The sequence below is a fragment of the Theropithecus gelada genome, chromosome 7b (assembly GCF_003255815.1).
Source record: "Theropithecus gelada isolate Dixy chromosome 7b, Tgel_1.0, whole genome shotgun sequence".
In the NCBI taxonomy this organism is placed as follows: domain Eukaryota; kingdom Metazoa; phylum Chordata; class Mammalia; order Primates; family Cercopithecidae; genus Theropithecus; species Theropithecus gelada.
In genome coordinates, this window is record NC_037675.1 from 100,646,842 (window position 1) to 100,791,020 (window position 144,179).

General features: G+C 49.6%; 1 protein-coding gene across 4 annotated transcripts; it reads right to left on the reverse strand.

Annotated features, from left to right (window-relative positions):
• Positions 1 to 9,861: 9,861 nt before the first annotated feature.
• Positions 9,862 to 113,280, reverse strand: BCL11B (B cell CLL/lymphoma 11B). 4 transcript variants are annotated; one of them, XM_025391798.1, is made up of 4 exons: positions 112,235 to 113,280; positions 98,600 to 98,965; positions 72,225 to 72,437; positions 9,862 to 16,783 (listed from the first exon to the last, which is right to left on the reverse strand). In XM_025391798.1, exons 1-4 carry the CDS (start codon positions 112,290 to 112,292, stop codon positions 14,739 to 14,741), a joined length of 2,682 nt encoding a protein of 893 aa, XP_025247583.1. In that variant the 5' UTR covers positions 112,293 to 113,280; the 3' UTR covers positions 9,862 to 14,738. The 4 variants fall into 4 exon arrangements, with proteins under 4 accessions (XP_025247583.1, XP_025247582.1, XP_025247585.1 ...); XM_025391797.1 differs by having other exon boundaries at positions 98,600 to 98,968; XM_025391800.1 differs by lacking the exon at positions 72,225 to 72,437.
• Between the last annotated feature and the right edge of the window lie 30,899 nt (positions 113,281 to 144,179).

The following is a 144,179-nucleotide window of genomic DNA, read 5'->3' on the forward strand; positions in this document are numbered from 1 at the left end:
GATTCTTCTAGTGAAAGTGTGAGTAGGACCAGACTAATAAGGTTTTCTGGCTCCACATCTTCCGGGAACCTATGGGGCTTTCTCCAAGAGGCAGCCAGGCCTCCAGACAGGGTCTCCTCCTTTCCTAGAGCCTTGGGAATGAGCCAGAGTGGGGTGCTGGGCAGGGAGGAGCAGGGTCTCTGCCCAGAGAGGTGCTCATAGGGTGAGCACCCTGAGTGCACAGCGCAGGAGAGAGCAGACAGAGGCAGGAAAGGCGATGACAGGCGAGAGCGTAAGGAGATACTGGGAAAGTGACCAGAGACCAAGCTGGAGACAGAGGCAGGGAGACTCCGGGAGAGGCAGCCAGGCAGGCTGAGAAAGCAGGGCAGAGAGAGGAGAGCAAGCATGAGAGGGAGGCGGGGAAACAGACAGGGACAAGGCCCCATGAGTTGCTCTCATCTGCCAGGTCTTCCAGCCACCCCTGGAGAGTGAGGGGCAGGCCGGTCTGTGTAGCAGCCCACCTCCAGAGCTGGCCCCCTCCTCACATGCCATCCAATCCCTGCCCAGCTGCCAGGCTCTCAGGGCTGTGCCAAGTGGATGTCTCCATGACAATGCCAGGCAAGTCTCCCCCGAGGCTCACACACGGTTGGGGAGAGGGCATGGAGTGAGCCTTCACCAACAGCAGGCAAGGCCAAAGGCTCTCAGTTCACTACAAAGTAGGGGGGAGGGGGTGGGAAGCAGGGGGCAAAGAAGCTGGAAGGGTGTGTGGTGGTGTCAGCGACTTTCTAGGAACGTGGGAATCACAAGTAGAAAGGGAATGGGAAGGCAAATGGAATTTTGTAGGTACAGCTTTCATGTACCAAGTACCTTGTTTGCATTTTCTTGCTTGATCCTCTCAAGTGCTCTGTGGCATGAAGATCCTTGTCCCCTTTTTACAGATAAGGAAACTGAGGCTGAGAGATTGCAGACTCCACACATTTAGCTGGTAAGAGGCAGAGTAGAGGTTTCTACTCAGCCTCAGGTGCGCCCAGATAGAAATTCCAGGTTCCTTCTGCTGCACTAACAATTCTAAGCTCATGAGAAAACAATACACAAGATGTTTTGAAGCAGTGCAACCTTGCAGGCTGGAGCTGTCATGGGGCAGTTGTGACTGATCACAGCCAGGGAGGTTCAGATATAGCATGAGCAGTATACTGGAATGGCTCGTGGGGTAGAGGGATTTATCTCTTTATTTATTAATAATCCTTTACCTTAGCATCTTCTAAGACATACTATGGAGGCTACAATAAGATTACATATACAATAAAGCTATTGCAATGGTAAATCAAGAATAATATAAATGGAAGAAAGGACTTTTTAAATTCTCAAACTAATACTGTGGCTATGATTGACCATTAAATTGAACACTGAGCTCCCTAGCAGTCTCAGCAAAAAAGGGAAATGCAACAAGTTATGTGGCTCAAATACAAAATGAAATGTACTGACTTACCAAGGCAGATATTTCTTTTCCATTGCTAAGTCCTAGAAATCAGTGAAAAGACTTCTAGAAGGATAAAATATCACAAACACTTGTCATCTCATTTTATTTATAGCTATGCACATGCACACACTCATAAAACAATATATATAGTGTGTATATATTAATAAATATATGTGTGTGTGTGTATATATATATATATATAGCCAAGCACAAAAGAGAATCCCTGAAAGTTGAAGAAATCAAACCCAGAGTGAGGAGAACTGACTTCATAGTTCATGGATTTCAGACCCAGAAATGGAACTAGAGAGGTCCAATGTCCATATGGGCACAAGTCCATGTGTGGCTGGGCACCTGGAATGGAACCTCCTGCATAAAGCCTGGATTTTGAAGAGCTTCTCCATCAGTAGAAACAGGACAAGAAAAGCTACACTCACCAGGAAGTGGTGAAACACGAGGGCTGCCCACCTGAGCCGTGGGATGGGGAAAACGCGCTGGGGCCAGAATCTGTGGGATCCAGATTTACAGTCCCTTTCCAGAACAACTAGAGGCCCTCAGCTCCTATAGAGGCAGCCATGAAAGTGCACTGAAGGATATTTTTTAAGCCAAGACACATCAGACACACCCAAGAGAAACCCACAAAGATGAGCTCACAATCTGAAATCACAAACCACTAAGGAATCAGATCCATGAGAGTCCTCAGAGGAGAAAACACAAGAGAACTTGGACAAATGGAATGGACTAAGCAAGAGGACAAAACAACCATGTTCAGTGTACATCACCAGCACAATGGAGGCCAGGCATGGTGGCTCACACCTGTAATCCTGGCACTGTGGGAGGTCAAGGCAGGCAGATCACTTGAGGTCAGGAGTTTGAGACCAGCCTGGCCAACATGGTGAAACCCCATCTCTACCAAAAATACAAAAATTAGCCAGGCATGGTGGCATGCATACTCCTTTACAGGTGCTCCCAGCTACTCAAAGGGCTAGGCAGGAGAATTGCTTGAACCCGGAAGGTGGAGGTTGCAGTGTGCTGAGATCCCATCACTGCTCTCCAGCCTGAGTGACAGGGTGAAACCCTGCCACACACATACACACACACACACACACACAACACAATGGAAAGCATCTTTAACAACTTTTCTGTTTATTTTCTTTTTTCTTTTTTCTTTTTTTCTTTTTTTTTTTGAGACGGAGTCTCGCTCTGTCGCCCAGGCTGGAGTGCAGTGGCGCAATCTCGGCTCACTGCAAGCTCTGCCTCCTGGGTTCACGCCATTCTCCTGCCTCAGCCTCCCGAGTAGCTGGGACTACAGGCGCCAGCCCCTGCGCCCAGCTAATTTTTTCTATTTTTAGTAGAGACGGGGTTTCACCATGGTCTCGATCTCCTGACCTTGTGATCCGCCCGCCTCGGCCTCCCAAAGTGCTGGGATTACAGGCGTGAGCCACCGCGCCCGGCCTTCTGTTTATTTTCATCAGCCGCAGTAGATAGAATTGTTAGGTAACAATAATTTTTCTTGTAGCTAGTTTCAGAAATAACCGTCAATGGCAGATGAAAATAGACATTACAGTCAACCTTGCTCTGGATGTTGATGTGTGGGTAGCAAAGCTAACGTGCCCCTCCAGTGCAGCCTTGTGATGTCCTACTTGGAAATAAGGGTTAGAACTTGAAATTCAGACGAACTGCCGAGTCCCATAGGCTGTCTTTACTGATAAACATGGTCAAACCCTGGTGAGAACCTGAGCCCTAGTTCTCCTTAAGAAAGGGGACAGGTATAGGTGCTCAGAATTTTCCAGGTGTTTGGTTCACTGTGTACTCAGCCACATTTACAAATAGTAATTAACTGAATCCTCATCATATCCCTATGAGGAAGGTGCTATTACTTCCCCATTTTTACTGATGAGGAAACTGAGGCATGACCAGGTTACATGACTGGGCCAAGATCTCACAGCTTGTAGGTGACAGCCAAGCAAAACCCCCAGGCAGTCTACACCCAGCATGCCTATTAGTGACTACACTGTACTGTTGCTTTGCAGGTCTTTTTTTTTTTTTTTGAGACGAAGTCTTGCTCTATCTCCCAGGCTGGAGTGCAATGGCGTGATCTTGGCTCACTGCAACCTCTGCCTCCCAGGTTCAAGCAATTCTCCTGCCTCAGCCTCCCAAGTAGCTGGGATTACAGACACACAACACCATACCCAGCTAATTTTTTTTTTTTTTTTTTTTTTGGTGTTTTTAGTAGAGATGGAGTTTCCATGTTGGCCAGGTTGGTCTCAAACTCCTGACCTCAAGAAATCCACTCACTTCAGCCTCCCAACGTGCTGGGATTACAGGTGTGAGCCACTGTGCATGGCCTGGCCTGGCCTTAATTTTTGGATTCTCTCAACAACCTGGTGAGATAGGCATTGTACGCACTTAACTAGTTGTCTCTAGCTTCCTGTGCCAGAGAGAACTCTTGCTTCCATTTCCCCTTACCCTACCTCCTCACACATCTCTAGTCTTCCACCAGGTCAGTAAATGGTCATTCATCCTGTTGCTCAGCTGAAAAACTCATGATCACCCCGATGCCGCTCTGTCCTTCACACCCCTACTTAACCCATCAGCAAATCCCATCAGCTCTAATTTGCACCCCAAACAGATACTGGATCAGATATCTTCTTACCATCTCCTTCTTACCTTTTTCAATTTAAGTCTAAGCCACCAACTTCTTACCATGGAAAACCCCTACTTTACATCCCACTATGACAATCAGTCCCCCCTCATGCAACCTGAAGGGGCCTGCTACAAACAGCCTGCAAACTGCCACAAACAGCCACTATTGTCCCTCCCCTGCATTTCCTTCCCACACTTTTGTTTGATTCATCGTGTCTTTGTGAGACCACAAGTAGGTAACTAACCCCCAATGTGTCCATCATGAACACCTCTCCAATACCATGTATGTTATTCTGACAGCAGTATTTTTGATAAATGCCTGATGTTCCATTGCACTGACATCCTACCGCTTGCTTATCTAATCCCTTGTTAATGGGCATTTTCTTTATTTCCGGTTTTTGCTATCGTAAATATAGATACAATGAACATCTTTGGAGCTAAATTTTTGGCTGTATTATAGCTTCCTTAGGATGATTTTCTAGAAAAGGAATTATTTTAGAGATTAATCAAAAAAAAAAAAAGATGGCTTGTGATGTGCTTAGTGTTGGTTATGCAGAGAGCAAAGCTTTTCCACATCCAGCAGTGATTGCGTGCAGACCTTTATGGGCACCAGAAAGTCACCATTAGCCAAGCAAATGGCTCCAAGGGATGGAAGATCCTGGCGAGACATCCATGAAAGTCCATCCAGAACACATTCATCTGAATATTTTCAGTTGCAAAGGCAACAGGACTAACTTCCTGAAAATTTGGAAAGGTAGGAGAAATACCTTCCTGAAAAGCCTTTCCTCCTAAGCATCTGCATCTGATACACATCCATGTCCACACATACCTTCAACTAGATCATTTAGACTCACATTATCTCATACACAGTTTTCCTGTTGCTACCAAAGTCTTCAGCCCCTCATTTTCGATGTATGTAAATACTCCATAATGAACGAGTTCTTCTTCACTCATTCACTCCTTTACTGTTGAACACGGAGGCAGCTTCCAAAATTTTGCTATCATGCATGTCACTCCCTGGCATATTTTGTCTGCATGAATAATAAGCAGTGTATCCACATTTCTTTTTTCCCTTTGGCTAAAAAGAAGCTTAGATTCAAATTTATGATTTAAGTATAGCAACGTATGGCCGTCTTCTCTAGGCAATATTTTTACATAGGTGTAGACATCTTACTAGAGCTTTTAATCTCTCTGATCCTGATGTTTTGCTGCTTGTTTATGCTTTATTACATTTCCTATTGGCCTGCTCACAATCTTGAGGAATGAGGAAGGATGCAAATTACTAACAGAGTATTTAATGAAATGTCGAAATGGCCATCTACGGGCACATAGCTTTTCCTCTCTCTAGGAATTGCGAATTAGTATTCTTAGTATGGTTTCCAAGAATGATGTCACTAGATCAAATAGTCAGAAGATCGTTTGGGCCCTTGATACACACCACCCCAGAGCTTTGCAAAGGGAAGAGGGAAAAGTGGTTGAAACATGATACAGGTAACAAAGCTGAACCCTCAATTAAACTTCCAAATGCAGGCAAGAGGGCTGGGTTGTGCCATGTGCCAAAGGTAGTCAGGGGTCTGAGGTGTTACCTGCAGTCTGCCCCTTCCTTTTTTTCTTTTGCTTACCAACCCCTCTGCTCTGCACAATTGCTTCCCTGCTGCACCATAGGACCAGGAGCAGATGCTTAGTAAGATCTTGCTGACGGAAAGAAGTCAGACTAAGAAAAGAGAAGGCAGGAAGGAGGCACTCTCCCTCCTCAATAGCTCCTTGTTTTGCTGGGAGGCCAGCCTAGCCTTTGCAAACCTTTGCAAATGCAGCCTGCAGTGCATTTTCAGTCAAAAAAAAAAGCCCTTATGGGGCCTGGCCAATGAGCAAATACTTCAGCATCACTTTCTCGTTTTGGATAGGTAGGAAACCACCTACATCCTCTAGACAGCACCCCTGGGCTCACATCTTGTGATGCATCCTAAACTGGGCATTACTTACTTTAAATATTTTTAATTATGAAAGATTACAGAAACACAATTTCATTTTTGTTATGGTCTATGAGAAATAAACCATAGTAAAGGCTGATAGTTTGGGCTGTGACCTGGCACAGTGGGGCGAGCGCTGGTTTTCCTTGTCTGTAATGAAAAGCATGAACATTTCCTCCAGCCTCCTGGTAGACCCTAAGCTCCTATCCAGAAGACTGAGCCCTGATTGTCTGTTCACTGCCTCCCCAGCTAATCAGGAGTTCTTCCAGGGCAGGTATTGTACCCCCTGGCCTAGGAGGGTGGAGCACACGGTAGGAACTCCAGGAGACTTAAGGGAATAAATAACTGAGCAGATAGATAGATGGATGTCCCATCCTGCCCACTGAAGGGCAAACTCTGGGAAGGCAGGGGGAAGTCGTACTGACCCCTATTTTCCCAGCAGGGTCTGTGATGCTGCAGAAATGTTTATTACACGAACAAGCTTGTGGCTGGCTGGATGAATAAGTGGCTGTATGGATAAATGGATGGATGTACGACACGCCAGTGTTTGGGAGACTGTTTCTGATATGGTTTGGCTGTGTCCCTACCCAAATCTCATCTTGAATTGTAGCTCCCATAATTCCTATGCATCATGGGAAGGACCTAGTAGGAGGTAAATGAATCATGGGAGCTGGTCTTCACCATGCTGTTCTTATGATAGTGAATAAGTCTCATGAGATCTGATGGTTTTATAAAGGGAAGTTGCCCTACACAAGTTCTCTCTTGCCTGCCACTGTGTAAGACATGCCTTTTGCCTTCCACCATGATTGTGAGGCCTCCCAAGCCACATGGAACTGTGAGTTCATTAAACCTCTTTTTCTTTATAAATTACCCAGTCTCGGGTATGTTTTTACCAGCAGTGTGAAAACAAACTAACACAGTTTCTATGTTACATAGGGTTATAGTAAATGACTTTTAAGGGTTCCAGCCAGCTCTGGGATCCTGCATCTCTTTGGGCTTAACTGGGCTGTTCCAACCTCCATGCGCATTCTCTGCAAGACAGACCACTGCTCCCTCCCTGGTCCTCATTTTCCTGGTGAATCTTTACTCATCTTACATGGAGAAGCATAACTTCCCTAATCCTCCCTCTTCCAGGCTGATTAGTCACGCCATCTTCCTGGCCCCTCTCACTGCCCACACTACCCTGTCCTGTTTCATAACATGTCTCTCTCCTTGAGGACAAAGACCAGGCCAGAGACCTCCCTGTGCCCAGTCCTGACATCTGACTCAGTCTTTGCTTTGGGAATTAAAGCGACTTCCAAGCTCAACCTTTTTTGACTTCTTTGGGATATCATATGTGGTCTGTAAGCAGGATCCCATAAAACCGTTTTGAAGATTATGCAGGGCAGGCAATTAGTGACTAAGGTTTCATCTGCACACAAGAAAGTCAGAATTTGTATCCTCCCTAGCTCAAAAGTTACGTGAGACTCATTCTATATTTCCATTGCATTAACATTAAAAAAGAAACCCAACAAGTCCTATTCATCTAGTTTTATCGGCAAGCAGACAGGGAGGTTTTCTAGTTTTAATTGTCCCAAACCACAATTAGGAGTGCTTGGAAAACATGGGGACCTTGTGGCTTGCACGGTGGCTGAAGACTCCAAGTCATAGCCAACAGTAAAATGGGATTTTCTGACCTTGAGAATCCATCCTCGCCCCGATTTTTGTAACCTGAACAGCGAACATTTCTGACATTACCTTTCCCATCATATCTTGTGACTCTGTACACATGTGGCACTCTCATCAGGGTCCAGCTGTTCAAAGGTAGAATAGTTCCTTCCCAACTACCTTAACTCTCCATTTTACAGATGGGGAAACCAAGGCCCAGAAAAGGGAAGGGACTGACCTAAGGTCTCAGAGCTGGTTGCCGACGGAAGGGACTGACCTAAGGTCACAGAGCTGGTTACCGACAGGACAATGGTGAGAACCGAAGTGAGCTTTTCCTTTGCCCCATGGGTAATCCCCAAGTTTGACCAGAAGTGTGAAGACAGGTACTCATGAGTGTTAACTCCCTCCTCCCAATCAATTCCTGGTATACTCAACCTAGGGGTTTGTTCCCCACCTCTAAAATGGAGAGCGTCTCCCCAAGATGAGCATATCCTGCTGTATTCCAGCCAAAAAGTAACAGCATTTCAGTTCTGCTATTTCCCTAGCTTTCTGGGTGGGAAAGACAGACACATTAAGGTTTGGCCAGGCACAGTGGGAGGATTGCTTGAGGCCAGGAGGCTGAGTTTGAGATTAGCCTGGGCAACGTAGGGAGACCTCATCTCTACAAAAAACAAAAAAATAGAAAAAAATTAGCAGGCATACTGGCACACACCTGTAATCACAGCTACTTTGGGAAGTTGAAGCAGGAGGATTACTTGAGCCCAGGTGGTTGAGGCTGCAGTAAGCTGTAATTGTACCATTGTACTCCAGCCTGGGCAACAGAGCAAGACCCTGTCTCCAAACAAAAAAGGCTCAAATATCTGTGTTTTAAAGCCTACTGGGGAAAAGACTTGAAGCCCAGGACCTATGGAAAAGGAAATTTTCTCTCCGGGAATTCTTATTCCTTAAGGCCCTAGAAAGCAAGGCAAGTGTCTCAAATAACCATCAGCTCCATTTCTGGTGCTGGAGTTCAAACCCCACTTCTTGTCCAGTGGCCTTGGGAGAACAATGGCTTGTGTGGGGTGAAGACAAGACATAGAGGAACATGCTACCCTTCTTTTTCTTCTCATCTCTGTGAGCAGAGAGCCCACAAATCACCTTAGCAAGCATGGCTTGTTATTTTCATTCTTGTAAAGTCTCTTTATGAAGATTCTTGGGCTGCCTGAATTCTTGGTACCTGGTTCACATCAGTGCCCAGTGATAGTTTGCAGAAGTGGTGTGAGCAGATTGTTCTTTGTCCCTTTAAGAACAGAAAACATAGAAAAAGAATGGTCAAAAACCCAGTGGGCCCTTTGTTCCCTCATGCTGAAGGGTGGACCTGCCTCTCTCTTGCTCACATGGAGAGAACCAAAAGTTCCTTCATGCCTCGGTGCGACTGGAACCCAACAGCCCTGCCTCCTTCCACCCCATCTTGTTGGCTGCTCCAGGCCCAGCACTGGGAAATGCGGAGTTAAAGCTACTTCATTCTGCAAGGGCTAACTTTGATCATCCCCAATGAAAGTTTCCTCATTCCTCATGAATGAGTTTTAACAAAATTCATCAACCTCATTTTACAAATGGGAAAACCAAGGGGACCTGCCCAAGGGCACAGAGTCATTTAGACCCTTGGGGCAGGGTCTCCTTCTCCCTGGATTTTGATCCCCCCGTGGCTCACAAGAGCTCTCCCTGGGTATTGAGAAAATGGGAGCCGAATTAGGCTCAACTTGAGTCTAATCATTCCTAACCAAGTGTATTTTCTTTTCAATTACTTGTTCACAAGTTCAGTCGGATAGGAGAATCACCTGGATCATTTTCAAAAATGCTGATACGGGGACCTGCCTCCAGAGATTCTGAGAGAATTGGTCTGGGATGTCTCCTGGGCCCTGAGATTTTTAAAAGCTCCCAGAAGATTCCCATGTGCAACTGGGCCGAGAACCACTGTTCTAGATCACACTGCTGCACAGGGGCTAAGAGAACTATAGGGCTCTCGTGCCATGATTTCCTGTCATCCTCTCAATGGGCTTAAAGATTTGGGTCAGGAAGAAAATGGAGAAAGACCTTCAGTTCGCCCTTGGAAATAAGCTGTCCATCCCCCACCTTTAAAAGACACAGAAAAGGACAAGGTTTGGAGATCAAGTTAAATGTCCAATTTATTTTTATAACTTGAAACCAGAACAAACTTGGTTTTGAACAAGCGTACAAATGAAATGGCAGACACATGCTGAACTCAACATTGTGACATTAAGGAAAAAAAGAGGCCCAAAATCTTGTACAGAGAATAAAGGAACAATAAATATTTTACTAAGCCATATTGAAATGACCTCCTGTCATCTCAACATTTTATCCATAATAAAAAAAAAAGTGCCTGTTTCTTAAACAGAGCACAAATACCAAGCAATAATAAATAGTTCCAAACTTGTAGTAAAAGACAAAACCTCCAAGTAAACAACAAAAGCTCATACAATAATAGAAAAGGTAATAAAAATATTTTGCCTTGCCAGTACAAATGCAAACAACTTAAATCAATGGGACTTTGCTTTGCAGGGCTGAGTTACAAGGAGCACCAAAATCACGGGTTTGCCTGTGTTCCACGAGACCTTCGGCTGACAGTTACTTAGGACTGGGATGAAAGGCTGATTTCCTTACTTTTCACATTTTGCTTAGAGTAATTCAGTCTCCTCCTCTCCTCATGAAAGACTCCCTAATGGCAAGTGGCGGGTTCCAATTGGGGGCAACTTTGAACAAAGTTGTGGCAGTGTGGAAACCGGCCTGAGGTCGGCTGGGTCACCCATGCTAGAGGCCTCTCTCGGGATCACCTGCTTCCATGTTGGTTTTTTAAACACAAAACGGAAGCAAAGTTCTCTCTTCTCTGCAGTCACAGAGACACACAATGCTTGTGCTTTGAGATGGCTTAGTCCTGGCAATCTGGTAAGCTGGTGAGCACTGGCTAGCTGTTATGACTACAGGAGGGCCACCCTGGAGGCACTCCAGGACCTCAGCGGGGCATCCAAAGGCAACAGCAGCCCCTGGATCTGCAGGTAGGAAACTGCAGTAGGAAACTGAAATCTCAGCTTTCTCTCCCATTCCCTCCCCCTTTTTTTAACTTTGCAAAGGTAAGTGGCAAGGAGGAAAGAGTGCATTGAACAGAAAAGCTTCTGCATTTGGTAAGGAATTGCCCAAAAGGATGCTTGGTTACACTTTCATAACCTGAAATAATGGTTTCTTACATTTCCTGAAATAAAAAAATGGCTTCCTGATATTGGTATTTTATTTAAAAATGCATTATTCCCTCATCCAAAAGACCACCACTTTATCTTAAAGCTACTTGGCTTTACAAAAAAAAAAAAAAAAATTAAAATAGAGGATTAGGGGAGGAACAGATAACGAAGAAAGAAATTAAATAAAAAATGAAAAAAAAAATAAAGGACCAATGGAGGATGAAGGATGGAGAGGAAACACAGGGGAAGGAGAGAGAACGAGATATGGAAAGGCACCAAATTCATCCCAGGCCCTGGCATTTGGAAACTGAAGGAATGTAGGTTTCAGAGAGCAAAGCAGCAAAGCAGGGAAGAAAGACAAGAGGCCAACACTCTCCACGGCACGAAAGGTCCTGGCTGTGATGGAGTCTCCTTCCTGAAATCCAATTTGTACCGGTCTCAACAGCAGGTCACTTCACTCGGACCCAGCTGAATCACCAGCTCCTTTTATGATATTTGTGTTTGTTTCACAATTTCTCAAGGACTAAAGCAGCTCGGTTTGCATTGCTTTCTGCTGGTAAGGGCGGGAGAGGTGGTGGTGGTGGTGACCGCCACAGAAGTGATGGTAGAGAAGGAAGATGTTCTCTCGCTCTCTCTCCTCTACATCTGACATCTTACAGATGGCCTCTTAGAGAAAGGGAAGACAATGTGGAATGTTACTGACATCTTTACAAAAACTGATTTTTTTTTTTCCACTCAACACAAATAAAGAATTTCCCATCCGGTCTGCTGTGGCCACACCAAGGAGCCTTGATGCAAGGTTCGGGCGTTCAGAGAGAAGCCCAACACGAACGGTTCTTTGTGTAGGCCAATTCCGACAAAAAATATATACAACTAAATGATTTGTGAACCAAAGCATTTAACTACTTCCTTTTGTTTCTTTTTCTCAAAGGTTGTCAAACAACCCTTTTTCTCCTGTACAATAGGACTTAACATACAAATTTTTTTTTTTTTGCAATATTTTATCCTGCCAAATTAAAAAAATATATTATGGCAGCCTGTTTGTTTTTGTTTTTTTTTTCTTTTTATTTCCAAATTCACTAACAAAAAGGTACATTAAATCCCTTTAAAAGGACAAGCTTACAGTTAAAAAATTACGAGCTCCAGTAAAAATACAGCAAGTGCCTACATCATATGAACCAACCAATATATCCATTCCAGAGGGAGGCAGGAAGAGAAAAATAAGTACAGGTCAGAAATGTGATTTTTTTTTTCTGCAAAGCAATAACAATATTAAGCACTTTTTTTCTACATACTTTTTCTACATGGTGTAGCAATCCCCTTTGAATCCCCAAATACAAGTTTCTATACATTTTTTTTGAAATAAAAATTCAACACCCAAGGCAGAAAAAAATTTACTAAAACTCCGACTTTACAGTTACTGTGACAAGAACAAATTTATAGACCCACCATTTAAATTTTACTGCAACATTTTCAAGGAAAAGAAAAGGGTATTTTTTTTTCTTGTTTTGTAAAATGCCCAGGCATTCTCGATTATTACAAATACTGGTCCACTTTTACAGTAATCAAGAAATTTTAATATATATAATATATACTAAAACCCCGTCACCAAAAGAAAACAATATACACGCGGCCACTGTGGCATTTTTGTATAACCTATTAAGCAAACTTTGAAAAAAAATGATCGCTCCAACACACATACACACAATTTTTTTTACCCTTGTATGTACCCAATACTGTAAACGTATTTTTAAGACAGAGTGCACTAAATTTAACTTTAGAAAAAATTAGCCGTTGTTCCTGAATTGTTTTTGTTTTGCTTTTCATTCAACGATATCAACTTGTAACTTGTGTCACTTGAGTTTTAATTCAGCAGTAAATCACCTCCACTCCATATCTAAGCAGCGTTGTCCCAAAAACAAAAGGGGCTGAGGATAATTCAGCTAATGGATGTCCAAGGTTGTGCTGGGTTTATTTCTTCATTTGATTGGGTCTTATGGCATTTCATATCCTCTATCTTCAACCAGAATTTTTTTTTTTTTACTTAAAGTAAATGTGGCTTTGTTAGTTTCTAAAGAATGTACTTTTCTTGTTTTACTTTTTTAAAAAGTCTTTTCATTTCAAAAAAAAAGTTTTGCATTTGTCTCAAGAGACTCAAATAGGAAGATCAGTTTTCAAGGCACTCACATCAAATTGAATGGCAGTAGAAAAACTGTCCTATAAATTATTATTTTATTTTGTTCTTTATAGTGCCAGTATTGTGAATGCCACGCTTAGCAACACTGACACTCAATCTCAGCTGTCCCTTACAGTTTAACCCACCTCTGGGCCAAAGAGAAGAATATGCTGCAATTTCTTGTTTAGAAGCCATTTAATTTAAATGCAAACAAAAGCTTTAAAGTGCGGGTCAACAGAATTCAAATGTCTAATCTTAACAGTTCAATGTTTAGTACCTTCCAACCTAATGAGATAGAAAAACAAAAACAAAAACAAAAAAACCCTGGGAAGTAGCGCTGGGCACCCTCTGATGGAACTCCTCCCGTGCTTTTTCAGTAACAGAGAATAGAAATTTGCAAGATCCCACCCCACCCATCCCTACAATATCATCAGTGTGCATTAAATGAGAGAACACTAACTCCAATTCATTAGGGCATTCGTCTGCTTGGGAAATGATCAATGACCCCTTGTAGCAACATAGGATTTGAGATTTACGTGGTGGGGGTGATAAAGAGAGAAGCCGTCAAGCCAGAAAACGCCTAAAAGAACACCGCTAGTTTCTTCCTTTTTGTGTCACTGCAGGCCACCCCATCTCCCCAAAAAGGTACCCCTCAGCCCATTTTATGTAACCTAATCTACAGCGAATAGCAGCCATGGCACCCCAGGGCACGCCAATATTCCAAGAAAAGGATAGTATCTGCTGGTCATGCACAACCTCAGAATGCTGTCGGGCCATTTCCCAGAGGAGCCCTCCAAAATCCTCTCTGGCGGTGCTGAGTCTGTGGGGTGCCTCTTCTAGCACCACCACTCAAGGCTTCCCTTATGTAATATGAAAGCTGAAATCAACAGAAAAGGCCGCTTTACTTGGGACGACATGAGTGCTACATCTCCATTCCAATTCTGAAACAAAGTGCTACGACTTTAAAGATTGTTATCCGCTGTACATCCACATCCCCCACCCCAAAAACAAAAATAAAAATAAAAAAATTTTTTAAAAACTGCATGCCACTTTTTATTTCAGGACAAAAAAAGAGGAAGGAATGAAAAAGTAAACAACTTTAAAAGTCATTTGAGTGTTGGCTTCTTCACAAGAAATTACACATGCTTAGCTTAAATTTCAAAAAAGCAGCACCACCCCTCCCCCCAAATTATAATTTAAAAGATATGCTTCCCCTCTAACATTGCTTGCGAGTCATTGCTCAGGCTACTACCGGGTTTTAAAAAAAAAAAATAAAGAAGGGATGGATACCCAACAAAATCTCTTAAAGGAATTCAAACAGAAAAAATAATAATAAAAAGTACCTGCACATGCCAAAAAAATTACAAAACCCAATAAATACAGAAATTATTGCACAGTTAAAAGGCTCCACAATTTGTACTGCCTTAATCAACCCTCGGGTTTCCATAGGACTTCGCAGACACAGGTTAGGTTGGAGTGCCGCCTCCCCTGGGCCCCGGGGACACGCGGGGTGCGGGGTGGCGGTGACACGGAGGCAAGTCAGGTCAGCATTCTCTCGGTTGGCAACGGTTCCACTGTACAGGTGCGGGGCGCCAGGGCCCGCGCGCTTAGCTCCTCTCGGCCTGCTCGATTTTGACGTCGTTAGTCAGCAAGTGCTCGCCGTGCCACTTTTTCATGTGTTTCTCCAGGGTGCTGTAGACGCTGAAGGGCATCTGGCAGATGTCGCAGCGGTACACCTCCTTGCCGATCTGCCCGTGCGTCTTCATGTGGCGCGTGAGCTTGCTGCTCTGCGCGCATGCGTAGTTGCACAGCTCGCACTTGTAAGGCCGCTCGCCGGTGTGGCTCCGCCTGTGCACTGTCAGGTTGCTGCAGTTCTTGAACACCTTGCCGCAGTACTCGCACGTGTCGCTGCGGCGGCCCTCCTTGGAGCTGGGCCGCCCGGGGCCGGGGCCGCCCAGGTGCGGGGTGCTGCCTCCGCTGGCCGTGCCACTGCGGCCCGAGAGGCCGCCGTCCAGCAGGTCCCCGGGCGGCGTGGAGAAGCGCAGGCTGCCGTTCTCGGACGAGTGCTCAGACGACGTGGCGAAGGGCGACTGTCGTGCGTCCGTGAAGCCCAGGAAGGGGTCCTTCATGAAGTGCCGCGACGCCGCGTAGCCCACCAGCCACTGCGAGTACACGTTCTCGGACGGGATGAGCGCGGCGGGCGGCAGCTCCAGGTCCTTCTCCACCTTGATGCGCTTGGCGGCGCTGTTGAGCCCCGGGCTGGGCAGCGGTGCGGGCTTGCGCGGGAAAAGCCCAGGGAAAGGCTCGGTGCCCGGCGCGAAGCCGCCCCCGCGCCCGTTGACCGCTCCGCCCGCTCCCGTGTCCCCGCAGCCGCCCGCGTCGTCGTCGTCGCCCGCGTCCCCGCCGCCAGCCGCGCGCTTCAGGAAGGCGCCGCGCTTCTGCTTGTCGGCCAAGAGCTCGCCATACTGCGGCAGTGCGCCCAGGCCCACGTTCTCCATGACCTTGCCCAGCACCAGGGCCTTCTCGTCAGCCAGTGCCTTGGCCGCGCCGCCCCCCGCGCCCGGGACCCCGGCCACCCCACCACCGCCGTTCTCGCGGTTGCGGCTCAGCTCCGAGTCCATGCTGAAGCTCGACTCGGGCCGGCTCTCGTTCTCCAGCAGCAACTCCTCCTCCTCCTCCTCCTCCTCCTCGTCCTCCTCCTCCGGCTCGTGGCCCAGCGACGGGTCGCTCTCATGGTGGCGGAAGTCGCCATCGGCCGCCTTGAGGCCCTCGCCCGCCAGCTCGCTTGTGCCGGGCTCGGGGGAGCTGGCGGCCGAGAGCCCGTCGTCGGAGCGGCCAGCCAGCGAGCCGGCCTTGTGCATGTGCGTCTTCATGTGGCGCTTGAGCTTGCTGGCCTGCGAGCATGCGTGGTCGCACAGCTGGCACTTGTAGGGCTTCTCGCCCGTGTGACTGCGCCTGTGCACGATGAGATTGCTCTGGAACTTGAAGGTCTTGCCGCAGAACTCGCAGGACTTGCTCTTGGCCGGCGGCTGCGGGGGCGGCGTGCCGCCAGGAGGCATGGGCGGCAGCGGCGGCGTGCTCAGGAACGGGGACTTGGGGCTGGGCTGGAAGGGGTTCAGGAGCCGGTGCATAGGGTTTCCACGGCCCGGGGACACGGGCGGCGGCGTGGAGCTGTTGCCCGCCAGCTCGCGGAGCCGCCGCGAGAAGTCCATGGCGGGCGAGTCGATGGCCATGGGGTTCAGGCGCATGACTCGGTCGAAGGCACTGGGGTGCTGGGCAACGAGCCCCATCTCCTCGGCACTGAGGCGGTGCGGGTCCAGGTGGTGGCGCGGCGGGGGGCTGAAGAGAGGCGGCGTGCCCGGCAGGCGGCCCTCGCCGAAGCCCGGGTGGTCCCGCAGGATGGGGCCCGTCATGCGCAGCAGGTTGAAGGGGTTGCTGTCGCCCAGGAAATTCATGAGCGGGGACTGCGCCACGGCCTCCGGCCCGAGCGGCGGCGGGATGGTGAGCCGTGGCGTGAGCGAGCTGCTGGCCGGCCCGGGCTCCAGGTAGATGCGGAAGCCGTGCGTGTTCTGCGCGTGCTGCAGCAGGAACCACGCGCTGTTGAAGGGCTGCTTGCATGTTGTGCAAATGTAGCTGGAAGGCTCATCTTTACCTGGGGAAACACACGGACAGAAAGGCAGAGACAGCGTGAGAAGCAGCAGCTGGGCGCGGGCACCGCAGGGCCACTGGCCTGGGGGATGCGGCCCAGGCCGATCCGGGATCCCAGTGCCCTGCCTGACAGGGACTGCAGGGTGGCTTTCAAGCAGGCCCGGCCTTGTCTCCACCTGGCTGGGGGGCCGAAGAGGCAGGGTCTGTGGGCAAGCGGCCCTGGCCACCTAGGCACCAGCGACTTACTTCAATTGTGTAAAGGCCCGCCTTGCTCCCTCAAAGGAAAGGGATTATGAGCCCCATTACCTCCAAGACCACGGGAGATCGTGTTTGTGAGAATACGATCCAGTAGTAGGAATTCTGTCAAGGTTGGACTGTGTAACAGCCCTGGCAAATCCCAACCCTCCAGGATGCTCCACACCCAAAACCATCTAGGCAAGGGTTTCTCAGTCAAGGCACTAGTAACATTTACATCCTAATTCTTTGGGTGGTGGGGGCTGTCCTGCACATTGCAGGATGTTGAGCAGCATCCTCTGCCTGCACCCACTAGATAGATGACAGGAACATCCACCTCCCCCAGTTGCGAGGACAAAAAATGTCTCCAGCCTTGCCAAATCTTCCCAGGAAGGGGGGCAAGATCACCACCCCCTTTGAGAACAACCAATTCTGATATTTGATTCCAGGGAGTTGTACAGAAGCACAAATCGAACTGTACCATCCTGCAAACTTTTTTTTTTTTTTTTAAGAGAAATAACTGCAATACCTCTGCAACGTTTGGGATTTTTAGCTCTAGGAAATTCTCGTGTTTCCTACACCACCGTCTGTGCAGAAAGCACTGTACACCTGAACATGGATTCGTAGGAACAGAAGAAATTTAACATGCCGTGAAGACCCGCTACTACTGTGACAGCTGCCCCCACCCCGTGTCCTCACAGACACGCCCAAACACCACTTGGAATTCCACCTCCAGACCCCCAGGGAAGGCGGGGGCACACTGGCCTAAATGAGTCTTTCAAAGTCCTCTGCCAGAATACTAAGCAAGGAATGAACATCCTCACATCTGACAGGGCAGTCAGGATGAACAGTGGCAAATGCTGACGTGTTAGCAACTGGCTCTGGTGACACACATGGGCAGCAAATTGTAGCGGACACTCTTGGTACGGAGCCAAAACGTCATGGTCTTTGTCCATCACTGAGACTGTCACAAAATGGAGGCTGAACATTTCCTCCGGAACCTGTCCTGTGGATGCCCTCCTGCACCTGTGGGTGAAGCTCGCCGCTTTTCCAGCATGTACCTCTCCTAATACTCTGCATAAAAGAGATGGTGCAGACAGGACCCATCTTCCATCATCGCACTCACTAGCTGGGGAAGCAAGAGGAACAAGAATCGCAGCTCAGATCCGGCAGAAGACATGGCATGAGAGATCTTGAAAGACCCGTTTTGTTTTCTCAAACTTTCTTCTACCTGGAAGATTTTAACGCAGATGCTAAAGTCCAGGAGCCACAAGCTCTGGTGAAGTCAGACGTGCAAATGAATGACCATACCCAATATCAGTAAGGTGCCGTGGGAAGTGGAGAAAACAGTCCCGTCTCACCCTCTCCACCAATCGATTACAGGCCTTCTGAAATCCTAGGCAGACAGCATTTTTATTTTCCACCCACTAATTATGTTTCTGGAGGGCTGCACTCTTAGCAGTGTTTATAGGCACATAAACCTTCGTTTGGAAACCATCTTTTAAAAATCAAGTGACTCGGGGACCAAATACCCTGAATTCCATCCAAGGGCTTCAGTCTTGAGTGTGGCCTGTGCCTCTGTCTGAACCTGGGCTTGCCAGTTTCTGAGGGGCCGGGACCTCCCCAAGACATCCCATGCCTGCAGCGTCACAGAAGGCTTCGTGCTGTCTGAGGGGCAGGGTGGAGATTCCCCCCACGACCTCAGAACCAGTTGGCCCAGGACACCAACACTAGAAACTGAGCCACGCTTTTACGAGTTTGGCATTACATAGGGATTCTTTCCCTCTCCTCTCCTATTCTGTGTGTTTGGTGAGGAGAAGACGGTGGTAGGGAGGACAGAAATGAAAAAGGAATTCTGAAGTTCGGCCTCATCCCTCTTTTAAAAACAGCTCAAGGAGCACCTCTGAGGCTGTCTTCTTTCTCCAGGGTGTCTGGGTCATTTTCCTGTCTCAGTCCTCCAGGTAACTCAGTTCTCCCATGAAGGAGCCCCTGAGGGGAAGCCTCCCCACCTCGGACAGGGCAGGGACGCCTTCCCAAGGCCCTGGGTGGCCGCGACTCTCCCCATCAGGCCACCCCAACACCCCAGCCCTCCCCTTCTGTGCACCCTCAGCAAACAGAGGAAGTGCCCAGCTTCTCTGGGGACAGCATTTCTGTCCTCCGCTTATTAGTGAATGTACTTGGGGAACAGCAGGCCTTAGCTCAGACAGCCTCACAGGAGAGCTGGCCAGAAGCCATACTAGACGACTCTTCACACCCTTTTTGGGAACAAGGCAGAATAAATAAGTAATAAAAAAAGAAGCTAGATACACGTCCCTTTCTGACACAGGAGTTAATAACGCAAATGAAGTGCCCCTTCCACCAGGGTTATAGATCTTCAAATTAAAGATGGTTCCTGTACCCTGCACCGCCCTTCAGCCACTCCAATTAATCAATTCACAGCTTTCCATCGCTCCAGTTCCTCATGTTTTCAAGTCAGGCCACCTCCCTTCCCCCAATCTTTTTTTCATCATCTCTTTCCCTGGGAAGTGCTCCAAAGCACTTCCTGTTTCTTGATCAGGGTGGCCACAGATTTTCTAGAAAGTTCTGTGGCTGGTGAGGAAAGAACGTGGCTATCAGAGGAAAATGCAGAGCTCCTAGGCAGGCCAGCAATGAAGGCGGCTCTACAGCCGAAATGGCCAAGTCACAGGTTTTTTCAATGCAAAATGGTAGTTACTGGAAGTCAGGTAGCTACACGTGCTAAAGAGCTCAAGTGTTCCCACTTCTTGTTTGTTTGCTTTAAATGCTTCTGGCTGGGCATGGTGGCTCACACCTGTAATCCCAGCACTTTGGGAGGCCGAGGCAGGCAGATGACTTGAGGTCAGGAGTTCAAGACCAGCCTGGCCAACATTGGGAAATCCCGTCTCTGCTAAAAATATAAAAATTAGCCGAGTGTGGTGGCAGATGCCTATAATCCCAGCTACTTGGAGGCTGAGGCAGGAGAATCGCTTGAACCCGGGAGGCGGAAGTGGCAGTGAGCTGAGATCGCACCACTGCACTCCAGCCTGGGTGACAGAGCGAGAATCCATCTTAAAAAAAAAAAAAAAAAAAAAAGCTTCTAAAACTAACTTGGAGCAACATAGGGAGGGAGTTACCTGTCCATAATTCACCATCAGGTGAGAAGAGCGATGTTTATTCTTCAGGCTGGATTTCAGGGCCACCTGTCCTGCCCGGGAAGCTCTTACTGGACCAGTGTCCGTGAACCTCTTTGGTTCCAATACTTCCCTCTACACAATGGCAAGATTTCACTGCAGGCAACGGCCTTCAGTGCAGGATCTGATGCCTTCCGATATCCTAAAATCGCCCAGCCCTCAGAGGCCCACCCTAGACAACTTTCTTTCCAGTCCCCCCTCCCTTCTTTTTTTAATAAAATGTTCATTTCCTTATTATTACTCCATGGTTATCTCTTGCCCAGAAGCAGCCCTGAGCATGAGGCTTGCTCACTTTTAGGAACAGAACGATGTCAGAAAGTCTTTGAAGAGTCACTCAGAACATTTTTCTATTTGAAAACTTGCTAAATATTTTGAACACATGGCACGCAGTCTTGGACGGCTCATTTTTAAGTGCAGAAAAAGACCCCTAGTGAGCAGGCTGCTTCTGACTGGAGGCTGGCCCACTCCCCTTCCTGGGACCAGATGTTTCTTGGCTGTCACCCCCCCTCCAGGAACTCAGGGTCACCTGCCCACAGGTGAGCTGGAGGTTGCACTGTGGAGAGGGGTGACAACTTTATGCTCAGCCCAGACAGGCTGCTGAGATTCCCACTGATAGGTCAAGGCCTAGATTATTTAGAAGCGATTTACCCAGCAACATCAAGCCTGGCCTACAGACCTAGAAACGTCAGCTGCACTTGGCTCACTAAGTCACGCTTGGCGACTCAGACCCAGGGCCTCGTCTTCCCTTGCTTCTTTCGGTCCTCCTTCCTTTCTCAGACGTTTTTTTGTATCCATTGACAGAAACTCACACTGGATCTTCTTTGCTCCACTGGCTCTAGACAGAGCTCCTGGACATCTTTCTCACATGCAATACCCTGGGTCCTGAGAACCCTGGACAGCAGCAGTGCATCCATACCCCTCTGCCTTGGTGTTCCCAGAAGGGGGAATTCAGTCAAGTCATTTAACCTCTCTGAGGCTTGATTTCCTCATCAGTAGAACGGGAATAATATACCTGGCTCCGGAGAGGGCTGGGGAGACCGAATGAGCTCCTGTATGTGGGCACAGCCTATAAATCGCACACAGCTATGCAGGCGTTACGACGGGTTTTGCACGTTTTGCTTTTTTATTATCCACCCTTGTACCTGGCCATGGATGTTTCCGGGATGACTTTCAGTATAATTCCAGCAATAATGAAACCCTGGAGGACATTTAATGCAGCCTGCCTCATGCGTTAGAGGTTCTAGGGAAGCAGAAACTTGCAAACATTGAGGAAACATCATTTTTTATTATGATGCTTGGGAACCGACATGCAACTGGACTCCTGCAATGAAATGTGACTCTCCCTCTGCCATTAGGCTTTTTTATGAGCATTTAAATAATTGTTCCTCCTTATTAAGCTAGCTACTCTAATAATACCAGTAAAGGTATCAGAGATGTTCAATAAAAAACACACCTTTAATTGAAATTATTATCCAATGAAAAGGCCGTAATTGATAGTGGTCCTCCTAAGGCCAAGTGATACCAAAGGGGAAGGGCATTCCTGCCTGGGTGAGATTTAGTGGCCCACTGCTGTTTGAGAAGGAGCAGCACGGAGACACCCCCACAACTCAAGCAGGGCCCGGGGTGATATCCCGAGGCTGGGGGGCTAAAGTAAGAACTGGGTCCTGGCTTCACAGGCCCCTCTACAGGTTGCAAAACATTTTACCCTAGGCATGGCATTTCCCATGCATTCACTCAAACCATCTTTGCTAACTGTGGCCTCGAGGGGGGCCAGGCAAAAACTGTATCCCAGCTGGCACGTGAACATACTGATGCTCAGAGAAGCAAAGTGGCACAGCCAGAAAGGCGCAGACCACGCCCCTCTCAGGCTTCTGGACCCCTGAGCAGGCTCCAGGCCCACCTCAGCACATAGCACCACCTGAGGGATTTATCGTCGGGGCCTGTTTCACAATGAAAATGGCCAGGAAGGAGGTTCTCCCACCACACTGTGAGTGTCCTCCCAGTGGAAGGCACTGATGATGCTTGGATGGAACCCGGTCAGGTCCACCACAGGCCTTGACCCTGGAGAGGATAAGGGGAGACGTTTCACAGAGCGAGCAAGCGAGCCTGCTGGGTGTGACACGCCACTGCGGACCTGGTGAGGCAGACACCGAAGTGGCCGAATCCAGGGATGGGAAGCCGGATCCCAGGGCCCCCTGTGGCAGCTCCCTTCCCCGCTGTGGACTTCAGGGTACCCAGTACCCAAGGAGATGGCTGGTTTCGCCGGCCAACCACTAAGTCTGCCTCCAGAATCCGTCTGCTAAAGATACCGTCTCCACAGTTACAAAATGATCGTAATTATCAGTGTTATCCCTCAGTTGTGTAGACTCCTTATTCATTTAAAAACTATCCTCTTTCATGACGTCAGAAAGGAGATGTCAGTTGGGCACCTCAGGGGTCTATATGTTTCATGTCTATATCATTCCTGGGCATAGCCATCTGCAGAACTGATAACCATCCTTGCCTGTTCCAAATGCATTCTGTGAAACCTCAGCTCTCTCCAAGACAAAGGCAGAACTAGGGAAATAATACTCACAGTGGTAACAAGAAGGCTTTATGAAATCCTTACCACCTGCCAGGCCCTGAGCTAAGCACACCAAGGACCTCTCATGCTGCTCCAACAACCCCTGCAGTACCCACCATTATCATCACCATTTTACAGATGGAGAAACTGAGGATGGAAAGAGATAGGGGATCCGCCTGGGGCTGCACAGCTGTCCACAGTAAAGCCTGTGCTCTTGTTACGCTGTTCTGATAAACGCTGGTCAGAAGAGCAGCAGACACACTCTGGGCAGGGATGGGGCTAGCTACCTGGGCCTCAGTATTTCACCTTTCATTTCAGCCCATGTACTAACAAAAATGCCAGGATGTGTTGCTTTTGGCTAGAATTGCAGTAACTCCATGAAATCACGCTGATTATCTCATGGCAAAAATAATAGATGCCATTTAGAAGAGAAAAACAAGTGGCCCACTGAGGGGTGCAAGTGTTGATGGTAGCAGCAGCGGTACTATGACCCACAAGACATGGTCTCCTCTGATGGTAATGTGCTGAACCAGCCTCTAGCTAAGAAAGCCACTGCCCCCACACCAAGACCTGTGGTAGACATTGCCAATTCATCCCCGCACTCTCTCTCCAGGCCTTGGACTCCTCTTTAACCCCAGGTTCCAGGCAGTCATTGCCAAATAAAGCTTGCCTGCACCTCTTTGCCATCCCTGGATCTCAGTACATGTTAAAGCCAGTAAATGTGGGATCAAAATAGATTGGGCTGAATAAACTTGATAGCACTGTGTGTCCTGCTGAGAACTACATCTACATCTGACTTTCATTAATTCACTGAACAAACAGGATCTGGCCACCCTTCATCTGCTAGGTACTATGCTGGTAGCTAAGGGTGCAGCCCACACTCCAGGGGGAGACAGGGAACCCCCAATAACCCATTCCATTATTTAATGCAAATTATGAGTGGTGCTAGGAGAAGTTCAGGGTGCTGGGAGAGAGAAGAATTCAAGGGCTTGACTCAACTTGGGGGTTCAAAACCCACGTGATGCCAGACCTCCTTCTCACATCACCTCATTTAGACCCCACCTAACTCTACACACAGTGACCACTGACAGAAGAAATAAAGGAAGCCCAGAGAACTTGGGTAAGTTGCTCAAGAAGAAATTACTGGCCTTAGATTATTTATTTCAAATTCATCTTCTGGACTCCAAGCTCACTGAGGACAGGGACTGCGCTGGTCTTGTGGACTGTTTGGACACCAGCCTGCAACATGGTGACTAATGCAAAGTTGCGCTTTAGGACTGCCAGCGGCCAAGACATCCGACAGATCGGGAGTCTTCTTAGCCTTCTGCCAGCGTGAGCCATGTTCCTTCCAGACGCACTTCAAAGCCCAGACACTTCGGCCAAGTTGCTGGACATCACAGGGCTTCAGGGTCTTCATCCATACAGTGAAAACAATACCTGCCTTCCTGGGTCATTCGCTGTAGGATGAGGGCTCATCATGGTAAAATACCCCAAATGGGGACCCACATGCAGTAGGCACTGGGTACATGGGAGGTGACAAGAGACTGGGACTTTCTCTGTGTTTTCTCATGGTCAGTGTTCCTGAAGTCCCACCAAGACAAGGACTAGACCTGTGAAGACACTGCAACTCCACAGTCCGCATGCCACCCTCCACACCAGGCCCCCTCCAGAGAGCAGGGCTCCGCTCAGCAGTCTCAACAAAGGACGTCTCTTCCCCGGCAGAGGACACACTTAGCACTGCCCCCACCCTGAAGCCAGCTGCATCCCAACCACCAAAGCATGCCAGGATCCCAGGAGACTACACACAGAACCAAGACAGTATGCCATTACCTCTGCTGCCACCCACCCCAGAACCAGGGATGGATCTTCCCAAATCACAGAGCTGGTGGGGCCTCCCTGATACCCAGGACGATGTATCAAGCACCCCAGCCTTCGGGATCCGACCAGACTCACTGCCTGCCTTTTGCACACACCCATGCGCTGCCCGCTCGCCCTCTCGGTGCCTCCCTTTGAGCAGCGCATTTTCACACCTCCATGCCCTTGCCGGTGCCATCCCTGCTTCCTGGAATACCTGCCATTTATTCTTTCCCCCTAAAATAACTTTTCAGATCCAGCCTAAGTCCAATCCCTCAGCATTCCACAGCATTGTATTTAGATCTGCTTCATACTGATCACCCTACTAGACTGTCATCGTTTGTCCTTGACCTTGGTGTGTTCAACATGGCTACAGCCTGCACGTGCCAGTGTTGCCCTTTTGCTCTCAGGTGGATGCTCACAACCACTTTGGAAAGTGGGTTCTAACTCAGGTTCTCTAGAAAAAAGAAACTAAGTCTCATCACAGTTGAGTGAGGGGCCCCAGGTCACAGGGCTGATAAGTGGCAGAGCCAAGATGCACACATGGGTCTGTCTGACCGCAGAGCCTGTGCTGGGTCCAGACTCACAACTGGCTGCCCCTCACATGGGGACGGCAAACCCTGCTGTGACCAGCCCTGTCCAATCATTCCATGTGCACCCAGGATTGCCAGTAAGCCAGCCCGGGAGGCCAAGCTGCAGGCCTTCGACGGCAGGAAACGGACCAGAAGAAAGAGGCCGCACACAGCGAGAAAATCTCACTCACACTATAGTGTTGGGTGACCGTCCACTTACCCTCATGGGACTCCTGCAGCAGAGGTGAGCTGTGCGGCTTCATCTGCCTGGACTTAATTCAGGATTTGAGAAAAATCCTAGGAAGCTGGGCCTGCACCCCTCAAACAAAGAGGCCCAGCATTCCCCTTGACAGCCAGATTTGCACAAAAACGCCAGTGAGTCTTGCTTTCCTCCCTCAAGGAGGTCATAGGTGGGGGTCAGGGAGTGGGAGCGGGTTAAACTGTAGACACAGAGAATTGTCAGACAGAGCAGAAACCTCGAGTGACTTCTGAGCACCTGGGGAGGAGGCAGGCAGCAAAACTACATGATGAGGACGGGCACAGTGGCTCATGCCTGTAATCACAGCACTTTGGGAGGCCAAGGCGGGCAGATCACCTGAGGTCAGGAGTTGGAGACCAGCCTGACCAACATGGTAAAACCCCATCTCTACTAATAATACAAAAATTAGTTGGGCATGGTGGCGCATGCCTATAATCCCAGCTACTTAGGAGGCTGAGGCAGGAGAATTGCTTGAACCCGGGAGGCGGAGGTTGCAGTGAGATAAGATCACACCACTGCACTCCAGCCTGGGTGACAGAGTGAGACTCTGTCAAAAAAAATTTAAAAATCTATATGACAAGTGATGTTCAAGCCGGACACAGAGAACCGGATGTGCCCAGGTCAAGGAGGGAAAGGTCCACAAGGTAGGGAGCTGTGTGAGCACACTCAAGGTGCAGGGCACTGGGCCACGCAATGGAGAAAGCAGCTCTGTTTGCTGTAGAATGAGGCAGGTTGGGGGAAACGGGAAATGCAACCGGAGAGGCAAATATATACCCAAGAGCATTCCACAAAAGGGGTCTCCATCCAGTGCAGGCCTGGCTCATTCTACAGGGCTGTCCTCACTCCCGCACACTCGCCCTCCTGACCCAGGGTAAGTGTTGGGTGTACAGAAGACACCCTGTTCCCGAGGTGCTTTCCCAGGGAAGCCCTGGAGGAATATCGGGATGACCCAAGACCTCACCACATCTGGCAACTCAGAAATGGTATCGTTACAGCAAGAAATCAGAGCACGGCTTCACCATCAACTTCTCAACAAAACTGATTCCCTTGTTCCCTCCTCCCTTCCTTCACAGATGCACGATATGTCCACTCTGTGCCAGGCCCTATGCCAAGAGGAGGGACACAAAGAAATGAAGGTCTGTCCTCACGGAGCCCAAAGTCTACAGCAAGAGGCCAGTGACTCCAGGAACATCTAGGCAAGGTTCAGGCCATTCAGTCACTTGTGAAGGGTGTGCCAAGCAGTGCGGAACCCAGAGGAGGGAGAGGCTGACATCCTGGGGGGACCACAAAAGACTCTCCGAGGAGGAGACCCTGGTGTTCGTTCAGAAGGGAAAATAAGAGTGCATCATGCACGGTGGCTCACGTCTGTAATCCCAGCACTTTGGGAGGCCGAGATAGGTGGATCACCTGAGGTCAGGAGTTCAAGACCAGCCTGGCCAACACGGTGAAATCCCATCTCTACTAAAAATACAAAAAGTAGCCAGGCATGGTGGCAGGTGCCTGTAGTCCCAGCTACTCTGGAGGCTGAGGAGGAGAATTGCTTGAACCTGGGAGGCGGAGGTTGCAGTGAGCTGAGGTCGTGCCACTGCACTTCAGCCTGGGTGACAGAATAAAACTCCGTCTCAAAAAAATAAAAATAAAATAAAAAATAAAAAAATAAGTGCATCATGCAGAGAAGGGAGGGAAGGGGCAGGCCTGCCAGAGGTACTGCATGCCTAAAGGCGGAGGTGGGACTCCAGACTCAAAGAAAGGAAGAACTGAAGGTGAAATTGAAAAGGGGGAGGTTCTGAAAACACGCAAGAAACTTAGCTGAATATAGAGCAAATTCCATTGCTGTAAATCCCATCATAGTGAAAACTTTCCTATTTTGTCCATGAAAAATTTCAAGCCCACACTCAAGGCCTACTCAAGTCAAGAACTGTTCAGTATAAGGGAGAATCGCTATAAACAAAAGGATGCAGGTGAACCCTTCAGAGGGCCACCCTTCCCAAGCTGCGAAACCATGAGGTATAAAGGAATGAAACTTAAAATCCAGTCTATGAAGATCACTAGCAAGGAAAGTGGTTTCTATGTTACCCTCTACAGCAGGAGTTCAATGATTCCAGCAAGCCTCACATCTGAATACCCTAGGCCTGTGAATCCACCTTCAGGGACAAGACAGTCCAGACTATCGGTGGAACAGGGAAGTATTAAAACTGAACTATGGCTGCAGGCACCATGCACCCGAGATTTCCCAAGACAGTCTCTATTTCAACGGCTCAATTCTTTGGTCAGCCCAGGTATGCAGTTTCAGGCTCAGGAAACAGCCACCCAACCCCAGAATAAAGCAACACTGCCAGCCGCAGGGGTATCACGGCACAGGGTGAAAACAGTGGTGTTTGTCAGTAAGATGGAAGAGCTGGGGCAGGACGCACAGAGCAATTTTCCATGTGGCAAGTCATCTGGAGCATTCGTGAAAAACTACAGCACATTCCTAGAGGCTGTCTTTAGAGGTCCCCCCTTCGGATAAGGCACTGAAATCCACTGGAAATAATAAAGAAGGCGTTGTCAGAGTCCCTTGAAATCTGCTTTCTGTGAACTTCCCTGAAAAGGGCCTACGCTGTTCCGGTGGGTTTTGGTGGGCCGATAGCTGAGCTCACTTTGATGGTGACGTTCCCCCACGCCGCCCAACATGAGAGTTTTCTGAAAGGATTCTAGAACTCTGGGGACAGGAATTTTGCAGAGAATGTGAAAGAGACGCACAGAGCAAACCATCCTTATCATTTAATGGACAAATAAAGAGGGAATTAGGAGATAAACAGGCAAGAAAAAGCCAGGAGTCGGCTGCAGGTGTGTGAGCGGGGACCAGTGTGTAGCTGTTTCTCACTCACAGGTAGGATCTCAGTCTCCCCAGAAGCACCCTCTGCGGGCCTTCCTCCTCCTCCTCCTCCTCCTCCTCCTCCTCCTCCTCGAGACAGGAAGTCTCCCCTCTCCATAATTCACGACTTCCTTCGCCAGGCAAGCCTCCATCTTTCCTTTCTTTAAATCCACAAAAAATCTCTACATTCCACCCCAAGAAGTATGGCAGAGCAGTAAATCTCATTTTAATGGAGTGTACGTTTAGCTCCAAGGAGATAATTGACGTTATGGAGAGCCTCGCCACCGAGTTATATAGGTTAGCTAATGCAGAGGGGACTCATTACCGACACACTACAAACAAGTAGTAATATATGTATATTGTTCTGAGTGGCGTTAGAGCAAAAGTGTTCCGGTCCGCAGGGATTGATAAAGCACAAGAAAACAGCAGATATGCACTTGTAAATTTGTCTCATTTGTCTCTGAAGTTAAAGGTTATTCCCTTGTTCTGAATTTGTAATAAAAACATGCTAGCCCAGGGTTTGTGGAGAATGTTTGAATATTTAAATTGTGTATAATGATAGGCAATTATAGGGTAAAAAACTGGACCTTATGAATGGGGGGATCACCGTTTGGATCACCAAGTGTTTTCTTTTATCTTTAATGCATTTTGCAAGTAATTTCCCCCCAGTGGGGTTCAGAGACCATTACCCAGTCCCACGACCACTAACCAGTAACTAACCAAGCTTCGGTTTGCCTGGGTGGATGGGCTCTTTTCCTTCTTTTTTCTTTTCCTTTCTTTTGTTAGTTTTATTTCCTTCGATATGCAGAGTACATCTCTCCAACCAAGGGCTGGCCTGGGGCTGGGGCTGGGGCTGGGGCTGAGGCTGAAACCGTGGCCTCTCTGTCCCCAGCAGGTCAGTTTGTCTTTCTGGGGAAAGACGAGGCTGGCCATAGGGAGAGGCCTGAGGCGCAGGGTGTGAATTTCCTCTGCCCCTGCAATGGGCTTCCTTCTCCCCAACCCTCTCCTAGGAGGAGGGCCGGGGACTGGCGGGGAGCCCCAGCTGTGCCACCGGCTTGGGGCGGGGGATGGCGCTGCAGCTCCTGTGGCTGGAGCCCAGGTGCCTGCCTGGCCAAGTCCGCTGTCGGCCCAGGTTAACCAACTGCAGTGCTAGAGTAACTCCAGCCAGCTTGTCACCGAGCACAAAAGTCATCAGCCAGTGAATGTTCTTTTCTGCACCACAATTAAGACGAATCAATACGACGTGCCACAAATGGTATTTTACTCTCAATAAGAACTCGAGCTGAGTTTATTCAGAATATTTTAGCGCTTCCCCGGGGGATTTTGGGCCGACGCAGATGGCAAATAAAGTACTCAGCCTAAGGCTACAGCACATTATGGTAATTCTAATGTCAGATGTACTTTAATATACAGCTCTATTTAATCACCCCATTATTTCACATTTCCATATGAAAAACCTGCGGCACTTCAGCGGCGCTTTGCCTCTGCCACAGTGCCAAGCTTCCTCCAGCCGCTGCTGGCTGCTGGGACGTGGTCATCTCGCCAGGCACAGCCTGACAGTGCCGAAGTTACCGGGTGCCCGGATGCGCAGCCGAGCTGCCTGGTGCCGCTAGAACATCAGAGGACTCTAAGATGCACCGAACGCCACCATGGGAGGTTATGGAAGGGAGAAGCTGCACGCACACTACATGCACACACACATGCAGGTTCACGAGAAAATGCAGGGGGCGGTGTGTGTCCACATAGCACACACACACACCCACACACACACACACAGTGTACAGGAGAGAAACTAACGTCAACAAGGAGTTACACCCACGCTCCTAACACAGCCCTCTCCAGACACCAACACCCCAGCACGGTGGCGACTGGGTCAGCAGCTAGATCCAATCACACCGCTGGCTCCAGCCTGTGGTCCTCAGCAGCTGTGCCCATTGGTTCTCCCAGGACTGCCTCCCACCCATGAGGGCAGGATAAAGGCATCATCGACACCAAGGGGCAGGAGGAGGCCAGGCTGGTGACAAAGCCAGAGGGGAGTGCACGAGGTAGAGTGGGGGATGAGAAGGGCTGGGAAACAGCTGCCCATACTGGGTGACCTGGAGCAAGGAGGCTCCCAAGACGACCCCTGTAGGGGACTAGGGGCACTAGGGAACCTGAAGCCTAGAGGTCCAGGCCCAGGGGAGGTGGAGTTCTGTGAATGCCAAGTGGCAGGAGCACCTCAAGGCTGGCTGGGCTGGCTGGCAGAAGCAGGAGTGTGGGCTAAGCCCAGGAAATTACTCTCAAGGCACTCCAAGGAAGCCCAGCACAGCACCTGCTGACAATCCAATTCTAGATTTCCCAAAGACAGGTTTTGCTGATGGATGCTGGCACCTGACCCTACTGGGTGTCCCAGTAATGAGCCAACATTTAAAGCCACATAACATGGAAACAGTTATAGCATATGTCTTTAAAACAAGGCACTTGGGCCGGGCGCAGGGGCTCACACCTGTAATCCCAGCACTTTGGGAGGCTGAAGCAGGCGGATCACGAGGTCAGGAGATCAAGACCATCCTGGCTAATACAGGGAAACCCCGTCTCTACTAAAAGTACAAAAAAATAGGTGGGCGTGTTGGCATGCACCTGTAGTCCCCAGCTACCCGGGAGGCTGAGGCAGGAAAACTGCTTGAACCCGGGAAGTGGAGGCTGCAGTAAACCGAGATGGCACCACTGCACTCCAGCCTAGGCAACAGAGTGAGACTTCATCTCAAATAAAACAATAAAATAAAAATAAATAAAAAATAATTTTTTAAAAAAAGGCACTTGCCTGTGCCTTTTTTCTTTTTTCTTTTTTTTTTTTTTTTTTTGAGACGGAGTCTCGCTCTGTCACCCAGGCTGGACTGCAGTGGTGCAATCTCGGCTCACTGCAAGCTCCGCCTCCCGGGTTCACGCCATTCTCCTGCCTCAGCCTCCCGAGTAGCTGGGACTACAGGCTCCCGCCACCACGCCCGGCTAATTTTTTGTATTTTTTAGTACAGATGGGGTCTCACCGTGTTAGCCAGGATGGTCTCTATCTCCTGACCTCATGATCCACCCGCCTGGGCCTCCCAAAGTGCTGGGATTACAGGCGTGAGCCACCGCGCCCGGCCGTCTGTGCCTTTTTTTGTCTTGTTTTGTTGTTTTTTTAGCTAGGTCCCATTCCTAACAATGGGGAAAAAAATCTCTAAGGGAAGGAGGGAAGTGGAAGGAAGGAAAGGAGGGAGGAAGGGCGGTAAAACTGAGAAAGTTCCAACACACACTGCCAAAACCACTGGCAAATTTCTCAAAAGCATCCGTTCACGAATAAGGCTATCAGTAAGCTAATTCTAGAAAGAAGAGTTGTCCTAAAGCTCGGCATTGGGAAATATTTCAGAGAAAAACTGCGTGAGTGTTTGAAGGTACAGATGTCTGACCTACCTGGCCATTCCAACTCCTACAGGTGCGACTGTGACAGACAGCTCACCACCTCCACTCCCACTGCCCGCTTCAGCCACACGGGGGGTCACCCTCCAATCAGGGTCATCCTGTTACTTCTTTTTAAATTATACTTTGGGGGTAAAATCTAACAATGGAAATTCAGTCCCAATTTTCAAGGCCGTTGATTCTACTCTTTTATTATTGATTATTCTTGAGCCTCAAAATAGATACTAATATTCCCCCAGGCTTTTTCTCGGTTGTTGTCAGAAAAAAACAGGCTAGAACAGTGGTTCTCAACTGAGGGCTGTTTTGCCCCTCTAGGAAACCTGTGGCAATGTTTGGAGATATTTGTGATTGTCAAGACTGAGGGGCTTAGGCTTGGGGTGCTACTGGCATCTAGTGGGGAGAGGCCAGGGATGCCACTGCACATCTACAATGCACAGGACATCTCCCCAGCAAAGGATGAGCCAGTCCACATAGCAACTGTCCCAAAAGTGGGCAGCCCTGGGCCACACCCATCAACTTAAACACTGGCTTCCTTGTGGGCACTGCCCCTAAATCTAAAGAAAATAGACTGAAAGAGAAAGTGGGGAGTCAGGAAGAGAGTGGGAAAGGGAGAAAGAGGTGGAGAGAACTGAAAAGACAGAGAGAAGAGGAGCGGCCCACACCATCTACTTCTGGCAATAAAGAAGCTGTGGAATCCCAGTCAATTTCATCATTGTAGAAATCATTTGAATTCCAGAGTTGCCTGAAGCTGAGAATCCAGGGCTCCTAGGGAACTCCGCGCCTTGTGAAGGGGGAAGGCAGCCTGAAATGGCAGAGGGGGCAGGGGGACTGCATTTGTCAGCAACCCCCTGCCTGCCCACAGCCCTCCACCAAAAAAAAAAAAAAAAATCCGAGTGACTTCCCTCCAGAGCTGGGCTTGGCCACTAAGGCAGGGATGTCAGGGGCTGCCCTAGATTTGGTGGCTCAGCTGTGAGCCCTGCAACGGCGGCTGCAGGAGATGAAAAACAAATATACTTCCTGAAGTCAGAGATAAAAATACAATTTCTGCTGCGTATGCCACTCTCTCATGCAGCAGCAACACTTATGTGGGGTGACGGGGGGAGGAGGATGACCACGCAAGCTTAAGTGATTTTTTTTTAAACACGATCCAGAGAGATTACATAAAAAGTACAATTAAGGGACGCTCAGAATCCCGAGGCCTTCAAGAACGTGCTGCCTCCAGAATATTTTTAGAACAATCACTGGAGTGATTCTTCTTAGTTGTAGAAACACTCCAAATCAGAAAGTCAATTTTTCCTCTATTTGCAGAAGTGAGCTGGCTCCACTGGACGGAATGCGTGTGTTTTGCTTGGCGGCTGTTCATAATACTGTCTTGGCAGCGTTTCCTTGGAGCGCACACGGTGAACCTGGCTCTCGCATACAGTAGCACTTTCATTTTAAGCGCCCCAGCCACGCTTCCCTAATAACAGCCTGGGAACTGCAAAACCCCTGTAAGCCCAGCCCTTTAAATGGGGAACAGAGCAGGGCTTTCGGGGCCCCGCTCGCCACAATAGGGACTGTAAACTGGGGCTGGTGCTTTCAATCAAGAAACGTGGCTCTCGTTAGAAGGCGGAAAATAAAACAATGCCGGCACGTTCTGGGGAGCACAGCATGCTACCTTTCGCCTTGTCCTCACCACACACACACAGGCCCAGCCCTGTGGCCTCCTCTACCCTCCTGCTGTCCTGCCAGGTACCAGGTGTACCAGACCGGCTGAAATTTGGATGGGAAGGGACATGGCAACTTGGGAACCACACTGGGGTTGGGGCTGTGGGCCGGAAAGATCTGATTCTCCTGCTTCCTAGCCTTGGCTGAACATGAATGAGTGAGCTCAACTGTGAGCTCCAAGTTCCTTATCCATAAATGCGAGTGACACCTGTATTGAGGATGGTGGGAAGATTCCAGAGCATGCATGGAAGAGTCCTGTCTCTGGTCGGTGCTCAATAGAGAATGCTATTTAATGATCAAAATGTAAATGAGTGAATGAATGAATGAGTGAATGACTGAGTGGATAAAAGAGTGAATGAATGAATGAGTGAATGAATGAATGAGTAAATTAGTGAATAAGTGAATAACTCAGTGAATGAATGAGTGAGTGAATGAGTGAGTGGATAAAAGAGTGAATAAATGAATGAGTGAGTGAATGAAGAAGTGAGTGAATTAGTGAATAAGTGAATAACTAAGTGAATGAATGAATGAGTGAATAAATGAGTGCAAGACAGCAGGATGGGGCTAAGAGGGGCTAAGATGAGATGGGACTGCTCATGAACAAACCCCCAAACCCCTCTCTGTCACCGATCAGCCACCGTGGTCAGTCATTGCCACCAAGGAGTCGTCATTCAAAAGGGGCCTTCCAGGTACAATTTCAGCCCCTCCCTGGCATCAAGAAATGTAGTGATTTCAGCCTCTTAGAACTGGCTCATCACCACTCTCTCTGTTCACACACTCCTCTTTCTTTCTCTCTATGTTGTTTACAAAGGTTTCATTATGTTTTCAACTAATCAGAAAGGCCCCGCTAATACACAATTAACATGTGATTATAAAAAAAATTAAAATAGCTTCCAGAAGAAGGAAATGTAATTAAGTAGAGAATGCTTTTCAATAAGTGCTTGCTTTAACCCATTGTCAGAACACAGTCTACGTTCGTCCACAATGCCTGGAACAGATGCCAAGGGCAGAATGTTAAAAGGAAGTTAAAAAAAAAAAAAAGGGACATTATCTTCTGGGGGAATAATAGCCATCAACTTGGCACAACATGCTGGAGAACTCAGATTCTGGCTGCAGAGGAGAGACCTTCCCCCAATCCTCTTACCTCTCTTTTCTGAAGAAAAAAAAAAAAATTACCTTCTAAAAAAATGAAATAAATGATTACAGCCAAATCTAAGAGAGTAAGAATACATATAACTAAATAGAGAAACCAACAGCCAAACGCACACACTAACAAACTCCACTGCCAACAGAAGTTCTGGTCCAGACCATGAAAAGGGTTTGATAGCACTCCTTTTTAATCAAGTCTGTGATCATTTTGTTTCAAATCATTTCTGGCCAAATTTCAGAAGGGATCTGTCTTTTAAAAACCCCAAATCTAAAATGCACTTGTAGACTCCTGTTTGAGAAGCAGGCTGACCAATCTGAAGGATTTTGTTATTTTTCCTCCTTCTCTGCAGCCTTCCCAAAGCAGTGCTCCAGCCAATGAGATCCAGCCATTTTATTGGCCCCAATGCTTATCAATGTAAATGGGGGCACTGGGGGTTTCAATGGTTTCTGCCAGCCAATATGGCCCCAAAGCAAATGGCAAATTCAATGATTTTCCAAGGAATGGGAATGTTGTGAGAAACGTGCATGGCCCCGCACATGAATTCTTCCAAACATGATGGAGAAGTCGAAATATCAGGAAGCTCAGGGCAGGTGACAGGGCGACCACCTGGACACCTGTCCTCCCTCCTCATAGCCCCAACACAGAGCAAGTGCTGCTGGCCCCGGACTGTCCCCTAACAGCAGAAGTCACAGTCAGCAAACCGCCAAAGCCTTCCCTGGACTGCACTGACTTACAGAACACACCCAGGTCTGGTAAGATGGGCCCGCCAAGGAGCCAGTGCTCCTGGACAACATCCCTGGGGGTTGCAGGGCCAGGAAGAGGCCTGTAGGCATGGCCAAAGCTCTATCCTTCTAGGCTTCTGCCCTGTGGACTACTCAGAACCCCATCCAGTGTTGCCCATGCACCTTGAGCAAAGGACTGAATACTTCGGGTTTCTATTCCAAACCAGCCATGACTCGGCAGTTATTAGCTGGGCAACCCTGGGGAAGGTGCGTAACTTCTCTGAATCTGCCCTTTGGTGTGAAATGCCTTGTCTGCCAAATGGCCCCCAGAGGAAGCTAATATTTTCCCTGTCACTCAGGGGAGAAAGGTGAGATTCAACTGGGTTGTGTGGCTGGTCCTACAGGAAGTGAAGGAGCTGGGACCCAGGCTTGGATGACTTGGCTCAAAAGCAGTCTCAACCGTGCAGCAGATGGCCTTCGATAATAGCAACCCCCGAGGATGCAGACAGGCCTGAACTACGGGGACCCGACCAGTAGGACCTTGGTCAGTCCTTACCAGGATCCCATCTTACCTCAGCTCTTAAGTGCAGAAGCCAAGGATCAGGAACAAAGCGCGTCTACCCAAGGCCATCCAGGCAACAAGGCAAGTCCAGCCAGCCTTCCCTTGCTCCTTCCACTAATAAGTCACCTTAGCACAGAGCCATCTCCCCCAGGTGCACAGATGGGAAAGTGATGGCTGCCCAGCAGGCAGAAAGGGCTTCCTGAGGTCGCACAGCCCCAGGATGAGGCTGGTGCAGGAACTCGAGCCTTCGGACTCCTTTTCTACCCAGATGATCAGGGGATTGAAAAGTACCTACAGCGAGCCGAGATGCGTTCTCAGGAAATGTACGGAGCGAACCACCTGGCTTCCTGACCTGTACTGTCAAGCCCCACTGTCAAATCCACCACAGACACCAACACAGTGGTCTACTCTGACCCAGGGCTCCTCTGAAAGAAAAGGAAGAGAAGTTGCCCAGGACTCTCCAGTATTCCCCACACCTTCTCTGTGGGGCTTCCCTAGCACTTCCATTTCGCAGGTGAGACCAGAATGCTGAAGGCGAATGGGGCACCCAGCATTCTATCCTTGCCCACACCACCACACACCACAGCCCCCAAGCCAGGAAAACTGCACTGGGCTTTGCACCCCCGAAACAATGGCTGGCCCTTGTTGAGCACTTGCTGAGTGCCTCAGTGTATCTTCATGAACCCCCACAAGATTCGTATGCCTTGGAATCCACATGGAGGATCCAAGCTCAGAGAGGTAAAGCAACCCACCTGAGGTCACACGGCTTACATCCATCCCAGGGCCTGCAGCAGGGAAAGCGCTCAAAATAAAGCATAAGTAAGTTTCCTTGAGCTAGCACCCCACCCCCAGGATGACAGGCCCCTACAGAGTGGGAGCCTCGTTCCAGTCATCCCTGTCACCCTTCACCACCCAACACCATCTGACACATAGTAGGTGCTCAGCCAACACCTGCTGGACTGAGCTGACACAGCCCTCCTGCCTGCTGCCCAGAAGAGCCCTTAAAATTCTGCAGTCTGCACCCGCCCCTTGCGTCTGCGTGGCGCAGTGAGAACTGACAATTCTTCCTAGATAAATATCTGGAAAGAAGTCGGGAAACAATTAAAACTAGAAGCTAATAAATGATGAAGAAGCCCATGAGCCAAGTCCTGGCCCACTTCCCAGTCTTCATTCATGCATCAAAAAAAACCCCAGCGGTCTGAGGCTTCGAGAGGGCAGCTGGGTGGTGGGGCTGTCCAGCGTAATATAAATGGGAATTAGATGGGATCGAAGGTGCTCGTTGCATTCCCAACAGCGAACACCATCTCCCAATGCTGCCCCCCAGCCCGTGTCTCCCCAGCCCAAGCCCTCTTCTCGGGGAACACATGACAGATGATCTTGTAACCAGGCAACCAGGGGAGGAGGAAAGGTTCTAAAGTTCCTCTACACGAGCAAGGACAGCAGCGTTTTTATCATAGTGGTGACTGGGGCACAGCACCGTGATACGTTCTGTGGACCTGAAAAAAACAGGGGCTGGGGGTGCACTAGCCACTCCTCCAACGTGAAGACCTCAGTGTCCTGGCATCCTCCCCTTCCCCTCCTGAGCCAGGCCAGCCAGCCCATCTTTCAGGGAGACGGCTCCATGTCCCCGACTATCCTGGTCAAAGCTGTTCCTAGCGGGTTGAAAACCTAAGGGCCTAGGCCACAGCAGCTTTCACTTTGCAGCAGCTCACGTGCCCTGACCATTCCCTGTCTGCAGCTGTCTTCACAGATGCCCCCCAAGATTCCCCGGAGCTGAAGCCTCAGCAGTTCCACTGGTCAGCTGCACACTGGATAGATGTTTGCCCACCATCAGAGAGGATACCTGTGTCCATAAGAGAGGGGACCTTGCAAACGGAACAGGAGCTCTGTGTGCAGTGAGTGTGCAAACCCATCCACTCAAAAAATCCAAATGCTTGCCAAGGCCATGTGACACACCTCAAACGCTGAACTTTTTCACGTGAGCACCTCATAAGCCAGGCATTTTCTCAACCAAGGCTGCACGGGATCCTCACCAGTTGGGATTATCACACGGTGATGTTGAGGCTCAGGGCTGGAAGGAGGAAAGGGAACATTTACCAAGAACTTTCCATGTTCCCGTTCCTTCCATGTTCGGAACCTGGCCCGAAGGTTTCGCATTCATAATCCCAGGGAGTTTATTCTCAGACTGGAAGCATACCCATTTTGTTACAGGGGAAGGAACTGAGGCCCAACACCAGACCAGAAGCTAAACGCATGCCTTTCCACCTCCCCAGCCTGCACCTTCTCGGGCTACACGACATCCCTTTGCTAACATCGTCTGTTTTTAGGGCACTGTCTAGGGATACAGTTGGCAGCAGTGGGTCAGAAGCAATGAGCAGATGAGTGAGAGGAGAACCCCAGGGCAGAAGGGGACGCCTACAGGGACCCAGTGTGTGCCAGGCACTGCCCTAGGGCTTAAAGACAGCCCTGGCCCCTCTCTTGCCAGTCAGCTGAAGTCAGTATGCAAAGCAAGGTCTCCCACTCTGGATTCAGGGCAGAGCTGTCATTTTATCTCTTTCTTTCCAATATCCATAGTACCCTTAATAAAGAAAATGAGTGAAGTTGGAAAATTGAAGATTGGAAAGAGAATTTTTTTTTTTTTTCACGAGGCAAGCCTCCCGTTCATTCCTTTGGGTGTCAGAGGGTGGTGAGGGGTGCTCCAGGGAGGAAATGAAGCCCTTGCTGTGGGGAGGAGGATTCGCCTCATATCTAATAAGGTTCTTCTGACAACGCCAAGATACACACCCCGCACGCACTCTTCCTCGCCGCGTGAATAGAATATGATTATTTCTAACGTCTCTATCTGAAGGGAAATGACCACAGCCAGAAACGAAGCAGACAGACGGCTGGAGCGGAGACTCAGAGACGGAAGCCATCAACTGGACAGCTGGGTGCGAGGGAGACATCCTCACCAAGTGTCCCCCTTTCTGGGTCATGCACCCCCAGCCCCAGAAGAGGACAGCAGACTCTGCTGTGCAGGCCCCTGACTTCCAATTTGAAGCCGCAAGCCAGGTATGGAAATCAGAGCAATAAAGAGACGATGCCTCCCAGATGCACAGGACGCTGGCTGTGTCGGGAAGCTATCCATCACAGCTGGCTGACACGCGTGGGCTTAGTGTGTATCCCCCTGATCCATCGAAGGGCCGGACGGTTTTCTGGGAAGTGGGAGGAGGAGCTAATGAAACCACAAGGTTGGCAGAGACTGCCGATGCAGAGTGCCCAGCTAGAAACTTTTCTTTCCACTGAGATCAATGTCACTGCAACTTTTGAGATCAATGTCACTGCACTGTCTGATTTTCAAGGAAAATTTTCTTCTTGTAGAAACCTTTACAGATACAGATATGGAAGGATATGGAAGGAAATATAATCCACCAAAATAACTTCTCTTAAAATGTCAATGTTTCCTTTCGGTCCCTTTCCTGTGGATTCAGATAGACAAGAACACACAGACGTCGAATAGCTGAGCTCTTGCTGTATACAGTTTTGATTTGTGCTTGACATTTTCCCACATCGCTAGAAGTGCCCTGACATCATTACTTTCAATTGCTGGGTCATGTTCCATCCTATGGCTGGGACATGTTTATTTCACCACTCTCTTTTCCACGATTATAGGGACGCTGCAGGTGTGTGCGTATGAGCCTATGCATGTCCCTGGTTAGTCTTCAGGCTGTGGTCCTGGAAGTAGAATTCCTGGATCGAACGCTATGAAAGGTTTCGGGACACGTTCTCAGCCATACTCCCAGCCTTCCAAACAGAGTGTACCTTCCAAAGTGCACTGCTTTGCACTCAGCAGAACAGCCCCGTCTGGGCTAATCCTAACACACGAGAATACCTGTTCCACCCCTCCCCTGGTCAGCACAGCAAAAAATTTTCCACTTAATCAATAGTTTTAGAAAACCTTCAGTGACTGAGGCTGGCAGACTTCCGACTCTCTGCGCTCCTCCAGGCTGACTAGGTCAGCCATCCCCAAGTGCACCCCAGCCCCGTGACACACCAGAGCATCTCGCTCAGACTCCCCAGATGCCACTTGCTCACCACTGAAGGACGCTTTGCGCAGGGCCATTGTCCACAAACAATCATTTTTTTAAAAAACAAACAGAAAGGAAGCATCACTGACACTTTTGCGATACTTGTCCGCTTCCTGAAAATGTGAGATAATGAATAAAAATGTTCATTACTGAATTATTCGCTTTTCCTCCCTGATCCACGTCCTGGTAATTACCGTGACCAGCCTAATAAAAACTGCTACAAACCGAAGGTCAACTGGCAGTTAGAAGTGTTCATTTTCATTTCAATGTATTCATCTCTGGCTCCTAATGGCCTCATTTTCTCCCATGCTCCTTAATAAATACCACTGAATTACAGGTTAAATAGCTAAATTAAATTATTGCAATTACAGCGTGCAGAGCCCTGAATCTGGGTTTACCTTTCCCAGTTCAATTAGAGGCGAAGTTTCAACAGCCGAGGAATTCTGATTGCTGTCAATATCCTCAATGGCTGAGAATCTGCACAGACGCCCAGATATTTGCTGAGAGGGTTCGTTCCCCCTTCTTGTTTCTGAGGGACTGATTGGAGCGCTCTCGACTGAAACAGAATCACACAATCAAAAGTGGTTTTTGGAAAGCGACCACAAGGCATAATTGATTCTTTTTGACTGAAAAGGGAGAAGACTTAGCAGGGTTCTGGCTAAATGCTATGTGTGTGTGTGTGTGTGTGTGTGTGTGTGTCCCCATGCGCGCACGCGTGCACGTGTGTGCGTGTGCGTATGTGTGTGTGTACACAAAAGAAAAATCCCCGTCTTCTAAAGGGGAAAAGTACATTTCAATAAATACAGACCCTCTGTTTTTCATGCCACCGGCCCACAATTATTTTACGGGTCCACATTAAAGAACTTCCTCATTATTTAAATATATTCGAACGCTTGTTGCTATTGCCTCACCACAGGATTAATTATCCAACATCCCTTATAAGACAGAGTGTCTTAATAATACAGCGTGCCTGGGAAGGAAAAAAAAAAACCCTCGCCAGTTCTGTTTTCCCAAATCCCAAGATATGAGAGTCTATTTCTTGTGAAAGAGCTCCCCCTGACTTCTCCATCCCTCGGCTTTGAAAGGCACCAAATTCCACCACAGACAGGGACTCTCGTCTTTTTTTTTTTAAACAGTCTTATTAACACACATCACGGGTGCGTGGTGAAACCCCATGAGGCCCACTGTGAGAATTTGGGAATCCAGGACCCTGCAGGGGTCTGCAGCTAAGAGAAGAACCTGCTGTCCTGGCGCAGGAGCACAGGCGCTGGTCAGCCTTGGGGAGCTCAGATTCCACCCAGAACGGGCAGAGGAGGGGCACTGGGCTGAAGCCCCATTCGGAGCTCTGTCATTCCCACTCAGAAAGCCCAGGGCCATGCCAGGCCAAGTGCCAAGAAGCCAATATCCATGGCTGGAGCTAGAGGACATGGGCAGTGCCCAAGATCACCAGCACAGGCACAGCTGGCCATGCAAGGCAAGGCGTCTGCTGACATCTGGAAGCCCTCCAACTGCAACAGGCCTCCTCTGGGGACCTGGGCATCTGTCCCTCAGAGAGGTGAGAAAATCTCTGCCTGGGCCCAGGGATGCCACTTTGCCCAAGAGGCAGCAAGGCGGGGCATCTATCTTCAGACCACATGGCCCACCCATCTGGACACCCAGCAAATGCCAGCTCCAGGGCTGGGTCACAGACCCACATGGCCACATGTCCCTGGCATGGCGCAGGAGGCTGGCACAGACACTACTGGAGCTAACCCAGGATGGAATGAGAGCCGGCAAGTCCTGGACAAGAAGCTTCCAGAGGGCAGAGACTGCCTGCATGTGGCTCACCTCGGAGCCTGGGACCCTCCCCCAAGGCCTGGCACAGAGCAGCCCCTGGTCAATATTAGCTGACTCAAACTGCATGGGAAGCAGCCCCCCAGCGGTCCACAGGCTGGCCAGGGGGAGTCCAGCCTCCCTATCCTTTATCCTCTCCAACCAGACTTTGCTGGCTTGGGGAAGTGGCACAGCCAGATCCAGCATGGGAGGAGAAGCCAGGGCACCAAGGCAGGTCAGACAGTGGAGACACAGCACCCCCCACCAGGCCTCCAGCATTTTCCTAAGAGCAGGATCGAAGCCGCAGAGGATCCCAGTTCTCCAAGGGAAGTGGCCAGTAGCCCGTGCAAATCATTTCTATAGAGGAAAACACAACCCTCACCAGGGATTTCTCACCCTGGAAGCAAAACCAAGGTTCATTGTAAAGAATGCCTGAAAAGCAAATTGACCTTCACCGGCTGAAGAGCAGTCGGTAGTTAAAAAGTTGTCACGCACAAGTAACAGTCCAAATACTGTTTTAAGGGAGGGCGGGACACAAATGGTGACTGGGCGATGCTCCTCTCTCATCTAGAGCCTGATGAAAGCCTGTGGCAACCTGAATCGCTGTCATCATCACCACCATATCACAGGGGGCTTCCTCCCTGCTTAGAGATGAGAAACCCAAGGCTCAGAGAGGTGGAGTAACTTGTCCAAGGTCACACAGCCAGAAGCCCCCACCTCCCATGACAAGGCTACTCCCTAGGGAAACAGACCTGCCCCCAGTCCCTGTCCTGGCCCTGTGTTCACCCTGCTCTGCTCCCAGCAGCCACCCGGGCTGTCTCTCTGTACCCTGTCCCAGGTCCCTGGTGCTGCACTGCCCCTGGCACATCCCAGAAGTGTCTCTTCGCTCACACCCAACACTGGCATCCCCTCTGCCTTGTGCAGCTGCCCCTCCACTGTGCCCACCTGGGAAAGTCTTTGCCTCACATTTGGGCTCAGACTCCCTTGCAGAGCTCCTGGCCTCCCTTTCACCATCCCTCGGTGTCTCACACTGCTCCCAGGCTCTATGCTGGGGTGGCCCCAAGGAGCTGAACCCTTCCTCTCTATTTCTGGTGACCAGAACAATGCTAGGCTCCAAGGGGGGTCCTTGAGCACACAACAGGCAGGAAGAAGTCGGGGCATCAGCCAGAAACACTCGCCTCTTTTTTTTCGGTAGAGACAGCTCGCTCTGTTGCCCAGGCTGGAGTGCGGTGGCTCGATTACCACTCACTGCAGCCTCAACCTCTTGGGCTCAAGCAATTCTCCCCACCGCAGCCTCCCGATTAGCTGGGATTACAGGCACGCACCACCACACTCGGCTGATTTTTTTTTTTTTTTTTTTTTTTGAGACGGATTCTCACTCTGTCGCCAGGCTGGAGTGCAGTGGCGCCATCTCGGCTCACTGCAATCTCTGCCTCCCACTTCCAAGCAATTCTCCTGCCTCAGCCTCCCAAGTAGCTGGGACTAGAGGTGAGTGCCACCACGCCCAGCTAATTTTTGTACTTTTAGTAGAGACGGGGTTTCACCATGTTGGCCAGAATGGTCTCAATCTCTTGACCTCGTGGTCCGTCTGCCTCAGCCTCCCAAAGTGATGGGATTACAGGCGTGAGCCACCGTGCCCAGCTTAATTTTTTTATTTTTTATTTTTGTGTAGAGACGGGATCTCACTATATTGCCCAGGCTGGTCTCAAACTCCTGGACTCAAGTTATCCTCCCACCCCAGCCTCCCAAAGTGCTGAGATTACAGATGTGAGTCACTGCATAGACAGCCACTGGCCTCTTTATAAGCACCAGAGTCACTTGTCTCTGGTGAAAGTTTTGCATGTGGTAGGAGCTTCTAAGAGTTCTTTTTTCCTGCTTTTTCTTTTAATAGGCCCATCCCAGGAGGACACTTGCGCCTCCCAGCTTGCCAGCTCACTGCCCTTCCATCAGAGAAGGTGTTGGGAGCAATTTCATGATCAGCCGAAAATGTGCCTTGAAGTAGAAGAGGAGAGCCCAGTCCTGGACCAGAAATGACCAACAAGACAGCTTCCTCCTGAAGCCACGCACAGCGCAAGGAGTGCAGCTGAGGACTCACAGGCATGGGAGGGAGAGAGAGGGAGGCAGGGCCCACAGAGCCCCGGGGAGGGAGCAGAGGCCACCCGTCGGCCTCTAGAGCCCAAGTCTAACAGTCCTCGTGGCTACAGGGCAGTCCAACCTCCCCAGCCCCAGCCTCATTCAGCCTCGCTCACGGCAGGGAACAGTGAGTGAGGCCAAGGCCGCCTGGAGCCGGTAGAACAAGCCTGGGGTCTCATGCAGTGCTGCCCCTGCCGAGTGACCCGGAAGCGTCCCTTCTCCTCTCTGGGATCTGGTCTCTGGTCAGGAAGGGAGTGAAGCCAGGCAAATCTAATTCAAACCCCCGCCAAGAATCCAGGGCCTCACAGCCCAAGTGCTCTGGGGTCAGACAGCCGGTGAAAAGCTGTTTCCACTAAGAAACACCCAGGGTCCCCTCATCCCGGCTCTCAGCTGTTCAATGTCCACACCCCACTGTGGCACGAAGCTGGGCCCTTCCATACTCGACCTCAACTCCCACCTTCTAGAAGACAAATTGAGGCTGTGGCTTTCCCCAGCCACAGATCTGGAAGGCAAGGGCCGCTCCACTGCCCCACGTGGCCCCGTTCTCATCCCCCGTGACCCCAGTGAGCAGAACAGGCCTAGTCAGCCACATGACCTGGCACCAAACAGAAGGCCCCCACAGGGCTCAGCTCTGCTCCTGCAAATCCCATCATCAAAGAGGGAAATAATCCGGGAAGCCCCAGGACAGAGACAGACTTCTGAGATGAAAAGTTCTCACTTGACCCCGAGACCTTCTCAGTGGCAGGATGCTGACACGCATGCCTGGGGCCAACAGAACACTGACACTGAATCCAGAACTTTAATTTCTTAAAGGCGGGTTCAAAGAGGTTAACAAAAGAAAAGATGCACCACGTTCCGTCAGTGTCAGTGAGGATGAAGAAAGGAGAAGTGGGTTCGGAATGGATCCACTGGCTGAGCAGCATTTCCTAAGCATCTACTATGTGCGAGGCACTATGGGAGTCCTGGGAAGGTCCCTACTCACAAGGAGTTCATTCATTCACCCGTTCATTCAGTGAGTTATTCTTTACTCTGTCATTGCACAAATGGGCCTGAAAACTGCGTCTCCTGGGCCAAGCTCTGCGCTGGACAAGAGAGGACGTGGTTATGAAGGGAGCTCCCCTACCCCCGACACTGAAAAGGCATCATTGCAGGCCAGCACAGTGGAACCTTTAACTCAGACGGGGATAGAGGGCTGCGGCGGGGGGTGCACAGAAGGAAGCAGCCACCTCCCTCTTCTTGTGGCCTAGTCAATCTCATCGCGGCGCCCCAAGCTCCCCTGAACCTCCCCCTCTGAGCCAATAAGTGCCACAAGAAGGTCAGCAGTGCCCAGGATGCCATCGGCCCCCCAGTCCCCCAGGCCCTTGCAGACGGAAAGACTTCCTCCTCGTGGTCTTCCAGCCACTGCCCCCAGCCTTCCAGGCTCTACCCAGTGTCCAAAGCATGGACATTCTCCCTGCTCAGTCAGAGCTCGGCCTCAGAGTGGAAAACGCTGCCTTGGGGGTGATGGCTGGAGGTGGGCACACCAAAGGGGTTCACTAATGAGCCACCTGTGAACCCATCCCTGGCCGGGCTGCTGCAGGCAGGATCCATGCACAAGCTGCCTGGTGGGCCTCTGGGGAAGTCCGTGGACTCATCTTTCCAGGGCGTCTGGAATGAAGGCCTCTCTCTCCCTGGGGTTAGTGCAGAGAGGCTAAGGCACCTGTAACAACCTAACAACCACTCCCCATCCCGCACCCACTGGCCTGCCTTGAGCACCCAAGCTCTTCCATTTGCAGTGGCCAAAGGCATTTTCACCACCCAGTAGCCTTGGGGTAGGGGATAGGGAGGCAGGCAGGGGAACTCAGAACTTTGCTCTCCCAGCCCTGTCATTCACCCCACAGTGCTCAGGGAGGTGGGTGGGGCAACTCACCAACACCCTCTCCGCCCCACATTGCTCCACCAGCTTCCTGCCAATGCTCAGCATCTGCTCATCCCAGGGGCAGTCCCTGGACACCTCCCGGGGGCCAGGCCAGTGCTAGGCATCTGAGAGCCTAACAAGAGTCTAGAACCTTCTCCCTCACCAATAACGTCCCTTTTCCCCCACACCCAGGCAGAGCGAGAGCTCCAGCCCAAGGGGTAAAAAGAATGTTCTAGACAAAATCAAGCACCAGCGTCTTCCTTCCGTCCTTGGGTCTCTGAAGGCTGTCACAAAGGGCTGCCTGCATTCCTCATTCAAAAATATTCAAAACCTAAAGAAACTCATAAACGTACCCACAATAAGGCCACATGGGCAAAGCAAAACACAGACATGTAACTTGGGGCCTAAATTCAGCCCACTTCATGTGACAACACCATGACAGTCTATCCCCTGGTCCTTGGGTGGAGGCGTACCTGGGACACGACAGGTGGACCACGTCCCAGATCACCTGTGGGCAGGTGTTCAGGGGATGCCCCTCCAGTTACATTACTTTGAAAGGGAGCATAAAGTGGTCCTTACTTAATGGAAACAGCTCTTTCACAACAGTAGGAAGAGGGAATTAAATTAAAACAGGCCCTTGAAGGAACCGAGGGCCCTCCTGGGCTGTCAAGAGAGAATTCTACAGCTGGTAGTCATGATGGCTCCATCCTATCTGGCCATTTCTTCATGGAGTTGTGGCCACAGGGTCTCAGACCCTGAAAATGAGCACCCAGGGACAGTCCCTAACTGAGATGGCACAGGCCAGCAGGGCCAGTGGAGGATTTGCATTCACTCTGGTGCTCCACATGTTTGATAGTTTGGGAAAATTCACGGACTCTCTCAAAGCCTGCATCTCCCATTTCTACAATGACTGGTTAAATGCAGCCAAAGACCAGGCGCCGGCTACACCAGCATGCCAGGAAAGGGGAGGACCGATGTGAGGACCTCCTGTGTCACCCTGTCCGGGGTGCTCTGTGAACCTTTGTGATGCTGAGATGAGCTCCCTTTTCCAGAGCAGGAAAAAAAGAGCCCAAAATTTGACAGGACACTTGAAGCATCTGCCTCCTCCACCCCCAGCTTTGTGGAATGAGGTCAGGAATATGTAAATAAACAAACAGAGTACGTGGTAAGGAGCAGAATTCCCAGAAAGTTCTATTCCCACATTTTACCTCCAAAATTAAAAGAAAATAGCAGCACACATACCAGTTCCCAGGAGCAGTATGGTTCTCAACCACAGTGGACCAAGTCCAGACAGTCAGAAAACCACTCCCACCAAGGTCTTCCTGCAAAGATCTCTCCTTGCAGAATCAAGTTGTTGAAGAAAGGTTAGCTCCAAAGAGGCAGCCCTTTGTAGCCAGGGGTTGGGAGGGGAGTCTTGTGGGAAGGGAGCCTGAAGGACCCCCGATACCCTCAACAGAGGACAGAGGCTTTGGGGAGGGAACACCTGAGCCAGCGAGGTTCATCCGATGGAGGCCAGGGTCAGAGGCCTCCTGGACCAGACTCTGTCTCCAGGAACAGAGGAAGAGGGTGGTCCAGGGACACAGAACAAGAAGATCTCAGCCTCCAACAGGGTCAAGATGGGAAGATATCACAGTCATCCATCAGGGTAATACTATCTCTTATCTCTGGGAGCCACAAACTACAGGCCATGGATGTCTGCCTGTTTCTGTAAATAAAGTTTTATTGAAACAACAGCCACAATCTGTTCATTAATTGTCCACGGGTACTCTTGCGCTACAGTGGCAAAGTTGAATGCAGTAGCTCCCCTGCTACCCCTGATTTCACTTTCTGGGGTTTCCGCTACCCAAGGTCAACCATGGTCCAAAAATATTAAGTGGAAAATTCCAGAAATAAACAATTCGTCAGTTTTAAATTTTAAGATCTCATTACACTCCGAGTAGTGTGATGAGATCTTGCACCGTCCCACTCTGTCTTGCCCAAGACCTGAATCTTCCCTTTGTCCAGCATATCCATGCTATAAGACACCACCTGCCCTTTAGCCACTAGTAGCCTTCTTGGGCATCAGATCAACTATGGTAGTATTGCAATGCTTGTGTTCAGGTTACTTTTATTTTACCTAATAAGGGCCCCAAAGCGCAAGGGCAATGATGCTGGCATATTGTTACAACTGTTCTATTTCATCATTAATTATCATTGTTAATCTCTTACTGTGCTTAATTTATAAATTAAACTTTATCATAGGTATATATGTATAGGAAAAAGAACACAGTACAATAGGGTTTACTACTACCCGAGGTTTCCGGCATCCACTTGGTGTCTCGGAACACATCCCCAGAAGGATTAGGAGGAGACTACTATTGTTGCAAGAGAGACCACTTGGCCCACAGTCTAAAGTACTTCATTATCTGGCGATTTATCATAGATAAAAGCCCGATCTTATCTGACAAACCACAGGATTAAGCCCTCCAGGCTTGCAGTTGATCCAAAACTCTCTATGCTGAACTATTACTTATTTTCATAAGTGAATCAGAAATCACAATGTTTCCATTTTTGCCAAGGCTGCCAGGAAGCTCAGAGGTAAATTCTAGGTTTTTATGCAATGCAAGTTACTAGGACTACCTTTTCTGTCCCTTGATTGTATGATTCTCATTCTTTCACCATCATTTTAATGCTTATATTACTGGTTCACTTAAAGCAAAAGACTTCCAATTCCTTTTATTATGACATAAATAAAAAAGAAAGAAAAAACACAAGAGGACCCAATAGCTGCTCCAGCTCAGGGGACCCCCTGCACCTTGATGAGCCTTTGCAGACCTAACTCTCAGAATTCACCTGGCCAAGAGCGCCTCATCCCTTCCTTTCCAATCTAAAGTCCCTCTAGCTGAGACGCTGGGACCAGAAAATCCCCCACGAAGCTGGGGGAGCTTTGGGCACTCACGTCAGTCACTTCCAGTGCCCCTCTTGTTTCTGGTGGGCAAGAAGGTTCCAAAAACACCCCCTATTCACTCAGACCCTCACTGACCTCCTGTGCACCCTGGGTGCTGCGAGCCAGAGCTAGAGGCATCAGGCACAATCCGTGCCCTGGAGGCCTTCACATTCCACACAAAGAGGATGTGACATCATCAGCCAGCCCAGAGGCAGGTGCAAGTGCTGCCTGGGGGAGCTTTTCCTGGAGAGTAAACAGGAGCTCCTTCGGCTGCCTGGGGACGCCGAGGGCTTGCTGGGCAGAGTCCGGCCAGGCCAAAGGGCAGAGGCACCCAGGAGCCCAGTGGAGCAAGGGGCCCAGTGGAGCACAGCTCAGCTGCCAACAATAGCAGCCCTGAGGGACAGGGCTCTGGCAGATCTTGTCCCCAGATCAACCTGGAACTGAGCTCCCACCAGCTGGGTGGCCCTGGGCAAGTAAGAAGCTCCTGAGTCTCCATCTCCCCACACCGGCAGAGCAGCATTACTGGGAAGACTGGAGAGAGCAGGTGCACCATGCCCAGCACACAGCGGGTGCTTTGTAAATGAAGGCTACCCCAGGAGGCCTGGCTGGGTGGTGGCGGTCGCGGGCAGCATAGGGAGATGAGTCCAGTAAGTCCCAGGGGCCATGCATGTCGCAATGAGGAGTCTACTTTCCCACGGGGATGTCTGAGAGCCCAGATGTTTTAAAGCAAGAGGCAAAAGGTCCTGTCCCTTGCCCTTTCGAGTGGCACAGTTTGAACAAAGATGCCTGCTCAGGCCTGGCATCCCTTCCCCCACTGGAAAAGCCTGGTGTGATCACCTGGGTCACAGTCACAGTGCCTCGGACTTCCCTGAGCCCCAGATCCCAGGCGTGGACAAGGACCCTTCCTCCACAGAGGCCAGCATCTTGGGGCTGCAATCCCAGCTAATCACCATGTTATTTATTTGGAGTTTATTAAGCAGTTGCTGCCACTGGCCGTTGGCAGGCTCTAATATTTACACCTAGCTTTCCCAAGGTCTCCTGAAGCGCTGAAGTAATAAAAGGGCCGTTCCTTCTAGCTGCAGACAGGGAAGCTAACCCAAGCAAGAGCGAGCACGGGGCTGCACTTAACAAGAGGAAAGGGGGCTTTCAGGTTCCCTTTGGCTTCAGACTGGATTCTAGCTAATAACGCTGCCTCCCTACTGTCCGGGCAGGCTCGGGGCAGGGCCCCTGCCCAGAATCCACTGGGCCCCTTGTTGGAGGCATTTCTGACCCAAGACAGTAGTCGAGTCTGCGCAAAGGAGTGCTCGCTGGAGAAGTCGCTCTGGCTCCATTCACCCGCCCAGCAGACGTCCGGCCCCTCAGGGTTGGACATGACGCTGATACCAGGACACAGAGGTCACGAGGTTTGTCCCTGCCCTCAGCTCCAACAGCCACATACGCTGCAGCCAGGCCAAGGCCAATGTGGACATGGAAACCTCGAGCCCCCAAGAAGTGGAGAGAGAGGCTCCATGTGAGAGCCAGGCACGTCCCAGGGAGCAGAGCACAGTGACAGCAGAGGAGGCTGAGATGGGCTACCCAGTGGGGAAGAGCTCTACTAAAATGTGTCTAGGACAGAGAAGGGCTACAGTCTGAGACCTGGTTACACCCCCCTCTCCACCACTCTGGAGCTGTGAGGTCCCACAAGAGGCCCTGGACTCCTATGAGTCCCAGTTTCTTCATTTGCAAGATGGGAGCTGCCGTCCTGCCACAGAGTCACGACGAGGACTCTGAAGGGAAAGGGTGAAAGACAGGCCATGGGTCAGGCAGGGGATTCCACCCCTCACGCAGCTTATAATCCTACTGGACCCCAAAACTCCGCTTCTTGTTTAGGAAAACACGGCCTCCACTGACATCCACAGAGGACTCCTGGGCGACCAGAGAGCAGGGCACAGCCTTGGGATGGAATCTGTGGAGACCATGGAGGCCACGTGACGGAACAAGCCTGGTCGTGGGCTGGAATGAGGTCAGTGCCAGGGCCAGCCCAGCCCAGAGCTGTGAGCAATGACAGCTGCCAGGGACACTGGGACAACCAGGGGAGAGAAGCATGCACCCAGCACAACCTCAGCAAGGTGCCACAGGAATGCAGGACCCAGCCCCTGGGAAGCCTGGCCCCAGGCAGGGGAGAACCGCAGCCTCAGGCTGGGTCAGGGCCACAGCTGCAGGAAGCCAAGAGAGCCAGGAGGCTGAGGGTTGGGGAAGAAGCCCAAGGGTGGATGAGAGGTGAGCGCCCTGGAGTGGACTGGCCAGGCCAGCTGTCCTCTCTGCCTCTAAATCTATGACCTCAGATCAAAGCCTTGCCTTCTGTGCACCTTGACTGCAAAACCACCGCAAAAATGTAGTGCTCAGGATGGCCTGACACCCACTAGCCCTCAACAGGGCAGCCACTATCTCCACGCGGCAACACTTAGGCCAAGGCCTCCAGCTAAGTCCCCTCAATGGTCCCATAACCAGGAAGACCTCTGAGCCCCCCGAGACTCTCACCAAGGGCTGAGGAAATGGTGCAAGGTGGTACACTCTCTTACTATTTCCTCTCAGGAAAGTCATGCCAGGACAGAAATTGAGTTTCAATTCCTGGGCCAGCATGATTGATTAGCAGAAGCAGCCCTACCTCTCAGCTTGAAGCATCCAGGCCAGGACCCAGGGGAAGGAGGTGCTGTGATCGACAAGTGATGTCTGCTATGGTATAGGACGGAGCAATGGAGGCACACATGCTACAGATACGCCCAACTCTAATGCACCTCTGGACAACCGCATCCTATTCCTTGCAGGAGAAACAAACAAAAGAGACAGAACAATCACTGCAGAAAGTAGAAAGTTGGGAGCGCAGGTCCAAAAGAATAGCCAAAACCAGAGAAGGAGAGGAAGAGTTGCCTGCAACTGCCCTATATCCCTGGGCTTTCTCAGCCCACAGTAAACAGGAGGCACAGGTTTTCTAGCCCATCTTGACTGCAGAAGTGTGTTTACTGAGAAGGTTTTATCCAGGGAGAAATCACCGAGAAGAGCTCTCTCTCCTTAGCTGGCCACCTCCCTGCTCCAGTCCTTTCATTCTGGGTCTGGAAAAGGCTCCCACAGGAGCCCAAGTAGCTCATGCCTGAGGACCAAGAAACCAACTTCCTCAGCTTTGGGTCCATGGCCAGGCTCTTCCCACTCAGGTGTAGACGGCCACTCTAGGGAAGAGAAAGATTGAAGGTAGGGCTTCCCAATGGGGAATAAGGATGTCCCCAAAGCCAGATCCAGGAAAGCACTGCAGCCCCAGAGCTGGTCTACCAGGGATGACTTTGACACTGACGTGCGGAGGAGCCCAAGGTGGAAGCCCAGTCTTCACCATCACCTCCTCCTGACTTAGCTGCACTTGGGGCCCCAGACCCCTGCATCACCGTGGAGAAGACACCATCCCCTCTAACAACGATGACAATGACCATAATAATAAGATCAATAACATATCCCCTCGCTGAGGCCTGCAGATGCGGGTCCAGTCCTGAGTCATCCACACATGCCTACCCAGGTAATACCGTGATCTCCTTTTAGCAAGTGAGGAAACTGCGGCAGGAAGATGGAAGTGAGGGCCAAGGTCATTCAGTTAAGAAGGCAAAGCCAGGTCCTGCCCAGGCCTGCCTGGCTCCCCGTCAGGCTCTCTACCAAAGAAAGCACCGTGGGAGCAGCAGAGGTTCCAATCCCCAGCCCAAGCCCATGTGCAACCAGGGGAATAAAGGGGTCCCCATGAGAGCCTGCAGCTGGACAGCCTCTGGGCCCAGGACAGAGTCAGGTACTTGGATGTTGTCCGGGCCCCTCACTCCGTCCTGGCCTGTGCCTTTTGCTGCTCTGTCTTCCTTCTCACGGCAGCTGGCCACAGAGCCTGGTCCCAGGGTGTAGCGTAGAATTGCCATTGCCACTCATGCATCCATGGACACACACATACACACTCACACATGCACTCATGTGTGCACAAGACATAAGCGCACACACGCATGTACACATGCATCCACATGTACACAATTGCACTCATGCACAAACACACGTGCATGCACACCCCCCTCCACCAGGTCCCTCGAGTCCATCATCCTTACTTGTCAAGGCTGCACCTGACCTCTTTCACATGTGTGACTCTGACCTGCTGGTGCATTTCCCAGCCAGAGGTTCACACCCAACTTTGCCCTGCCCTCTGGAGTACCCCCCGCCGCTGGTTCCTCGGTTCTAAACTTGTGTTTATTTTATGGAAAATTTAATGAGTAAACAAAGTCTGCCTTTCCAGCCTGTCTTTCTCATCATCTATGCTTCTTACTTATAAAAAGAGGAAACTTCAACTTAATACAAGTAAATGAACTTGAACCCCTGCCCTTCCCCACTCCCCAACACACATCCCAGCAGAAGAGTTGGTTCCAAACTCAGAAACCACACTTTGGATCAGATTCCAAGCCCAAAGCTTCTCCCATCCTGCCCACCGACTTCCACTCATTCTCGTCCTCCCTACACTTTGTCTTCTTTTCCAAGAGGTACCATCAACCCAAGGAACTGCTCCTACGCAGGGATTCACCTGAGCACTGGGGGGCTGGAGCAACTTGCTGAATAAAGAAGCAAAAGCAAAATGGACCTCTCCAAAATTTCCAAAAATCAAATGGTGCACCCAAAAATCAAATGGTGCACCCAGAGAGGCAACCTTCCAGGTTGGTCTGACAGTTGCAGCGTGTGCAGCTCAAGCCCCATATTGTCCAAATGTGCAAACCTGCAGCCTCCCCTGGGCCTGAGCAGGCAGCCAATATGGCGGGAAACTGAGGCTCCGAATGCACCTGCCTTGGGTCTCTGGCCACAATGGGCGTCTGCTCAGTCAGCTTCATTTCACTCAATTTCACTTCATTCACAAGCGCTCACGGAGAGCCTCATGGGGGCCAGACCTCCGCCCGGGCCTATGGGGACAAACAGGGCCCAGGCTAGCTCACAGCCTGGTCTCCCAGGACAGCCAAGGAGACAGGAAAGGAGACCCACCCCGTGATAGGTGTCTCCATGGGGAAGCACAGGGGCCCATCGGGGAGGGCACAGGTGACACAGACCTCAGCCCTGAGCTCAGCAGAGACTTCCCAGAGAACAACCCCTCCACGCCCCACCCCCAGGAGCTGAATCTGGAAGCAAGTGTCCACTTGCCTGTGACCCAGGCCCTGACGGGGCCCATGCGAGAGGCAGAGACTGCACTGCAGAAGGCTGGTCCCAGGGCCATGATGCTCTTCAACCTCCTCCACCTGCTTGGCTCCCTTGCCCCAAAGCAGGATGTGCTGTCTTTAGACAAGAAGTCTCTGGGTCTGTCCCCAAACCCAGTGACATCTCCTGCTTTGGTTCCAGTCTTGGTCACTGGTGGCTTCTGGGAGGATAAAATAACATCACCGAGGGAATAAAAGCAAGCCTTTCTCCACCTTCACCTGAGCAGGACGCCCACCAGGGGAGAGGGGACCCTAGACCCTGTGCCTGCGCAGAGCAGGCGACCCACTGCCATCTGCGTAAAATTCACATGAGCAGACAGGGAGCCTTTTCAGCTGGGCAGGAATCATTTGCAAGAATCCGATGCCGAGACCATGCCGAGGCTCTCAATGAGCCCCCGGAATGAAGAAGGGAGCCCCAGAGCAGAGGCTTGGCCCACCTGGGTGTGCCAGCACAAAAGAGGATGGAGGCCCCGAGCTGCTGCCTCTCAAGTGCGGCAGACACAGCCCCAACTAATCAGACAGCTGAGGCTGCCACCCAGAATGCCCGGCACGTTATTCAGCAATGAGGTATAATTGAATGGATTAACATGAATGCGACGTTTCCCCTCCAAAAATTCGAGGAACGCCAAAATGACTCTCATCTGGGCTGGTATGACTCATGTTTTTAATAGAAGAACTTAATTTTCACTTCTGAGGAATCTGGGCTCAGGGAAATATTGTCTAAGAAACCCTCATTTTACTCCACGGGCAATGGTAAGTCCTACCACCCCGAAAGTACAAATGCAGAACCCCAGCCTGTGCCTGTCTCCCACACTCCCGGACGCCACAGGCTACAGCGTCCATGAGCTTTAGCAGAGCACAAAGGTCTAAGGGGAAGGCGTAGAGTCCAGTGTCAGCCACATGTGTCCTAGCTCAGCGCAGGGACTTGGGGCACGTCCCATCCCCTCTCTGGGGCACTGCTTGGAAAGCAGCTGGCAACAAGGCACGGGGCCCCTGGCAAGGGCCCCTGAGGGGCTGCCCAGTGCGCCCAGGCACCAAGGTACTGCTGGGGCCAGCATCTTGCTTCTGATGCTGGAACGCTCAAGGTGACACATCCCAGTCCTCCAGTGCTCCTCCTCCCAGCAGGGCTGGAGAGGAAGCAAGTCCCCAGAGGCTGGGCCCCAGGACACTGACTCCTCCCTCTCCCCAGACCTGGTCCTCAGACCCCACGGAGGACAGGCAGAACCTGGGCTCAAGTGTGGGAACAACAGGTCACCATTTATCAGCTACCTAATTAGTGGAGAGGACATTACTGACCCCCTTGGTGAAACAACACAGAGGTTCCCCTTCCCTCCTGGCACGGTCAGTGTCCCCCCGTCCATGGCCCTGCCTGTTCCTAGCTTCAATTCCCACAAAGACCTTGCCTCCCAGGGACACCTCAGCCTACTGCCCTCCGCTCCAGATTTCAATGAGGGGCAAGTTCTACATAAAATCTGAACCCAGGTGTGGCCAGGTGTGGTGGCTCATGTCTGTAATCCCAATGTTTTGGGAGGCTGAAGAGAGAGGATCACTTGAGGCCAGGAGTTTGAGACCAGTCTGGGAAACATAGCAAGACCCTACCGCTACAAAAAAATTTTAAAAGTTAGCTGGGCATGGCGGTACACGCCCATAATCCCAGCTACTTGGGAGGCTGAGACAGGAAGATCACTTGAGCCCAGAAGGTTGAGGCTGCTGTGAGCTATGATCATGCCACTGCACTCCAGCCTGGGTGACAGAGTGAGACCCTATCTCAAAGAAAAAAAAAAAAAACACGCAGTAAAGCACCATGGCACACATTTACCTATGTAACAATCCTGCACATACTGCACACATGTATCCTGGAACTGAAAATAAATTTAAATATTAAAAAAAAAACAAACAAACAGGATGAGCATCTGGATGCAGCTTTCTTAGGAGCGTGGGGACCTGGCAGGATGGTGCTGTTCTGCCTCTTTACCTTCCCAGCAGCATCTTATTCCCATGGCCCCAGGAGGTCGATGTGCTTCTAACTGATATGCTTCTCCCCTGAAGCAGGGGAGGGGTCACGGGGGTCAGGAAGTAAGTGCTGGCTTGAGGCTGCAGCACCCAGGTACAGCCATCTCCCGGTTGAAGAACTCCACAGGTGAGTTCATCAAGCATGCAGGGGTGCGGGATGCTCCCAGACCACCATTCCTCCTGACAGCACTGTCACCTGGACAGCCACAGCGGAATGTCCCTTCTGAGCGATGCTAACCTCTCACCAAGGGCTCCATTGGCTGCCTCCATGCCCAGAAGGACCCCCACCTCCCCCAGCCCCCACCCTGCAATTAAGAACAGAGATCCACATTCTCCCTCCCCAGCCCTTCCCCACCCCTGCTCCGGCCAAGGGAGAGGCACTAATTTATAAGTTGCAGATAATGTCACCCACCATTCATCCAAATGTGTCACTAACATCCCATTAGACTGTAATTATTTTTTAATTAAAACTAAGAAAACTGGCATGCCTGAGCCGACTTTATGCATCTGTTATGGGTTAAAATAGCTTTTAAAAAATGTTTCGGAGACCGCAGTCTATTGTGGCCGCGGCCCCTGCCAAAGAAAACGCAAGCTTGCTTATTTTCTCCATGGGGCGCAACAGTGCCTATGTGTGCCGGTACAGAATCGGCTGGCCGTGAAAAGAATTCTAAATAAAACACAAACATGGAATTTGGCAACGCCACAGAAGCAAGCTTAAGACTAATTCCAGCATGCGGACGGCTCTCACATAGTAAGTCTGGCTCCAGCATAAACGAAACCAGGCACTGTAAAATACCAAGGCACGTTGGAGTTTCAACTTAAAGGGGCAGAACACTGATTCCAGGTATAAAAGCTTATTAAGCCAGCTCACACTGCCTCCATAAATCCATAGGTTATTAGCTGTTTGCTTTCAGCCAATCCCTTCTTAAAGAGATGTATATTAAGAGAGAGAAAGAGAGAGAACAACAAATGAAAACCATCACTTTGCACTTGACTTTTAGTGCAGTGGTTCTGGAAACACTGTGTTCATTATCTCAATTAGAGGAGAAAGAGACCTCAAATACACACAAACCCGAAACGGAGGAGAAAAGCAGGGAAGTAGCGGCTGAGAGATGAGAGGATGAATGCGGCCCCCAGGAACAGAGGGCAGCGCCGGGAACAGAGGAAAAAGCCCCGTGGACCCTGGAATGCCTCCTCCCGGGGAAGCAGCAATGACAGTGACTGCAATAATAATAATCATAGTTATAACAACAATAAAAATATAGCAGTAATACCTGCTACTATTCAGCCCCTTTCACAGGCCAGCTGCTGCTTAAGGCGGCACAGTGTAACAGGGAAAGACTCTAAGGTAGGATAAAGCCGTAAAGTGTTCTGAAATCGGACTGCCTCCGTTTCCTCATCTGTAAGAAGGGGATGTGAAAAGTGCCTTCCTCACAGAATTGGGGTGAGGGATATTGAAGATGAAGCCCACAATGAACGCTTAGCACAGCACCCCATTATCACTGCTAGCCGCCCACTCTCAGTCGTAAGATGGTGCTGTTCTCATGCCACAGGTGGGGAACCAGATGCACACAAAGGCTGGGCTACCCGCCCAAGGCCAAAGCTCAGAGACATCCGAGTCAGGATTTGAACCCACCGTCCACCTCCACAGCCCTTATTCTCTCTGCACTCACTCCTGGTGGGTCACACACCAGACTGGCCACATTTCCCAGCACTGTGGATTGTGGGCTCCCTCTGAGATTGGGGGCAGGGGGGTCAGTCTCCCCGAGGAGGTACTGAGAAGGTGAAGTCAGTTCTAGAGAGAGACTCGCCCTCAAAGGCCTTAGCAGGCCTCAGGATGGACACACACCACAATCCAGGAAGAATCAGAAAGTTCAGGGAAGAGAATCACAAGTGCCCTCACCATAAACACGGAGCATGAGGGGTTGGGAGGGGCCTGTTCTGTGCTGATAGTTCTCCCTGGACTGCACACACACACACACACACACACACACTCAACATGCACATATGCATATGCATACATGCTCACACACAAAATCACTCATACACACATGCACACACATATATGCACATATACTGCATACACTCAGATATACACATATGTACTCACATATGCACACACAACTATCCACATACATACATATGCACACACGTGTGCACATACACACAAATACATACATGTGCACATATGCTCTCACATCTACACACATACACATGCATGCACATATATACACTCAGACATGTACACACATGCACATCCCCACATTCACATATACACTGACATGCACAAATACCCACATACACATGTGCACACACAAATACGTGTGTGTACATGCACACATATACACAAATATGCATATATACACTCACATGTACACACATGCATGCTCATATATACACTCAGATATGTACACACATGCATGCTTATATATACACTCAGACATGTACACACGTGCACACATACACATATGCTGACATATGCAGACATGTACACATGTGCACACATACACATATGCTGACATATGCAAATACCCACATACACATACACTCACATATACACGTGTACACACATGCACATGTATGCACATATACACTCTCACCCGTACAAACACACACACATACAGACACACACACACACACACACAGGGCCTTTTATTATGGATCTGTGCCAGGCACAAGGACCCTGGCAGAGGCAATGGGAAAAACCAGGGAGAAAATTACATGAGGCAATGTTTGGCTCCAAATGAAAAAGCCGTGGAATGTTTTCCCTCAAGTCTTGGTTATTTCTTGCAGGTCCGCTCAGACCCTGTCAGGTCCACCTCATCCAGGGGGAACTCCCACCCCCAGGCCTCTGAGCTGAACCAGCTGCTGTTCTCTCAATGCTACCGGCTTCCAGATGGGGAGTAGCCGGGACATCCCAGGCTCCAGCACCCACAGAAGCCGCGGTAGGCTGGTGGAGCACCTCTTCTCAAATACAAGCTCAGTAAAATGGTACTCAGAACTGGGCTCCTTAACCTCCGACCCCGCCGCCTGCCACCACCCCCTCCCCACAGGCCTCAGGTGTGCTCTGACCTGGTGACATCATCACATGCCAGTGGGCTCCAAGCTCCTCTCCCTGAAAACATGTACCATATCTTAGAAGATGCAAACTAAAAATACTCCTGGCTTCTCAGAGCCAGTTTACAAAAATAATTATATTTTCTTTTAAAATCTGGATTATAGGCAAGTGTGTGTCCAGTTATTTCTAGCTCCTATTCAACTCTGTTAATTCTCATAATAATTATTGCAGATTTTTTTTTTTTTTTTTTTTTTTGAGACAGAGTCTCACTCTATTGCCCAGGCTGGAGTGCACTGGAGCGATCTCGGCTCACTTCAAGCTCTGCCTCCCGGGTTCACGCCATTCTCCTGCCTCAGCCTCCCAAGTAGCTGGGACTACAGGTGCCCGCCACCATGCCTGGCTAATTTTGTGTGTGTGTGTGTGTTTTTAGTAGAGATGGGGTTTCACTGTGTTAGCCAGGATGGTCTCCATCTCCTGACCTCGTGATCCGCCCGCCTCGGCCTCCCAAAGTGCTGGGATTACAGGCATGAGCCACTGTGCCCAGCCACAGATTTTCTGAAACCATCCCCCCGCCCTATTGTTAATAGCTGTGCTCTGACTCAGCGTGGTGGCAGGGCTGGGGGCCACATGTGACCACACTGCCTTCCAGAAACACAGAAGTCTGAGTGCCGAAGGGCCAGGCATTTCAGAACCACCACATTCCTGAGAAAAAAGGAACATGTGTCCATCTTGTCAAAAACCAGCTCCAGGTTCAATGCAGGAGACACTTGGGGAATCCCCTGTAAGTGCCTGAACCTGTCCCAGACCTCAGTCCACCGAGGAGACCAACTGGGTTTCCTGCCCTGGAAGGGCCTAGAATCCAGCAAGAGGCATGCAGAGAAGATTGAATGGGGCCACAGCCAGATCCCAGGACCCGTAAATGTGAGCTTATCTGGGGAAAAGATCACTGCAGGTGTGATTAAGTGAAGGCTTTTGACGAGATCATTCCGGATGGTCTAGGTGGGTCCTGAATCCAAAGACAATTGTCTTTTTTATTTTAATTGTTCGGAAGAGAAGACAAACCCAGAGCAGAAAGCTGTGTGCCCACAGAGGCAGGGAATCAGGGAGCACGGCCCTGCCGACACCTCCGTCTTGGACCTGTGGCCTCCCAAACTGTGAGAGAATACATTTCTTTTCTTTCTTTCTTTTTTTTTTTTTTTGAGACAGGGTCTCACTGTGTTGCCGAAGGCTGGAGTGTAGTGGCACGATCTCAGCTCACGGCAGCCTCAACCTCCCTGGGCTCAAGGGATCCTCATGCCTCAGCCTCCCCAGTAGCTGGGATTACAGGTGTATGCCACCATTCTTGGCTAATTTTTTTAGAGAATGGGTTTCGCCATGTTGCCCAGGCTGGTCTTGAACTCCTGGGCTCAAGAGATCTACCCACCTCAGCCTCCCAAAGTGCTGGGATTACAGGTGTGAGCCACCGCACCCGACCACAGAATCAATTTCTTATTGTCTTAAGCCACCCAGTCTGTACCCATTTGCTACAGTAGCCCTGGGACACTAATACAGGACAATAGAGAGAAAACACAACCACTAATAAAAATCTTTGCAATTACCATCCCAATACACAAAGGACTCAAGGCCACTCACTTGAGATTCCCTGTCCCCAGTCCCTCCCAGCCCAGCCAAGGAGGCAAAACCAGTGTGATGATTCCCATCAGGCAGGAAGACCCCACAAGGCTCAGAGAGGGCCAAAGCGTGCACAGGACACCGAGTGAGCTCTACCTCGCTCCTAGGGATTCTGATTCCAAATACGGGGTTCCTTCTGCTAAGTCACACTCAAATCAACATCCTGAAGACACAACAGAAAGAACAATGGAAATTGTCCATTTTTAGAATTTTCTTCCCCAAACTATCAAGGTAGCTAAATGTTCAGCTTTGTTAACCAAAAAAAAAAAAAAAAAAAAAAAAGCTGTCCTGGGAGACAGAGCTGAGAACTGTCTTGGGGAACCATTTCCAAGACAAAGGGGATTCAAGACCCTCAACTAAAATATACTGAAGGTAGTAGCCCCCAGCAGTCTGGCAGTGACTACAGGTGCCACACCCAGGCCGGCTGAGGCTGGATTCAAATCGCCCTCAGGTTTGTTACCCACCTAACTTGGGACAGTTGTCGCATCCCTGAGAGGCAGGTTCCTTGGCTATCAATTCCAACTGTCCAAAAAACACTAAAATTACCCAACAGTCAGATGAGGATGTGGAGAAATAAGAACCTTTGTGCACCGTCGGTGAGAATGTAAAACGGTGTAGCCACCGTGAAAAACGGTCTGGTAATTCCTCAAAAATTTAAATATAGGATTACCCTTTGATGCAGAAACTCCACTTCCGGGTATAAACCCAAAAGAACTGAAAGCAAGGATTCAAACAGATTATTGTCCACCCATGTTCTTAGTTGTGCCATTCACAATAGCCAAAAGCAGCCCAACTGTCCATCTACGGATGGGTGGATACGCAAAATGTGGTCTATCCATATGATAGAATATTATTCAGCCTCAAGAAGGAAGGAGATTGTAACACATGCTACAACAAGGATGGACCTCGAAGACACTATACTAAGTGAAATGAGCCAGGCACAAAAGGACAAGCACTATGATTCCACTTACCTGAGGAACCTAGAATAGTCACATTCAGAGAGACAGAATGGAGAATGGGGGGCTGGGGAGAGGGGAAATGGGAAGTTAGTGTTTAATGGGGCCAGAGCTCTGTTTGGGATGATGGAAAACCTCTGGAGATGGACGGTGGTGATGGTTGCATATCAGTTGCAATGTACTTATTGCCACCGAACTGTGCACTTAAAAATGGTTAAAATGGTAAATCTAATGTTTATCTTACCACAATTTAAAAAACACAATCGAAGCACTGTGAGAATCACTGGAGATACACAGAAAGCCCACAGCACAGAGTGGACCCTTGATCAATGGTATTTTTTAAGATTAAAATGCTAATAACTGAGCTGGCTAATAAAACGCAAGGAAATTCATGCAAAAGAACTTGAGTCAGAAAGGACTGGTTAAATACAACACCAAGAGCAGACTCACGCACCCAGCGGGCCTCGCCCCACCCGCCATTCCTCACTTCTTAACAAAGGCAATAATTAAAAATGTCCTGTTTTATGAAAAGATTCCAGGGGCCCCCATTTCTGCAGGTAGTGACTCCATTTTTGCATTCACCTCCCTGGAGAAGTCCTGAGCCCTCTGATCCCTTCCTTAAGAATCATACAATACTGGCGTTCTAATTACCCGGGGCTCAGGCTGGCCCAGCAGCAGCTCCATGATTCACGAGCTCACTCCTCTCCCTTGGCTGCTCCTACTCACACCTGCCAGGTACGAGGCCGGGTGGGAGGGGCAGGCCAGGAGCCAGACGCAAGGACAGGAGCAGGATGCCCACGTGGGCCGCAGGCTCGAGGAGGCTTGAATTCAAATCCCGCCTGTGCCATCCACTAGATGCGCAAGGAAAACAAATTCACATCTGCAAAAACCAGGAGCAGGTCCTGTCACCTCTCACCTGTGAACTATGAAAGGAGCTGCCTGGAAAGCCCAAATTCAGATCTGGGAGAGAAGGCTCCACCTGGGGCACCCCACCGCAGTGAGTTCCTCTAGGACGCTGTCATGCCCATTTCTGGATCCCTACACTCTAGCCCAGGGTCTGGCACATGTATGACCAGCATATGAAGGAAGACCTGGGGGACCCTCTCAGGGACCATATCTGAGTTTGATCTGGTTTCCCCGGGATAACGCTGGCCCCACAGAGGGGCCCCTGCCCACCGAGGGTTCTAGTCCCACTTCTTTTTGGGTAAAAGTGACCAGCCTTGATTATGTTGGAATAAACTATATATCATGGTTTAGACTATTTGGGTTTAATTGTGAAATACACACAGAACACAGCCCCTCCACCCCAACCCTGCCCTCAGGTTTGAAAAGTCAAGTACATTTGGTTCCCCTCTCCCCCCACCATAAAAACAACAAAGAACGCCTCAGGCTTTCATAAGGGCTGTGATTTCTTTCACGTGGGGAAAAAAAAATGGATTCCACTGCCCTGTGTACAAAAACAAGGAGGACGCTCATAAAAGCATGTGGCTAGCAGCGTTCTCTGTGTTTCCTCTGCTTTCTCTCATGGGTGTAGACACCGCCTTTTCTGGGTCTTCATCATCCCCCAGCATCTCCTGGGCACCTGCTGGGACTCAGCCCCGCCCCAGCCACTGGAGACACAGAGATGAGCCTGGTCGAGGAAATGGACTTGGTCAAGGCTGGCGTGGGACCACATGCCAAGTCCCTGACTCCCAGTCAGACCCCCAAAACCCAATTTGAGGTGATCGGATGAGAAAATCTTGCCCATGCTCCAGCCCTCTTCTTCAAGGTCAAAACTGCCTTCTGGTGGACTGAGGATCGGTGACTTTGTTTCCCTCTACGTCCAGCCAGGGCTGGAGGAAGCTTGGAGTCAGCAGGCCCCTTCCCAGAAGACACCACATCCACACGTGTCACTGCCCACAGTGGACTGGACCCTCGGACTCACATTTCCCAGCGGTAAAACCCCAGCAGATCTCCCGACCCTCCCAGCTCCCGTAAGCCCAGCCCTTTCATTTCCTTCTTTTTCTTTCTTTCCTTCCTTCCTTTCTTTCCTTTCTTTCTTTCTCTCTTTCTTTCTGCTACAAGTAAACTTTATTTGATGTAAATGTAATACCACATTTTCAAGTTTCACAATGAGTATTTGACATAAATAATTATTTAAATTAGGAATATAAGTATGCACGGTCACTTGAGCTAATTTGCAGTTCAGGGGTTGGTCCAAGCTTTGTCTGAAAGCTTTTTTCCCCTTTCGGAAAAAGTGGCCCTTCCCTTTGCCTAGTAAGAAACACTGTCAATGGGAGTTGGAAGAAGTCCGTAATCCACCTTGGAATTCCAGCTGATCTGTGAGAGGACAGCTTTCTGTATTCTAGAAAAATAATATTCTCTTTCAGTTCATTCATTTTTCCCCATGGAAGATATCGGCACTCTCCTCATCTACTGTCTTTCTGTCTCCTTAGCTGCTGCTTATTACACAGGACCATTTTTTAAAAATATAATATCTGCAAAGAGATCTCTTCTGTTCCCTTACCTGCCCCTCATGTCTACCATTTTGTGGAGAGGGTAGGGTGGTGGGAGCCAGGGACCAGAATTGCTTAGGCACACATTTGATCTCAGGTGCAGAGAACACAGATTCTCTGAAAGGAACCCTATGGGGGTCAGGAGCATTTTCCAAGAGTGGTCCAGGTGACCCTCAGTTCACACAATTCAGTTTGATACAGCGCTGCTCCATGAGGATGAACATGCGTATGCCCCGTTTCCAGAAGCAGCACCACCTTTCATGGAAAACCCATTACTCTCTCACTTCTTCCACATAACACACAGTTATGGACCAGCCGTGGGCCCCCTGCACCCTTGGATAAAACGAGAGTCAAAACCACACCAACAACCACGTGGATTCCAATGCAGTCAGGCCCCACTTGTGCCTCATTCAGGTAAAAATCCTCGCAGAAGGTGCTCCTGTGCTCAGCAGTGTTAGCACAGGGACAAGCTGTCCTCAGGCGGAACACCTCCCCATCCTGAGATCTGCTCCTGAGCTGCGCCATGGCAATAAGGGACAGAGCACCCGGGCGGCAGCCAAATTATTCATTTTTTTCAAATAGAGAAAGGCACCATGGAGACATACATTTCATATCCGCTGAGTGAGGAGGCCCTCCATGGGCACCTCCACCATGGTGAGTTCCTCTAGGGCAAGGACCCTGTCATGCCCATTTCCAGATCCCTCAGTCTAGCCCAGGGTCTGGCACAAGGATGACCAGTGCACGAAGGACGACCTTCAGGACCCTCCCAGGAAATAAATTGGAGTTTGATCTGGTTTTCTACCAGCAGCTCCTTCTCTGTTGTCCACTACAGCCCAATAGGAAGCTGGAGGGGAGAGCTCCGAGCACAGCTGGGAGGCTGGCCAGACCTGAGTGTGAATCTCTGTTTTGAGACTCTCTGTCCAAGTTCTGCTATTTGTGTGCTGTGTGACCCCTGGTGGGTTGTGTGGCCTCTCTGAGCCCCACTATCCTCATAAGCAAAAGGGTGGGGGAGTGCCTCTTCTTGGGAGCATTATGACAATGAGATGTCATGCCTAGGACTGAGCTGGCCCTTTAGCAAACAGTGGCAAGCCCCAGGAATGCTGATGATGTTGGCCCTTCCTCTGCCTTCATTCATACTAAGAAACTCTCCCGGGCAAGTGGCTTTCCAAGAGCTAAGTCATCACCGGTGTGCTGGGTACCCAAGGCCACAGTCTCAAAAGGCTTTCCAGCAGCTCAGCTTTCTCCCTCCTTCCCCTCCCACTGGCCTTTCCCCTCTGATTCCCCTAGGCGCTGGTCATGGGCTATGGCCACACCCAGATGGTAGCTGTTCATGGGACCTGCCAATGGAGGGATGGTGAGCAAATACTTCAGTGTCCCCATTTTACAGATGGTGAAACTGAAGCTTGGAGAGAGGAAGTAAGTGGCTAGCCTAGGATCACATACTCACACCCATTCACTGCAAGGGAAGGACCGAGATGGCCCCATCTCTAGAGCTTCCCACCATGCCTGCAGTCTAATATGGGTCCACAATAACATTTAACTTCAAACACGCATCCATGCCACAGAGCCCCACGGGGACGGGGCAGCCAGCTGTCAAAGCACAACCCCAGAGTCTCAAACCCAGGATGTGCCCCAGTGTGCTCCCACTGCAGATAGCAGAGCTGAAGTCCAAGGCGCCCAACGTGGGGCTCCTCAACATCAGAGCTCTACCTGCTGCCCAGTCTCACTGCAGGTTTCACACTGAGCCTCACGGTCAGGCAGAGATCCATCTTTAAGTGGCTTCCACTGGGTGATGAATTTCCTCTTCTGGTTTTCAATAAAAACTCAAGAGGGGCAGTATGGCCTAGTGGGCAGACCCAGGTATATGAGTCAGCTCTGCCACCCACATGTCATGGCTTCATCCCCACTATCTTCCTTGGTTTCCCCATTTATATAATGAAGGGGTTGGAGGAGATGATCTCTTGGGATCCCTGGTCTTGGATTGTTAAAGATTGACTTGACCTCAGGTCACCCAAGAACCCATTTCTGGGCCAGTCTGCTGCACACAGAGGGCAATGCCAGCCTCCTCTGCCACTTTCCAAGTCCCTTTAAAGGAGAACGGGGCTGCCTTGCTCTGAGGTCTCTGATGTCCATGGCCAATGCTGCTTCTTCACATCCACTAACTGCTTGAAAGCGCTGCATCCAGCACTGCATTAAAAATTAATTACACATGCTATCTTATTGCCAGTGCATAATGTAATGAGCACCAGCTGTGCTAAACAGCCAAACTCCTTTTTAAGACAGCTATAAAAAAAAAAAAAAAGGAAAAAAAGAAAGAAAGAAAGAAACTGCACTTCCAAATGCCTCTCCTGTCAGAGCAGAAAAACAGCAACATCTTGTATGGATTTGAACAGAATTCTTTGATTTAGCTCTGCCTTCAGAACGTCTGAAGGGCCAGCTCAGAGAGTGAAATGGAATCTGGCGAGGCTGCAGCGATCTCCACTCAGGGATTTGCTGGGGCCTCTTTTATCTAAGGACAGTCATGCTGGTAGGTGCCCCACCCCCAACAGAGCCACAGTGCAGCCCTTCTGTTGCCCCCAACTCCTCAGCTCCTCTGGCCCTTGCTGATGCTGTAGGAAATGTCACTTTCCAGCTATGTGGGACAGGGGACTTTCTGGCATCCACCAAGCCCTGCCACCCTTGGCTACCTCCAGCACTCTGAGAATCAGCTTCCCCCACCCTGGGGGCCTTGCAGCTCTCCATGGCTTCTCCTGGCACTTCCTCCGGTCACAGAAAGAGGCATCTGGGTTCTCGAGGCAGGCGGGCAGGGACAGCCTCTGCAGCAGTGTGACCTCAAGAAGCAGGCAGGTGCTAGGGTGGAATCAATGGCACTTGCATGCGGGAAGAGCAACAGCGCTATAAATGCTGGTTTGCGGATGCTGGGACCACCGGCCCTTGGGCGATGTAGACATTGCAAGGCATACAGATGACTCTCTAAATTTTTAATAACTCCCCTGAAAGCCCTTTTCCTACATCGAGCCAGCCCCCATCAACCCTGGGACCTGTCTGGTTAGCCCAGAAGGATCCTAACAACAAACGTTACTTTGCAAAGGGAATCCCATGAGCACGTTTTCCAACGTTCCCATGACGGAGCTCTGCTGTCCACACACGCTCACTCACACGGTTCTTTTTGTCTTCACCCCCATACTCACCCCTCCCTCCAGTCTCAGTGGCCAATCTAACGCCCTCCTGGAGTGCCTCTGGCACCCCCTGCACCAGAATCAAGGCGGCGCATCAGCAGGGGCCTGGTGAGGTTACCATCTCTGTCCGCATCACCGTTTGGCTTCCCATGGATCCTCCGGTGTTAATCAAACCCAGTCCAGAATGAAACTACAGCTTGCTTCTTGTTCTGGTATGAAATGTGCAAAGCACAGACCATATCATTAACATAAAACTTCCAGAAATAAGGCCACTTTCCAGGCAGACTGTATTAATTGCATCAGGCTTCCACAGCTAGGGTGGTCTAATCCACGGCGCCCCATTGGACGGCTCTGGTTATAAAACCAACACAAAATGAACACTGGGATATAATTGAAGGAGGAGAAAAGGATAGATTCTATGGTTAAACCCTACTATTTACTTACAGGTATTCTTTTATCTTTATTGTCCCTTTAACCCATGCCAAGAAACCCCAGACTAGTTAAATAACACAGCAAGCACAATTTCAGTAGAAAAGTAAATTGAATTTAACTTTACAAGATTGCCCTGTGATTTCAGCATATACTAATGACTGCAACTGACTCCCTCTATTAAATCCAAACACTTCCACTTCCCTGAGCTGGGATCCTGTGTGTTCTTGCGTGAGACCTTGAACTTCACCAAGTACACGTATTAATCACTGTGGCTGATGACCATTTGCAGCTTTTAAATATGCAATGAAGTGTCTCAGTTCCTATTCCACCTCCCAAAGCTGGTACATGATCTGAGCCAGCCAAGAGGCTAAATACTTTTAAGAATGGAAAGCGAGGATCCAGCTTGCCACGAGACCTGACGGAGTCCCAGTGTTGTGAAACCCATTCGGCTCGTGCATGGACTCTAACTTCGACAGGGCTCACTCGGCACATGGCGCTGTTCTCAGCACCTGGCCCATATGATCTCACACAATCCCCAGAACGACCCTTCAGAGCCTGTCCTATCCGTAGCTCCATTTTGTAGATGGGGAAACTGAGGAATGGAGAGGGGAAATGACTACGCGGGGCAGAACAGCCTTCACCCCCAAGCAATCTCATACACTTGACGACCGCCTTCCAATCGTGGAAGCCTCAGAACAGGGAAGGGTTCCAGCATGCGGGGCACAAAGCCCAAGAGTGTCCAAACCATTCTCTGAATGCCCCACGCCCTGCCCTGGGAACCTAGCTAGCCCCATGCTCACTCCACCCACAGCAGCTCCACGCTGACCTGTCTCAGAAAATAACACGAGCCTCGTTTTCAAATGTTGCATACATACGCATATACACACAAAGATGTATTTTTACAGAAGGGGAAACTGAGGCAATGACTTCTTTAGGGCCTCTGGCCAGCTGAAGCAAAGACCAGGACCACAGTCTGAGGCTCTTGACCCCACAGCCACTGTGCCAAATCCTCTATGTGAAATTTCTCAGGGAAGAAATCTCAGTTCCCAGGAATGCCTAGACTCAAAGCCCCACATTCCTTCAGCAGAGTCAAAAAGAGTCAGGATCCCCGAGTCCCTTCTCCGCACTGCGACCGTTGGAAGGAGGTCTAGGCTTGGGGTCTTGGGAGGCAGGACCACCTGGGATGCTGCCAGCCCAGGGTGTGCACAAACACACATACCTGTGTGGTTTTCTCCCCCCGGTAAAATCACATCCTTCTATAAATAACTGCGGATGCAGTAACAGGCACGCAATTAACCTGTGTGAAACACGTTTACACTGGGGTTCTCCGTATTAATTTGAAGAGATGGGTTCAGCACATCCTGATCTGAAAAGGGACAAAACCAAGTAAGGACGGCAGGCCCATTCCATCTTTACAAAGGCCTGCTTCTTCCTAACAGGCTACTGGGAACTTAATGACTCCATTCCAACTACTAATTAAACAGGCACTAAAAACACTTAAGCAAACAGCCCAGTGCTAGGGACACAAACCACAAAGGGACAAAAAAACACCAGAATAGGATAGTTTCAGGTATTGAAATTGATCGGGAAACATGGTGGTGCAAGCTGGTGCGGGCCAATGAACTGGGATCGAATGAAAACAGAAAACTGTACTGGACATGGTGGTAGAGGGCAGGAGGTAAGAACAGGCCCCTTAGAAGGGTCTCCTGGAGCAGTCCTAGGGGCTCAGCCTCCTGCAGTCCCAACCCCAGGAACAGGACACTGCCCTTCCTCACGCCCCTCCCAGAGCACTGCAATCAAGCATTGGTTGCTCACAGGCTCTGAGTCCTGGCAGCTCTCAAGGCGTAAAATCTAAAAAGGCCTTTAATGCCAGATGAAGAGCCAAAGCCAAAGATGTGGCAGGTGCTGGATGGACAGCCTGGGATCAAATCCCACCTCCGCCACTCCCTCCCTCCCCGCTCCTCTTTCCCCTTCTGCAGGTCCCCATTCTCTGTTCTCCCCACCACCAGACTGCAAGCTACAAGAGGGCAGGGACCCGCCTGCCGACTCTTCCTGTGTGTGCACAGTGCTACAAGCTAGGGGCCTTCCAAATGGCTTCAAGCTAAAGAATGAATAAATGGATGGATGGATGGATGAATGGATGGATGGATGGATGAACGGATGGATGGATGGATGGATGAACGGATGGATGGATGGATGGATGCATGGATGCATGGATGGATGCATGGATGGATGCATGGATGGATGGACAGATGGACGGATGGATGGATGGATGGATGGATGGATGGATGTGAGCTGTGAGAACTCAACGTCTCTGAACATTTTCTCATCTGCAAAGTGAGGAGAGTAAAGTATTAGGGTTGCTGGGAGGGTTAAATTCAAGAAGGCACACAAATGCCCAGCACAATGCAGCACACAGCAGGCCCTCCATAAACAGCCCTCACAAGGATCCTATTGGCATGTATGAGGACTTGCTGATGGCAGAGTCCCCCAGAGCTAAGGCAGTGGAAAGCTCATTTGACCTCCTGTGGATGTCAGCAGAGGCAGTGTGGCTCCACGGGAAGAGGGGTGGCCTTTCAGGAGGCAGCCAAGGACAAATCCCAGTTTTGCCACCCTGGCCAGCCACTCTCCCTCCCCGAGCCTTTGCTTCTCCATCTGCAAAATGGGGATGGTAACAGTTCCTGCTCAGCACCATACAAAGATGCTAAGCGGGCCTGGCCACATGAGGGAAGGGCTCAGTCCTCTAGATGAGTCTCATCTACTTCAGCAACTTCTAAGTAGGGCCAACAGAGGGTTAAGCAAAGCCCTGGGTGAGCCTCTGGCGAGATCAGATTTCTGTACCACAGAACTCGACCGCGTCCAGTAATAAACACTCAGGCTGATCTTTGATAGCACAGCCCCCCCAGTAGCTGCAGGGGCTGCAGCGCTAATGACAGGAAGCCAAGAGAGCAGGGCAACCACCCAGACAGAGCAGGCACCCCTGCTCAGCAAGCAGGGCCTTCCACAGACTCACAGAACAGTTCTACTGAGCCAGGACAGGAGCCCCGAGCACCTGGGGACCAGCACAGCCCAGAGAAGGGAGCCGGCGTCTTTGCAAGTGGTTCCGACTCCTTCCCAGGAGATTTTGGGTTTTGCTTTGTGCACTTAAGGCACAAGTCCAGTAAGAAACCAGAACTCCCTCTTGGAAGCCAGATCCTATGATGTCACCACCTGTCACAGCAGGGAGGGTATACTAAAGGCTCCAGGCCACCCTACAAGGGAGCTCTGCAGCCCAGGGAGCGCTGAACCTGGGAGCAGGGGCTGCCTGTGGCCTTTTACAGAGTTGTGGCCATGGCCTTTTGCAGAGCTATGGCTCCAACAGGGACCGTCCCTGGGGACAGCTTCAATTAAAAACAAAACCTGCCCAATAAAAATTGTCTTCCTTTCACAACTCAAGTCAAGAGAAAGCCTGCAACATGCCTAGTGACAAAGCAGGGACCAATCAAATCTGCCCCAGCTCTGCATCCCCCCCTCTCCTTTCCTGCCCCTGCCACAGAAACCAGGCCACGGCCGCTCACCACATGTGTCTGTGTCAGCATCCTGGCTTGCGTGGCCACAGTGCTTTCACACCAAGCCCTACCGAGATGCTGGGGGGATAGACCTGTGAGAGGGCCCTCTGCCCTTGAATTCCCAGGGACTCCAAGGATTCCCAGAGATGCTAGGCAGAACAAGATCTTGGGTTCCACTTGGGGAGAGGCAGGGCATGTAGAGGAGGCCAGTTCGTGTCACCACACTGCCCCATCTGCCCATCTGTAGAATGGGCAGCCACACCGCCCTCCCAGGAGAGCGGGATGAGTCGGCACAAACAGCTGTGTCTGGGTCTGGCCCAGAGCCGGACGCACAGCAGGTACTCAGCCCCCACCCCCAGCCCTCACACACCCCACAGTGTTTCACTCCCTCTCGTGGCCGCAGCTTTTTAAGAGGCTCCTTTTGAGCCACTTTTTTTCTTTTTCAAAGCTAATGGGCAACACATTCTCCCAAAGAGAAACTCAGCATTTTGGACGGCTCCAGCAATGTACACAGACAACCAAGGAATCTTCCCCTAGCCTTGTCTTGGCGGGGCAGGGGGTTGTCTGGGGTGGGGGAAGGGGTGGCAGTGGCAAGGGCAGAAGAAAATATCAGATGTTAAGTGTTATCCAATTAAGCTGTAGCTAAACAACCCAAAGAAGCGGGATTGGGAGGCTGGGGAATGCATTCTGGGAGCAAGACTCTCAGAACGGGTGGGGGCACCATGGGGGACTCCTGACCAAGGGGCACCGGGCCCTGGCTCATAGTTCAGCGAACATTCTTTACCACTTCCCCTGGCACCCCAAAAAACCTTCTGGGTGGGAGCTGCCCTTCCTCCCTGGGTCCCCACCTTGCTCCAGCGCTGCCCATGGCACAACCCGCCATCCCGGGGGCCCGCCCCCCACCGCGGCGTCGTCTGTTACCTGACAACTGACACTGGCATCCAAAGGGAGCCTCCGTCTGACCCTCACCCTGAGTCCCGTCACCCGAGACCGGGCGCGCGCTGCAGCACGGCAGGGGGAGGCAGGGCGGGAGAGCGCCCAGGGCACGCAGAGGTGAAGTGATCACGGATGAGTGAGGGTGGGAGGAGGCAGCTATGGGGGCCACCGCTGGCAGCTGGGCAGGCCTGCACGGCCCTGGAGAAAAAACAATAGAAAAGACTGGTCAGTCGGGCCCTGGACTGTGTGAGAGGCACAGGGTGGGACGGGGCTCGGGGCGTGGGGCTTGGCTCAGGCCACCCTTCGGGGGTGGGAGGCCCCCGGGGTGCCAGGCCCTGCAGGGAAGGCAATCGGGACACAGGTGAGGGAATGGGCTCGGGGAGGTTGGCAGGGGGCACTGGGGAGGGCCCTGTTTCCACAGCTGCCAGGCTGGGCTGTCGGGGAGGCAGGACTCCGCCTCTGAGGGCCTAGTGCAGGGGGCTGGGTGAATGGGGGCTGTCAGGGCCCCACTCGCAGGAAGGACCCCCCACGTGGGGGCCTCTGGAGCAAGCAAACAGGTTCCATTTGGGGATTTGTTTCCAAAACTTCGGGCTACCCCTCCCTGGAAGAGCTGGGAAGCGCAGAGCCTCCCGTTTGCTGTATCAGGATGGGCTGTTGGTACAGGCCCGGGACACCTCAGGTCCGCCTCCAGGTGTCTGGCACTGTTAGCCTCCTGCCGGGCAGACCACCAGCTGGGGGCTCTCTCCAGCCCCCAGCACTGAGCATGCTGCATCCAAGCCCCAGTGCCCTTCAGAAGGTTCACACCCCCCACCACACCCCAAGAAAACCCTGGCGCTGCTCACCCCCTCCTAATGTCTCGGCCTGGCTTGGGAGGCCTCCCGCCATGTGACAGCAAGGACACAGGGCCAGGGCCAACCCCGCCTCTGCCCAGCCCCACAGCTCGCTCAGCTCCGCGGCAAGGCCTGCGTTTGATTTAGCCGTTTATCTTAAATGGCTAAGAGACCACCAGGGCAAAACATTTGTGTGAAGCCCTTGCCAAAACCACAAGTGAAGAAGCCCAAATTCCCTGGGTAAATAATTGAGCAGGGAAGCATCAGAAAGACAAAAAGGAAACGTCAACAAGAGGATGGGCAGCTGGGCCCAGCCGGCTTTGCCAGGGAGGCCCAGCACAGGTCTGCATGGGTGGGAGTCTGCCCACTCCAGGGCCCCCACGTGGATTCCCCCATCGCAAGGAGAGCCACGGGATCCTGCAAGCCACCATGAGCCAGGAGCCTGTCAGCCTTCATTGGACTGAACTTCCTAACACACTGACGGCGGCTGTGGCTTAGAATACCCATTACACCCATTACACAGACCAGGAAACTGATGGCGTGACTGCAGAAAACTGCAGGCATCAGCAGCCCCATCCAAACCCCAGCTGTCTGGCCCCAGAACCAGGGTTCTTTCTCTGCAGCCCTGGTTCCTCTAAAACATGGGTTATCCAGGATCAAGGCATCAGGGCATTTAAGAAGACCCCCTGCTTAGGGATTGCAAGCTGTCAGTGTCCCGTCAAGAGGTCAAAGCTAACACTAACACTGCTCGGACCCCTCTGAGCCAACAAAGACCTCATACTAGGTTAGGCCTAGGGCCCAGGGTATTTCTGAGCTGGGGATAGCCCTGGAAGGATGTGGCTGAGGAACCAGTAAACGGTTTCAGCCTCAGATGCTGATGGGAAAGCCATGCTAGATTTAGTGACGTCCCTCAAGGAAGGTCAGGACCCGCCTCCTCCTGGAAGCCTGCCCTAGCCTGAAGCTCCCAGCACCGGACGCTGCATTTGATCCTGTCCACACATGGTCTCAAATCCCTCTGTAGGCCTTCCCTGCAGACCACCGAGGGCTCTGGGTCATCCATCGTCATGACGGCCACCTCACTCAGCAGAGATCCACATTCCACTGGGGGAAAACTGAGGCTCAGGGAGATCTGAGACTGGAACCCAGTTGTGTCCCCAAAGCCCGCAATGCTCTGCTTCCCTCTAGGGCTGCAGCTGGGTACGTGACCGGGGGTCCTGGGATCTCTAGAGCAAGGGCCACGTAGTGGGCGGAAGTCTGAGATCCCTGGGCTCAATCCAGCCATTGGAAGTTGCAAAGGCCAATCCCAGGCTCCGGTCCCTGGGTTCTGGGTGAGGCCACAACACAGCCGGCACCATTTAACACGACTGAGACACCAGCAGAAGCACCTGGAGGCCTGGTAAGGGATGTCCCAGGTGCTAAGGAGCTGACTCTGCCTCCGTGATGGGAGGAACAGTTGCAGAGCAGGTAGAAAACAGGCATCTGGCCACACCCTTCTCCTGGAAACATGCAAGGTGGGGCTCAGGCCAGGGTCTGTAAAGGCGATATCACACACCACGTTTTGCTCCCTGCATAGGGATCAGAGGCTAGGCCGCCCTGGACAGGTTTCCCCAGAGCCTCACTAGGAATTCTGACCTTGCTGAAGTGCACCTGCTCCAGGGGCCGGCTCAACTGAGGCAGGGGAGCGGGGCAGCCGGGAGAGAGGCTTCTAATCCCAAGCTCTGCAGGGCCTCTCTGGGGCTCCCAGAGCACCTTCTACCCTGGGAGAGGTTTCCCCATGGGGCAGCTTAAACCCAGAGCCCTTCCCAAAGGTGCAACTCAAGAAATCTGAAGCTGCTGCAAACGCCCAAAGTGATGAAAGAAGCCACATACTGCATAATTCCATGGATACGAAATGTTCAGAAGAGGCGAATCCATGGACACAGAGAGCAGTGGTTGCCAGGGGCTGGGGGGAGCCGGTAGGGGTGGGAGGGGTGGCTAATGGGTATGGAGTTTCTTTGGGGGGTGATGAAAATGCTCGGGACTTAGACAGGAGTGACGGCTGCACGACATTGTGAACAGATTCAAAACCACTGATTTGTACACTTTAAAATGGTCAATTTTACATCCGGTGAATCTTAACTTAAAAAAAAAAAACAGCCTCAGTACCTGTCCCAGGCTACCTCCCAGCCCCCACCCTTCCTCAGAGGAGGGCTATTTGCCTTTAAAAGTGTAGCTGGGAAATCCAGAAAGCACTTAAGGAGTCCTTGAGACTGGGGGAGAGGGTATGCACCCACAGACGCACAGAGGAAGCCACCAGAGCTCCCAGGCCTCACAGCCAGAGGACTGTATTCAAATTCCTCCTTGGCAGTCTCCTGGCCTCGTGACCAAAGGTGAGTCACTTTCGCAGAGCCTCAGCTCCCTCAACTTTAAAGGAAGAGTCAGGTCAGCGCTGAGCTAGAGCCAGGGATCCAGGAAACACTTACCAAATAGTCACTATCATTCTCTTACTTTTCATTCTGAAACTTTCCCCACTCCCTACGGTCCTTTCCAAGGCATCATCACTGCCCAGCAAAGAAAGCAAGAGAATGTGCTCTGAACACAGCAAATCACCCTACAAAGACCTGCAAGACACTCCTAAAAAAATGCTTTCTTTGGAGGTCTATGCACAAAAAAAAAAAAAAAAAAAAAAAAAGTCTAAATATAAGGCCCCTAAAATCCCGCTTCTTAGGCTCCAAAACAGGGCAATGACAGATAAGCTCATTCTTGATGCCTTCACGAGTTTAAGCATTCCACAGGGGTCTGTCACCCTCTCTCTTCTAGAGGGACTTTGCAGATGCTCCGGCTCCGTTCCTCACACATGCGCACTCACCCAGCGAACACGCCCACCGCCAAGGAGCGTGGAGACACAAAAACGCCTGGAAAAGCCCCAGCCCTGTTTTGGGGGGAATTCGAGCCTTTCCCACCCCTGAAGCCTCTGGGGCGTCCCCTCCCAAATGGGAGGGTTACAGATTCCATGTTCAGAGCTAGAGAGAGGTGGTCTGGAAGACACTGTGCAGGAGACGTGTATTTTTCTCCCTACTGGTGCCTTTCAATTGATACATTTTTTTTTAAGCTGAGAACTCCTACCATAGTGCAGAAATGAGTCATAGATCAAGGAAGGAGACAGCCAGGGAGGCAGCGCGCGTGAGTGAGGGACACTGGCAAGGGAACCTGACAGTCCCCGCGCCCCCTCCCCCCATGCCAAGACATTAATTCTCACAAGTCGGAGAAAATTACTATGCATGAATGCAAAAAGCATGATCAGGAGTAATTAACATGGCTTCATATGCAAATTTTATTAATGCAGAAGTACAAAGTCATTATGCAAATGAAACTTACGTCAACTCTCTTGACAAATATTCATCTCTGAGGCTCAAGTTTCTCCCTTTTTATTTATTTATTTATTTTTCTCTCCCCCCCCCTTTTTTCTTGGGCTTCTTTTTTTTTTTTTTTTTTTTTGGTTGGGAGAAGGACGGCGGGAGGGAAGGAGGTGGCGCTGGTGGACGCTACAGCGGTGGCAGCAGCAAGCCACAAGGACTGTTTGACAAGTTTGCAAAGTTGTTTTCCAACCAGAGAAATTTATTCTTGCATTGTTGATTTTTTTTTTTTCTTTTTTTGGTTGTTGGCAGGTACAAGACAGCTCATAGGAGCAGGGGGAAAAAATTAAAAAAATAAAAAAAAGCTCTGGGCAGCAGGCAGCCAATCAAAACGCCAGAGCCTGTAATGAGGGCGATTGATGGCTGTTTGGCTTTTACTGCAGGGTAATGAACTAGAATTCAGTCTGAGGAGGGGGAAAAATATGAATATTCATGAGACTGTGCTCCTGCCTTTGATGATTAAAGAAATTTTTAATATTCAAATAAGCGCTTGCCAAGTGATTAACAAAGAACAAGCACGCAGAAATATGGAAATGGGAGCCGGGAAAGATTTGAGAGGCGAACGCACTGTGCAGGAAAGGCAGCGCCAAATTTCATAAACAAGATAGGCAGATAACCCAATTCGCACGCGGGCAAATAAAAATATTTCTTTTTGATCACTTAAATATTTTGCCAGCTACTTTGTCTTAAGGATGATAGAAAAAAATGCTATGTATTAAGAGGGTGAGGGGGAAAAGAAATAACATGAAGTCAAATGCCTGGCTCGCATTTAAAAATCATTATCCTGATCCTAGCTCATCTTCTCCCACCCCAACGGGAAATTAGGATTCTTTTTCCGGTTTGCTACAGAGGGAAGATGGAGGAGAAGCCAGCACAGACTTGAAAACCCCAATGCGTGAGATTCAGGCCTGCCTGTTCTGGGTAGGAATGAACTGTGGTCATCTGGCACTTCCAGGCTGGTCCAGAGGGAACCCTGATGTCTAGAAGGAAGGGGACGTGACACTGGAGAGCTCAGGCCTCCTGGAGGCTCAGGCCCTGGTCTAAACACAAGGAGAAGATGGTCTTCGGGAGAGCAGGGGGCACCTCTTGAGAAGCTGAAAGGGTGCAGACCTTCAGCACAGGGCCTGGCCCGGGGATCTTCAGAGCCGTAAGGAAAAGCCCCTCCACCCAACCCAACAGTTCCAAGAGCCGTCTGCTAAGACTGCACGCTCATATTTTAACAGCTCCACCATGGGTTCACACTGAAGCACATAATAACAGTATTAGCTGGTAAAATGATCCTGCAGTTAAAATACATCTAATTAGCAGCCCATGACATCCATTTTGGCAGTTTCCTATTTGAAAGAAGTGGAGTGCTACCTTAAATGAGACAGGTACTGGGCGTTCACCTGACAAGACCGGCCTTCTCATCATTTGTCTTTCTCTCAATTCCCTTTTTTTGGGGGGGTTGTGGAGGGTGTAGAGGGGGAGTGGCTGAGAGAGCAGGAATAGAGAAGAACAATTTTAGGGGAGCCTTCTTCGTCTGCTCACTTTCAGAGCTACACAGGTCTTTGGGGGTAGGGGCGACTCAAAAAATAAATTCCTTCACTCCACAGGTATTATTTCATTTCTTTTTTTAGGTTTTGTTTTGTTTTGTTTTGTTTTGTTTGAGATGGAGTCTCGCTCTGTCGCCTAGGCTGGAGTGCAGCTGCGTAATCTCAGCTCACTGCAAGCTCCGCCTCCCGGGTTCACACCATTCTCCTGCCTCAGCCTCCGGAGTAGCTGGGACCACAGGCGCCCGCCACCTCGCCCGGCTAATGTTTTGTATTTTTAGTAGAGACAGGGTTTCACCATGTTAGCCAGGATGGTCTCGATCTCCTGACCTTGTGATCCACCCATCTCGGCCTCCCAAAGTTTTTTTTAACTTTTAATTATGAAGGTCTAGGAACCAGCAATGACTGGAACTTGTTTTCCATTTCATTGTAAATATATACCAACAATCATCATCATCATAACGCAAAAAGGAAAGCCAAGCATGTAAGTGAACAGGCGGGATACCATGAAAAGCTGCAAGTCTAGGTTGGGTCCCCAAGGCAGGACCAGACAGGGACTGGGTGTGCCACATGGCTCAGCTCACTGCCCCGGAGCATTTGGGGGACCTAGAAATGCCAGGCAGGGCGACAGGGATCCCCAGGCCCCACCTCCCACTCCTGGATTCTCATTCTCCATCAGACACCACTGTTTTGTCTGGGCACCCGATGGCCATTACAGATCTCTAGTTCCTTGCTGCCATGGGTTTTGATTTGGGGGTGAACATGTAGGTGTCCTTGGAAAGAAGAGCAACGAAAAGGGAAAATCAGGTCTCACAAGGGTTTGCACAGCTGTGTTTAAAGAGTTCCTTCGGGGTCATTACACAGGAGACATAAAAACAGTTCGAACCTACGTTTGGCCTCTACGCGGGCAGCTGGCTGAAAGACAGCAGTCCTTGCAGGTGGCTGAGGACGGTAAGAATTCAAATGCAGGTGAAAGAGCCTGTCCAGCATCCCTCATCAACCATCTAGGCCCTAATGGACCCAAAGAGGGTCATTGATGGGTGCCAGGCTGTAAGAAGTGAGGTGGGCTCGCCAGGGTCCTCCAGGAACATGGGCAAGTTGCTCATCTTTGGGCTTGAGACCACTTCTACCATCACTTCCACAAATGACCATCCAGAGATCCCCACAGGCCACCCACAACCCTGTGTGGCCACCAGGGTATCGCTCTGCACCCACCGTGAGAAGGCTCGGCCGTGAGAGAGACTAGAAGCACACCTCGGGGAGCACCCTGAGCCAGGCTGCCCTAGTCTAAGCTCCTCCTCTTGGAGCACTTCCGAAATCTCGTCCCAGAAAATGGAGAGGCAGAGCAAAGGAGTGATCGTGTCCCCCAACGACACTACCGAAACCTTTCTCCTCCTTCCACCAGAGATTGGAAAGGGAACATCCTCCCCAGTAGCTGCCTCTTGCAATTTAGAAGCAGGCACGCTTGGGCACACCCCTTCCCCAGGTCCGAAAGCACCTGTGTCATTGACTGCCAACTCCAGTTTCCTCAAGACGCAGGCCGCTGAAATACTCCAGGGCTGCCAATCCCCTTTCTGCACCCTGACCCAAGGATTGGTGAGCTTACATCACAAATTCCAGCACCAAGTCCCCTGTGAGGGAGCAGAGGACACTTCAGATGTTGCTGGGGAGAAAGGGCATCCCTCAGCCATCTTCTGTGAACCACGGAGGTGGAGGGGGCTGGCCGTTCCAGCCCCTAAGTGGGCATCTGCAGGGGGTAGGGGGGCACGGTGAGGGACACGCAGCTTGGACTCTTCTTTTGCTTGTCTCTCGGGGAAAATCCTGCTGTGCTCCTAACTACTGAAATGCAAATAAACCACAACCACTTGTCCTCCAGCCGGGATGCTCATCATTCCTTTGCTCCTATGCATCACAGCTTCAGGACACAGATACAAAAATGAATATAACTCCTCCGGATGACCTCAGGCAGGCAGGGTCCACCAAATTGGGGCCCACCATCCGGGAATGGGCAGACCTGAGGACAACAGAAGGTGAAGCCATGTGTCGCACTGGTAAGAAAAATGTGTGTATGCACATCTATTACCTATAAGAGAGGTTCTATATACACATACATATGCACATACACACACAAACACTCATCTATCAGCAATGTGCACATGTTAAGATGTCTTGCGTGCACCCAACCAGAGTCCATAGACGCCAAGGACAAATTGCAACTGAGAGATTCTCTAAATCTCACCAGCAACATCAGCCAGTCAATACCTAACAGAGGAATTGCCCCTTTTCCTCCCAATTTAGGTATTCTTATCAGAGATGTGGTAGCTGCTTCAACCTTCAGCAGTCTCTGCTTTCTAAGACAATTTAATTCAAGATCCTGCAATAATTTTCTCTCTGGTTGCGTCCAGAGCCACAAACAGTATCCTACATGTCATGTGCATGAAGCATAACTCAATGAGGAGTGAGGGCAGGCTGCAAACCAAAGTAAAGTTGTTAGATAAATCATTTGGATTCCAAGCATAAAGAATGTAGGACTTAGGGTTGGGACCCTGTAGCCCTTTCCCAGACAGAACTTAGGGGCCAGACTCCAATGACAAGTTTGGCCAGGCATCCCTCAGATACGTTCCTATTTCTTCATTAATTTAGAGCTGGGGGTGGGAGTGGAAATACACAGTTAAGATAGAAGTCACATGTCACACAAGGCAAAAACCAGGAAACTCATCTTCAGATTGGGTGCCTATAGTGAGTTTTAAACTAAGGACACCTTTTTCTATCCCCTCGGCATCCACTGTGCCTGACCTTTGAGGAATGACCCGGAAAACACTGAATCCTGACGCGTGTTAAGAATGTGGCCCTCTATAAAACATGTTTACAAACTGGGGAGTTCAGGAAGTTGTGGTTCCAAGGTCCCACAAACTCCAGTGCTGGCTTTTGCTCAATGGCCATGCGCAGACAGTGCAATGGAATAAACAGGAGGAGGAAGGCTAAGCTGCGAGAATCCCGGAGAATTAAGAATGAAAATAAACAGCACAGCCAATAAAAAGAACATAAAGAAAACGGAGTGCCCAGCAAGGAGGTTATTGGGATGACTCAAGCCCAAAGCAGCCAAAAAAGGGAGCAGAAATTTCAGGTGCAGATGGAGTCATGGATATGAGGAATGTAAGCATCATCGACCTTTTTAAGATCAGACCATAAAACTCTACCTGAGCAATAAGGGAACAGACAACCACAGGGCCAGCAGGGTTTTTTGTTTCAGATGGAACAGAAATAAACTTGGTTAGTAGAAGGTTAAAAAGAAAGAAAGAAGGAAAGAAGGAAAGAAAAGAAAGAAAAGAAAGAAAGAAAGAAAGAAAGAAAGAAAGAAAGAAAGAAAGAAAGAAAGAAAGAAAGGAAAGAAGAAATCAAATTGTAAAAAGGAGGACCCTGCTATAGTTTAAATGCACATTTTGTTTTGGGTTGCATTTAATAGAATTATAGACAATTGATTTCTACTATTGTAATTAAAAAAAAATCCAGCTCTCCCCTGGGTTTTGTTGATGATTAAATCTCTTTTTTCCCTTTCATTTCTTTTTCCCTTTTCCTAATGGACTTACAGAATACTGAGGTTCAGTGCTTTGCATTACATAAGAACAAAATCTTTCTATGGCCTCTTTATGTTCCTAAGCCAAGTCTGAAATGTCACTGACTAAAAAATTGAACAGGCCTGTAATTACTTTCAACAAAGTAGTTCCTTTAACTGCGTTTTCTGTAGGTAGATGGCATTTAATATACATATTGTAAGCCTTCTTTTCAGCACAGGTAACATTTGATGACAAAAATCACAAATTTTCCTCTAAGTGAGCAGTCTGACAGCCACCTCCTTACTTATTTTTTGACGTGAAATCTGTTTTCATCTCCTAACACACTAGCGGTGACGTGCAGTGTGTGCACAACAAAATTTGTAAAAATTAACACTTCACGGGATTAATTTAATAAAGATTGTTAGCACATTAACACTAGTAACATTGCTCCTTCTGATTCATCCAGCCACGCTCAAGACGCCGCTGTAACAGAGGTTTACATTCAGCTGAGGTTTATACCACTATTTAATGTAATTAAAGAAACCGGCAGCGCAGTCCTCAATGGAAATATCATTTCTATTGCAGAGTATTCCCATTAGAAATTGGGGGAAATCATAGCACGCTGACTTTGATTTTGTTGTAATTTTATTTTTCCTCGGCTGTCTTTGAAACAGAGCTGATGTGCTGGACCTCAGACAGAATTTACTGCAGAAACTCTGCGAAGATTCCGCGATAAGACGAGCCTCTTCTCCCTACAGGAGTGCCCAGTATTTATATGCCACTTACTTGGTTTTGAAACTGTTTTTGTATTGTTTTTTTAAAATCTACAGCCTCTGTTAGGCTGTAATTATCCAGGAAGTTCTCTGCCCAGCACCCCATCATGAAATATACCCCAAAACAACATCGTAGGTAAGAGCCCAGAGGCCGGGAGGCCTCCGGGGCCACTCTCACACATAAGCAATCATAGTGTAGCTAGGATCCCAACGAGCTCCAATTCCTGATCGGGGCGAGAATCTAGCTGTAATCTCAGAGGAAGAAGGCAGCAAGCATCGCTCAGGAGGCCTCAGAGACTAAACAGACACAAAACCCAAAAGAAAAAGAAAAAAAAAATCTTCGCACCACATCACCAAAATGGCAGAGAAAATTAAGTCTTGGGGCTGAGACGAAGGGAACCTGACTCAGCTCCTCCGCCTCTGACAGCTGCCTCCTGCCCTTGGAGCGGCCAAATGCAAACAAAAATGAGACCTTTCTTCTCTAAACCTGCTGTCCCTGTGCTGCAGGGGTGACCACGTCGCTTTTTTCCCCTTCCCTAAGTGCATTTTAATATCCTTATTCTACATCCTAATTTCTTTGAAAAAAACATCAGTGTCACTAAAAAAACGTCACTCTGTTTTGCAAAATCCAGCAGCTTCCTTGGCAGCGAGAAAGGCTGGCTGGCATTATCCCCTCATTTGACAAAACTACTATTTCTGGGCATGTGCTCAAAAGCAGGTAGGAAGCAAATGCTGAGAAATAAGGAAGTAAAAACAGCCAACAGATTTTTCACTACCGAGAACGCCAAGCGTAAACATGATTTATTTAGCTGTGTTTAACGTGTCTGTCCTCCACTCGACTACAAGCCCACTTGGGTTTAAGGAAAGGGTGGGTAGAAGGGGACAGGAAAAGGGGAGCGGGGAGGACATCGGGGGAGAGGGAGCAGGCGCAGGCGGCGCTGAAGGGAGACTTCCTGAACGGTTGGGTTCAGAGTTTTAGGAGAACAAGAATCCTCTACCCCAAAATACATGCGTGTGTCAAAAGAAGGCAGCACTAATCTGCTGGTTAATTAACGAGCTGCCACTAACAAAAGATGGAAGACCCAGTTCATACAGACAGTATTTACATGGGCGTTGCGTGATCTTGTCCCCCTGCTTCCCTACCTTTTCTTGCAAACCATGTGGGCTGGGTACAGCGACGGGCGGAGAGGCCCGTCAGGTTGGGTTGGGAGTCCAGCCGTGGAGAGGGGAATATCACTACCTTCCTTGCCCAGCCTTGCATGCCCACGTGGAATTTACTTAGATCTGTATTCAATTAAGAAGCACCAGACAGTTCCTGGCTCTAAGCCTGCACCATCGCAGACTCCGGGTATCTGCCGTTCCTCACTCCAGACCCACTGCCAGTGAACAGGGGCTGGGTCAAGGCCCCCATGGAGAAAGGAGAGGGCCACACCCTCCCACCCCTACCCCACAACTCCGTCCCGAAGTCTTGGCCCAGCCAGGGCGAACAAACCAAATACATAAAGAAAGCTTCTGTATTTCCTAACTAACAAGACTAATCCAGAGGTTCTGGGCCCTGCCAGAGGTTATTTTATTAAAAATCTAATTCAAGTCATCCAGCTTTAGCTGGGAAAAAGAAACCAGGCCTCTTCCAAAGAAAAGCAACAACCAAAAAGTAAAATGGAGCCCCAACAGGACACTTAGGCCCTCTGGCTTCCCTAGTGAAGGTACCATTTCATAGCAGCTAGCTACGTGCTCCATGGGGATGAGCACCAATTTTTGTGAGCTCTGAGAGGCAGTGAGAATTTCCTCACCCGTCCACTTTGAGTTCCTTCCTCACCGGCACCTAGCAAGACTGTGCATTTAAAGACTGCTTGCTGTATGCATTCCTCCCCAATCCAAGTCCGTATGTCCCCTGTCCAGCAACTCTCCTTCTGGGGCCTGAGACCAAATATCAGGAAAAACACCTTTTCTGGGGTATTCGGGTTAAGGTCAACAGTGACACTATTCAGTGTCAAGATTCTGAATCACGTGACAATCCCAACAATAACAAGGAGCTGGGGCGGGGGAACAGTCCTCTAAAATGAATAGGGAAGGGGGGAGTTTCCTACTGGTATTCGGTTACTAAATTGAAAACCCAAGCGCCCCCCTCCCCACATAAACCCCCTCCCAAAGCCCCTAATTCTTCCTCCTTGCAGTAAAAAATTACACCCTCTACAAGTAGCTATTTGATTCCTTTCCCTTTTGCAAATCAGTCACCCTGCCCCCATGGACTGAACAATAACAGTTCTCCATTTTTATGATTGGAAATCAGCAATTGCTTCACTCCTACCTACGGGTTTGTTTTCATATCTGAACAGGGACAGGGAAGTAAACAATTGGCTAGCCCCATTTTATAGATGAAGAAACTAACAGATGAACTGGTTTGCCCTGGGCTGTTTAGGAAGTAAATGCATTTGAGACTGCCCCACACCACAGGCCAACCTCTAGATTCTGCTGCTTTAGCAGGGAGACGGCCCCTGACGCTCCAGCAACAACAAATATTATTGAACCTCTAAGCAGGACTCAGGTGCCACTCCGGAAGCCACCCTGGTAGGAAATCCTATACGAAAATCCAGATTTCTCAAAGCAATAAAATTGAAGATGCTTAACACAGCACCTCCGAAGGAGGCTTCTCCAGGATCCCTTTGGCTACCAATTGCACTGGTATTTCAACATGATCCAGCTGACAGAACCCCCCATTTCTAGGCAAATCTTCCACACATTGCTCCTAAAAAAAAAAAAAAAAAAAAAAGAAAAAAAAAGCAAGGCAAGTGCCCTACAGACACATGGCAGGGCTCGGAACCACACACTGCAGGGCAGCCCACCCTGCCACTCAGGCACGGAAAGTATGTGGCCTGCAAAGACGCCAGAGCACCCTGGGGGCTACCAGTTTTCCTCGAGGAAGATCCTGAGCAAGAGCCTTCCACCACATTGTCCAAGCCGTAGCCCAAACCTAGAGGGAGAAATCACGCGTAATTCTGATCACTGTTGAGCCGTCAAAATAAAGAAAAGGAAAATGAAAAGTCAGCCTCCCCGTCACTGTACCAGCCAATACTTCAGCCAACCACAGGTCACCTGTCTTTCAAGCAAAACATGAACAACTACCCGCCCCTCCCAACATACACACCCCTGGTCTCCAAAAATCCTAAAATGTACATCCCTTTAAATGAACTGCAGAGACCTAGGATGGGGCCCCTCAAACACACACACAAAATTAGCGTTTCATCTTTCTTTCTGTAAAGGAATCCGGTAACATAAATACTAATCAAACACGAGAATCTGCCAGTTCGTTTTGGACCATTATGAGTGCTGGATTGTGATCTTTACCCGTATTTACAGATATTCAAAGGCAGATTCTATCTTGTTAGAACTGTTATAAATGAACGTCTGAGAAATCAGCGAGCAAGTTCAGACAGATATGAAAACCTTCCTGTCCAGGACTGGCAGTAGCTTTGAGCTCCCAAGTGTTGAATTTGTTACCTTTTCCGGAGGCCTTTCAAAAAATAAATTGACAAATGCCTTCAGATTCCTCCACCAGAAAAGCTGGCTGCTCAAAGTTCGGGTTAGCTAAATCTGAGATTTTAAAATCAACTCTTACTCAAAACGCCATGATGGTGCCGTTTACACAATACTGTAGCCTTGAGAGCACAGCAAGTGTAATATACTGTTTCATATTATAAGTATATATGTATACGCATATTTTTAAAACTACCTTGACTCTTATTATAGCAAATCTATTCTGCCTGTTTCAGATTTATTTCTGAAAAATGGAAAATAGAGATGTGGCTCCAATCCTAGCCTGGAAAAGCTGTCACAGTGAAGGTAAACTTCTAATCGGCTACAGGCGAACAGCAGACAATTTTATTTCCAGAGTAACAACTTTGGGAAAATGTTTGAACATTTTCTCAAGAGCTTTGTGGTGGACAGGCTGGGCGTCCAACCACTGCTTCTCTGGACCTTTAAGGGCCCGACGAAGTGCTTTAAACAATTGGAGGCCAATTTTTAAGACACCAAACTAGAGACTCCTAGCAAGGTGACGATTTGCATACAAATTCTTGCTGGAAGGGGTTACCCTAAGAGAAGTCAGGCTGGAAGGAGGACTGACATTAAATCCCTGTGATTCCAGGAGCTTCGGTGTCCCACTCTAGTGGAGGGTTCCATTCCCACACAATTGGGAAAACACTTTTGTCCTTGAGAAAAGCGGGTTTACTCTCCTCCCACTCGGGAATAAAATAAGGTCCCCACGAAATCCCCACTTTGAGATGGGGCTGTTGCCCCTGGATGATCACATTTTTGTGCAAGGGAACTCCCGGAGGCTCCTTCCGTCCCGGCCTCACCTGGATCCCGGGAACCGCCCGCTCTGTCCCGCCAAGGTGGGCTGAGGAAGACGGCACCACTCATCAGGGCAATGGCGGCGGGCGGAAGAGAGATCCCCGTGCGCCCCCAGCACCCGGGAAGAATGCCACCCGGCGAGGCGACCTGACTGGCGCGGAGCGGTTTCGGGGAGGGGACCACTTCCACATTCCTCATGCCCGGGAAGGTCACCCACCCGGGAGAGCGCCCAAGGGCCAGAGAGGAGGCGACTGGTGGAGGAGGGGCGGCCCCGTGCGCACAAAGGGGCCCGGGGCCGGCTGGCTCCCCGCCCTTGACCTTGGGTCTCCGCCTCCATCCATCTCCGCCGGCTGCAAGGAAAGGGGGCTGGCCCGAGGCCAGGGGCGTGCTCGCAGGGCTGCTGCTGGGCTGGGGACCGACAGGGGGCCGACAGGGGGCGGGGGGGAAGGGGCCAGGAAAAAAGACTCCAGGGCTGCAGAGTGCTCCGAAGAAACCTGCATTCCACCTCCTTCGAGAGCCGGTCTCGAGGCGGCTCCGATTCACTGCGTGCCCCCGCCCCCCAAAGCAAAAGTTGCACGGATGCACGAGGGAAACCCCTTCCCAAAGCTAGCCCTTCGACTCGCCCACCCCCCGCCTTCCTCGGACCCAGGCCGAGTGGGGGAGGGGAGTGTCAGGGGAGGAAGAAAGGAGCGCGCCTTCCCAGGGAGGCCAGACGCTGGCTGGGTCAGCTGCGCCTCCGCCCGCCCCTCGCCGCCCGGCTCAGGCAGCTGCTCCATTAAGCCCCCGAATTATGCATGGACCTTGAGCCCTCTCGGCCCTCCCGCCCCACCAAGGCACAATCAACTTGCGCAGCGGGCCCGGGTCAGAGAGAGAGGGAAGGAGGTGGACGATGGGCACAAGGCCGTGGGCGAATCAGAGGCCGGCGGCCAGGCGGGGGCCAGGCGCGCCCGAAGGCCTCAGAGCAGTGCAGAGGAGCCTCCCGACCGGGCCAGGGCCAGCCGGGAAAGGGGCACCGCTCACAGGGGAGGCCCCCGCGCAGTTTTGAAGTTGCCAAAGTGTCCGCGCCGTGCCGGTTGCGGGGACCCGGGAGATGCAGCTGCCCCCGCGGAGCTCTGCGCCCCTGGCCTCGGGGAAGGCCATTGTGTTCTCCGGTGTGGCAATGAAAGGGGCTATAGACCCCAACCACTGAACCCTCGGAGGGCCTGAGTCCCCTGCGGGCCGGGCAGGGGGAGGCCGTCTCACGGGCGGCGGAGGGGATGGGTATGATTTGCTCAGGATAGGCACCGTCGCGGGGAGGGGAGGAGGCCAAGCTTGAGAAGGGGCTGCTGAAGATGGAAGGAAGCGAAAGGAGACTTGCAAGTTGCAATCGTCGAGGAAACCGGAAAATTGCAGTAGTGGGGAGGCAGGTGGCGCCCAGAGGTTCAGAAGCAGAATTAGGAGGACTTCGATGTCCACCCCGCAGACAGTGACCCAGGCCCCAGAGGACTTCGCAGCCTGGGGCCTCGCGTCCCGCCTCTCCGCAACACGCTGTTTTCAGCGTTCCAGACCACCGCGCTGCAGTCTACGCTGCCCTGACGCTGGAGTGTGGACCTTGTTTTGCTCCTCGGGGCCGTCTGTTTCTGGAAATTACTTCTCTCTCTCTTTCCCCGTCTCCCCAAAGCAAAGGCCAGGTCAGGAAAATTACATACTTCGTTTTCCCAACAAATAAAGTCGCCTAGTTTGCAGGGAAAGTTTTACAAGCCAATGATGCAGAGAGAAGACCACACTGTTTAGCTTTCTTAATTGGCTGGCTTTGAACTTGAGGTGGGAGGAGAAAAGAACCAGCTCCAGCCCCAGGAAAACTTAGTTTTGCTGGGTTTACCAACGTCAACAGTTTTTAGCCAGCTGCTGAAGGTGGGAAGGAGTCGCTGAAGGTTTGTCCCATTTTCTCCTGAACAGAGAAGAATTCAGACAGTTGCTGTCTCTCTGAGCCCAGGACAGCCAGTCTCTGCCCTCAAACCCCAAGGGAGGAGCCTGGAATCCCTGGTTGGCTGGCTACACTCTCCAGAAGATGTGCTCTGCCCTGAAAAAGACTTTGAAATAAAGCCACCTTCTCCACTCCTTTCCAGGATGCCTTTGGCACCTGCCTTCGTCAGGAGGTAGACCCGTGTTTTCTGGACACTCTTGTGGTTTCGACAGATGGCTTCGTCTGTGCCATATCACTAGAGGCAAAGCCTAGGCACTGGGGCTACCAGCCCCTAGGGCTCTGTGCCTCTGGATTCATCTTGAGTAGACTCTGACCCACGCACCTGTATGCCTGCACCTTTGAGATTGTGTCTACTCCCGCAACCTGAAGGCCATGGAAGCTGCCCAGGCTCTCAGCCCCCAGGGCAGGGGATGGGGGAAAACAGCCCTGATCAAATATTGCCTTGGCTTAGAGACCAAGCAGGCTGTCCTGGGCTGGGGGGCTCACCCTGCCCTTGGCTGGTGCATCTGAATAGCTGCCTTCTCTCCACACAAGGAGTGGGGGAGTCTGACTTTTCACCTCCAACAAAAAGGCTATTTTGTTACTATTTTTCCGCCCAGAGAAGTCTGTGGTCCCAGCTTCCCAGCTGTCTGAGCAGCCAGAGGCAGATGCTTTCCCAGACCTGGGGTTCATCAAGGGGTCCCACCTCCCTCCCTTCCTGCTCTCCTCTCCCAACCCTCAGCACAGATTCCTCCTTTTGAGACACCCCAGGGCCCTACAGACCAAATCGAGCAGACCAGCAAGAAGGCATCAAGAAAACTTAAAGAAATAAATAAAATGAAGCCTAGGGTGCCTTGCCTTCTCCAGCAAGGCCTCTTCTTCCCTGGGTCCAGTTCAAGGCTCACAAGTCCTGATCACACCCTGCCCTCAGGAGGCTCCCACTCCCTGTGTGCCCAGAGGTCACTGGCCACCCCCAGCAGGCTCTGGGCCACGGTGGGTCCAGATCTTGCAGGGCCCAAGGTTTATACAATTCAGGGTACACTCATCACAAAGAAAAGAATGCCAAACCACACAGGGACATTAGGGACAGGGCCTGGTCACATGAGGGGCTCTGAGCTTGAACTGTTAACCTCACCGTGAGTGGACCAAATTCTCCCAGACGGATCTTCACAGCCTGGGGCAGAAAGACCTAAGCTTTCAATCTAACAGTTTTCATATTCACCACCAATTTCTTCAGAGAAAACTGACTCCTAAGTCTCATTAATGTGAAAAATGAGGAAAGTTGGGGAAACGACTAGGTGGGAAAGGAATCGAGGTGGGCAATCCATGACCTTCTGCCTGGCTCTTGCAGCTGTTAGAAACCACTGGTGGCTCCATCTCACATTTCAGCCCAGCAGGCTCAGCCCCAGAGATGGGGAAGATCTGTCTGCTCAAGGTCACACAGCATGCCAGCCACAGTAGGATGCCATTCTAGGTCTCAGGCCAGAGTCCACTGTGTCTGCCTCTCCCCACTCTGGACTCAACAGGGCCACTTGCCTATAACTCATGACGAGGAGGGGGCCAGCTCCTCCCAAAATGCAGTCAACACGCAACTACCGATATGTACAGGACAGGTAGGTGCCCACTGTCTTGGTTCTTTCACCCCACTCTGGAACCCAAGTCCCATCACCAAGATTCGACCTCAGAGTGGAAATCACTCATTGCCCAGCCAGGAGCAGAAAGGGCCTGCACCAGCCCCAGTTCAAGAACACAGGATCCCATGAGGCCTGGGCTCCTGGGACATGACCCAGTGCAGACCCAGGGCCTCCCTGGGAAGTCAGGAGCCCATCTTCTTTTCTTTATTTTAATTTTAAGTTCTGGGGTACATGCGCAGGATGTGCAGGTTTGTTACATAGGTAAACATGTGCCATGGTGGTTTGCTGCACCTATCAACCCATCACCTAGGTATTAAGCCCAGCATGCATTCGCTATTTTTCTTAATGCTCTCCCTCCCAGGAGCCTGGTCTCTAGGCATAACTGAGCCGGTGACTCACAGGACAACTGTGCAAGGCACCTCTCTATGACTCAGTTGCCTCCTCTGCAAAATGAAAGTAATATCTGATTTACCACCCTCGTGGGACAGAGACAGTGGATGGGAATGTAGGCACACTTATGACCACAGTGAAGAACATAACTGCCAGAGTTGACACCCTGGGACCCTACTCACCGCTATGTGACTTTGGGTAAATAACTTAACATCTCTGGGCTTCAGTTTCCTCTTCTATAAAGTGGGGCTGATATTAGTATGTCATAAGGTCATAGGGAGGATTACACCAGTTAGTATCTGCAGAGTCTTTAGAGTAGTGTGTGGCACAAAGTAAGATCTAGTAAGTATGAGTTAAATTCAACATCAGGCTGGGTGCGGTGGCTCGTGCCTGTAATCCCAACAGTCTGGGAGGTCGAGGCAGGCGGATCACCTGAGGACAGGAGTTTGAGACCAGCCTGGCCAACATGGCAAAACTCCATCTCACTAAAAATACAAAAATTGGCCAAGCAGGCGCCTGTAATTCCAACTATTCAGGAGGCTGAGGCAGGAGAATCTTTTTTTTTTTTTTTTTTTTGAGATGGAGTCTCCCTCTTTCGCCCAGGCTGGGGTACAGCGGCATGATCTCGGCTCACTGCAAGCTCCACCTCTCGGGTTCACACCATTCTCCTGCCTCAGCCTCCCGAGGAGCTGGGACTACAGTCACCCGCCACCTCGCCTGGCTAATGTTTTGTATTTGTAGTAGAGACAGGGTTTCACCGGGCTAGCCAGAATGATCTCAATCACCTGACCTCGTGATCCCCCCGGCCTCGGCCTCTCAAAGTGCTGGGATTACAGGTGTGAGCCACCGCAGCCGGCAGGAGAATCTCTTGAACCTGGGAGTCAGAAGTTTCAGTGAGCTGAGATCGCGCCATTGCACTCCAGCCTAGGCAACAGAGCGAGACTCTGTCTCAAAAATAAATACATAAATTTTACATGAAATTATGAAAAACTCAATCTCTTTGTTTCCTCAGTGAAAAGATGACCCCAAAGAGATGGGGTGACAGACAGCCAGCCTTATTTCTATAGATTATCAGCAGAACCCACTCCTAACAGATTCTAGACCTGGTGGTTAATGCATTAGCCAAGCATGAAAATGAGCAACAACCGCCCAAAAAAGCTGTCAAATGCCTGATTAAAAAAACTTTAGTCAATTACTAACTATTTACTGTCAAATAGACAAACTAAGAATAATAGTATTAACTCAGGCTGAATGTTGGTTAAGTTCACCCCTTGGGAGCCCAGCTGCCTTTCTCTCTTTTTCTTACCTTATCGCTCTCTCCTGTTTCCTGAATTACTGCTGGAAGTATGGAACCACATACATTATAAATAAGGCCTCAAACCTTAAGAGGAAAAAAAAAAAACCACCCATTTATGTGACCAGTATGGTCTCTTTTTTTTAATCCAAAACACTCTCAACTACAATTGGTGCTGATGTCACCTATTTTAGCTGCACACACTCTTGACGCTGGTTTGCACAGTTCACATGGCAGGTGGGTCTGCCGTCTCCCTGGAAGGCCAGCGGGACAGGAAGGGCTCCCCCCTTTCTCAGCTGAGAAAAATGGGACTCCACCAGGGGAGATGGCCTCAAGCTACAGGGCTGGGCACCCTGGGATGGCAAAAAGTCACCTGTCCTGACTCAAGGTAATTGGGGTCTGGACTCAGCTCTGCCAGTAACTAGTTACGTAAGCTCAGGCAAGTTACTGAGCAGGTGAAAAGGGAAGAGTTGGCAGCAAGGTCCTTCCGGGAGGCTAGGAAGCCTGACCCTTCCTCTGGATCCCACGGGTAGGATGTGCATTATTAACAACAGCTAAAACCCACAGGAACCTGTTCTATGTATACCTTGTCTGACTCAAACCTTATAACAAGCCCAAAACACAAGGAGTGTATCTCCAGTTATAGGGACCAAGACCTGGGGAGGCGAACAGTTGGCTGACAGTCACATAGCAAGTCCCTGGCAAAACCACAATTCCACAAAATAAAACAAATAATTTGTATGTATGGGGGAAAAGTCTATACAACAGTGAATATAAAATAAAAGAAATAATTGAATATATGGAAAAAAATCTAAAATTCCGGCCCAGGTGCACCTGAATTTACATTGGACTGTGTTCTTTGTCATCACTGATCTCTCCAATGCCCTCATTAGGAAGTACAGGACAGTATACACAAAAGCCACAGACTGCAGGTCACAGTCCCTGGGGGTCTGAGGACTCCTGGCTGTGTCCACAGGTTCCTATCTGGGATGGGCTCCAAAAACCATTTTGGATGGGGTCAGAGGTAGTGCCTGCCATCAAGGCCCTACCAGCCAGACAGACAGAGTTAGAATACCCATCCCCAAAATCCTCCACACCCCTTGCTATCCAAGGAAACCAGACAGACCCAGGTGTGACTCTGCTTTGCTGTGTGACCTTCAGCAACTCCCTTAACCTCTCTGAGCCCCAATTCAAAGTGGGGTTAGAAATATATATTTCAAGGTTGGAGAATTAAGTGAGATAACCCAAGAAAAGGATCTAGCACAATGAGGGATACTAGGTAGCGCCCCCTCTTCCCCACCACCCACCAGCCCAGCCCGAACTCTGCCCTGTTCAGTCATCCCAACACCCAGACCCCAGCCTAAGCCCAGGGCCATGTCCCTCAGACAGAACACCGCACTATTCCTCAGTGCAGACAGAACTAATAATTAGCTGTCACGATTTAATAATAAAAAAAGATAATCCATGCCACCACACACATGGATTTAACTCATCTTAATTTGAAGGGAAAATAACAACTCTAAATAGATCAAGCACAAGTTTTCTAAGGCGACCTGCAAGTGGGGTTTATCTCCAGTTTCCAGCACAAGCAAGTGATTTAGTTTCTCTCACTGGCCAAGCTACTATTTTTTTTTCACGTTTATTTTATTTATTTTTAAAAGTCTGGAGAGAACATTCTCAAAGCAGCATGTAAATCCCTGGGCTCGTCAGAAGTCCTTTCCTCTCACACGTTTTGCTTAGCAATGGGTCACTGGGACCCCAAACCAAACCCTGTCTATGCCCCACCTGCTAAGAGAATCTCCCAGGTACATCCCGGGTCCTCCCTGGGTTACAGATGAGGACATATCAAGTGGGCAGGGGCATTGCAGCCAGGGCTGCCTGCCACCTCCAAGCCCAGGGGGATCTGCCACCTCCTGTCACCTGCTGCCTATCTCCACACTTCTCCAGAAAACTGACATTTGGGACTTGCAGGGTTAGGGAGGCAGGCTTATGAGTGACAGCTGATAGTTAATTCCTCCCTCTGTAGCTTCATTTGGTTATGGAAGGGCTGATAACAGACAAAACCAAATTCCTGGTGATCAAGCACCTCCCCTTCAGCGACTATCAAGTGGGAATTATACAGAGGAACCTGTAGGAAATCACCGTGAGAGCCATCCCAGGTTAAGTGACCAAGGAAAGCACGCACTCGGCATGCTTGGCTTTCCAGAAGCATCCACTTCTCGATCATCTGCCTCAGGCCCAACCTGTGCCAGGTGGGTGCTTCCTCATTTCATCCTCAGCATAACCCAAAAGGAGGTGCAGACGAGGAAACGTGGGCCCAGAAAAGTGAAGTGACTCACACAGGTGGCCAGCAGTGAGTGATGGGGCTGGGATTCGACCCGGGAGACGCCAAAGCCTGTGCTCCCTCACCCTGAAACCCCCCGCCAGCTCCCCAGAGTGCACCGCCAGCAAAGAGATCCTCAAGGGACAGTCACCTAACAAAAGGCAGATCGGACGGAAGAGTCTCCCCCATTCTGACACTGCCTGTGATGGTGGATTTAGTCCCACAACCCAGTGGAGGTTTGTCCCAACCCTGACAGGAACTCAGTGCCAAGAAGACCGGTACAAGCTGCTCTAACGCCCGAAAACGCCGCGGAGGAGGGAAAGCTGAGCGCCAGGAAAAGCTCCTATTTGCAGCACACCTACCCCCACCGTGTGCCAGGCACTCATCATAAATGTCACAATGACAGATGAGGAAACCGCGGCTCAGAAGGTCACGTCGCTGCCGGAGGCTGGCAGGGAGCAGGGTGGGGCTCTGACTGGGGCTGTGTTCTTTCCCACACAGCAGCAGCAGCCTTTAAACCCCAAACACCCTGAAAGCCCCTTTCTCCTCACCCGTCCTCAAAACCCCCCCCCCCCCCAGATAACGGCTTGGCAGCGCCACGTGCCCTTTGCAAACCCTGGAACACCTCTCAGCTCCCCCAACGGACGGGTCCTGTGCTCCCCCGAACCCCCACAGAGGCAGGGAGGATGCCACAGGCAGGAACCTTAAGAAACATAAAGAATGTAAACCTATAGGCAGCAATGTATCAGAGGCACCATAGCTGCCCTGAGTCAGACCACCGGCTAAAGACCCTGCCTCTGATCAGCTTCGCCCCATCCCCAGACAGGCCTGAAACAAGCTTCCAAGGACCTCCCTCTGTCCACAGCGAATGCTCAGCAGGGAGCCGGGTCCTGGACCCAGAATGCACACGTCAAGAGCTGGGCTGCCGCCAGCTCACGCTCTGCCCATTATCCCCATGTCAGACGTCTGCTCCCTCCTCTGGGGGCTCTTTACCTGGGGATCCAGGTGGGGACACCCAGGGCGGAGGAAGGGTCCCAGGTGCTCAGTTGCTGAATGAATGAATGAATGCCCTCCAGAAAACAAAGCTTCAGAAACTTCCTCCCTCTACCTTCCCACTTCTCTATCATTTACCAAAAATAAAAATTAATAGTAATTACTCTCCAGATTGACTGTCCTGAGGAAACAGCTGATATGGGGTCCACGACCTAGTGTGATGATTGACAGAATCCGCCTGCAGTTCTCACCCTGGGATCTCCCTTAAGGGTGGGAGGAACCCCCTTCGGGTCTGTCTCTGGAGTCCCCACTTCTAGAAGCACCTCGTAGCAAGGAAGAGCGGGGACCTGCCTGGGTATTGGGAATGTTGCTGGTCCTGGGAAAGGCAGGACCCTCAGGGGCACCAGGACCCTCGAGGTCACCTCACCCTGGACTCCTCTGCGCCTGGACAGCCAAAGCCAGAGGTAGAGTCCAAGAATTAACAGCCACCCCCTCACCAGCTACTGGCCAGGGCCAGCAAGGCCCTGGGGACAATAGCAGGTCATGGAGGGATTGGAGGACTCATTGGAGTCCCGGCCGGGAGGCAGAAGCATGGAGGGACAGCCGGCCCGGGGGCCAGGAGCGTGGGCAGCAGCTGGCCGGGTTTCCGGAAGCCCGGGCGGAGAAGTGCCCGTGATTCCTAGTCCCCCTCTTAAAATATAAAGACTCAATTATCTCTGAGCAGCTTGCTTTACACATGAATTGACACATTTATTTTACAATAAATAACTGAAAGTTATCTGTGTTTCCTTTACTGTTAATCTACACAGAGAAATAATAAACAGGGCTTGTCTACAAAAATGCAACTACTGCAGTCCTCAGAATTCAATTAAGCTAAAATAATTAATGCTCCCACCATATTAAATTACTTTATACATTTGAGCCACTGAAGTTTTATTCTTTAATCTTTCCTTTTTATTAAATAAGAAAAGAAAAGAAAAGTTGGTGCCCAAGTAGGCAGGGAAATAGGAGGAATGGGAACTAGAAAGGCAGGCGCATGGTGTGCTGTTAAAATGGGATGGTCGTCTTCAGCTGACACAGCATGTAGACTGTTTTGTGCCTTTGATTAAAATAACATTTTAAATGCTTTGAACAAACATATCTCTTTAGACTTCTAAGGGATTATTTTACATATTTCTTCTAGAATGAAGAAATCCATTCGTCCTGTTGCTGAACAGAAAGGCCAAGAACATCTTTCGTCACACATAAAATAAAAATACTGTAGCCTGCTGCAGTATCACAACCCAGAAAAAAAAAAAAAAAAAACAAAACAGGGGAGCCAGAGGGTGGAAGGATGAGGACAAAGCTGCCTTGGAGATTAACTTTGCCTTTTATGAAATCACATTTAGTCACTTTCTTAAACAAACCTGCCACAGTGATCTGCAGCCTCTCACTGGGAAATGCCTTCAATGTGAAATGAGGATTTGGATGTTTTTGGCAAAAGCAGCAAATCTTTCCATTGAAACATAAATAGGTGGCCCAAGTCTCCCTGGCAAGGCCACCCCTGAAAGATCTATGTGCACTGAGGCCAGGCATTGACACTACAGGTGAAACTGTCCCCAGAACATCAATCAACAAAGACAAAAGGCACCCAGCACCTCTCTGGCCTGGTGGCTCAGCCCGGTGAAGAGACGCTGCTCGGGTGTTCACGGCACTCTGAGAAGCCAGTGTTTACATGCCTGTGGCCTGGACATGTCTCAAAGCCCCTTGCATCTTGGAAAGCTTATGAGACACTTCATGCTAGGGCACCCATCAGAAGGCAAGGCCCAGAGGCCAATCTGGTTCACTGATGCCTCCCCAGTGCCTGGCAGGAGGCTGCAGGAATCTACATACCACCAGTCTCCCCACAAAAGAGAGGGCTCACTAAGTCCCTTGTACAGGTGAGCAAAGTGAGGCTCAGTGTCACAAAGCTTTGGAGACTTGGGGGAGACAGGCTTGCAGCATTACCCTGACTGCGTCCTGGGTGATGGGTGTTGATGAGTGCCCAAGCCCATCTGTCTCACCCTCCTAGAAGCGTCCAAAGCCTGAGTCCCTCCAGAGCCCATGCTACCTTCCATGATGGAAGCATGGTAATGATCAATGCACTCACTTCCCCAGCCAGCCACCTACTTGCATGCCGCAGAGCCAGAGGAGGCCCCTGAGAGAGAAGTGCCACAGGCAAAAAACTGATTAAGAGCCCCTGCTCATCTAATCCTCACACCAGGCCTGCTGGTATTACCATTTCTGTTGACAGATGGGGAAACTGAGGCTCAGACCCATGAAGTGGCTAACCCAAAGTCAACCATCAGGATTTGAAGACTCGTCTGCATAAACTCTGATGCCCGTCTTGCTCCAGGACGGGCTGCTGCTTTTTAGGGAACCCAGGCTGGCCAGGCCCTCCTTTCTCCCCCAGGCCTCCTGGGCTCAGAAGTATAAACCAGAAACAAACACTCTGGTTTGCACAGAAAGCAGTGGCTCCCCGGAAGAGGTTCCAGCATGCCATGGTGCTGGCCAAGAGGGAGGGACTTCACGCTAACTCACTGTGGTGAGCAGACCCATGCCTCGGGACAGAGGGGCCCTAGACCTGTTCTCAAGGTGGTAAAACCAGCTGTCCCAGTGGTCGAATGAGTGAGCATGTCAAAGGGCATGTCCAACCTCCCCCAACGGGCACAGTGCTCCAACAAGTTCCCACACCCCTGCCTGGGACCGGCCCCTGGGGTCAGGCAACGTCAGAAGCAACGTCTGAGATCAGGGGGCCTAACTCCTCTTTTCACACATGGGAAACTGAGTCCAGAGAGAAAGGAGAGGGGAGAGAATAAGCACTCCCATTCCTAAGTGCCTACCAGGTCATGCCGCATGCAACAGCTCATTAATCCTCACAGCAACCCTAATAGGTGGGTTTCCTTAGCTCCATTTCATAGATGGGCAAACTGACATGTCCAAGTTGTGAAGACAAATTCTAACCCAAGACTGTGTAGCTTCAAAATCAGGGACTAAGCCGAGATCAGTAGCAAAGAGAGGGCCAACCAGACTTCCAAATTTTCATTCTGTGCTTCTGACCACCTCTGGATTAGCCCCTGAGACAGAGTCCCCTCACCAAAAGCAAGCAGCCATCAGTCATTTGGGCCTCCCCGAGCCCCAGGCCTGTCTCCTCCTGAAGGTCACCTGGATGGTGGACTCTCAGAAAGGGGGAACCCTGGCTGGTGGCCCAGAGGCCATCCTGGAAGCCCCTGGGCCTTCCCCTGCACCAGTACACTCAGACAGAGGGCGTGGGACCCCGGCGGTGGCTTCTGCAGCAACCAGGCAAGCACAGCATCCCATACCTGCAATGTTCTCCTGCTTGGGACAGATGCCTTTCGTGGGCGAGAGCAGGTGGTCATCTTCGTCGGGGGTGACTTGGATCCCGATCTCCACCGGCTCGGACACTTTCCTGAGCTCGGAGCGTGAGGAGGGCGGCGGGCTGTCCTTGTCCAGGGCCTTGTCATAGCAGGCACCCAAGCTGCCGCCACACTGCTTCCTTTTGTGCTCTATAAAAACCAGGATGTCCCCCAAGGGGAAGTTCATTTGACACTGGCCACAGGTGAGCAGGTCAGGGTCGGGGCCACCCACCATCAGCCCCAGGCCACTTGGCTCCTCTATCTCCAGACCCTCGTCTTCTTCGAGGATGGCAGCCTCCACATGGTCAGCCTCTGCTGGAGACAGAAAGAAGAAAGGGAAGGGGCAGAGAAGATAGAGATGGGCTTAGGCGGTCACAGCACCCGACTTCCGGTCCACCCCATCCCCACCAAGAAGCAGACCCCACTGCTGCTGGCTGCTAGAGCTCACCAGGTCCTCCCTGGGGTTGGGGGCTGGTGAGCATCCCCCACGGGACAGACGGGCACACACTGAGGCTCTGGGAGCAACGTCATGCCCCCTGGGCATTGCCACATAAGTAGTGCTGATCTTACTGCATTCTAGTTTATTTTCTGCCAGTTTCTCACCAACGTAGTATAAGAACACACACGAACACACGCACAAACACACACACCGTGGCTGCTGACAGCATGAGATCGTGACATGTCTCTCAAAGTTTCCAGTATCTGAGAATCACCTGGAGGCTTTGAAAAATCCCAAGGTCCAGGCAGCATCCCCCTGACCAATTACCCTGGGAACAAACATCGGAATATTCTTTCAGACTCCCCAGGTGATTCCAATGGGCAGCCAGGGCTGAGAACCAGTGAGCTGGAACCCTTTCCCCCTGCTGGGCTGGAGCCCCACCCCTCCCATCCCTTACACCTTCATTCATGCCCTCCCCATTCATGCGAATCCCACTGACATTCCTCTACCTGGGACCTGGAAACACACCAAACTAGAAAACAGAAACCCAGATGGGCGTCTCGGGGTCCGTCCTTAGGAGAGAAGGAAGCCCACATGCTCAGAAAGCAACAAGTGAGTGTCAGGTTCCAAAAAAATATCTTAGGAGAGAGCACTGCAGCAGAAGGGAGGCTGGAACCGGCTTGCAGAGTTGGGAAGCCGGCTCTCCCTGCCAAGCACCCGGGGCCCGGTCAGACTTCCCTTTCTCTGTAGATTTCCCCATACTCATCAACTCCCCACTGTCCTTTTCTGTTTGTTGATTTTATTTTCACTCCCAGAAAAATGAAAGAAAGAAAATTCTCCAAACTCCAAAAGCATTTCTTAGAAGATATCAAACCACACTTTCAACGGACAGTGTGTGTTTATATTTCTTTAGCAGCCGATAGATTTCTCTTGGGTTTTTTTTTGTGGGGGTCGGGGGGAGTAGGGAACCTAGGACCCAAATATTTGGAAGCTAATAAATGCCTCAACAAGCAGCAACCTCCTCAAGGGAAAATTGGAAGATTCAGCAGCAGAAAGTGTCATAAATAAAGAGAAGTGGACAGTGTGGAGGTTTCACATTCCCCTCGGGGTCTGAGCAACTTCGGGCTGGATTTTTCGAGAGCAAATGTCAGTAGTCGTAGAGAAGGCACGAGTGGCGGGGTCTTCAGAGAAGCCAGAGGGCAGCCAAAGGTCTGAAACCCGAGGAGGCAGGTAAATTTGAAGTTGTATGGTATTTAGGAAAGGATAATGAAAACCACAGAGGAACGGGGAGAAGGAATGGGAGGGAGGAAAATACATTCCGTGGCAGTGAAGTTATTGAAGTGCCAGAGCCAAAGAACAGATAATTTAAGGAAAAAATTCTGTGGCATCTCCCATCCTACACATAAATCACTGTTCTCTATTTTCTGAACACGAGCCTATGCAGGGCCTAGGAGAGTCCATGTGTGAAACTGAATATGGAATATACAACGACACGTGACGTACAACGCACACGTATGAACTGTGTGTGGACAGGTAGCGATGTAGGTATCGCTAAGAAGAGAAACTACCGTTTGAGATCCCATCTGTGGTTACAGAAAAGCAGACAGAGCCCTCGATGAATTAAATGTAGAATGCATCAGAAATGTGGCAGTACAAAAACGCCCCGCAGACGAGGAAATCCTAAATCTGTTGTCTGCATCTCTCTAACAAAAAGAACCTACAAGGTAAAGAAACAGTCCTCACAAAGCCAGTCCCAGAAACCATTAATTACACTTTAAAAAGAAATAGGAGTTTACTTAAAAAGGGGTTTGAAGACAATGCCACGTAATTAATTTACCAATTTATTTTATGAAAAGATGCTTTGCTATGGTTAAAATGTAATCACAACCTTCCCACCGAACAGAGGTTCTAGGGGAGACTGGATTCCTGTGAACGGTTTGTCAGAATGTAAAAGGTAATTATTTGGTGCCTCTTTTTCCCTTTAATGATCTAACATTGAGCAATACTGTTTATATTGAAAAGCTCGCACCTTTAATTACCAATTACATATACATAATTTCAGAGCCAAAGGAGAGGGCTGTAAAAACAGTTCTTTAGAAATATAAGGATGTATTGTGCGCCATTTTTACAGAAGGTGCTCCAATAAATGGGAGGAGGATGTCAAAATATTGTTTTGTTAAAAAATAGAGAGAGAGGCACAAAAGAAACGAGCTGAAAAGCAAAAAAGGACATAATGAAATTGAGAATTCAAATGAAAAAGGGGCGAGGTGCGGTACCTGGTACTATTTTAAATGCCACCCTGTCCAGGCCTGGGAAACTCCTGCATCGAGGGAAGATTTGATCAAAACAAACAACAACAAATCCACAGGGCCAACTTGACCGTCCTTTCTGAGGGCGAAGAGGTTTTCTTGGTTTTTTAAATTTAATCTTCGGTTTACTTTTTTGTTTGTTTTTTTTTTATTAACTTTTTCAGCCTCGTCCGCCCTCCTGAGTAGTTCTAGCAAGCCTAAGTATCTCCTCTCTGCTGGGAGGTTTTCAACTACATAATTTCATATTCATTTTCTAATTCAAAAGAAACACAGATGAATTTAAAAATTAGCAGAGGTCACACATGCCTGTTCGCAAGCACCTCTCCTTCTCAGCTTCCTCTTTTGCCAAGACTATGTACCAGCACTTTTTCCTTTCTCTCCTTTTTTTTTTTTTTTATTTTTATTTTTGGTAACATCTGGTATTCTTTCCTTTTTTTGGCAGTCTCTGCTTTTTCACTTTCCTCATGCAGCAGCCCTGCGAGCCCCTGTAATTGGGTTTGAAGGTGTCCAAAGCCGTTTGCTGTGCTGCAGCTCTGATTTCTGCGTCAAGTCCTAGCAGCCAACCAACCTGGGAGCCAGGCCCTGCTGGCGTCCCCGAGACAGCCCCGGGATTATCCAGGGCTCCAGGGCTCAGCTCTGAGCTGGGATCTCCACCTCCCAGACCAGAGATCCAACTCCCTGCCTCTAAGGGAGTCTGGGAGGAAAAGAAACAGACAAAAACAATCTCCTTCCCCTCCCACTTTCAGCATTGAAAGTCAAACCCCCTGAGATGACAGGGTGTTCACCCGATTCCAAAGAACAGGGTTTCCTCTCCCCACCACCCAGGCTGTGGGGCTGTGCCTTGGCCTGCTGTGTGCGACACTTCCCAGGAAGGGAGCAAGGTCACCCCCAACATCAGGCAGCAGAGTCACCCCCAGCCCCAAATTTCTGGGTCAGAGTAAGTGGACCAAGTGGGCCTGAGAGCTCACATTCAAGGCCTTTGTAGACACCCCCAAAGACTGTGGTTTCATTTCCGCTGGCAAGCTGATACCGAGCTGGGCGTGTAGGGTGCCTGCATAAGTGTGCATGTGTCCCTCCTTAGAACTGTATCGATAATGGAAGAAATAAAAGGAGAAAAACATTTGGCCAAGCCCTGGGAAGGGCAAAGGGACACCCCGCTTTCTCTGCCCTATGGACACCTGAGTCTCCCGGCTCTGCACAGCCTCAGAGAACCAGACCTCTGTTCTAACAGGCAGAGTGGTCCAACCTGCCACCCAGAGACGAAAAAGCACCAGGAAAAAGACCAATGAAAACAGCCTTTCAAATTCCCAGACCCTACAGACCAGCCTCTCATGCAGTCTTGTCCAGCAAACTCGGGCCTTAAAAAAAATAAAGGCAAGACGAGGTTTTCTTCTGAGATGATCTCTGCTTCCATGAAAAGCTCCCCAAGTGTCGGGCAGCCCTGCAGAATATTGCTGCTCTCAATATATTATGAGCCGAATAAAGTAGAGCAATTGCTCAAATGTTTGACTCATTAAGAGGAAAAATGAATGGATGCAGCAGGCAACTTGTTCAAAAGGTAGCTATCAGAAGGCTGAGGTGGATTCTGAAATGCTCAATCCTAAAGTGAAGGGACAAATCTGTATTTACACACACACACACACACACACAAACACACGAGTTAGATTTTCTTTTACAACAAAACCACATTTTATTTACAAGGCCAGGCCTCCTCCCAGCTGGTAAATGCATTTAGAAGCAATGAAATCAGGCTTCACAAATAATAATGGACATCGTTGTTAAGTGAAAAGGGAAGCACTTGATCCCAAGACAAACTTCCCCATGCTGGGCTTTGCTGGGAAGGAATTTGAGGCAGAAGACAGAAATGGAAAGACATCGTTAACACAGGCCCAGCCAAGCAGCCAACAAGCCCCCAGCAGCTGCAAGCTTTCAGCAGGGCCTTACCTGGCCAGTGACTCCCCCACACAGAGGGTGCCAAGGGCCCCGCCCTCCCTGTTCCATCTCTAACAACTGCCCATGCACCTGCCCTTAGGGGAACTCCAGCCGAGAGGTCTGCTGCCTGCTGTCCCCAGAGCACCGGGCATGTGCGTGGCTGCCTGCACACACACATGTACATTGCTACATACATAGCACATGGGCTGCTGCTCCTCCTTACCCTGCATTAATTCAAATCCAACTCTCTTATCTTTAATGGCTAAGCTACAGTCCAGGAGAAACATATACAGAATTATTGTTTCAGTGATGACGGGGGTGGGAAGGGGAAGGATGTGGGGGGATGGGTCCCAGGCTCTTAAAATCGTGTGCCACCAACGTCACAACCGCCATCATGATGTGTACGCATGTTTACAAGAAATGTTCAGCATCCATCCGCCTGAGCTTGCATCCGACTGGAGACTTTACACCTGCTTCCTACGAAGAGGGAGCTCTTGCCAGCAAGCCCATGCTTACCCATAATCTACGAAGAGATCTTTTCATCTCCTCTCCGTGAACACTCGGGGAGGGGCTGGGACTGCAGGCGACACGGAAACGCCACCACACGCACACTCGACGGAACACAACACTTTCTGAGCTGCCATCCATTTTTAATTTATTGGATCCAAGAGAAAATAACAACCGTAGGGAGGGGGGACGAGAAGGGTGGAGGGGGAGAGAGCAGGAATCAATTCTTGGTGGAGAAAATAATCTATGACTAGATGACGCTTAAAGGCACGACAAGAGATTTTATGAAGTTCCCCTAACGGAGGGAATAATGAGGTGCCCAGCAGAGAAGGAAATGGAGATAAGAGGGAGGCAGGTGCCAGGAGGATGTCCACGAGGGGTCTTGAAGGGTTATTGGGGCACAAGGTGGGGGTGGGGACCCTGGGAGGGCACAACCAGGCAGAGTCTGAAGCAGGAAGCATGACCCAGATCACCCTTCTGTGTCCTGACCCTCGACCCTCTCAGTAGACAGTCAGAGGAGTCCAGCCTGCTCCAGGTCAGCTCTGCAGCCCCCTGACACCCTCCAAAGGCTGCCTCCCTGGAGGGACAGATGCATACCACAGCCACCACCCCAGGAGGTCCTGTCTGCCCCTCCTCAACTGAGGCACACACCTCGATAGCCATTTCTGACTTGTGGGAGGGAGAGCAAGGGAAGGCGGCCAGTGCAAAACACGCTTCCCAGTGTGGGTTTCCCAGGAAAATGATCAGGGTCCAGCTGACTCTGTCAGCGGGGGAAACTTTGGGGCTGGCCTGCAGACCAGAAGGTGGGAATTCCAGATCCCGAAGAGGGTTTAGATACAGGAAGAGCGTCACTCCCATACCTCTGGTCTACAGACTCCAGGCGGGAAAGTCGAATGTTTGGGGAGGACCTCCCAATGTACAGACTGTTTGCAGGACTCCAGCCTGATTTTAGAAGGCTGAAGCAGCTCCCTGAAGCATTTTCTCAGTTGTTTTACGGAGCCCAACCTCCTTCTCTCCCCCACTGCACACACCTCTCCAGAACCCCAAAAACTGAGCCCAGGAGTCTGGGTCTCCCCAACACAAGAGCAGAAAAAAGAACAAGTGAATAAGGAAAACAGTACTCAGGTATATCCACAGGTCTCGGCCATCACTAAAAGGTTACAAATTAAAGGCTTGACTAATAAAACAGGCGCTTTAGAGAAGAAGAAAAGGAAAAGATTTACCACAATAGCAGTCCTTCTCAACACATTTAGCAGGTTCTATAAAACTGCAAATGCCTTCCATCTTCAGAGCCACAACAGGCTCCTAATGATGTGATATAAAAGCACTCTTTGTGGCCAAATGAAGATATTTGTTTTTATTTAACGTTATGCTTTTTTCAAAGGCGTGGAAGAAAAGAGGGGCCTCCACACAGGACACTGGACCTCAAGGCTTTAGTTGGAGGAGTTTGGATCTTCTGAGGCCAACAGCAAACAGCAAGGGCAGGAGTACTTTCAACATCTCTTTTCCAAGGTAGGAATTTAAACATGACCCCCACACACACACTTCTTTTTTTAATTCTTAGCAGCGAATCCATTTCTGAGGCACATGTTAATCACAACAATATTGGCATTCAACTTTTCTCGGTCATTTCTGCGTGTTGTTTTAGTAGAAAACTCACTAGAACATTTCACAAATGTATTTGTATTTCAGCAGTTCAGTGGGAGGGGGGCATAAAAAAGAAGTTATGTAAAAGAGAGGATGTTTTTTCTTTTTTTACTTTGAAGTGACTTAATTTTGTGTGGTCTGGGATTTCATTACAGTAAAATAGTTCAGGCTGGCTAATTCAACACCCAAGTAAATTATCAGCTGCCACATGAAAAAGAAAAAAGACTGAATTTCTTGAATTTCAGCAACTGCACAAAAGCATTTTGCATATGTCAAAATGCTGGACCAACGTCCCGTGAATGTGGCACCATTCATCGAGCCTCCATCTAGTGTCACTTTTGCCAGTAAAAAACGAGGCTGCTTTGCTCACCCTCCTCACTGGCTGTGCAGAAGCAGCAAGAAATGTGTCCTTCTCTTTCCACGCATCTCCAAATAGCCTGCTCTCGGTACTTTTTACCCACGTCCTGGGAAACCTACTGCTCAAGGGAGGCAGTCAGCACACGGCGTTTCTTGGGGAGGGATGGAGAAACGGGGGGGACTGAGCCTGAGCACATCTCCCTGACATTTGGCTCCCTGGGACCGGAAGGAAGTTGAGAGGGATCAGGGAGTAGGGACAGGACAGAGCGCACAGGACCTCAGACCGAATGGCGTGAGTCAAAAGAGTGTCGCAAAGTGACAAAGCATACTCACGGCAGCTGGATGACACAGACATTCATTTCTAGTGTCTTCGGTGCCCCTCCCCATTAATAAATACAAAAGTGTGTCTACAGCTAACACCGTCTTCAGAGAAGTATGCTCTGTGGGTATCAATAACTCAAGCATGTGGTTCAGGGTACAGCCCCCAAAGAGCATTTACTTTCTCCTTGTCCTCCCCAGATGTGAAGCCAGCATTAACTTAGAGGCCAAAGTCCTTGGAGAGTTTCAGCTGAAGGTGAGGCCTAACCAGGCAGCCAGAGGGTCCATCCTTAAGCTGTGGGAGATGAAGGAGAGTCTCCAAGGGACAAGAACTTGACCCCCTCCCATTCCCTCCCCCATATATTTTTTTCCTGCATTGTCTTATCTATGATCTGTGTTTAGTTACAGCTTGTGAAACTCCCCTGAGTTCTAAGGCAAAGGATTGGAGATTACTAAACTGATTTTTTAACGGTTGTCTGCAGCTCAGAGACCACCGCCCAGCCCAAGACTTCGAGGTGACAGTGCCTCTTCATCTCTGAGTGGTCCAGTAAGCTCGCTGCCACTACATGCTTACAACTGGCTCGATTCAAACATTAAATGAAGTAGAGAAATAATCAGATAAATTGCTGGCCCTCTGCACTGGAGAGCGAAGGCTCTTTCTCCAGCTGATGACAGCACTAGGCTTTTGTCTGACCTAATTTATTTCTCTTTTAGGTTAGAATAAAGCACTCTTTCCTGTCTCAGGGTAACCTCTTCTGCTCATATATTGAACTCTAGCATAAGACTCAGGGTGCAGTCTGCAGATTTCTTGAACTTGGGAAAGAAGACATTATAAATCTAGAAATCCTATGATCAAAAGCACATATATTCCCCATCACTAAATTACATGTTTAGGGGAGAAATCGTCTCATTGAAAACCATCCATAAAGGACAACTGTTTGGGGTGAAAGATGTGATCAACATTGGTTCTAGCAATCACATACTCTTTCCAAACAAAGTTTTACATGTAATTTGAGTTGGCATTTTAAATCTTTGGGGAACGGCACTATTTCCCTTAGTACAGTGGGAACATTACCTAACAAATGGAATTGAGAATCCAAGTGTTATAAAATTTGAGCTAAAAGGATTTCCATTCATCAAGCTGTTTTAGGTACACGACTCCCAAAAGCAGCAACTCTCGACTGTTCCCTGGGTCTGTGACATACAAGACAGAAATGAGCAGTACACCTTCCCCAAAATGATGTGCACTCTTCCCAGACCTCCCCAGCCCGATCACCAGCGCCTTAATAACGGAGCAGTATTTTCAGAACGTCAAAACCATGGACAAATCAGGGAAAACACACCCATTCAAAACTCACAATTTTAATTGTTAAAAAAGAAAGAAAGAAAGAAAATCAAAGAAAAAGAAAATGCCCCCATCTGCCAAGTGAGGGCTTGTAAATCAATGGCGATAGCTTGAAAATAGATTTCTCAAACTTATATTCTCATTTTGTCCTGCACGAATCTCTGCTGGAAAATCAATATTACAACTTCACACTTAAGACATTTTGCAGCAACGTAAACTGCCGCCGCTGCTGATGGAAGCCCGTTCCTAGCCCATTGTAGCGAAGGCGCCAAGCCATGACACGGGCACCGAGCTCCCCCTAGCTGCCAAGTGGCGCTAGGCGCGGCTCGGCGTTTCAGCTTGCCATCAACCAAAAGCCAATTCAACTGAAAGTTTATTTTGGAAAGTATTTTATCACAACAAGCAACAGAGAATGCAAAGCAATCGAGATAGGAGATGAAAAGGGGATAAGTAAAGGCTGGTGCAAGCCGTGTTCTAAGCTATAAGACAGTGCCAAGAACTCGATTCTGAGAAGGCGCTGGAAACTGGTATCTGTAAACCACTGTTTTCTGTGCTTCCGTCTCACCTGAGACATAATTTTAATTATTCTCAAATGCACCCAAAGTTGGCCTTCCCTTGGGTTGAGTAGGACCCATTTAGCCCTCCGCACTGGTCATTGATGCAACACACACAACCAGTTAACCCCAGCCTCGATGTCTCTAAGGCCGGCTTCACAAAAGCAACTGCATACACCCCAGTACTTCAGAAATGACTAGTTTTCTGTTACGAAATATTTCAAAGGCCAGACAAAAAATCGCCAAGGCCAGGCACAGGCAGATAGCAACTTCTCCATCAAAAAAAAAAGAAAAGAAAAGAAAAGAAATATGCATATATACATCATATCATTCAGGTAGGAAAAAAAAAAGACCCTTTAAAAATATTAGGGGTTGTTAAAATATGCTCACTGCTGTTTTCTCTCAGGTGTGAATTACAAATGAATAAAATCAGCCTGGCATAACACCTTTGATGAACACATTTTTATTCTCCCGTTGAATCAGAGCAGCTGACTTATATCACACTTCTAATGATATGGGGTTCCCTTCTGTGCAGAAGGGAGAGGAACTTCACTCCCCCCACCAACTAACCAGAAAAAAAAAAAGAGAGTTATGTCTTATGAAATTTATCGGAGGCCCAATTTTGAAAGACATGTGGACCATGGGAGATATACTGTACCCTGGGGAGTCAAGATAATTGTGAACACCGCCGCCTTCAAAACATACAGCTACAGCAAAATCTAATTTAAAAGGCAACCATGGAATTAACAGTTAGCCTAACTTTTGCATTGAATATTGGGTCTCTAGTTGTTTTACAAAATGGTGAATTCATACGGAAAATTACTAATCTTCCTAGGAAACCTGTTGGTGGGTTATTGAGAAAATCATCTTGATTGGGGTTACGCAGTTGACCGTGGACATCTTATTTTGCTTGGTCTCTTCAGAAAGCATCAAGCTCCTTCTCCGGCTTAAGCACTCTTGCCTTCACCCTCGCCCTGTCTGGCACAGCAGGCTCTGGCCCTTTCCTCTGCCTGGTCAGTCGATCCCCCTTAACCTCCCCTCGGCACGATTGCCACTGTGTTGTTTTGTTGTTTGTTTTTTTATTAATAGCTGTGTCTGTCCTCTGCTTTTAAAAGCCATATCCATCTGGGTCAAACATTTTGAAGCAAACCAGAAGCCCAGGTTTCCATCACCAGCTGTCTCTCACTCTTTTTTACCTCACTCCTCTTGTCCCTGGTCCTGTCTGTAAATTTAACTAGCTCATTATGGAGCCCTTCTCAGACGCTGCCTCCCCCCTCTCTCCCCGCCCCCCCGCCCGCCTGCCACCCACCCACAAAGACCATGCGTGCTATTTGTGTGCCCTCCTGTTTCCCAGGCCATCAGTTATTTGCAGTTGCATCATCCCTGAAGGACCTGAGGCTGCTGCCCCACAGGCCTGGGAGCTGCCACCCCACTGATAAAGATGGACCATGTTTTAAGGAGTATCTTTTGAATTTAAAATCTAAAATGTGAACCCCAAGTGGAGGCTGCGACAGCGCCCGCTTTGCCAACCAGGGCTCCAAAGCACCCTGAGTCCACGGCTCCTGCATCATTTGTGGAGAGGCACCTCCAGAGGCCACAGAGGCTAAAGTGCACCCCATTCCTGCCTTTCCCCTGCTTGCACTCCCACCTCCCTCCCGGGTGACACAGGACAGACGAAAAGCCAGCTGCTTTTGGATAATAAACAGCCTTGTCTGAAAACTGGTTGGACCACTCTCCTAGCTTAAACCCGTACACATAGCCTGGGCTCCATGTACCCCTCGAAGGCAGGCGGGCTTTCCTTTGCCCTCTGGTCTCCTTCCCCTTTCTCTCCTCACCTCTCTTCTCCTTTGCCTCTCTCTTTTCCCTCCCTGCCACTGCTCCAGTGTCAGCTGGCTTTCCCCAGTGCAGCTCTGAGCAAGGCTGAGTGAGACAGGGAATAAATGAAGGATGGGAAAGTGCTGCACCAGGCACCCCTCACCCTCATGCCCAGCTGCCACCAGTGGTCTGGCCAGGGCTCTCGCCTGATGTCCCAGGAATGCCAGGAGAGGGAGAGCCAAAGCAAAGAGAACCTACCTGCTTCTTCCCTTACACACAACTGCAACCACTCCTGGCTCGCCGCTGCTGCCAGCTTGGCAGTGCACCCCCATTCACTCCCCCTTCCCCGACCCCCCCCCCAATTCCCCCTCCTCAAAAACAACCCTTGCAATTATACAGAGGCTACGTGGGGCAAATTGCCTCCTGGAGAAATTAAGCCTCTGCAAGTATAGACGTTTTAACAACCACCCCATCTAAAGGGGGAAGGGTGTAGAATAAGCGATTGCTGTGGCTTGGTAAAGGATCGAAATGTCAACTGGCAAAAAAGACCTTGATCAAACCAAGCTCAAATCTGGCTGCAAAACATTTTGTTTTAAATGCAGCCGGCGAGTCTTCTTTGATGTTACAATGGCGAAAAATAAAAGAGAAGTCCTCTTCCCTCCCTCCAAAGAGGCATCCCTCTCCCAAGGCGAATCCCACTTTAATTTCTATTCCCCCCCAAAAAATAATCATAATAAATCCACAAATTCTTACTAATGTATCTGCTGTAACAAAGGAGAGATGGCAACAGCAATTGCTCCGAGCAGATGGCTCCTATGCTGGATTTTCAGGGGAGGGGAGAACCCCTTTATATATTTATTTATTTATTTAAATTTTTTAAAATATAACATAAATATTCGGCTCTCGGCCGCCCCGCAGCCAGTCCTCTGCGGCGGCTGGGCGCGCAGCCCTCTCTAGCTCCGCGCGGGCAGCCCGGCCCCAGCCCGGCGAGGTGCGCGGCGGATTGCAGACATACAACCTGCCCGCGGTCTCGATGGCACCCAGAGGATGTTTTATTTTTAATGCAATAAAAAAAAAAAAAAAAAAAAAAAGGAACGGCGACCCAGGCACCGCGAGAGAAAGAACGGCGGGGAAATGTTCGCGCGCAGCGAAGAAGCGGCCCCGCGGGCTGCGGCGGGCGGGCAGCGCGGCGATGCCACCTTCCCGGTGCAAGTGTGCGGGGACCCGGAGCGGGCTCCCCTGCAAACACCGTACCTGACCCGCTCGCGCTCGCTTTTCCCCTCTGCTAAATAAACCCAACAGGGACGGTGGAAGCTGCTGCTTGTCTTGCCCCGCTGCCTGACTTTGCCCGCCCAGCCACATGCTTGAAATCTACACGATTTCAGCCGGTGGATTTCCACTGCGACCTGCCTTGTTTATTTAGATAGGAAAGATGAAAGATACTGAGATAGAAAGATGGATACGAGATTGATGGGTCTCCTTTTATTTCTTTCTTTTTTTTTTTTTCTTTTACTATTTTACGAGCGCATCACTCTCTTCCCACTCCTAACTGACAACCTTTTTTTTTTTTTTTTTTTCCTCGTGGCGGGGATTTTTCACCAACCCCAATCCCCCCACCTTTTTTGAAGTGGGGGAAAGAAGACAAGATCATCCCAAGAGACAGACGGAGGTGGGGAAATGGGGGGTGGGGAGGGGGGCTTGAGCCCTGCAAACAGCCGCGCAGCTGGATTATTTTGCAAATAGCAGGAGGAGGGGAGAGAAAGGCGGCTGCGGAATCCTAGGACCGGCGTGGCCGGCACCCTGCTGGGCCGGGCGCAGGGACCGGGAACCCGGAGCCGGCGGCCGCCCCTGGCCCTACGGCTCCCCCAGCCGGAGCGCACCCCGCTCTCCTCCGCCCGCGCCGTCAGCGCGGACCCACGCGCTCGCCAACTTTTCCCCACTTCCCGGCTCCCCCCTCCCCCTCCGCTCCCCCAGCCCCCTCCCCCTCCTCTCCAAACCCCGCCACCAGCGCCGCCGCCGCCACACACGCCGCTCGGAGGGGCGAGCGTCCAGCCGGGCTCGGCGCGCACACACACACTCCTCTAGCCTGCACGCCCCCTCCCCGGCCCGGAGCCGGCTCCGCAGGCCCCCGAGCCCGAGGCGCGTCCGGCTGCTCGGCGCCCCAACTCCCCCGGCTGCAAAGAAACTTTCCTATGGCCCCCGCCCCCCGCCATGCTCCAGGCCGACGCCGTTTACTCTGCCAGCCAGCGGGCGGCCCCGGCGCCTGGCCCAGCTCGGCTGTTCCGGGCTCCGTGTCCCCAGCCCCAGGCGCCCGGAGCCCCATCTCCGGCCCCTCGCGCGCACTCCGCAGACACTTACGGGTGATGAGCTCCCTCTGGGACAAGTGCTGCGGGTTGCCCTGTTTGCGGCGGGACATTGCCCCGGCATCTATTCTGGCATCGCCCGGAGAGCTGCACTGATGGGGGGAGCCGGGGGAGGGGGTCCGAGTAGCTGCCGCTGCCGCCGCGCCGCTGCCGCCGCCGCCGCCGCCGCCGCGCCTCCTCCTCTGCCCGGGTTGGTGTTTTTTTTCCCTTCCTCTCTTGCCCTCTCTTCCTCCTCTTCTTCTTCTTTATTTTGCTCTTTCTTCTATGCTGTTTTTTGTTTTGTTTGCAAAAAGAAAAAAAAGGGAAGAAAAGCAAGAAAAACCTTTCGATCTAAAATAAGAAAAAGAGGCAAAAAAAAAAAAAAAACTGCTGTTGCTTTCCGCGGACTGGCTGGTTTCTTTAAAAATATATTCTTTCGAAGGAAAAAAAAATCTCTTACACTTCTTCAAACTGCTTGGCCTCTTGCACTTGCAAATGTCTTCTTGAACTTAAACTGGATTTTGCACCGGCTCCTGACACTTTCTTTCAGGGTCTGGTAGGTGGAAAGCGCACTTCTACCAGGAGGGGAAAAGAAAAAAAAAATGCAAACAAATAAAAAAAAAAAAAAAAGAATAAGAAAAAGCAAAGGAAAAAAAAAAAAGCAAAGAAAACTTGGGGACTTGTCTCGTACCCCCTCACCCCGCCCCCTCAAAAAACCCAAAGCAATGTAAAACTGCCCCGGTTCGGTTGTTTCTGGGTTTTTCTGCGGGCTGCCTGTTTTTGTTTTTTGTTTTTTTTTTCTCGGAGACTGACCCTTCCGAGGTTCTGGGGGGACACCAAGAGAGGCTCCTTCCCAGTTCACCTGGCAGGCTGGCGCCGGCCGGAGGGGCTGCCGAGTCCCCGCGAGCGCTCCCCAGCGCTCCCCTGGCGCCGCGGGCCCGGGGGGAGCGGGGCGGAGGGGCGGCTCGCCCAGTGCGCCTGGGTCGGTGCGGGCGCAGACTGGGAGCTATAGATTGCAACGTGAAGATGGCGGAGTCCGGGTTCTCTGGGAGCTCTCGGTCTCTCTATGGCTGGGGCTGCCTCTGTACAATGGGATAAAATTCAAGTTCAAGTGCGGACGTGACGTTTAATCTGCACTAGAGACAAAAAGACCCAGAGAGTCGGAGCACTGGGGGCGACTAGCGGTGGCTTTTTAACATTGTACCCTGTAAGAGAACAAGAAAGCACACACAGAGACACACTCGCGCGCGCGCGCACACTCACATACACACACACAGTCGCCGGTTGCGCACACCCGCAGCCCAAGCCGGACACACGTGCAAACCGCGTTTTTGTGCGCTCCTCATCTCCCCCCAGCCCCGGCTGCGCAAAAGCAGGAGGGGATTGGGGGGGGGGGGACACTGGGCAGCGTATTTTAAAATAAAAGAAAAATCGTCCTTATATCGCCTCCCTCCTGGGAGCAGGACCCCCTGAGAAGGGGGCCGGGGTACTGTGTGAGTGAACTAAATTGAATCAATGCAAGTCTCCACCCGCCCAAAAGCTCTTTCGGACTTGGACTTTGGGGGTGGGGGCGTGGACTGTGGAAAAGGGTTGGGGTCGACATGGGAGTTGGGGGACAGTAAGAATTGCTTCGTTTCCGTGGAAAAGTCGCTTGGAAGTTTTTACTTTTGTTTTATGGTCGCGGGCGGGGGCGGCGTGGTGGATGTTGGAGTTCAACTTCCAAAAAGTGTCTCCATATAAATCCTGGTATTACAGACTCTGGGAGGGTGAGGAAGACAAAATAAACGACACTAAAAGAACAGAATCAAGAACACGTGAGGGGCTGAGAAGTGTTTGAGACCTTGTTTGAGTCCCATTTGGAAAAGGATTTTCACTCAAATCTCTGTCCCCTCCCCTCACCTTACCCCCATTAACTCCTAGGGGTCAAACACGGCCCCACCCCCTAAACCGGGTCTATGGCAAGCGAGAGGGTAAAGGGGCCGGGGCGCTCCACGTGGGAGAGGGACTTGGACTTGCCGGCCCAGGAGTAGGTGTGGCCAGATCTCCGCAGATACTCGGGTGGGTGACTCCAGGAGGCGCCCCTGACAATCACAGCAACCTGAAAGTCACACCCCGCCCCCCGCGCTCCTCAGCCCAGGGTAGGACTTGAAAATGCCTGTCAGACTGGGAAGGACGCAGCTGCCTTGTCAGCCGTTTGATCTCCAGCCGGCGAGGACAAGAGGAGTTGTGGGGCCTGTCCGTGGCCCGGGGACAAGGCCGGACCACGGCCCCCGTGGACACCCCCTATTCCCCAGGCTGCGGCCAACTTTGTGAATTTGATGACCTGGCCTCCAGGGCTGGGCGCGCCACGCGGCTGGCCTCCTCTCCATTCTCAGGGTTTCTCCGGAGGCGGCCAGGGCGGGTCGGGGCCTGGCTCCCGCTGGGCTTCGCGGGCGAGTCCAGCTGCACCCACCCCACTCCGCCCCCAGGCCTGGCTCCGGCGGCTTCACCCGGACGCATAGCGAGGCCGTGACGCCTCCAGGGGCGCCGCCTCCCTCGGGGCCTTTTCCTCGGGGGGCACACGGGGGTTTTTGTTTTCGTCCCGAAGGTCTTGGGTGGGGCGATGGCACCAACAATTTAACAGCGCCCAGCGTCCCTGAGCGAGAATGGAAAGAGATCCTTTCCAGTCCCATACCCTAAAAAATATAACAATAAAATGTGCCCTGGCTTGCAGTTCTGTAAACTGTGGGCTCCAGGGTGGGCGGACGCGAGGCCGAGCGGACGGAGACCGGGGGCGGGGCGCGGACTTGTACCTCCTCGCCCTGGCCAGGCAGGCTGCACCCGGCTGCCCACTCCCAATACCCCACCTCCACGTGGTCCAAAGTCTACAAGGGCCTCCCTCTTCTGCCATCCCTCTCACTGCAAAAATCTTTCCAGGAAAGTGGCTTAAGAAAAATATGCCCTCACCCACCTTTAATAAACTTATTAAGACATTCATAAACTGGCCATCCCTACTCGCGCAGACTCTAAATTTGAAAGATCAGCTCGCGCTCTCTTTCTGAGAACTGGCGATGTGAAGCCCAGAGAGGGTGAGCACTTTGCCCTAGGACACACAGCGCATCAGGGACAGGTCTGGACCCAAAACATCGCAGCGTGCCTGCAGCCCAGCGCCGCGGGCGATCCGGGACTTGAAATCCCGACACGCGACCTTCAGGTTGATTACAAGGAAGGGAGACCCCGCCAGTGGCAAGGAGGGATGGGGAGGACCCCTCAGGAAAAGGGGGCCCCTCCACAGGCGGGCTCTCGGAGTCCCAGTTGCAGCCACCACCCCGCGTGCGGTCAGGGGCCGTGCCTGGGGAGGGGGCACCCCCTCCCCACCCCCAGCAGGAAGTAGCGGGCGTGGGCCAGCGAGGGCCCCACCGACCCGAAGAGCACTTCCTCATTGGCCCCGCGCTGCCCCGACGGCGGGAGAGGGACGCGCGGGCGGGAGGGCGCAGGGCCGGACACGCCGCCGCCCGCCGGCGCGCTCCACCTCGCGGCAGCCGGGGAGAGGCTGCCCTGCCCCTGCCCAGCCTTGAGCTGGCCCCTTCGCTCTCCTCCTCCCCTGCTTCCTCCACATCTTCCTCCCCCTCCTCCTCCTTCTCCCCCTCCTTCCCCTCCTCCTCCTCCTCCTCTTCTCCCAAGAGGCGGCCGGGCGCAGGCAGGGAGCGATCCCAGCTGCCACTCCAGTCTCCTCTTTTTCCCTCTGCCCGTCTGGCACGGGCCTCATCAGCGCGCAAAGCTGTTAATGTCTGGTCTCACAGCTCCCCCTTTAGTCTTGCTGCGCTCCCTGTCTCGCGTTCCAAGCCGGATCAATAGCCGCCTCTCGGCCGACCTTGACCTCTCCCTCGACCCTGCCTGGCTTCCGCAGCTGGCCCCGTACTAATGTTTCCCCACTCTCTAGATGCCCAGACAGCAGGCGGGGCGAGAGGAGGGTGGCCGACCTCGGCCCACAGCCCCGTCCCCACCCCTGCCTTAGCACCCCAGGCAGGCGAGAGGAGATCCAGGACTCTCCTGAGAAGGTGACTGCACGACCCCACCGCACCCCACCCCACCTCTTCTTCACCAAGCCTTTGTTTAAAATACAAGTCACTCCTGCCCCCTCCCCACCCCAAAACAGAGGGTGCAGGTGGCTCACATATGAAAATGTAAAAGGAAAAAGTGTGGGTCCAAATGTGGTCCTGAACTGATATAAAACCAGATTCATTCCTGCAGCACCTGCTGCAGACCTACTGTGTGCTGGGCCCAAAGCTGGGGCTTTGTGCATGCTGGAATCAGATGGAAATAAATGCCACCTTTTCTGCACTATCTTTACACACACACACACACACACACACACACACAGCAGATGTCAAAAAGCTTTTTGAACTCACAAATATTTCCCTGCTATTCTTTTTCTAGCTTCACAGTGCATTCCAGCAGATAATCCTCCATATTCTCAGTCACTTTAAATTTCTTTATAGAGGAATAGTTCAGAAATCAGAAATCATTTCATCAAATCAGAGTGCATTTTTATTAACCTTATGTGGGGCTTTAATTCCCTGTGTGTGCTGCATGTAACACGCCATGCAGTGGGGGCAGATTAAACAGACACGTGACCCCCAAGCCAGGCTTTTTGTTTAAAATTCTTTGAACGATTCTCAATACTTAACTCAGCTGAGGTTGGACTCTATTCGAGATTCTACAATGTTATCTTTGCCTTCTGAGCTGTTATATTTTATCTCTTACTTCTTTACAAAAATTTGGAAAGAATCAAGATAAGAAGTGTCAGTAGAAACGGGAAGTCCTAATGTTTCTGCAGAAAGAAAACTGACATTTCATTTGTTTTTGTTGTTTTCTTTTTAACACAGATCCACCCTCTAAAACGCAGTCAACTTTGTAGCAATACAACAGCACATCTTACCAAATTACTTTAGGCTTCATTTTTGGTGCTTTAAAACAAAGAAGAAGAAATCCATGCAAAGAGAAGCTAAATCATTTCATATTCACAGGTACAGGGCAGACTCAGAAGCAACGCCTGTCTGTTCATTTCTGTTCCTCCGGGTCTATAAGTGTTCTTGACTGTGAAGATGAGCATGAATACGAAGTTCTGATCTGATCAGTGGATGGACTTATTCTAACTTGTGAGGAAACCACAGTGGAGGCACCAAGCAAATCATATTTATGTACATATTAATAAGGCTCCCAAGGTGGTCCTTATCTCTTTCCTTACGCTTCTAGAATCTTTAGCAGCTATCAAATACAGAGGCATAAAAAGACAAAAGAGGCCTTTTGGGTTTCCTGCCATATCTTCTAGAATTATTTTATGTCATTTCTGAAAATTACAGCAAATTTCTGGGCGCCATAAGCACTCAGTTAAAGCTTTGCTGGATTTAGAGGAGTTTTTCACATTGTCACCTGATAGCAGAGTCAGGACCACAAAACTTGCCTTTCAACAGTTGTTTGGTGGATTCTTTTGGTGTACTGAATTTAACAACATTGCTTTTGTTAAAACATGACATCATTTGCACCTTATTTTTTTCTGCAAGTAATATCTGGCCTTGAAACAGTAGTATATTTCCGACTGTTGCTTAACTGTATGAAGCATAGATAAGCTGTAGGAAAACTGAGGCATCATTGCCTGCTACCTTTGTATCTGCAGCCTACAAGGGGTTAAATCAAATTCACTGTTCCTGATTCATGTATTATTTTCCTTAAAAAATACTTACCCAGCTCCCCGTATATGAAAAGGACTCACACCCACATTGAATGTTCCTAGCTCTGTCCCTGTCATCAGAAATGATATTGAATGGCTCAGTACTAGAGGATCTGGAACTATTTCTACAGCTTTCTCACCTCATTTGGAATTTTCTTGTCTTGCTAATTTTAATTCTTTAGTTGAGTCATCAATTCAAATTTGGTAGGGACTGGCATCACCCAGTTGGTCGACTTGGGAGAAATATTGTTCATGAAGATGATCAGACTGCACCAAATTCCACCCCCACCCTTCACATATACAGAGATCTGAGCGTCTGTAGTGTGAGTGCACGTGTGTGTGTATGTGTGTGTGTGTGTGTGTTATGCAAAAGGGTCTCTCTGCTGCTTTCTCTTTTGTCACTAAGTCTCCAAATTGTGTAACAGAAACTGCAAGGAAGACCGTTTTCCTGAAGATGCTGAGAGCTCTGTTTTGAAGACACACACATCCATGAGTTTGAATTCAGGGGTCTAGTGACCATCCATCTGCCCTGTGTAGCGCACAGACAAGGAAAAAAGAGAGAGTTAAAGTGGTTCAAACGAGGGACTCAGAAGGGAATTTTCAGTTCCGACTCTGGCTGTCAGCTGCTATCGTTGAGACCGAGCAGCAGTGAGGTGTCTGGTGATAGGAAATAGGGAGGACTAGGGATGGAGGCAGTAATGATCACCTTCCTAACAAGGGGTTGATGATGCTGTGAGGATTAGTTAGTTTGTATCCTTAAGCAGTTTGAGAAAGATGAAGTTTCAGTAAATGCTAAGCTGGAGTTGTAGACATCTGACTCAGAAGAGAGGTCTCCCCCACCCGCAATCCCAGGCTCTGAAAACTCCTATCTGTGCTGTGATGCACTACAAAGGAAGTGAGGGGGAAGCACTCACTTATGGAAGAACAGAGAAGGAGAGAGAGACATGAGTCAGGCTAGCATCCCTCCAACAGGCTCAGCTAATGAGGATGCTGCAATGGGGGAGCTTACCAATAAACAAAACTAAAAATCAGCCAACACCTTGTTTCAGATATGCCTTCCAGAGCTAGGAAAGAAAGAGAGCTCTGGGAGATCTCAACTGTTGTTTTGTAGTTTTAGAAACAGCCACGGATGCTTTCGAGTGAATTCAACAAAGGTAGTTTGTATCCTAGAAAACACGTAAGTGGTTTCTCTCTGTTTAATAGAGAAGGGCTAAGGTTGCAAGCTGACAAACGAGGCTCTGCGCCACAAAGTTTTAACTGCAGGCACATGATTGAAGATGAAATCATATTTCTATAGTATGTGGAAGTTATGAAAGTTGTTCCATTATGTACATATTAAAACATTGCCTCTGCTTGAAGATGCACTTTCAGCTCAATTTACAAGGCAGACAATTTGCTACAACAAAAGATAATTAATGCTGCCCAGGGAAAACCGAGACACTAGATTACTGTGCATTCTTGTATTAGTTTAATCTGGATCCTTTTACAAAAATGATTTCACTGTGATTTGAAGCCTTTGGAATCATTGAAACAAGAATGGCTTCTATACTATGGATGTGGCAAAAACATTTCCCATTTGAACTTGTGACAAAGCCCCTCTGCCTGCCTCTCTCTCTCTCTCTCTCCCTCTCTCTCCCTCTTCCCCCGCCCCGGCCCCATCACACACACACATGTATCATGAAATTAACACTAGACAGAAGCAAAAAAGATCATCTCTGACCTGTTCCCAGACCACTCTGATGATCTGGATTCTAAATAAGGCAGATTTATGGTCAATTATTTTAAATCTGTATTTGGACCTCTGGATTCAAATGGGTAGATTCATCAGCTGTTGGGATTTAGCACAGGCATCTGCAGTTTCATTATTTGTATCTGCTTAGCAGGAACAATTAGAGACTGAAGAGTGAGGACGCCTGTTTGGGGACCAGTTTGGTATTGTACCCAGACCACACATTCCGGCTGGGAAGGAACACAGTAATGTATAAAGCATTAGTGGATTTAACACTCTGCATTGTGCTTGGGGAATCGAATTGTTGATGTTTCTGGCAAGAACTCATACTCCAGTTGAAATCTATCAAACACCTTAATTAGCTCCGGGTACCTAAATGCACCCAACCCAGAGGCAAGTTGGAAAGCAGCAGAAGGAAAGGGCAGGAGCTGGCACAGAGGCGGCACGGGCCTCCCTGGGTACCCCCAGCACCCTGTGGCCTCACTTTCCAGACCAGAGTACATGGGCCATGGTGGAAAGTCAAACAAGTTGCAGCTCTCACTGCAGCAGCCATAGGGATGTGATTGAAGGTGTTTGGATGGTTTGACCGGTGTTGGCGAAGGGGATGAGAAGAGGCCGCAGTGACACAAAGCTGTTGCCGATAATAACTGGAGCCTTTTTCTGAGCCAACCATTCCACCTGGACCTCAGTACAAATTATTGTTTTCAATTACCACCTGTGTATTCCTTCCCATGCAACTTATTGATGTAAAATTACAGCTACACCGGTATAAATAAGTTATGCTGCAGTTGTAAAATGGAAGAAATTTTGTTGTAGCAATTATGTTCAGCAAGATGACAAAATAAATTTCCAGAGCTGTGCCTGCAGTAACCTGGGGAATTTAAACCTCATAATTTCCATTCATTTCAGATAATTTGGAGTAATTTCTATATGTAATAACTTTGTAATGAAAAACACAGCGGTACTGAAGTGATTTCGCTCTGTCTTTTTTTTTCTCCTATGGTATACATGGCACAAAATAAATGATAAAAATAATATTTCCTTTTTATATGTGTGTGTGTTGAGTAATTCCTTCAGTAAAAATCATAAACTAATACCCAGACTAAATCTCTGTCCACAAAATGAAAAATAAATTGAGTTAAAGAAAGTGAAAAAGTATGAAGGGCTTTGGATGCTTTATTGTGACTTTATTGAATTGTTTTGTTCCCATGCTCCCTCTGATCCCTAAGGGTTACAGTTCCCAAGTAATGGGCAAATGCAGGGGAGCCCCAGATGGCCCAGAGGAGGTGGCAAGGGGACCCCCAAAGGCCAGGAAACCCTTGCCAGATGGTGATTTCTCCCCAGAAGCATAAGAGACTTGTTCTCCTCCTGAGATGAGCATCTTTAACGGCTGATTTCACTGAGATTGGAAAGGACCTGGTAGGCTGGTCAGTGGTCGTGTCGGTTCTGACACATTTCCTCCACTAATTAAAGACAAGGCAAGGTGGAGCACCAGTGCCCTGCCCGACCTCTGACGGTGACACCTGCCACTAATGTACACAGCCCCTGAATGCCATCGGAAGCTCCCACTGAGCTGTGAGAAGGTGACAGGAATTACAGCGGCTGCATTAGCGCCCAGCTCCGCGCAATTAGCCTCTGCCACTGCCACGGTGCACATCAAGGGTTTCCTCTAAGTGAAAAATGGAGGCGTCATTCCCTAAAACCTGGCTGCTAGTAGTAACGGCCAGTGACTGTCAGCCCCCTCCCCACCAGCCATGAGGGCTGCCTGCTGCCTTGAACTAGAATGGCTCTCCTGCCCTGAAAACCCTGGCCTGCTACATGCTGCCAGGGGTGCCCATCTGGAGGCTCAAGCTTTGGCTGAGTCGGCTGGGAAAAGGGCATTCATTTCTCAGGCTCTGTGGTTTCCCTGTCAGATGGGCTTCACTGCTTTGTATAAGCAGAGATGAGTGGGTCTTAGCAAAGCGCCTGGCCCGGTCTCTCGCCATGCAGCAGTCGCATCATAAGCATGGTTGTGATATGTTCCTTCAACAACACACACGGATGGGACGCCTGCTGTATGCCAAGCACACCACAGGGGACAGGGCCCAAAGATGGCAATATTGTGAGGTGGCGGTACCGAGGTTCCAAGTTCAGGCAAGTCTGAATCTGACACACCACCCCAGCTCCAAGGAACAGAGCAAGGGAAAACAAAACTTGATGACATAGTCGATTAGAGTAGTGAGAGTTCGGCGATTAGAGTCGTGAGAGTACAGCCCATCACAGGGACTCATGGTCGTGTGTCCCAAGTGCCATGGGAGCAAAGCAGCAGGGCTCAGGGGTCCTGAGCACAGATTGCAGAATTCTTCCAAGACCCCCAAGGCCTGTTCATTCAAAGAGACACTCCGTCTAATTACATTGTTAGGCCATTTATCTTATCTAATCCTCAGAAGAGAAAGACTTTCATCCACCTTAGACAGGAAGCCCGAAGTCAGCCACCACGAGGTAGAGTCCAAATTGCCCCAGGTCTGTCTCTGTGTATAACCACTACACTGTCCTATACCCGGGTTGGATTTCCAGCCATCCTGCAAGCCAATAACAGGCCGCTGAAAACATTACCAGATGTGGAACTAGAACAGCAAAGACAAAGTCAATGCTGGATCAAGACATGGAGGAAGGAAGAGAATTAGAGAGAAACAAAGTTTGCAATAAGGAAACAGTATACTCAGTTAGTAGAAGAGATTTTGTTTGTTTGTTTGTTTGTTTGTTTGAGACAGCAAAATCCAACAAGACACACCACAGTTACGAAACTAGATAATTGAGGCAGAGAGAAATGGGGTGGAGAGAATGGGGTAAGACAGAAGTTTCTGCTGGTGAAATTTGAAACAGACAAACAACTCACGGGGGGACAGAGTTTTATTGTTCAAAGTCCTTTTGCTTCCCGGACTTGAGTTTGTCCTCCCAGCAGCCTGTGAGAAAAGCAGGACAGGGCACACACAGCTTGATGTACGCCTCCGAGATCACCAGGGTCAAGTGTCCGCCACGCTCGCTGCTAGCTACAAGCCTTCATGCGGTTTCTCTTCTCGGCATCCCAGGTCCTCCTCTATTACATCCAATGCCTCTGTGGGCGTCTCATCAGATGACCTCTCAGAAAGCCCCCAGCACAGGCCTGGCACAGAGGAGGCATTGAATAAATGACAGATGTTATTACGGAGGCGCTATACTCATGAAACAGGAGATTCACATTCAACTCAATCTGGTGCACACGTCAACCTTTCGGGAATGAAATGGGAACGTCCCCCCAGATTTCACTGGTGTACATAATCGACTAATATTGATGAAGCACCTTGTCTTAGCGCTGCTGTAATAGACATTGCCGGGTACAGTGGCTCATGCCTGTAATCCCAGCACTTTGGGAGGCCAAGGCAGGCAGATCACCTGAGGTCAGGAGTTCAAGATCAGCCTGGCCAACATGGTGAAGCCCCATCTCTACAAAAATGCAAAAATTAGCCAGGCATGATAGCAGGTGCCTGTAATTCCAGCTACCCGGGAGGCTGAAGCAGGAGAATCACTTGAGCCTGGGAGGCGGAGGTTACAGTGAGCCAAGATCACACCATTTCACTCCAGCCTGGGTGACAGAGCGAGACTCTATCTCAAAAAAAAAAAAAAGAATAGACATTGATTTCTCACATTTCTAGAGGTTGGCAAGTCCAAGATCAAGGCGTCAGAAGGTTCAGTGTCTGGTGAGGTCCCCAGTCTTTGCTGCCAAGTTGGTGCCTTGTTGCCACATCCTCCAGAGGTAACAGACACTATAGCCTCACATGGCACAAACAGGCCTAAGCTTGTTCCCTCCAGCCCTTTCCCTCCTAATCCACTCATGGGGCAGAGCCCCTGTGACTCAGTCATCTCCCCAAAGGCCCTACCTCTGAATACCACCACAATGAGGACTGAGTTGCAATGCGAATTTTGGAGAGGACACATTCAAATCATAGCACACCTACTTTGTGCCAGGGACCAGGCTGACCTTTGCCAATACCCAGAGGAAAACATTATAGGTGTTATCTGCTAGTAGCAGGTCACTGGGCTCTGAACTTCTCAAAGCAGGCAGTCCAGATCCTACCTTGTCTTCTGTGCCTATGACAGGCACATAGGAGGGTATCAGCGACTGAGCCAGCTGGACCTCACTACAAGACCTAATACATAGGCAAACTAGAAAACCCACGGCCAGCTGGGCGTGGTGGCTCACACCTGTAATCCCAGCACTTTGGGAGGCCAAAGCGGCTTGACCATCTGAGGTCAGGAGTTCCAGACTGGCCTGGCTAACATGGTGAAACCCCGTCTCTACTAAAAATACAAAAATTAGCTGGGCATTGCAGCAGGCACCTGTAATCCCAGCTACTCAGGAGGCTGAAGTAGGAGAATCACTTGAACCCAGGAAGCGGAGGTTGCAGCGAGCCGAGATCTGGCCACTGAACTCCAGCCTGGGGGACAAGAGCAAAACTCCATCTCAAAAAAAAAAAAAGAAAGAAAGAAGAAAGAAAAGAAAAAGAAAAACTACGGCCATGGGACAAAAACTGGAAAGAAAGCTCTCAGGTTCAGAGATGAGCATATGGGAGTTTGCGGGTGGTGGAATCATTGTTCATTTTCTTCTCTCAGTCTCCATATTTTCTATAATCTGCATTTATGGTTTTTATTATCAGCCGCCAAAAATTAAAAATTAAAGGTATAGCAGCTGAACCTTTTGGCTAATTACTCAGGGCGAAAATAATGGACTGCATATGAAAAAAAGACTGGAAGGAGATTCAGAAATAACAGCAGCTATTGTGTGAGAATTATGAGATTGGGGGGGTTTTAAAAGAACTTTGTCTCCCGCCGGGCGTGGTGGCTCACACCTGTAATCTCAGCACTCTGGGAGGCCGAGGTGGGTGAATCACAAGGTCAGGAGTTCAAGATCAGCCTGGCCAACATGGTGAAACACCATCTCTACTAAAAATACAAAAAATTAGCTGGCCGTAGTGGCGGGCTGATCCCAGCTACTCGGGAGGCTGAGGCAGGAGAATCGCTTGAACCCGGGAGGTGGAGGTTGCAGTGAACCAAGATCGCACCACTGCACTCCAGCCCAGGCGACAGAGTGAGGCTCCATCTCTAAAAGAGAAAAAAGAACTTTGTTTCCCAAACCTTCTAGAATGTCACTAAAGACTGCCGTACTTTTTTTTTTTTTTTTTTTTTTTTTTTTTTTGAGATGGATTCTGGCTTTGTCACCCAGGCTGGAGTACAGTGGCACAATATCTCAGCTCACTGCAACCTCTGCCTCCCAGGTTCAAGCAATTCTCCCTCAGCATCCCAAGTAGCTGGAGCTACAGGTGCCCGCCACCATGTCTGGCTCATTTTTGTATTTTTGTATATTTAGTAGAGACAGGGTTTCCCCATATAGGCAAGGCTACTCTCGAACTCCTGACCTCAAGTGATCCACCTGCCTCTGCCTCCCAAAGTGCTGAGATTACAAGCATAAGCCACCGCGCCCAGCCTTGTACGTTGTAATAAATCGTTTTGTAAAACTATTCTTTGTGAAAGAATCAAGGAGATGGTTGCCATGCTGTGATGTGAGACCATCCTGGGTCGGGGAGGTCTGTGGGACGTGGTTGGATGAGACCTTCTTTAAGAAGCTGCCATGCTTTTTCCTTCCTTTCCTTCTGTCTGCGGCCCTCCATCACCTGAGACTGCACGCTAAGGCAAAGCTCTCTCACAGCGGCCAAACAGGCTGATTTTAAAGCCACCTCTGCTCGCCCTGCTGGGGTGAGCCAACCAGCTACACAGAACCTGCTGGAACCTGGCCCTCCGTGGGCACGGGAAGCAGCCGGTTGGGCTCTCTGCTGGGTGCTCGTGAAGCGTGGAGCACTTTCCGACACTCATAGTGAGAAATGTCCTCTGGAAGCCTCCCCGCTCCCCACCTTCTGTCATCGGGGAGATAATTCATTTATGCAGCATTCACAGAAGACTGACATTTTTGACTTTTTTAGCAGAATAAATTTATAAGGTAAATTAGGGGGTGGGAGCCCTAGTGTCCTAGGCAGATTCAAACTGGTAATTACAGAGGGCCTAATTATGTATTCACCACGGAGCCTTCTGGAACAGCGAAGGCTACAGGATGGCTCTTATTCTTCCTGCAGAGGACCATCTCCCCTGGAAGCTTCACAACCAACCTTTGAGAGCTTGTGCTTCCAGCCCTGGGCCATGGCAGCAAAGCACCCTTGTCATGGGCACCCACGTCCTGATATCTACAGAGAACATCCTGACCCTGGGCAGGGAACCCCAGTGTCCCCCAATAGTCATGAGGTCAAATATTCTTCAGACCAAGAGTCCTGACTTGGATAAAATAAAAGTCAAAAATACAAAACAGGGTTTTGCTTTTGTTTTTGTTTTTCATTTTTTGTTTTGAGACAGTCTCGCTCTGTCACCTAGGCTGTAGTGCAGTGGCACAGTCTCGGCTCATTGCAGTCTCCACCTCCTGGGTTCAAGCGATTCTCCTGCCTCAGCCTCCCAAGTAGCTGGGATTACAGGCGCCCCCCACTACACCTGGCTAAGGACAGGGTTTTTTAAAATCTGGCTCTGCCTGTTTTCCCCCAATCCCCCCAGAGTTCCAGATGACATCGGCAGGCTGTGGTATCAGAAGGATCATTTCCACAGCCTTCTCTCCTGCTTGGCTGGGAGCTCCTTGGGGGCAGAAACTGTGTCCTTTGCTTCTCCGTCTCATCAGAACTCAACTTAGGATCTGGCCTCAGTGCAGTTGCTGACTGAAGGGGAGAATCAATAGTCAACAAAAATGCACAATGGCCCTAGGAAGACAAAAACCCTGGGCTTCGGCAAAGTGGTAAACTGACTAAAAGACTCCCTTTCTCACCCAACACAGTGCCACGCAATATTTGAATACATAGACACATTTTAGATGCAAATCCCTCCTTTCTGTGACCCATTCGCCCTTGTTTACCAATGCCCTCCCTGCTCCCAAAGCACCTCATGGTCACTTGGTAACTATGCATTGTGTTCTGTTGTGGGTCAAATCATGCCCCCCACCCCACCATAATATGTTGGAGTCCTAAGCCCTGTACCTGTGAATTTGCCTGAGGATCTTTGCAAATGTAATTAGTTAAGATGAGGTCATCCTGGGTCAGGGTGGGCCCTCCATGCAATGACTGGTATCCTCCTAAAAACACAGCCATGTGAACACAGAGACACACAGGGAGGACGTCTGGTGACAACGGAGGTAGACACTGGACCCAGACAGCTGCCAGGAACACCGAAGAATGCTGGCAACCACCAGAAGCTAGGAAGAGGCAAGGAAGGATCTTCCCCCGGACCGCGAGCGTGGCGTGGAGACACCATGATTTCAGACTTCTAGCCTCCCCAATTGTCAGACAATCAGTGCCTCTTTTTTAAGCCACCCAGTTAGCAATACTTTGTTACACCAACCCCAGGAAATGAATGCGTGCTCCTGCCCTGTGCTGGACAATGAGCCAGGGCCAGGCCAGCAGAGCCAAGCTATCTGGACACAGACCCTGCCCTCGGAGGCTCAGGGGTCACAGGCCTTTTCTACGAAGTGGCAAAAGTGGAAAGTATCCCCAAGGCCAGGGTGCAGTGCCTCACACCTGTAGTCTCAGCACTGTAGGGGACTGAGGCAGGAGGACCTTATGAGGCCAGGAGTTCAAGACCAGCCTGAGCAACATTGTGAGACCCCATCTCTACAAAAATTTGAAAAGAAAATTAGCCAAGCGTAGTGGCACAGGCCTGTAGTCTCAGCGACTTGGGAGGCTGAGGCAGGAGGATTACTTGAGCCCAGGAGTTCTAGGCTGCAGTGAGCTCTAATGGTACCATTGCACTCCAGCCTAGGTGACAGACTCTGTCTTTAAAAATACATAAGTAAAGATTTCCCTGCACTTCATATTTGCAAAGAGAATGTTGACAAGAACTGGTGGCCCTCCTTGTCAACCTCAGAAAAGAGCAATAATGACTGGACTGTGAATATCTTGAGGCCCAAACCGTGGCAGGTTTGCCCTGAACTCCCACTCAGACATCCCCTGCCACCCTCTCATCCTAGCTTGGGACTTTGCACATAGTTCAGGCTCCAGTTATAAAGCCAGGGTTTAGGGGCAAACAATGCTTCAGTGGAGGAAATATTTAAGGGCTGAATATTTGTAGTGGCCCTTAAATCACACCCTCCAAGTAACCACATACAAAGTTGACCCTAAAATAAGACTGCACCCCTGTGAAAGTCTTCAGCCACTGAAGTGTTAGCTTGGTGTGTAGCTGGTTTCATTTTCATTTTTGTGTTTAATAAATAAAAAATTAAAAACAAGAGAAACAATTAACTAACTAGGAGTAAATTACCGGACAGGAAAATGGAATTACATAAAAGGCACATTTCTCTGGTGCTTTACTGAAAACCCTCCTGGACATAATAGAGTGAAGAAACCCTGTTTTCACTCCTCCACTGAGTGCCCCACGAAATGAAATTATCTAGGCACATAGATCCGCCTCTGCTCCTGCACACGGAAGATGAGGAAGAAACCGCTTTACCTTTCTGCCCCACGAGCCTCTTAAGAAAGCTCAGGCCTGGGGCAGGATGGGTTCCTGCTTGGCTCTGCTGCCTTCTCTCCTGTGTGTGTGACTGTCGGGGAGGTAAATTAAGAATTCACACTTCTGCAAAGTGCTGGGTTCACGCCCAACCACAGGCTTCTGCAACTTTGACCAAAGACACATATGGTGGGGTGGATGCGACCTCGCTGTTTATGGAAAGGTCTCCCCCAGTTGACTGAGCCTTCAGCAGGAGTGAAGTCGTGGGGCAGGGTTCACAGAGGGCTGACTCAGACCCAGGCTGTGCCCCTCTTATGCACCAGGCAGCAGCTGGACATTTGACATCCACTCTTCCTACACACCACAGCCCCCCCACCGCCGGGTTAGACATCCGTCTCATTTTACAGGAGGGAAGCCTGTAAAGCTATGCAACCAGCTCAAGACTGCACAGGCAGTAGCAGCAGACCCAGGGTTCAAAGTCGGGTTTTTCAATGACACGGGTCCTGTTGTGTCTACCTCCTCATGTTAGGGTACCTCAGGCTGTGCTGCTACACAACTTAATCTCTTTATCTAAGAAGTTTACACAAGAAAGGTTCACATGTCCTCTTTTGCCCTAGGCTGTTGGCGGTCCTCCTATCCCTGTAGCCACCCCTCATGGCCTCCAGGGTCTCCATGGCAGGAGAAGAGGGAGACGGAGGAGTCCCACTGGCTCTTAACTGCCTCAGCCCCGAAGTGACACTCATCACCTTTACTCACAGACCATTGGCCAGAGCCAGTCACATGACCCAACCCGAACCTCCAGAGAAGCTGGGAAATGCAGACTAGCACCCGAGTGTGGTTGGCAGTGCCCACTGGTGCCATGTCCAGGAAGAGAGTGTGCACAGTTACTCTGTGTTGACTGAAGGGGCCTTGACTAGAAATTTCTTCACCAGTCAATTTCGGAATCAGGACCATGGGTCAACGGAAGTGCCCGCACACCTGGGTTTGTTACATAACACATGCAGGATCTTATTCTGAGCTGACTGGGGTTTTTCCCTCCATCCTCTGAAGTTCACTGCTGGCACTCTTCCTTTATCCATCACTCACGGTGCTTGCTGCCATCACCCTGAAGAAGCATGGGGCTTTCAAGGTAATACAGAGGCAATAATCTAGGAGACTTTATTCCTCGTTGTGCAATGTGCCCTCAGGAGCAAACAAATCTGCAGGATTTGGAAGTGAGCAGCTAGCTCCTTGGAAACAGAGACTCAGAGTCAGGCCCCTCCAGTCCAGAAATGTGTCCACTTGACATGCCAATCAAAAGAGACGTTGGAACTTTGGAAGGTGTGAGGTAGGTGTGTGGGATAAGGTAAAAACACCCCGGCTTCACTTCAAAGCCCTCAAAATAGGGTTTGATGGATGGATTTAGAACACAGAATTTTTAAGCTGGAAGGAACCAAGAGATAATGCAGTCCACCTACTTCAGGAGGGAGTCTGAGGCCAGGGGGAGGCAGGGGAGTCACAGGCCTGGGGTAGTGCCTGAGCCATGGGGTGGCCCTGATGCCCCTGACTCCCAGGCCCAGGACTCCTTCCTCAACTCATGGCTCCCCAAATCCTTTTTCCATCCGTCAATCAACAAAGGAGAAATAAGCATTGGGAAACCATAGAACTTTGTCTCCAATAGGCCTGACAAAGGCTTAGAAAAGGCTCACCAATTCCAGTCATTTAGGAGGGACCCTGACTTACAGGAAAAGGGCGGGAATCCTCATGGATCAGAGAAGAGAAGCAGAGCACTTCAGGGCTTCACTCCTTCTGTCTCAGTCGGGCCTGCTATAACAGAATACCGTAAACTGGGTGGCTCAAACAACGGACATTTAAACAGACATTTATTTCTCACAGTTCTGGAGGTTGGGAAGTCCAAGTTCGAGGTGCAGGCAGAGCCAGCGTCTGGTGAGGGCTCTCTTCCAGGTTTGCAGACTGCCTCCTTGCTGTGTCCTCACTGGAGAGAGTGGTCATCCTTCCGGTGTGCCTTCTCACATGGGAGCTGATCCCATCTAAAAGGATTCCACCCCCATGACCTAATCAACTCCCAAAGGCCCCACCTCCTAATACCATCACATTGGGGGCTAGGATTTTAATTTTTAGGATTATAAATTTGGCAGGGGCTGCAGGGGACACGTTCACACCATAGGATGTTCCATGTGCTCTGTTCCTAGTTTCCACTCACTGTGCCCTGGGAGAGGCTTGAGAGGTTGGCCCTCAACCCAGACAAGTTTTCTCCAAACAGGAGAAACAGGAGGCTGCTGTATTCTTAAAGAAACCAGGGGCTCATTCATGAGAAAGTGGGTGTCCAAGCAGTCAAAAGAACCATGCCATTCCACAAGAGCACTGCACTGAGATGTATCAGGACCCAAGCCGGGAGAGGGGCCTCCCAACAGGCCCTGCTGCCACCATGCCAACATCTCTCAGTGGCTGAGCTCTGCCCTCATGGACCACAAGATTTGATCTGATGCTAAGTGTGGGAAAATCAAAACATTGCAAACTGCCAGGGATCCAGCAACTGTTTCTAAGGAAGCTCATTGTCAAATGGGTCAGGATGGATATGATTCCAGAGTACACTTCCAGAGCCCAGGTAATCCTGGGGATTGTCAGGTCACAAATGGAGAAACTACAGCCAGGGAGGACAAAAGGCCACCAATCAGCCTGTGCCACCCCCACTGTAAGGCACCCTGTGCTCCCCACTGCCTCTATTCAGAGTCTTGGGGAGGAGGAGAGCCCTTGGTGTCTGGCTCTGGCTTCTTAGCCTCATCCCCAGCTGAGCCACCCTCTGATCCCTGAAAACCAAGCACTGTGCTCACCTTGATCACTGGACTATTTCTCTCCACCTGGCGGGCTCTGGCCAGGTTTCAGCAGCGAGTAAAACATTGCAGCTGGTTGTTCAGAGCCCGGACAGCCAAGGGTTGCCTCCTCCAGGAAGTCTGCCATCCTCACAGTCTCCTTTCCAGCAGACACTCACTCTGTCTGCTCAGCCCACGCATCACTTAGTCCTGCTCCTGCTCCAGCTCCACAGCACCCCTGGCTCCCAGGTTTTGCTGGGCTTTCTTTCTGTCCCTCCCCTGTACCTTGAGTAACTTCAGGCAGAGACTACAGCTCATTCAGCTGCATGTCCCCAGCTCCCACCCCAAGGAGACTCCCAGGAAATGTGGATGAATGCATGGACCCTCAACTCAATGGATACATGGATGAGGGATTGAACCAGTCAGCAAATGCGTGAATGGGTGAGGGAACGATGCAGGGTGAAACAGTGAGTGGCCGCGTGCCTGCTGCCTCCCCACCAGGAGAGGCCAGCAAACAAAAAGATTTGGCAGGGTGATGCAGGACTTCAATGACATGTGTAAGATTCCTCTCCTAAAGCAAGTGCAGGGCACATGCTGTTTATTATATGGTTGTCTGCCTTTGCTGGAAACCTGAAAATCTTTCCTTTTTTTTTTTTTTTTTTTGGAGACTCTGTTTTTTCTTTTTGTGTTTTGTTTGTTTGTTTGTTTGTTTTGAGACGGAGTCTCGCTCTGTCGCCTGGGCTGGAGTGCAGTGGCCGGATCTCAGCTCACTGCAAGCTCCGCCTCCCGGGTTTATGCCATTCTCCTGCCTCAGCCTCCCGAGTAGCTGGGACTACAGGCGCCCACCATCTCGCCCGGCTAGTTTTTTGTATTTTTTAGTAGAGACGGGGTTTCACCGTGTTAGCCAGGATGGTCTCCATCTCCTGACATCGTGATCCGCCCGCCTCGGCCTCCCAAAGTGCTGGGATTACAGGCGTGAGCCACCGCGCCCGGCCGAGACTTTGGTTTTTAAGAGCAGTTTAGGTTCACACCAAAACTGAGCGGATGGTACGATGTATAGTCATATTGTTCCCCTATACCCCTTTCCCCCACAGGCAATCAACATCCCCTACCAGGGCGGTGCCTTCATGACAACTGAGGAACCAGCACTGATGCGTTGATATCACCGAATCTGCCGTGTGCATCAGGGGTTCACTCTTGATCTGCACATTCTCTGGATTTGGACAAATGCGTAATGACATGCATCCACCACTAAGTATAATACAGAGTAGTTTTACTAATTTTTCGATAGCTTTTATTTAAAAAAATAAATAAATAAAAGGAGAAGAAAAATAAAAGGCACGGAGGAAAAGAGAAAGAAGAAAGGGAGGGAAGAAAGGGAAAAAGGCAGGAAGAAGGAAAGAAAGGAAGAAAGAAAAAAGAAGGACAAAGAAGGAGGAAGGGAGAAGACAAGGGGGCAGAGGGAGGGAGGGGGGACAGGCAGCCAGAAGGAGCGGTGCTAGGCTGGCGAACTTGATGCTGAAGGGTTTAGGCCAAGGCGAGACTTGGTAGGGCTAGGGTCGGGAAGGCCCCTCTGGAGTTAGCCTGTAGATATTGTTAGAGGATGGGGTGAAAGGCCAGCGAGAGGCCATGCCTTCATCTAGACATAAGAAGGCGAGGCCCACCTGAACCAAGGTGGGCCCTAGGGTGGCAGAAGGGCTTCGATGGGGCCTTCCCCTCTACCTCCAGCCTCCTTTATTCTGGAGCAGAGCCAGGGATCCCGAGCTCACTCCGAAGCCCAGGAACCAGGTGTAAGCCACACAGCTCCCTTGAAGCAGGTCCCAAGGATGAGCGAACGGGGTTTCCCTCTGAGCTGTGTCTGTGGAGTCAGCCAGGAGACCCTCCCCTCCTCTGGCCTCTGCAAGATCAGACCTCCCTGTTAGTGTCAAGTCAAAAACCGTTTCCTGAGCCCCTGCTATGTGCTAAGGCTGCTGGATAGGGATCAGAAAGAGTTCAAATCGAGCTCAGCTGCTTCCTGGCCGTGTGACCTCCGGCAAGGCCCTTCAACCCCCCCAGAGCCTTAGTTTCCTCCTCTGTGAGATGGAATCCTAGCGGGACCCCCCTCACAACGCAGTTCCAAGGAGGAACTGAGAGAGCTCAGGTGGAAGTTCCGAGCTCAGCCTCTGGGCAAGAGCTCAGCATCTTGCTTCACCTGTGTGAATGCAAGCCCCATAGATGGCCAATACCAAGAAGAACGCAGCGAGTTCTATGGAGACAAAGATGAGGGGTGTTGTGCAAATGCACCAAGGAAGGCTTCCTGGGGGAGGAGGCCTCTTCACCTCCCATTCAAAGCTCAGCCAAACATCACTTCCTCCAGGAAGGCTTCCCTCTGCAGGCTCCGACCAAGCTCTGGGCCTCATCCATCACAGCACATCAGTCCCTGGGCTGTAACCCTGCAGGCCCCAAGCTGCTACTGAACTCGGTGGGTACAGGAATGGTGTCTTCTTCACCTCTGGGACCCCACAGTGCCCCAGGACTTGACATGTAAACAGCTCTCGTTTTACCAGCTGTAATCGAAACGTGCTGTAATTTCTCCACAGCTCCCCCAGGTACCACCCTATTTCTCCAAGAAGAACACATTTGTGACAGGGCTGTCTATGCCCACTCTGTTGGGTCTCTGTCTTCCCAGTCCCTGTGGAAGCCACCCCATCTGCCTTGGCTCTCAGGAGCCACCCAAGGGCCCTTGCCAAAGTCACCACTGGCCTCTGTGCTGCTAAGTGCAATGTCACCACGCAGTCCTCATCACCCCAGACCCGTCGGCTGCCTGTGCCACGGCAGGGCATTCCTCCTCTTCGCTGGGCTTCGAGGTGGCCACGTGCCCCTGGTTTTCCCCCCATCTCACCGGCCAGCAATCTCTTTTCTGGTTCTCCCTCATCTCTCAACCTCGGGGCATAGTTCTGTCCCAGAGCTCATCCCTCGGACCTCTTCTCAACTTACACTCGCTCCCTTGGCAATACCAACCTCTCATGTGGCTTCCAGTGCCATCTACATGACAATGTGTCCCCAGCCCCGAACAATGCTTCCGTGTATCCAGCCACCTGATGGACTTCCTCACCGGGTGCCTAACAGGCCTCTCACTGTTAACCTCTCCAAGACTGACTTCAGAGCTCCGCTCCCCAAATCTGCTCTGCCACAGTATTCTCTAATTCAGAACATGGTCATTGCTCAGGCTAAAACCCTGAGAGTCAGCCCTGACCTTTCTCTTTCTCCCACACCCAACATCCAACCGCTCATCACACCGTGTGGGCTCTGCCTTTAAAATCTTTCCAGAACATGGCCTGGTCTCACCACCCCCACTGCCACCTCCCCAGGCCAAGAACCTCCTGTCTGATCTTTCTGTTTCTTCCTTGAGGCTAATCTCAACAGTCAGTCTGACATTTTGGAGCATAAGCCAGATCACAATGCCGCTCTGATGAAAACTTTCTGTTACTCAGACTAAAAACCAAAGACCCTGTGATGGCCCAGAGGGTCCTAGGTCCCAGCCTCCTTTGCCTCTCTGACCTTAACCCCACCACTCTGACCTTAACCCCACCACTCTGACCTTAACCCCACCACTCTCTCCCTCCAGAACACCACTCGCTGGCCTGCGGATTATTCTGCAACTCGCCAGCAGGTACATGCCTCAAGCTCTTTGCATCTTCTACTTCCTCTCCCTGCAATATGCTCCCCAGGTCATGGCCTGCTTCTTCTCCTCCTTCAGGTCTCTGTTCATATATTGCCTTCTCAAGGAGGCCTTCCTGGACCAGCTGATTTATCACTGAAACACTGACAACTTGGATAAAATGAACCAATTCCTTGGAAAAACACCAATTAGCAAAACTGACATAAGCTCACACCTATAATCTCAGCACTTTAGGAGGCTGAGTTGGGAGGATCCCTTGAAGCCAGGAGTTCAAGACCAGCCTGGGCAACATATCAAGACCCCGTCTCTACAAAATTAGCCAAGCATGGTGGTGTGGATCTGTAGTCTCAGCTACTCAGGAGACTGGGGCTGGAGGATCACTTGACCCCAGGAGGCTGGACTGCACCACTGCACTCCAACCCAGGTGACAGAGTGAGACATTGTCTCAAAACACACAAACAACCAAAAAACTACCATCAGAAGAAACAGAAAATTTTCAGAGTCACGTCTGTTTAAGATTGAATCTGTAATTTAAAACCTTCTTCCCCTCTTCCTCTTTCTCTGCCTCTCCCCAACCCCCACCAAAAAAAAAAAAGAAAAGAAAAGAAAAATTAGGTCCAGATGACTTCACTGGTAAATTTTTCCTAACATTTAAGGAAGAAATACCAATTTTACACCAACTCTTCCAGAAAACAGAGGAAGGAAAAATACCTCCCAACTCATTTTATGAGGACACAGAACCCCGAAACCAAAACCTGACATGGACACTACAAGAGGCAGGTGAATCACTTGAGGCCAGGAGTTCGAGACCAGCCTGGCCAATATGGTAAAACCCCGTCTCTATGAAAATTAGCCAGGCATGGTGGTGGGTGCTTGTAATCCCAGCTACTTGGGAGGCTGAGGTGGGAGAATTGCTTGAACCCAGGAGGTAGAAGCTGCAGTGAGCCAAAATCATCCCACTGCCCTCCAGCCTGGGTGACAGAGCAAGACTCCGTCTCAAAAACAAAGAAAGAAAATTGCAGACCTTAATCCCTCATGAGCACAGATGCAGCAATCTTAAACAAGATATTAGAAAGTTGAATACTGCAGTGCATTAAAAGGATAATACATCATGACCAAGTAAGTTTTTTCCAGGAGTGTTTTGTTGACTTATTAAGTAATTGATGTGCTTATGTGGAGCAATTTCTCAAATGTTGTATTAACTGACAAGTGCAAGAGTGTCTACAGTAGACTACATTTGGTATAAGAGAAAAGGAGAAATATGAAAATATCCACATATCTGCTCATATGAACAAAAAGAAACAGGAAAGATAAACCAAGGACCAGTGAGGTTAATTACTATATTCATTTGCTTGGGCAGCCATAAAAAAGTGGCCCAGGCTGCCCCTGGCAGGGCTGCCCATGGGGTCTGCCTGGGCGGTTGTGCATGAGGCCGCCTGTATGCTGTTTGAAGAACAGGTTTCCGTGCACTTAGAGGAGCATCAGAAAATGGACAAACCCCAGGTTCAGCCGGCAGAGACAGGAGAAGCAACCGGACGTCAGAGACTATGGTTGGACATCGGAGAGAAGCGGCTTGACTTCAGAGGTACAGCTTGACCGCATGGCTTTGGAGAGGAGTCCAGCTGGGGATGGCCAGACTTCGGGGGTAGATTACCTTCCAGCTCCGCATCCCCATTTCTGCTCCCTTTCTTCCTGCTGAGAGCCACTTTCATTGGCAATAAAATCCCCTGCATTTACCATCTTAAAAAAAAAAAAAAAGTAGCACAGTCTGGTTGGCTTCAACAGCAGAAACACATTTCCTCACAGTTCTGGAGGCTGGAAGTCTGAGGTCAAGGTGTTGACAGGGTTGGTTCCTTCTGAGGCCGCTGTCCTGGGCTTGCAGATGGCTGTCTTCTCCCGTGTCCTCTCATGGTCCCTCTGTCCTTGCCTACGTCCTGTCTCTTCTTCTTACAAGAAAGATAACAATCAGATTGGATTAGGGCCCACCCAGATGACCTCATTTTACCTTCATCATCTCTTTAAAGGCCCTATCTCCAAAAAATGGTCATATTCTGGGGTATTGGGGGTTAAGGATTCAACATACGAATTTGAGTAGGACGTAATTCAGGCCACAGCAGTCACATACAGGGCTTGGGTGAGAAGGAGGTGAAATGTTCAACATGATGGGGTCATAACACAGAACACTATCTGATTATATTTTATATAATCCTGACCATGTTAATGTGTCACATGCTCAAAGAAAAGAAGATGAAATCAACCAGGAGACACGAGAGGACCTGAATCAGAATACCAACACACTAGAGAGCTATATTTCAAGTAAATATCATAACTGCTGCAGGGGAGAACTGAGTCACTTTTGAACACGGTACTTGGATTATATGCCCTCAGACACTAGACGAAAAGACCCTAAACAAATATTGAACTCTCATTAGTAGGCTTCCTTTTTGCAGAGGAATGGATTAGCAATTTGGATACTCTGTACATTCTATCACTGAACAAATATGTGACTATGTTGTTGATCATGGAAGCCAGCCTTTTCGCTATTGAGAAGGGAGTTACAAATATGCAACAGGAGAAAGATAAGAGGTACCATGAGGTGTTGTTTGGAATTGGAGATATTGGTGCGAACTTATAGGTTTCTATAGATAGATAGATAGAGAGATAGATAGATAGATAGATAGATAGATAGATAGATAGACAGATATATAGCTGATACATAAATAAGCAGGTGATAAATATATGCTGGTAGACCAATGATATATATATAGATAGATAGAGAGAGAGATAGATAAATAGATAGATAGATAGATGATTGATAGATACATACATAGATAAATGATAGATTGATAGATATACATACAGATATGTGTGGATATGTGATGTATGTGTGTGTGTAAAATTTCCCAGTTCTGTCTGCTAAGAGGGCCTCGTAGCAATAAGCATATGTATAGACAAGATCTTGGTTTATAAATGTCATTTTCCACACAAAGGAACTGATGACTGATTCCAGGGCTGGAGCAAGGAATGTACAAGATGAGCTTAGAACATCTTGTAGCAAAATGTAAGGAAGTGCTCCAAAAAAAAAAAAGATAGAGATATGTCAAAAAAGCATAAGAGCCAGACTAAAGAGGCTTCCACTGGCCAAATCTAGGACACTTTGAGTGTCAAAATAAACGATGGCAGTAAATGGTTATAACCTATAGTATGAAGTAAGAATCTATGAATCATACTGATATAAATAGATGAATAAATAGGAAGAAAAATTCGTTCTTATAGTAGAAAGCCAACTAATAAAAATAGAACAAATGATAAAATTAGAAAATCACCATTTGGCAACCATAATAATAATTATAATAATCGATTCAGGCAAGAGTCATTAATAGATGCTAAAACTAGGAGATAAGACTTTGAGGAATAACAGGATATTTACATAGTCTCAAAGTATAGCCTCACATCATACTTTTCAATTACAAAGGATAAAATAGTGTCTACACTAGAGAGGCCTGACAGTGCCATCTCAACCAAGTGATCAAAGTTATGTCACCAGCCATGGGACTAACGGGCCACACGTGCTTCCTGATAGGATGCACTGAGGACACAGCATCACTGCATGGTGCTCCAGCCAAAGGCCTTACCTGAATCTACCTACGAGCAACCATCAGGAAACCCATCCTTGGATTCCAGGCCAGGCACAGTGCTCACACCTGTAATCCCAGCACTTAGGGAGGCCAAGGCGGGTGGATCACTTGAGGCCAGGAGTTCAAGATCAGCCTGGCCAACATAGTGAAACCCTGTCTCTACTAAAAATATGAAAATTACCTGACTCTGGTGGCACACACCTGTAATCCCAACTACACGTGAGGCTGAACCATGAGAATCGCTTGAACCTGGGAGGTAGAGGTTACAGTGAGCTGAGATTGTGCCACGCCAGCCTGGGCAACAGAGCGAGACTCCATCTCAAAAAAAAAGAAAAAAGAAAAGACACCCATTCTACAAAATAACTGGGCCATGCTCTTCAAAACTGTTTGTGTCATAAAATATGAAACTAAAGAGGCATGACAAATGAGAGCAACAGATGACCTTGGGCTTTCTTGCAGTATAAAAGATATTATTGGGACAACTGGCGAAACCTAAAGAAAGAATAGTTTAGGCTACAGTTTTGTACCAATGTTAATTTCCTGATCTTGATCATTGCACTGTGGTTATGCAAGAGAAATCCTTGCTTTTAGGAAATACACACGCTGAAATAGAGGCATCTTACTCTTAGAAAGTTCAGGGGAGAGAGAGAGAGAGAGCATATGCAGTAAAGTATTTGCATTTGGGGAGTGATATGGTTTGGTTCTGTGTCCCCACCCAAATCTTACCTTGAATTGTAGTAATCTCCACATGTCGTGGGAGGGACCCAGTGGGAGGTAATTGAATCATGGGGTCGGATTCTTCCTGTGCTGTTCTCGTGACAGTGAATACGCCTCACAAGATCCGATGGGTTTTTTTGTTTGTTTGTTGTTTTGTTGTTGTGTTGTTGTTGTTTTGAGACAGAGTCTCGCTCTGTCACCCAGGCTGGAGTGCAGTGGCGCGATCTCAGCTCACTGCAAGCTCTGCCTCCCTGGTTCACACCATTCTCCTGCCTCAGCCTCCGGAGTAGCTGGGACTACAAGCGCCTGCCACCACGCCTAGCTAATTGTTTTGTATTTTCAGTAGAGACGGGATTTCACCGTGTTACCAGGATGGTCTTGATCGCCTAACCTCGTGATCCACCCGCCTCGGCTTCCCAAAGTGCTGAGATTACAGGCATGAGCCACCTTGGCCAGCCGATCTGATGGTTTCATAAAAGGGAGTTCCGGTACCCGTGCCCTCTTGCCTGCTGCAATGTAGTCCTTTTGCCTTCCACCACCATTGTGAGGCCTCCCCAGCCATGTGAAACTGTGGGAATCAATTAAACCTCTTTCCTTTATTTATTACCCAGTTTCCGGTATGTCTTCATTAGCAGCATGAGACTGGCAGTGTGGGTAAAGTACGATCAAGAATTATTTGGACTATTCTTGCAACTTTTCTGTAAGTCTGAAATTATACGCAAAAAGGAATCAATCAATAGAGTAAAATTGCAGTCCCATTCCTGGCACTTCCTACCTCCCGCTTGTGTTTTGATTTTCTCTGTAGCAGTTACTGCCATATCAACACCATGTATTTTATTTTAAGGTTTTGCTTTTTTGTTTTTTTTTTTTATAAGATGGAGTCTCAATCTTTCGCCCAGGCTGAAGTGCAGTGGTGAGATCTCAGCTCACTGCGACCTCCACCTCCCGGGTTCATGCAATTCTCCTGCCTCAGCCTCCTGAATAGCTGGGATTACAGGCACCTACCACAATGCCAGGCTAACTTTTGTAGCCTGTCTTCACCCACCAGAATATAAACTCCAAAAAGGCAGAAAGTTGTATCTACTTTGTTCATTACTGTCCCCAGCCACTAGAACAATAATTGCCACAGAATTTTAACAATGTTTGTTACATCAGTGATTTGCAGAGTCGTGCCTAAAGTATATTTGTTGAATGAATGAGTGAATTCATGGGGAAACAATGTCAAGTTGGGCCTGAAAGATGGGGTCCTGTCTTGCCAAAGACATCTCTTAGATGAGGCGCAGCTCTCATGGCCTCAAGATTAATATTTGAGGGTCAGCCTTAATGGAGGTACCACAAGAGAGCATCCTCACAGCCTAACCCTGCAACTTACTTTGCTGTGCTGTGAACCCAACCTGGTTTTGATGAGTCTATTCCCACCCCCAACAGGAGCGGCACTGTTGTTGGCATGTCCCCAAGAGAAATATGCCTGAGATGCAGTTCTCCTTAGCCCTGAGGGCTGAGAGGAGACAATTCTTCAGCAGCCAGTAGGACCCACTCGAAGCTCGTCACAATGCCAGGGCTATGAGTCAAAGCTCCCCAAGTATTATCGCTGCATATACTCGGTGCTTCTTTTGGTAGGCAAGACTGGAGGGCAAAGGAAGATCCAAAACTGCCTGGTTTTTAACACAAGTTTAGGAATTACTTGGGAAGAGGCAAAGGGACTCCAGGGAACTAAGGCAGCAGAGAGAAATGCGTGATCCCTCCTCTTCCTCTCTCCACTCCCTCCCGGAAAACGTGTAACCATCTGTAATTGTTTGGCATCTAGAGCCAGTGGATCATTATTGTTCCTGTCTCTTATTCTACAGCATGGTTCTCTGACTCGTAGAATCATGAAGCTCGCCTGGGAAATAGATGCAGTTGATCTGGAGGGAAGCCCAGGAATCTGTATTTTTCACAAGATGAAAGATCGGATTTGAACCCAGGGTTCTTGCTCAGAGGTCATGCCCTAACCCACTCTGCTCTGCTCTTCTGACTCTCTGGCAGGGCTACAGGAGTACACAAGAAGAAGCGACAAGGATGTCCATTGTAGCACTTTTCAATATCACAAAACCGAAAATGAACTTCATGCTTCCCAACGGAGGAGTGATTAATAAATTCTGATGCAGTGGAACTTGTACTGTCAGCTATGATAGAGTAGCTTATAGAAGACCAAAATACATGTTAAGAACAACTGAAAAATCCAGATAAAGTAAATTTTAAAAACCTTTTTTTGAAAGAATCGGGACCATAGGCTGGACCATATAGTGATTCTCAAATTTCAAAAGATTCAAATCATTCAGAGTTTGTTGTGAGATCATAGTGGTATTAAAGCCAGAAATCAATAACAAAAAGAAAATCAAAAGAGAAAGTCTCCAAATGTTTGGAAATGAACTAAAACACTTCTAAATAACCAATTGGTCAAAGAATAAATCAAAATAGAAATTACAAAATACTTTGAACAAAATGAGACTAAAATACAACATATTAAAATATAATCTAGAGCTAAAGCTGTGCTTAGTGGAAAATACATAACCTTAAAAGCAGATATTGGCTGGGTGTGGTGGCTCACGCCCATAATCCCAGCACTATGGGAGGCCAAGTTGGGCAGATCACTTGAGGTCAGGAGTTCGAGACCAGCCTGCCCAACATGGTGAAATCCCGTCTCTACAAAAAATACAAAAATTAGCCAGGCGTGGTGTCCACGCTTGTAATCCCAGCTATTAGGGAGGCTGAGGCACTAGAATGGCTTGAATCCGGGAGGCGGGGATTGCAGTGAGCTGAGATCGCACCACTGCACTCCGGCCTGGGTGACAGAGCAAGACTCTGTCTCAAAAAAAAAAAAAAAAGGCAGATATTGCAAAAGAAGAAAGACTGAAATGTAATGAAGACAGCAGAAATAAGTGAAGAAAACAGAAAACAAACACAGAATAGAGAAAATTAGCAAAGGCAGAAATCACTCCTTGAGAAAAGATGATTAAATTGATAAATATCCAGAAAAACCAATCAAGATAAAAAGAGAGAAGAAAAAAATGCCAATATTAGAAATGAAACGTGGACATCACTACAGTCCCTATGGGCACATTATGAACAACTACTTTCCAAAACATTCACACATTTAGACGACATATACAAAGTCCTAGAAAACACAACTTTTCAAAACGGATGCACGAAGACAGAGAACATCTAGCATACAAATATTTTTAAATTATTTTGTAATTTAAAATCTTCCCAAAAAGAAATGTTCAAGCACAGTCAGTTTCCCTGGTGAATTCACTCAAACATTTATGGAAGAAGTAATGCCAATGTTATACAACCTTCTAGAGAATAAAAAAAGAAATGCTTTCTTACTAATTTTATGATACCAGTACAACCTTGATGTCAAAATCCTGATAAACACGTTGCAAAAATGGCAAATTACAAATCACTCTCTCTCAAACATAGTTGCTAAAATTCTAAGCAAAATATAATCAAATTGAATCCAATGATCTTTTAAAAAGGGTAATACATTTTGACCACATTTGATTAATTTCAGGGACGCAGGCCTGATTTTTTAATGTTTCAAAAAATCAATTTAACTTCCTACATTCTCAGAAGATGCAGAAAAATCATATTATCGCCTCAACAGATACAGAATAAACATTTAATATAATTCAACATCCTAGCTGGGCGTAGTGGCTCACACCTGTAATCCCAACACTTTGGGAGCCCAAGGTGGGAAGATCACCTGAGGTCAGGAGTTCAAGATCAGCCTGGCCAACATGGTGAAACCCCATCTCTACTAAAAATACAAAAAGTAGCCAGGTGTGGTGGCAGGCGCCTGTAATCCCAGCTACTCGGGAGGCTGAGGCAGGATGATCGTTTAAACCTGGGAGGTGGAGGTTGCAGTGAGCCATGATTATGCCACTGCACTCCAGCCTGGGTGACAGAGCAAAACTCTGTCTCCAAAAAAAAAAAAAAAAAAACCTCTAAGCAAATACTGAATAGAAATGAACTTCCATACTCCTGTAAATAATATTTATTTTAGGCCAGGCACAGTGGCTCACACCTGTAATCCCAGCAATTTGGGAGGCTGAAGTAGGAAGATTGCTTGAGTTCAGGAGTTCAAGACTAGTCTGGGCAATATAGTGAGATCCTGATTCTACAAAAAAATTTAAAAATTAGCTGAGTGAGACGGTGCACAGTCCCTGCTACTTGGGAGGCTAAGGTGGGAGGATTGCTTGAGCCTGGGAGGTGGAGGTTGCAGTGAGCCATTAATGTACCACTGCACTCCAGCCTGGGCAAAAAGAGTGAGACCCTGTCTGGGGAAAAAAAAAAAATCTATTTTAAAAACCTACAGTCATTATCATCTTATGCTTTCTCCTTAATCAAGAAAAGAAGACAAGGATTCCCAATACTACCATTTATACAAACATTGTTCTGAAGGTCCTAGATAGTGCAATAAAAATAAATAAAATATATAAGAATTGTGAAAGAGTAAATGAAACTACCGTTTTTTCAGACAACATAATAGCATATGTAAAATTATCCAAAACAATCCACAAACTGTTAGAATTAATAAGTGAAGTTAGCAACACTAACTAGATTGCTAGACACTAGATCAGTATTAAAATGTCATTCTCATTTCTATATAACAGTGGCAAATATTTAGAAAATGAAATTTTGAAAATGATACCACTTAGACTTTGGGCTTATGATAATGGAATAATTGGTCAGGCAAATACTTTCAAACATAACAACTATAAAATCTGGACAAAATTTATGAAAAGAAAAAGTATTTGAAGACACAATCAAAAGAAGGCAGAAACCAAAAAGGATTTGTCACAAGGTAGCCATTGGAAAAAATTTTGAATCTGTGGTTTTTTCCTTGAGGTAACTGAGAGTGATCTCCATCCTCACAAAGCTTGTGGCTGAAAACCTCATTTTGACAGACTTGAAGATGTAGAGGAGATAGTTCAGGGCTAGGAGAATAGCTGGAAGTTAAGGGGGGCATTCCAGGAAGAACAAGAGCAATAGAAGGAACAAGCCTCAAAAATCTGCATATAAACTCTGCTAATTTGCACATGCATAAAGGAGAACACAGGGAGTCCAGGGGAAAAGGAGCAGACATCACTGAGAGAGATTT

What these genes read in the sequence shown, in the direction of transcription:
- BCL11B (XM_025391797.1), bottom strand. Translation starts at nt 112,292, where the DNA reads ATGTCCCGCCGCAAACAGGGCAACCCGCAGCACTTGTCCCAGAGGGAG. An exon ending in CCAGAGGGAGCTCATCACCC is followed by an intron (nt 98,969 to 112,234) that starts GTAAGTGTCTGC and finishes TTCTGTCTCCAG; the next exon opens with CAGAGGCTGACCATGTGGAG. An exon ending in CAAGCAGGAGAACATTGCAG is followed by an intron (nt 72,438 to 98,599) that starts GTATGGGATGCT and finishes TTTTTTCTCCAG; the next exon opens with GGCCGTGCAGGCCTGCCCAG.